The sequence below is a fragment of the Pleurodeles waltl genome, chromosome 9 (assembly GCF_031143425.1).
Source record: "Pleurodeles waltl isolate 20211129_DDA chromosome 9, aPleWal1.hap1.20221129, whole genome shotgun sequence".
Lineage (NCBI taxonomy): Eukaryota > Metazoa > Chordata > Amphibia > Caudata > Salamandridae > Pleurodeles > Pleurodeles waltl.
In genome coordinates this window covers 126,696,970-126,841,148 of record NC_090448.1, presented here as the reverse complement: position 1 = coordinate 126,841,148, position 144,179 = coordinate 126,696,970, and positions in this window count along the sequence as shown.

Genomic DNA, 144,179 nt, shown 5'->3' with positions numbered 1-144,179 from the left:
GTCAATTTCCTTGTTCTTTTTCCAATCATCCAAAAACAAATCAACAAAAATAGAAGAAAACTTACCAAAAAACTCAAAAATTATAAAAAATTAAATAACAAAAAAGTAAATCCACAAACTTTTTCCAGAGACCTTTGAAACCCTAAAAACCTGAACAATGAATATAAAACCAGTGCTGGAAAACTGAAAAATAAAAGGAAATTAAAAAGTAATCTTGGTTAAAATATTACAAAATATTTTCATTTAAATGTAGCATCCAAAAATAAAGAAAGGTTTCCACTCCAATCAAAAATTTGGTAAGAAACACAACTTTTTCAACCTCTCATAATACACACCCCAAAAGCATAACAAATAACAGACAACACATTTACAAACTATACTCAGATCACACAAATGAATAATTAAAGTAACCACACTACACATGCTTCACAAAGGCCTGTCTCACCTGACTATGTACCTCCAAAATATAGTCTAATAAATAATTATGTCACCACAGCAAACAAATGCACTATTCTACACTATCTTACCACAACCCACCTAACCATGAAGCAGGGAACTGTGACTGACAGGAACCAAAAACTGCCTAACAGTGATATTATCAGGCTACAAAATATCAGTAGAGGTAAAAGAAATGGCAGAAAAATAAAATAAAAAAGACTATGGGGGTCATTACAACTTTGGCAGTTCCAGGACCGACATGTTGGTGGTGGCAGTCATACCTCCAACATGCCGTTGGAAAAGACCACCAAATTATGACAATGGCTGTATTCCCTACAGAATACAGCAAAGCACCACCACTGACGACTGAAGGCCTCTGCAGGCTAGCAGAGACCATATTTCCACCCGACACATTACGAGGCTGCACACTGCCAAGGTTTCTGCTACAGTCGCACCACCACAGAAACCCACACGGAAATGAACTCTATAAAAGGAGACACTCACCTTCAGGAAGCCATACTTGTCCAGAGTCCCTATGGAACCAGAACTAGATGTCAACCTGCTGCTTCTGCTCACCGAAAGACTGTGGAATCTTCGCCGACAATGGTGACAGCAAGCGTAAGTACACACACTTACCTGTTACTATTCTCTATTAGTGATTTATATACACTTACACAACATACCATCGGGAAGGCAATGTGAGAGCAACACTCAGACATAAGTATATACTGACACACAAACTTATATACAGCCACACAAACAACTGCACATACACAGTCTATAGCCAGCACGCACACAAACACACGTCAAAAACACACATGCATGGAAACACATCACAGACCCAGTCTCACTCAATACCACACAATACCACAACAAGTTACAACAACACCACATGATGCATCAATTGAGTCATACACAAACATTCTGGTGTTGTCCCACATAGTTACCCTGGCATGAGAAGTGAGCATGGGGCCCACATCTGGGCATACCCTTCCCACTTGGGGCAACTTTAGCAACACAAAAGGATGATGGACGGAGTGCTGAACAATGCAAACTCTTACTGGGGGTGAATGTTTGACATTGTTTAGCATTCCGTCCATCACTTTTTCATTTTTCATTTGTTGCCCCAAGTGGGAAGGGTATGCCCAGACTTGGGTCCCTTGGTACCAATTCCATTGGAGTCAAGCTAGCTTGGCGGACGAGGGGTGATACCCTGAAACCGGTCCTAGGATACTTGTTTCCAGTCCAGGGAGGACCTGGCTTGGCAGTTCAGGTTGGACTGTTCCCATGGGGAACAGGGACAAGACTGATTTGCATATGGCTAGGTCCAAACTGGAAATGGCATGGGTAGCCAATAAATGATGAATTTAAGCCCAGATCTCTGTACTGGTGATAAATGTTTGACATTGTTCAGCATTCCGTCCATCCCTTGTTCTTTCTGCTCCACCACCTCCCCCTTAGACTTCAGATAGCATTCATACAAAATGAGGGGGAGCCAGCAGATCCTGTGGATGGACATGCATATTTGCCAAGTGAGGATGAGCATGATGAGGATGAAGCTGGGGGCATCAGGTCTGATATCATCAATAAGTACTTCAACTGATTCAAGGTATGTGATGTAATAAAAGTGAGTCAGTGGGGTATTGGTGAGGTAAGGAATGTCAGATAAGGTTCTTATAATGACCCTCAGGTAGATTATAGGTGGCTCCAAAGCCCATTACTCAGATATGCATGCAGATTGTTTCTTGGGGTTGTGTACAGAACTGTTATGTACATAGTCTAATGTTTTCACAATGCACAATCAAAGTCACATTTGTACATATAATTTGGCAGTGTAAATTACATGTATCAATGTGGCCTATACCTTATGTTTGTCAATTACAGATTGCAGTTTGACTCATCCTCACTAGGCAACATCAGACAGTGTAACAGGCAGTTGGCATTTGCAGACTAATGTGAAGTGAATACGGATTAAACCAGGTACTGTCTGGCATGAGATTTGTGGTGTGTGAGTTCTATGCCCCAGACTGTCAGGACAGTGCGATTGTAGTGTTCCTATCCAGACTAAAGACCTCTTTGGTATTGGAGGTGGGACCAACATGCCATCAGGTTGTGTCCAGACCCTCTAACATCATAATGGTTTGTGTTGGATGTGAACTAACTTGTCCATAGCTGTTTCCACCATGCAGACCAATGTGCATGTGTCTGTAGACTAACATAGGTGAGTGGAAAGCTTACAGATACCTGACCATAGTAAGTGGAAGCTTCCATAACTGGGGACATCTGTCTGTTTCGTGTGGCGTGGTCATTTGGGAGCTATGGTATGGGTATGGGTATGTGATAAGGCTTTAGCTGATGATACATTGAACCAATCTGTTTTCCTCCTGTGATACTGAACGACTGATATGTCCTTTACTTCAGAAGTCTGTGGGTTGGTAGTGTATGACACCCGTGCTGAAACATTTACGTTAGCAGCAGTGCTTCACTATGTGGTAATTGACATTCTCAAAATAAATATGTGGAAAATGTGCAATACAGGTGATTTGTGTGATGTATGTAATACATTTTCAATGCAATATGTACTCTGATTATATATCACATGTGTAATGACCATGACTAATGTTTGACATTAGAGAGGAACATTTTGATACAAGACTTGTCATACATGACAGTTGTATATGGTACATAAATTACACTAACGCATGATCTGTAGTTAAGTGGTATTTATTGGGGAGTGCACAGCAAGATGCATGATGAGAATCAAAAATAACATAAACAAAACAGTGAAGGGTTCAGTAATGGTGGATGAAATCATTAGGGTAGCTGCTACACCAATTGGAAACACAAGACCAGTGTCCTTGTACCATAGGAAAATGGAGATAGGTGTCAGAACAGTCAACAGGGTGTATCCGTGCCACACAAGGGGAACCAATTCATAGAGGTTCACTTCCTGGCAGTGGGCTTGGTCTTGGTATCTGCTCCTCCTGGATGTCTGGGTGGCCGTCCACGTTTGCGGGGGAATCTTCTGCTACAAAGGGTGGGGTGTCTGAGGCATTCCCTTCCCCTGGCAGGGCCTCCATTCAACTAGCAGCAACAGATGTAAAAGGGCCTGATGTTTCATTGCTAGTGGAAGAGGCCTGATGTTGGGTACAAAACCTACTCAGGGTAGAATTAATGTCCCTCAGCAACCCATCAATGGAAGCCAGTATGACATTTTGGGCCTGCCACTGCTGCATGGCTTTCTGTGGGTTGTCCCTCTGCAGCTGTTGGATCTCCCCCATCATGGTCACTACCTGGCCCATCATGCCTTGGGAATGTTAGTAGGCTTCCAAGATTTGGAAGATAGTAACCTGGTCAGTTGTGTCCTTTGGATCCCCCATTCTCTGGCCCACACCATTCCTCCCATGTACCCTACCCCCACGTACCTGTGCTCCGTGGCACAGTGTGCCCACTCCCACTGGTGACAGGACCATCATTGTCTCGGTTTACCACAGGAGACTCAGGTACCTGTACTGGGGATACACAATGGAAGGCACTGTCCCTTGGACACAGGCTTGTGGGCAAAGGGTTGTCTGTGATGTGGATGCAACAGGGCTGGGAGGAGTCGATGTGGGCAGGGTGAGGCTCACAGTTGTTGACTGTCCAGGTATTCCTGATGGGCCAGCTTTGTCCTTGGTGTCCAAATATCCAGGGGTGTTTTCCTCACTGGGGCCTTCATCCAGAAGGGTAGTGGCAGTCTCTGGTGTCCTCTCCATATTGGGAATGGCAAGGTTACCCATAGTAGAAGTGGAACACACAGTTGCTGTAAGTGATGCAACAAGTGATGTTTAACTTTGACAACTAGACATGCTATGTGACGTGCACACACTACCTTTACATGATTCTCTGAAATTATAATGGCACCTGCTTCCAAATCTGGGTTAGAGCAATGTGGAACACAGAGATTTGCAATTGCATACACCATGCTTCAGCTCTTGGAATATGTTGGTGTTTGGAAGACTACTGATACCGTCATATCTTGTCTGAGTAAAGACATGACAATGTACATTTCTCTCCTAATAAGGTGCATGGCATCATTGATTCAACTAACATCTGGACAATGCACAATGGTTACAATGCTGGCAAACAGTATGGGAGTTACCATTTGATTTGGGCCTCTGTATGGATGTACTATAAGTACATCCAGTTTTCCATATAGTTTTTCCCCCAGGTGAGTATGTGACATTGTTAGGAATGTTTTCTCAATGGCCAGTTTGATAGTGGACACAGCTGTAGCTGTGCTTTGCTTGTAATGGTACTGGTAGTTGGACATAGTATTGCTGTCATTGCCATGGAGTGTTAAGCAGTGGTGCATTCAGGAGGGCTTACATTGTTTGTTAGTTTCACATGCAAGACATTTTAAAATGTAGTACACTGTTCTGGTTTTCTTACAGGTGGAACAGTGCCTACTGGGATTTGTAGTGCTGTCAGACCCTGTACCTCACATGCCATACACAGACACTGTGGACCCAGGTGAGTTTAGTTGACATGTGGCATGCCAGAGAGGGGTATTTAGACATCTGAACACAGGGCTGGTGGGTGGTTTGGTCATTGAGGTGGGGAAACGTGATCAGTGGGCATGCAAGACAAAACTGTTTGGTGACATGTATGGTGTAATGACTTACCAGATTCCACTCCCCCAGGTATTCCTGTCAGGTCCGCAGGATGTCCAAGACCTTCTCCTCCCATGATGTGAAAGTAGGGGGAGTAGGTGAGGGCCCACTGCTAGTCTTGAGGACTGCCAGCTGGTGCCTGGCGGAAATTGAATGGACCTTTTCCCTGAGGTAGTTCCACCTCTTCCTGATGTCCTCCTTTGTGTGTGGGTAACTGCTTACAGAATTCAGCCTGTCAACTATCCCTTGCCACAACTCCATTTTCCTGGCTATTAATTTTTGCTGGACCTGAGCCCCAAAAAGTTATGGCTCCACTCTGAGAATTTCGTACACCACGACCCTCAACTCGTCATCAGTGAAATGTGGATGTTTTTGTGGGGATATGGTAGTGGTGGAAGAGATGGTGAGGTACTGAGAAATGGGGTAAAACATTTTTTGTAATGAGGTGTGGGTGCTGTGATGTGAGTTGGTGAAGGTTGTTGTGTATTGTGTGGGGTACAAAATTGTGTTTTGTGTATATTACGCAGGTGTGGGATGAGTGCTGAGTGAAATGTGCAGTGGTGCCTACAGTTTGTTTTGCTGTATCTGTAAATTTTGGCTTGTCTCTGGCTGTGTGTGGCACTCTCGCTGCAGAGGATTTTGGATTGTGTAGGGGTGTGTTATATAGTGCAGTGTGTAGGTGTGTCAGTTTGTGGATGTGTGTCAGGTGGGGGGTATTCAAACTATTCCATGTGGTGTGTGGTGTTCTGACTGATGTGGCTTGCGACCAACATGGTTTGCACCGCCAATAGTTTTCCGCCATGGAAGAACTGCTCTCGTGATTTGTAGACTGTAATATGTTCGGAGGGTTTTTGGGGAGCTGGGGCTGCTGGTGGTTGAATCCCCTCTTTCCCGTCCTCCAGTGTCTTGGCGGTTTCAGAAAATTGGCTGTTTTTTGGTAGACTGAGCTGTGTGACTCTTAATACAGCGGTCGGATCACCGCCAACATGGTGGTCTTTTGGCGGCCGCCACCGCGGCGGTCTTACCCTCATACCACCAAACTTGTAATGAGGGCCTATCTTATAATAGAAACAAATGAAAAGTTTATAAATAAAATATAAAAATATAAAATGTGTGTGTTAAACATTTTTTGTAAAAATGTTTTACAATTTGTAAAAATGTAATAAAAACGTTACAAATTATGTGTTCAATATATTTTCAATAGTACTACAAAAAACTAATAGTACTAGTTAATATATACTAAAAATTATATATTTTTACAAAAATGTGTTTTTTTCTTTTTTCAATTGCAAATGTATATGTAATAATTTAAATTGTTAGAAACAACATGTACCAATGTTAACTATATATGTATGGTTGATATAACAAATTACATGACATTATTAAATAGGAAAAATAAATATTTGAAATGTATTCTAATAAGGAAATAATGTTATTCATATTGTTTGTAAATAAATGTATATGTCCAAAATAAAAAACATACATGTACATGTTAAACAAGTTAAACATGAACAAATAAGGTATATGTTAAACAAAAGAAGTGCAATATTAAATTGTCAAAACAATCAAACACTAGAAACCAATCAATGCTACAAAGCATGCAGTACCTCAATAAAAATGATCTATTAATTATTTTTCTCTCTGTATTACATTATACATTAAACTACATCTTGAATTTTTACAATGTGGCACACCCACCAAATCCAAAATATTTTTAAACATATGTACATTAAAAAAACTAACACATACCGGTTTTAGGAAGAAGTTGGGCACTGAAGGAGTCAAATGTATTATTATTATTGTAGTTTAAACCACTTTGGGGAAGGTGTTGGATACTGAAGGGATCAAAATGACTATCCCCACTCCAAACTAAACAACTTTAGGAAATGTGTTGGTCATAAAGGTGATCAAAATTACTACTACAATGCAAATCTAAACCATTTGGAGCAGCGGGTTGGACCTTAAAGGGGTCAGATTTACTATTCCCACTCCAGTCTAACCCACTTTGGGGAATGTGTTGGAAACTGAAAGGGTCAGGGTTACTGTTCCCACTTCAATCTAAACCATTTTGGAGAAGATGTTGGATACTGAAGGGATCATAGTTACTACTCCAAATCTGAGGAAGGTGTTGGCCAATGAAGGGGTCGGATTTACTTTACCCACTCCAATCTAAGCTATTTTGGAAAAGGTGTTGGGCACTGAAGTATTCCCAATTTCTATTGTCAGTCCATTCTAAACCACTTTTGTGAATGTGTTGTGCATTAAAGAGGCCAACATTTCTATTCCCACTCCAATCTAAACCTTTTTGGAGAATTTGTTGGTACTAAAAGGGTCAAAATTGCTTCTTCTGCTCCAATCTAAACCATTTTGAAGGAGAGATTTTACATTTTTACACAGTAATTCCATGTTTTAAAACAATCAATAGAAATTTTAGCCTATTATGGTCATCATATTTACTGTTTCCTCCTCAAATTAATTAAATACACATCTAATTATAAAAAATAATAACATTACATGCACTATTAACATTTAAAAATTACAAACAACTTTGAAAATATTATACTTAGCAAACAATATACACCAAATACCCTAAAAAAAATAATTGGGAAAAATAGATCAATTAACTAACAAAATACAAATGAAAACAAAATGTTTTAAAAATCTAAATAAAACGTTGTTTTTTGAGTCTAAACACTTAAATGTATTTAAAAAGTTGAACATTTTCTCAAATATTGTTTTAATTTGTTAATATACTAAAATATGCAATAATCATCACCAGGAGCCTGTCTACGACCCTGGCGGTCCGACCGTCGGACCGCCAATATGGCAGTCGGGAGTGTGCTGCCAAGCCAGCGGCCTCCAAACCACTGTATTATGAAATGCCCACGGGGCTGGCCGGACAGTCAGTGTGGTGACATTGCCTTTGGCTCTGAAAGAGAGCCAAGGTCAATGCCAGCTGCACTGACTGTGCTGCCAGTGTCAGGAATCCCCAAGGTGCCTCCTGCCTTATCCGTCAGCACCTCAGGGATTAGGGTTAAATCATATCTCTGTTCTTGGGTAAACCTTCATGTTTCTAAGTAAACACTATGGGGGTCATTCCGACCCCGGCGGGCGTCGCCTGCCTGGCGGGAACCGCCTCTTGGCCGCTCCGCGGTCAAAAGACCGCGGAGGCCATTCTGACTTTCCCGCTGGGCCGGCGGGCGCCCGCCAAGGGAGCGCCCGCCGGCCCAGCGGGAAAGGCCCTGCAACACAGAAGCCGGCTCCGAATGGAGCCGGCGGTGTTGCAGGGGTGCGACGGGTGCAGTTGCACCCGTCGCGATTTTCACTGTCTGCTATGCAGACAGTGAAAATCATGCTCGGGCCCTGTTAGGGGGCCCCTGCACTGCCCATGCCAGTGGCATGGGCAGTGCAGGGGCCCCCAGGGGCCCCACGACACCCGTTCCCGCCATCCTGTTCCTGGCGGTAAAAACCGCCAGAAACAGGCTGGCGGGAAGGGGGTCGGAATCCCCATGGCGGCGCTGCTTGCAGCGCCGCCATGGAGGTTCAGCCCAGCCAGGGGAAATCCGTCGGGAAACCTCCGGATCCCCTTTTCTGACCGCGGCTTTACCGTCGCGGTCAGAATGGGCAGGAAAGCACCACCAGCCTGTTGGCAGTGCTTTCCGTCGTTCACGGCCCTGGCGGGTTTTACCGCCAGAGTCGGAATGACCCCCTAAGTACTGTGTTACACAATTGGTATTTATCAATGCTTGTTTTACCAATGCTTGTTTGCTAATGTGAGCAGGTGTAGACATGTGCTTCTAATTGGGTGTAGTGTAGACATGTGCTTCTAATTGGGTGTGGTGACTCATCCACATGTGGAAACTCAACTGCTTTCCTGATTGGCTAAAAATAGCAGAGTGGCGCATGCCTCCCTGCTTGGCTTTGTTTTGCTTCCTGATCTCAGCATCTGATTTGGCAGTCCAGCCCCTGCTGTCATCCTCATATTCAGGACTTTTGAGGCAATTCTTTTCTTCGTTCCTTTACCAGCTGACACCAGGCATTCCTCCAGCACTCCAGAAAATAATGCAGCTAAGTGACTACTATTCTTCAGGGAGTTTGTTCTTTGAGCGCCGCACTTTCCTAGAACAGCTGGTGTATTTCAGACCTTGTATTTTGGCAGAGTGCTTATCTTGAAGAGACAAATGCATTTCTGAACATTCTACATTATTATTGTAGTTAGTTGCCTAAATGTGCTTCAGGAAATCTGCTTGAGCTCAAGTACTACAAAAAGTGACAGTGGAATTTTAAAAGAGCATTTACGTGACTTTTCTTTCTCTAATAGTATAACTCTTGGATTTAAATTGTGTCAATCATGCCTGTGTTTTAGGTTTGAGGAATTTGCTTTTGAAGGGTTTTTCACACACACAGTGAAACCAAACCAAACTGTGCCACCCTAACTGTTTAAATCCAGAGTGGACATTTGCATTTCTTGGATTGCTTTTGTTTCTTTTAGTTTACCCTATGCATGCAGGAAAGTTATACATGATATATATAATGCCCTTGTTTGTCTTTCTTGTGAATGATAAGTGCAACCACAGTTCTAATTGTAGTGTGCAACAGTGAATCTCTGTGAAGTCAGCCCTAGTGTCGCAGTACTTATTGTTATGGTACTCAGTTTGGGTTTTTGGTAATGCAGTGTTAGTAATTGTGCCAACAGTTATTATTATCCAAGAAAAGTGCTGGAGTATCCCGGTGTTGCTCTACCGCTCCCGTGCCCATATCAGAAAGAGAGATTCCGTTTCAAGGAAGTTGAGTGCACTAACTCTACTATCAGTCTGTCAACAACGACCTGCCCCCCGAAGATACAGGGTGCCTGGCTGGACCGGCAAGACATGTCAGTGTTTTGTCTCTTTCTCTTCCACTCCCCCTTTCCTTTTGGGACACCTGCTGGGGTTTCTGTGTCCACCAGGAAGTGCTGAGAGGTGTTCCAGGATGTCGGGGGGCATACCATTGCCCATACAGACATCCTGCTTTTCAGGTGAGTGGCCCGTCTCGACATAAAGCCAAGCCGACCCGTCTCGACAGCCAGTACCGTCGGAATGCGCTCTGTCTGCCATTTGCTAATAGGGGGCCACTGCAATGCACATGACATAGGCAGAGCAGGGGCCCCCCTAGGGCCTCATCTCTGCCTTTCCACTGGCCTTTTCATGATGGTGTTCCTGCCATGAGGACAAGTCATGATCAGCAAGGTGGTGCTGACATTGGCACTGCCATGCTTTATCTTGGCTTTTACCGCCACCAGCATGCTGGGTGGGCTTGTGGAGGTCCAACTGCCATCCTAATCTTGCGGTCGGTGTGCCAAGGATGCGGTGGTTGGACCGCCACCATGGGTACGGCGGTCTTAGGACTGCTGTACTTGTAATCAGGTCCTAAATGATTTAAATAGATTATAAAGTAATTTTAAAAATATTTAATAAAAAATAAAAAATGTATTTATTACAACACAAATAGATATACATAATTAGATACTTATTATTTAACCAATTAAAAACAATGCAAAATATGCACACAAAAACTAAAATTTAAAACATCATCTAAATAAATCAACAAAAATACAAGCTAAAACTACAATGAAAAAATGAAGCTTCTATTTTAAATACAATATATGTGTGTGTAAATCTGCCCATCCTTTTCCCCTGTATACATTACATCCTTCTACTAAAAATACAAATAACAATCTAAATTTCCATTAAACAAAATACAATTAATTTTTCAAGCAAACTTTAAATATTTAAATAAGCTATTCTATTTTGAACAATCATAAGCTACAAAGTATTGGAACATTGCACTACAAACACAAACATTACCTGTGATTTTCCTGTCAATTATATTTTCCACCTCACAATATATTGAAATGTCAATATTTTATCCAAATATTAGAAGAGATCAGAAAAATAATATACAGTGGGCTAAGGTGGGGAGGTCATGCATACAGTCTAAAAGGGGAAGGAATTTTCTTAAGACATTAGTTTTGAGACAAGCCCTGAATTGAACCACTAAAGGAGCAAGTCAATTGTGAAAAGGTTTTCCTTGTGCTCATGAGTATGCCTCACAGGGGCGCTCATTACCATTGATGCCAATGGTCTTAATGGGTCTAGAAAAACAATGGTCAGGTTTACTTGAGTGGAGTACCTTAAAAAGGGCATTATGTTGCATAATAATGTAAGCTGTACACTTTTTTTATGTGTTGCCTTCTTGTGGATGCCCTTGAGATGTCATAAGCGGTAAATGAGAAAGTCCACGGATTTAGCAAATAATGACACATGAGGCAAAAAGACAAGTTTGTTTTGTTGAGCCACTGATGGATGAAGAGCTCAAGGGTTCATATATTAAAAAGAATGAATTGAATCTTTGTTGGATTGAGTAACAGATGCACTGTGGTCATATATAACTGAAGGATTTATTGGCATAATCTAGGATTAAAGCTGTTGTTAGCCGATTACACCTTTAGGTACAGTTCGGTGTCATCACTGTATTGTTAGCAATATTTTGCTGTCCAGTTAGTCGTGCTTGTGGCTCAATGTAAAGATGGAACATCATGTGTGTGGAGACAATACCACTGTGGGATGCTCCATGAGAGAGGATATCCGGAGTAATCAATCTGTACACACTGTTTGTAGAAAGGTTTAAGTTAAACAAAAGTGAGACAGTGTTTCTGAAAAAATAATTTTTTTTGATTACTCAACCACATTTTTTGTGGACTGATTCTGCTTCTTTGAGATCATCCCACCGAGGTACTGATGTCCAGGCTCCAGTGTATGTACTCTGGCCACTTGAACAATACAGATTGAGCTAAATCCTATTTGGAACATTTAACTTTCCAGTAAGGCAATAGCGTACAGTGTGGGAAAATGTCCCAGTGGTATAGACCAGTGGTTCCCAATCTGGGGTCCGCGGCCCCCCAGGGGTCAGTGACACATTCCCAGGGGGTCTGCAGGCCTGGGACGGCAGGAAGACCCTTGTCCATTCTGGTGATTAATGTACCTGCTGGTAAGAGACAGGAGTTTTGTTTAGTGGCATCTTTGACTCATCTAAGGTAGCACAGATGGTTAATATGCCTGCTGCAAAGAACGTGTATCATACAAAGAACAGTATTTTATGTGCATATCACAGTGGGTTACTGCTTTTGTCACATAGATTCTTTTGTTACTAAGCAGTTCATAAATTACAACCTTAATCTAGCACAGTGAGCTATAAATTGCCATCAAAGAGCTGTATGCAAACTCCATGGCACAAATTAGAAAGTTAAGTTTATTTCCCAGGCTTTCATTTTCCTAATGCTTCTAAAAAACTTTTGCTTCATAGAAATACCTTCTTATTAAAGTCAACGCTACCCGTTATGCTATGTTCTGAATCCTGAGTTTTTGTTAAACATTACACTAGTCCAGTTTCTAAGAATTTTTGTCCCCCTGGTTGCCCCATCCCGCTCCCATTAATGAAGGAGAATAGGTTGTTTGGACATATAATTTCATCTCAACTTTTAAGGTCAATGGAATAGGAGATATATTCCTGCCCGACAAACCTTCTATATGTCAAGAGAAGCAGATGGCCATAGATGCTATTTGAGATAAAAGTGAATAAAGTTGGGAAATTATCCTATCTAACATCTGTCCCCAGCCCTTTAGGCATCATGAAGTAATTAAGTGTTGGCTAGGATGTATTTTACATTAGTGCTGTCCCGGGGGCATCTGGAATTTCTATTATGATTGTGTTTTTATTATAATGATGATGTATTGTCCTAGTATTGGGTGTTTGCTTGACACCTTTGTACTGCACTTTATTGATGTCAGTATAACAGTCTTGTTTGACAACTGTGAGGATTTAAAGATGAGTATGGGTGGACTAATGGGCGAGAATACTTATTGTACTGACAAATAGGTCTGCCTCTTCTTGGATAAAACTAGATAAAGTTGGGAAAGTATCCTATTTAACCTTTGTCCCTAGTCCATCAGACACAGTGAAGTAACAACGTGGTGGAGAGGACAACCTCTACATAAGTATTGTCTCCGGGTACCGGACATTTTAACCATAATGTGTTTTTATCATGATTATGTTTTAGTACATGGGTGCTTGCTTGACACTTTTGCATTGCACTTTATCTAGTACAATAGTTGTGTATGTCAATTGCGAGGACTTAAAAATGGTTATGGGTGGGTGAATGGGCAAGAATACTTTTGGTATTGTTAAACAGGTCTGGCTTTTCTCGGAATGATGTACTATGATCAGATGTTTTATGGTCTTGATTAACTAATAAAATATTTCTTGAACCTTAACCTGCTGTTTGGGACAAACTATTGGAATGATTCAACAACTATTTTTGATGTTTATTAAAAATATAATTCACTGAAGTCAGGTTTTAATGAAATATTTAGGAAAAGTAACTTTTAAAAAGTTACAATTTTACTGGCTTGAACATCCAGACAAATAATTAGCCTGCAAGCAGGTGGGCTCTGTCAGTGCGGTGCTTCACCTTAATGAAATGTGAAAAAGGCTCATAGAGCTGATACAATGACTTAGGTCTTTTGGCAAGAACACCTGTATGTGACTTCTATCATCTCAGAGAAAGCAGCTTTGGAGGATTGAGGAAATGTATTAACTTGAACAGGACCAGGGTGAGGCCTGCCCAGTTATTGGTAAGCATATAGGTATAGAAAAGTACCATCTTTCTTGGCATGTTACCCCCATTTTTACTTGTATGTCAGCATGTTTTTGCCTGTCTCACTGGGATCCTGCTGGTCAGGACCCCAGTGCTCATAGTTTATGGCCTAATGTGTGTGTCTGTATAGTGCTTAACTGTGTCACTGAGGCTCTGCTAATCAAAACCTCGGTGCTTATGCACTCTCTGCTTTTAAATTTGTCACTATAGGCTAGTGACTTCATTTACCAATTTCAATTGGCAAACTGGACCCCCTTATAAGTCCCTAGTATATAGTACCTAGGTACCCAGGGCATTGGGGTTCCAGGAGATCCTTATGGGCTGCAGCATTTCTTTAGTCACCCATAAGGAGCTCAGACAAACCCTTTCACAGGACTACCACTGCAGCCTGCGTGAAATAGTGCACACATTATTTCACAGCCATTTTCACTGTACTTAAGTAACTTATAAGTCACCTATGTGTCTAACCTTTATTTAATGAAGGCTAGGTGCAAAGTTACTAAGTGTGAGGGCACCCTTGCACTAGCAAAGGGGCCCCCTCATAGTTCAGAGCCAATTCCAGGAACTTTGTGAGTGCGGAGACACCATTACACGTGTGCACTACATAAAGGTTAATACCTATATGTAGCTTCACAATGGTATCTCCGAATAAGGCCATGTAAGATGTCTAAGATCATAGAATTGTCCCCCATTCCAAATCTGGTATTTGGGAGCCAATTCCATGCATCCTGGGGGCTCCACCATGGACCCCAGTACTGCCAAACCAGCTCTCTGAGGCTTGCAATGGAGCTACAGCTGCTGCCACCTCACAGACAGGGTTCTGCCCTCCTGGGGTCGGTGCAGCTCATTCCCAGGAAGGCAGAACTAAGCATTTGCTTTGGGAGCTGGGTGTTATACCCTCTCCCTTTGGAAATAGGTGTTACAGGCTGGGGAGGGGTAGCCTCCCCGAGCCTCTGGAAATGCTTTGGAGGGCACAGATGGTGCCCTCCTTGCATAAGCCAGTCTGCACCAGTTCAGGGACCCCTTGTCTCTCCTCCGGCATGAAACTGGACAAAGGAAAGGTAAGTGACCAGTCCCCTGTCCATCACCACTGTGGGAGTGGTGCCCAGAGCTCCTCCAGTGTGCCACAGAATTCAGACATCTTGCTTTACAAGGTGTGGGGACACTCTGGAGGCCTCTGAGTGGCTAGTGCCAGCAGGTGATGTCAGAGACCCCTCCTGATAGGTCCATACCTGATAAGGTAGCCAATGCCCCTCAGGGCTATTTAGGGTCTCTCCTGTGGGTTCTCTTCAGATTCTACTTGCAAGTTTCCAGCAGGAATCCTCTGCAACTACTACTTTATCCTCTGAACTTCAGCCTGCTTCAGGAACCGCTGTAACAGCAACAAAGTATCCAAAAGGGATACTTTTCCTCTGCAAGTTCAGCTCCAGCCAGCAGCTGCAACAGTTTCCATAGTGTGCACGCTCTGAGGACTCCCTGTCTTCACCCTGCACCAGAAGGACTGAAGAAATCTCCTGTGGGGTGACGGAGTCACTCCCCTGCTGAGGCAGGCACCTTCTAATTCAACTACTGGTTCTCTTGGACTCCTCTCCTGGTGACGAGCATACTCCTTGGAACACAGAGGGTGGACCCCATCGGCACAGACTGTCCTGAGGTCCTGCTGTCACAATTTGGAGGAGGTTAGACCGTGCCTTCCCTGAGAACGACAGTACACCTGCACACCGCATCTTCTTCACCTCCTGAGGCCTCTGTGCACTATTTGCAAAATTCTTTCATGCACAGCCTGGCCCAGGTCCCCAGCACTCTATCCTGTGATGCTCAACTCGCTGAGTTGTTTTCCGGTGGCGTGGGACCTTCCTTTGTAGTGCTGCACTAACTGCATTTTGCACCTCCTTTGTCCCCATGTCCTGGGACTCCCGTTGGTGCTAGCTGGTACTCTGAGGGCTCGTTGAAGTGCTGAGAGCCCCCTCTTACTCCACACACACAGTTGAGGCCCACAGGTCCCTCCTGGGTCCAGATAGCGCCTACTAGATGCAAAAGGTGACTTTGCCGGCTTGTTGGAGGAATCCAGTGCTAAAACTTGCCTGCTTCCAACTTCTTGACGTGGGACATCCAGTGCATCATGCAGGATCCTGCTGACATCTTCCTAGGGTGCATTTCTGCAGTCTTCGTCCAACCAGTGACTCTACTTTTGCGCCCTCTTCTGGGTTGGCAGGGGCTTCTGTCCTTTCTTCCTTTCGACTTCTGGACTTGGTGTCCTTCCTTTGCAGGTCTTCAGGCCCAGGAATCTACCATTTGTTGTTTGCAGTCTTGCCTGGTTCTTGCAATTACTCTAATCACGACTTGAAGTGTATCTTAAGGAAACTTGCAGTACTTTACTCCTGCTTTTCTGGGCTCTGGGGTGGGGTAATTTACTTACCTTTATTGTATTCTTACTGTCCCAGTGATTCTGCACACACTACACTTGTCTAGGGGGGAGTTTGTGATTTGCATTCCACTTTCTTAGTATATGGTTTGTGTTGCCCCTAGACCTATTTTCTCCCATTGCATTCTATAGCATTTCCTATTGTTTGCACTATCCTATGTCTAATTACTTACCTTACTTTGGTGTCTAGTGTATATATTGTGTATAATACTTACCTCCAGAAGAGTATTGGCTCTAAGAAATTTTTGGTACTGTGTCACCCAAATAAACTACCTTTATTTTTGGTGACACTGAGTATTGTCTTTACTTGTGTATGAGTACTCTGTGACTATAAGTGGTATTGCAGGAGCTTTGCATGCCTCCTAGTTCAGCCTAAGCTGCCCTGCTATAGCTACCTCTATCAGCATAAGCTTCTAGAACATTACTGCATTTCACTGATAAGGGATAACTGGACCTGGTGTAAGGTGTAAGTACCCAAGGTACCCACTACAAACCAGTCCAGCCTCCTACAGTAGGGGGGCCAGGGAAAGAAAAGCCTTTGGCCCTGCGCCATCTGTAGCCAGAATGGCACCAGCTTAGTACAAGAGAACTGGGTCCCAGAACCAGTTTGGTATATTTGAGGAAGAATGATGGTGGCATATTGGATTTGTCTCAGAATAGCGCACTGTGGGATACTTTGCAATAAGGCAAATAGGAAGTGCTGTAAAAGTGGGAAGAGGTGCCATTTGAAATGTTTTTCTCATTGGTTACAAAGTGTCCAAATGTCACCTTCACTAACAGGCTAGTAAGTCATACAAAAGAGTCAACTCCACCGCAGCTCATCACAATACATCTGGATCTGAGGAAGAAAAGAACAGGACTAGATATGCTGTCTGTGGCCTGTGACCTGTGTGGAAACCTGAAGGGGTAGACCATCTCCCACTTATACCCAGGACCGAGCAGTGAACTTTAAGGGTTAGATTGCTGATTTCCTGTGTGCTACAGGGAAACAACAAGGTGAAAAGGGATTTTTTTTGCTGGAGTGACTAGCTGACCAGCGACAGGTGGACCCGGACTGAACCCCAACTATGGCCTCTGCTGTAGTGAGTCCTTGCCTCCAAGTACTATCCCTACAGTCCTTGGAGCTTTGGAAGAGCAATTGTTCCAGAAAGCCTGAAAAGTTGGGATTTAATTTTTTGGGGACTTCTCAAACCTCCAGAGAGTCAGTGGGACCTCATGCCATTTTGAGAGGACATATGTTGGGTACATCTTCAGGCTCGCCCTGATTGAGGATTTTAGAATCCATAAAAAAGACAGAATGTAAGCATCATTTTGACTGTTGAAGCTTGTACTGAAAGCATGGACAGGATAAAGCCCCTACAAAAATCTCTGGATAAACAGCTTTGCTTATCCAATAGGGCTATCTGTCAGTGACTTTTCTAAGATCAGCAGTCTGGAGCAGTTAAAAACCTGATTAATGATGAGACAGAATTAGATGGTCTAATGAGTACTTAACAAAAAAGAAATGTATCTGGTAGGGAATTGTGGACTAGTAAATAAGGTACTTCGTTTTATTGAACTCACAATCATATCCTTTTGAAACAATTGGACTTTTGAAGCAGAGTTCCCTATACTTCAAATGTCTACCCGGAAGGACTTAGGGCCTGATAATGATATTGGCGGTCTGACCACTGTATTACAACACTACCACCAGGCTGGCAATAGTGCCTATGGCGGTGTCACTGCAGCAGCATGCCTAAAGCACATGCTGCTGCAGTGAAGCACCAGATGCACCCCAGGTGCATGGCATCAGCATGCACCAATAGTGCAAGCAGGGGGGGGCACAACATGTGCCCCCAGCCATGCTGCCCAAAATGCGAAATTTCCCTCGGGCCCCTTCGCTGCCTTTCTGCTGAGCTTTTCATGTGGAGGTCCCTGCCATGAAAAGCTCAGCAGAAAGGCAGGTTGTGATCAGCACGACGGTGCCGGAATCGCCACTGCCATGACTTACCACGCTTTCCGGATGGAAGATCCTGGCAGTTGCAGCAGCCTAGTCCATCATCATCATAATCTGGCAGTCGAACTGCTGAAGATGCAGCAGTTGGACCACCACCACGGGTACGGCGGTCCCAGGACACCATACTTGTAATCAGGGCCATAGTGTTCTAAAAATTAAAAGGCTTGGCCTGAAATACACTGAGAGTTATTGAATACTTGTGGAGATCTTATCAACATTTGTTTTTTCATTGAGAGAACATTTCTGCACTTGTAGCAGCACATCTTCAACAGCATAAACATATGTCTGATGTTTCACTTACATTTTGTCAATTAGTAATTTTGTTCAATGATTTTATTCAATCTGGTTGTGTGTTCTAGTGTCACCTTTGGGCTTGGATGGCACAATGAATTTTCCTATACAACGGAAGTTTAACAAGGTTAGAGGGAGTGGAATAGTTTGAAGGAATCTCATTATTGTCAACATGAGACCTGTTAGATTTAAGTAGAGAAAGATCTTCAACATTTGTTGACACCTGGCAGAAACATCTTGACTTTGACAGATAGCTGCTGTGTTCTTAATAGTATCTGTTTGATTATATCTTTCTAGCAAAATTTTTGCCCCGTGGAGCAGATCTCAGTTAACTGTTGGTATCCAATAGTAGGCCAATGCCAAATGCATTTCCACAGATCCCATACAAGGACATGCAAACATTTATTTGTCACATACATAACGACCCAACAATAAGAAATTATGATACAAAATCCTGCCATGTTGATGACAAAAGTACAACAGCCTGGAGAATGTGACGTGGAAATACCAATGTCAGATTGAAACATATCAACAATGCACACATCACCAAGTGATATTTGTCCTAATAGAGTCATGGAGGTAGTATAAATATTGCTCAGATTGGCCACAAATGTGGCATGGAAATGGACACTGTAGACATCATGTGCAATGCGTCAGGGAGAGATGTCCCCAAAATCCACAACACAATGAATCAGCAAGCACCAGGTTAAACACCACTAATATTTGGCACCCCTTACAATGACATTCTCTGAGGGAATCAGTAGACGCCATTAGTCCCTTGGATGTTGGAGAGGCCCAGAGGTTTGCGAGTACTTGTTGAAGGCCCTCAACATGATGCCAAGTTGGAAACTTGGTCATGCAGACCCAGATGTCTGTGGATGAATGCTTGTACCCGAACACATGATTTCAGCATAACTGCAAGTCACTCCATAATGCTAGCCAATAGTCAAGGCACAAACCTTACCCATTACACATGTACAGAGCAGTTTTCCACATGATGCTACATCAAGGGCATAGCCTACCTGTCATGTCCCTCATTGCTACTGCAGTTGTACTTGCCAAATGACATGCTATGATGGGTGAGGGTACGTGTGAGCCAATAAACAATGGTGACACACTTCTATTTATGGCACAACATGAAATGTACCCCCATTGTAAATGTTCTATTCCACAAATAGTTTGCCATGCACATATATGTGAGGGAATACAGACGTCATCACATCAACATAGGTAGACCATTCAGAAACAATAGCTTACAAATGTTTTTCAAAAGGGAGCGGGACACATGCTGACATGTAGGCACAAGGAATGTTGAAAACAGTGATGGCACATAAATTATTTCAGTGGACATACCCCACTTACTAAGGGAAAGTATTGATCCATAGAGCAATGTAAGCTCTGTCACATGTATGTTGGTCATCTACACATTACAGACTGCAGTGAGGCACCAGCACCCATCATACACTGAGGACAACTAGCCTCTGACTGGCAGATGACAATATACACATTTACCAGAAATATGGCTGATGACAGTGATCCATCACCTACTTACCTTTGGCATGCAACATTTAGGAGTAGTGTGAATGGACTAACACATTCACACTCTGTGGGATTGACTCTCTGCAAACATTACACATGGAACAATGAAGGGACTGGTATAGTGGGTATAGAAAGTGTCTTCCCCTTCTGTGTGTGGACATGTGCCATAAAGGATAAAGGCGCATGCCTCTTCAGGGAATGGGGGTTCTGTGGTATGTACCTGTATTGCAGAACACTCCTTTGGACATATGTGTCCACCCTACAGAGATGACATCCAATGAACAAAGGCATGCATTATACAGTTTCTGCTATGTGACCAAGCTACTGAGTCGCATATCACAGTCTCCCAGGAATCAACACACTGTCTGCACTGTGGGACTGTCATTTATGCAATACGCCTGTACAGGACAAATATGACATGTGTGACAACAGGACTGTGGACTTCTTTATCCATTCCTAATCTAATGAAAGGAATGAGGCATTCTGGGCAGGATTTGCCACCAGTGCCTCATATTGGCCACATGACAGGATCTGCTGGGGTACAGGGAATGGGCACAGTACCACAGCTGCATAGCCACAGTGACTCAACCCCAGCCTAGACTAGGAACCATCCTGGGAGATACATTTGACAGGCCCTAGTCTCTGCAGGCTGAGCATACTGCACAAACATGACACTCCATTCTCGTCACTTCCATGCATGTCAAAACATCATGTAGCCAATAGCATTTTGGCATGTAGTGTGTGTGGAAACCTGAAGGGCAGAGTGACTCATAATAGGCTTTCTAAACGACAGTTTAGCAAGGGCAGATGTGTTAATAAATCTTCAAGGCGCATACACAATGCTCATATTACTGTCAATTGACTTATACAACATGCATACTCAGCTCATGCTGTCATGCACATGCATGCTGTCTGACATTAACAACAATCATGAGGAAAGCGATGTCAGTGGATGGCAATAATTTCTCCTTACCTAGTTATGTGCAACTAATATAAGGAGGATCTAGGTACCCAAAAAACCCACAAAACACAATGTGACTGAACTTAACTTATGGCACTAGCCACAAATACCTGCACATTGCCCCACATATTGATGCCACCCAGACTGCAACAACAGGCACATGATTAGTCAACCTGGCACACATGACCACATTGTAGCCTGTGAGAAGGGAAAGGCTATGTCTGTGCCCGCCGTGGTTGCAACCGCCTACCGTCTTGACGATTTCTGCCGGCGGTCGCTGGTGATTCCTATTGTCCAGTGGAGTAGGTCAGGCAGCCGCCATTTTGGAGGCCTGAAATGCTGTATTGGGCTTCACAAACTGCATCACACCTCTGAAAATGTTGTTTTGAACTCAAAAACATGTTTATCCTGTCTTGTCATGTAGGTCCTACTAATCAAACACCATTGAAGTCTGTTGCAGGGCACAGATTGGATTTAACAGTGGGCTGAGCTTGGTCTGGGGTGATGTGACCGGTGCCATCGCGCAGGGTGCTGACTTTGGGAGGGCGTGCCGTGTTTGCAACTATATCATCGTTTTTAAAGCCCCTGCTGCAGCGTTTCCTGCCTCCAGGAATTTTCAGGCAACAATAAAAATGTCAAGCTCTCTCTGAAGGATGGTTAATGTTCTTCCTGGAGAGAGTTCATAGTTTTCTTTAGTGGAAATTTTAAGGTAACATAGTGGGTTAATATGCCTCCTGAAAAGAACATGTACCATGTAGATCACAAAGTGCATATGATGCAAATGGGTCAATGGGTTACTGCTTTTGTCACTTATAGTTTATAAGTTAAAGTCATAATATAAAACAGTAAGCAATTAACAGTCATCAAAGAACGGCATGCATTCCTCAAAGTATAGATGAGAACATTGTAATTTCCCCCAAGTCTTTTATTATCCAATAATGTTGTAAAAAAGAGTTCACTTGGGTATAAATCAATTCTTATTATTAAAGAGAACTCCCAACCATGGTATTACTAGACTAAGCACTCCTAAACTATACAGCCTACCAGTACGGATGACATGTGACTCCTACATCTTTTAGTGCTCTGTCTTATGTAACATTTCTCATACACTGATTTTCAAACTTACGACTGATTGTCTCTCTGCAATGTGTGTGCAATGTAAAGTGCTCTGACACCCTACACTGAAATGAGTGGTACTACAAAATAAAAAAAATGCATCTGATAAAGACTAGTTATGGAGACTTGAGAGGCACTGTTAAAGGGTTGGTAAAGAGGAAATCTATGGAATAGATGGTCATTGTGGGGCACCAACAAACATTGTCAATCAGGGTATCATAAACGGTAAGGCTGCCCCTGACAGTGGCTCACAGTCATCCCCCACCCACAGTCATTATGGCAGTCAGGATATCCAGTCATATTTCAAGCGTCAATTGTGTTGCACATCTTTGAGTTTGGTCCAGTTACATGTTGTGTGCACATGTGGAAAACCGTGGGGGTCAAATGTGACGCTTGTGTTATTTGCAGCTGTGATTCATAATGGTTGCCATGTCTATCCCTTCTGAAATGCCTTGTCACATGATATCATTGACGTGCATCATGTATGTTGGTATGGACACAATGGATAATGTTATAAATCATGTCCTTATATAATCACTAAAGGTGTGGGGTAGTAGAGACTGAGGGTAGAATTGGGTCAGTGTTCCCTCAGTAGGCGGTGTCAGTTAGGTCGCCTTAAGCTATAAAACGGGGAAGGCATGGGTGAAAAGTGTCCCAGCAAAGGGGTGCTATGTTGTCCTACGGGGGTTGGGGGAGTTCCCTTACGGACTAGGTGGTCTCACACACATAATAGTGTCTTGCTTCATCATTTGACCACCTAGCCCCACCCAAGTAAGATGATACTACTTGGGCGGACTCAACCTCTTGGTTAAAGGAAACAGAGGGAGTGCTGAAATTAGACTGACTGGATAATTTACAGAGATCCAGAAGGGGTGAAAATAAAATTACCAAACATGTCACCAGTTGCTACTACTTAGTTTTAATGGGGTGCATGCTGGTAAGGTTAAGAACAGGGGAGGAGTCTCATTCGAGGATAATGTCTCTTAGAGTCTAAAAAGAAATACGTATGACCAACATGTTTCTGCCCTCACAAAGTGCTGGTAGGTCAGGGGCATTCGTCAGGGTCGGAGCACAAGCAATAAGTGAAGTGCTCAAAGTTAATAATGAATGGCCTACCTGAACAGGTAGTTCATGGTGTGGTAGGTCTATAATAGCTAATAGATAAACCACAAGTTAATCAGGGCGAAAAAGTGGCACTCCACTGCACACAACACAGCAAAAAGTGACAGTGTATGGAAAAAATTCACTCACACACACATGCATTAGTGACTTACCCCGGAGTCGGGCGGATGGCCTCTGGTCTGGCTAGTGCCGGGGGGGGGGGGGTTTCCCTTGTAGTCACACTCTGAGGAGATTGAGGGTTTAACGAGGGGAAGAAAGGGAATGAAAAGAAGGAAAAACAAGAGAGAAGGAAGCAAAAGGAGGGGAAAAAAGAAGAAGGGGAAAGAAAAGAAAAGAGAGACGGGGGAGGAAAGAGAGAAAAGAAGAAGGGGGAAAAAAGGAGGGGAAGAAAGGAAAAGGAGAGAGAAGTAGGAGGCAAAACTGGGAAAAAGTAAAAAAGAGAAAGAAACAAGATGAAAGGGGAAGAGGAGAACGAGAAGAAGATAAAAGTGGAGAGAAAACAAAAGAGGAGAACAGAAGGAGAACAAGGGAGAGAGGGAGTAAGAGAATAAGAAGGGAAATGAAGGCCACTAGAGAGAGGAAAGGGTGGCAGCAGGCCAAGGGGGCCGTTGGCCAGAGAGGTTGTCTCTGGTATAGGATAGAGAGAAATCCAAAAGGCCAAGTAGGCCCAGACTTACCACTCCAAAGGGAATACCGAGGGGGGTACCTACATGCCAGTGCCAGGCCGCTCTGGCACTGAGTGGAGGGCTGGCCCGGTATTTGTAATGGACACAGCCAATCGTTGCAAGGCTGAGGGCGGCAGGCAATCAAGGTAAGAAACATAAAAATAGTGTGCCTGGCGTCATTGGGCGGCGTGCGTCCCGAATGGTTGGGATGCTTCAGGAACACCTGCGTTCTGGCCATGCCCAGTGTGGGGGCTGCGCCGGGCCGGGCGCCTGGAGAAAACGTGTTGGGCCCGGTGGGGCGCGACCTGCCGCGGGACCCATGGGAAATGGAGTCCCGCGGGGTAGGGCCGCTCCCGAGGAGAGTGAAGCTCCGAAGGGCGCTCCAACCGCGTCGCAACTGACGTACACGGAGGAGCGCCCAGTGATGACGCGCTGCGGCTGGTGCGGCGCGTCAATATGGGCCGTGGGACTCTGGGAGAGAGAGTCCCGCGGAATGAGCCCGGCACCCCGCGAGTACCGCGGATGGTGGGGGCCACACCAAAAAGGGGGGGGAGAGAAAAGGGAAAGGAAACCAGAAAGGGGGATAGAAGAAATGAGGGAGAAGGTGGGGGGGGCGCGGGGGAAAAAGAATAGGGGGGCGAAAAGGAATTGGGGGAGAAGGGGAGGGGGATAATTATAAGAGAAAGGGGGAAAGGTGGGGGAAAAAAAGGGGATACAAGGAAAAAGAAGAAAAAACTTGGAAAACGGAAGGGGAGCTTAGCAGAATGTAAGAACAAAGAGAACAAAGACATGAAGGGGGGAGGGGAGGGGGTGTGTTACGCCATATGGGGGGGAAAAATAAATATGAGGGAGACAAGGTAAAGGAGGCGGGCGAGGGGGGGTTTGTTTGTGTGAAAAAAAGATAGAGGGAGGGGATGGAGGTCAAACAGCAAGGAGTAGGGAAAGAAAGGAGGATGCTGGAAGAGAAGAGAAAGAAGTATAGAGTGATGAGGGAAGACAAGGAAAGGAGAAGAAAAAGATAGAGTGTAGGAGCGAAGGAAATGAAAAAGGGGAGTAAAAAGACAATAGCTCTTTTATCAGAGGGGTTCAAATAGTGATGGCTCGCAGGTGAACAAGGTTGTTGAGTAGAACGAAGAACACTAAGATGCTAGATGGTAATTGCCATAGCAGGGAATTCCAAGATACAGGGAATAAAGAAGTCGTTTTGGTTGCTGCCTGATGCAGGTTATATGCTTGGTGGGGATTATGCAGAGTCTTTCTCAGTAGGGAAAAACTAGTATCCGGTCATTAGCCTAAAGCTGACCACTGGATATTGTCATTCAATCCTGTGGTATCAGTTCGCAGCCTCCATATCCATCTCTGTTCATATAGTAGGAGTTTCTGTTTGGCGTTGGTTGCTGTAGGTTTTAGTTGGTCCAATACCACCCATTACATGTGATCGGGATGGTGATTATTGGTAATGTAGTGCTCTGTGAGTCTTGTGGCATCTCTTTTGCAGCGAATAGTGCTCCTATGCTCGCAGATGCGTGTGCCCACTCTTCTTGTTGTCATCCCAATATATTTATGGCCACAGGGGCATTTGATCATGTACACAACGTTTTTGCTATTGCAGTTCGTTAGTTGTCTAAGTTCCCAAGGTGTTCGTAGTCCCAAATCTAATGTGAGTTTTTTTTTGGTAAAGGCACAAATCCAAAAGGCCAAGTAGGCCCAGACTTACCACTCCAAAGGGAATACCGAGGGGGGTACCTACATGCCAGTGCCAGGCCGCTCTGGCACTGAGTGGAGGGCTGGCCCGGTATTTGTAATGGACACAGCCAATCGTTGCAAGGCTGAGGGCGGCAGGCAATCAAGGTAAGAAACATAAAAATAGTGTGCCTGGCGTCATTGGGCGGCGTGCGTCCCAAATGGTTGGGATGCTTCAGGAACACCTGCGTTCTGGCCACGCCCAGTGTGGGGGCTGCGCCGGGCCGGGCGCCTGGAGAAAACGTGTTGGGCCCGGTGGGGCGCGACCTGCCGCGGGACCCATGGGAAATGGGGTAGGGCCGCTCCCGAGGAGAGTGAAGCTCCGAAGGGCGCTCCAACCGCGTCGCAACTGACGTACGCGGAGGAGCGCCCAGTGATGACGCGCTGCGGCTGGTGCGGCGCGTCAATATGGGCCGTGGGACTCTGGGAGAGAGAGTCCCGCGGAATGAGCCCGGCACCCCGCGAGTACCGCGGATGGTGGGGGCCACACCAAAAAGGGGGGGGGAGAGAAAAGGGAAAGGAAACCAGAAAGGGGGATAGAAGAAATGAGGGAGAAGGTGGGGGGGGCGCGGGGGGAAAAGAATAGGGGGGCGAAAAGGAATTGGGGGAGAAGGGGAGGGGGATAATTATAAGAGAAAGGGGGAAAGGTGGGGGAAAAAAAGGGGATACAAGGAAAAAGAAGAAAAAACTTGGAAAACGGAAGGGGAGCTTAGCAGAATGTAAGAACAAAGAGAACAAAGACATGAAGGGGGGAGGGGAGGGGGTGTGTTACGCCATACGGGGGGGAAAAATAAATATGAGGGAGACAAGGTAAAGGAGGCGGGCGAGGGGGGGTTAGTTTGTGTGAAAAAAAGATAGAGGGAGGGGATGGAGGTCAAACAGCAAGGAGTAGGGAAAGAAAGGAGGATGGTGGAAGAGATGAGAAAGAAGTATAGAGTGATGAGGGAAGACAAGGAAAGGAGAAGAAAAAGATAGAGTGTAGGAGCGAAGGAAATGAAAAAGGGGAGTAAAAAGACAATAGCTCTTTTATTAGAGGGGTTCAAATAGTGATGGCTCGCAGGTGAACAAGGTTGTTGAGTAGAACCAAGAACACTAAGATGCTAGATGGTAATTGCCATAGCAGGGAATTCCAAGATACAGGGAATAAAGAAGTCGTTTTGGTTGCTGCCTGATGCAGGTTATATGCTTGGTGGGGATTATGCAGAGTCTTTCTCAGTAGGGAAAAACTAGTATCCGGTCATTAGCCTAAAGCTGACCACTGGATATTGTCATTCAATCCTGTGGTATCAGTTCGCAGCCTCCATATCCATCTCTGTTCATATACAGGGAGTGCAGAATTATTAGGCAAATTAGTATTTTGACCACATCATCCTCTTTATGCATGTTGTCTTACTCCAAGCTGTATAGGCTCGAAAGCCTACTACCAATTAAGCATATTAGGTGATGTGCATCTCTGTAATGAGAAGGGGTGTGGTCTAATGACATCAACACCCTATATCAGGTGTGCATAATTATTAGGCAACTTCCTTTCCTTTGGCAAAATGGGTCAAAAGAAGGACTTGACAGGCTCAGAAAAGTCAAAAATAGTGAGATATCTTGCAGAGGGATGCAGCACTCTTAAAATTGCAAAGCTTCTGAAGCGTGATCATCGAACAATCAAGCGTTTCATTCAAAATAGTCAACAGGGTCGCAAGAAGCGTGTGGAAAAACCAAGGCGCAAAATAACTGCCCATGAACTGAGAAAAGTCAAGCGTGCAGCTGCCACGATGCCACTTGCCACCAGTTTGGCCATATTTCAGAGCTGCAACAACACTGGAGTGCCCAAAAGCACAAGGTGTGCAATACTCAGAGACATGGCCAAGGTAAGAAAGGCTGAAAGACGACCACCACTGAACAAGACACACAAGCTGAAACGTCAAGACTGGGCCAAGAAATATCTCAAGACTGATTTTTCTAAGGTTTTATGGACTGATGAAATGAGAGTGAGTCTTGATGGGCCAGATGGATGGGCCCGTGGCTGGATTGGTAAAGGGCAGAGAGCTCCAGTCCGACTCAGACGCCAGCAAGGTGGAGGTTTGGGCTGGTATCATCAAAGATGAGCTTGTGGGGCCTTTTCGGGTTGAGGATGGAGTCAAGCTCAACTCCCAGTCCTACTGCCAGTTCCTGGAAGACACCTTCTTCAAGCAGTGGTACAGGAAGAAGTCTGCATCCTTCAAGAAAAACATGGTTTTCATGCAGGACAATGCTCCATCACACGCGTCCAAGTACTCCACAGCGTGGCTGGCAAGAAAGGGTATAAAAGAAGGAAATCTAATGACATGGCCTCCTTTTTCACCTGATCTGAACCCCATTGAGAACCTGTGGTCCATCATCAAATGTGAGATTTACAAGGAGGGAAAACAGTACACCTCTCTGAACAGTGTCTGGGAGGCTGTGGTTGCTGCTGCACGCAATGTTGATGGTGAACAGATCAAAACACTGACAGAATCCATGGATGGCAGGCTTTTGAGTGTCCTTGCAAAGAAAGGTGGCTATATTGGTCACTGATTTGTTTTTGTTTTGTTTTTGAATGTCAGAAATGTATATTTGTGAATGTTGAGATGTTATATTGGTTTCACTGGTAATAATAAATAATTGAAATGGGTATATATATTTTTTTGTTAAGTTGCCTAATAATTATGCACAGTAATAGTCACCTGCACACACAGATATCCCCCTAACATAGCTAAAACTAAAAACAAACTAAAAACTACTTCCAAAAATATTCAGCTTTGATATTAATGAGTTTTTTGGGTTCATTGAGAACATGGTTGTTGTTCAATAATAAAATTAATCCTCAAAAATACAACTTGCCTAATAATTCTGCACTCCCTGTAGTAGGAGTTTCTGTTTGGCGTTGGTTGCTGTAGGTTTTAGTTGGTCCAATACCACCCATTACATGTGATCGGGATGGTGATTATTGGTAATGTAGTGCTCTGTGAGTCTTGTGGCATCTCTTTTGCAGCGAATAGTGCTCCTATGCTCGCAGATGCGTGTGCCCACTCTTCTTGTTGTCATCCCAATATATTTATGGCCACAGGGGCATTTGATCATGTACACAACGTTTTTGCTATTGCAGTTCGTTAGTTGTCTAAGTTCCCAAGGTGTTCGTAGTCCCAAATCTAATGTGAGTTTTTTTTTGGTAAAGGCACAAACACTGCAGCTGCCGCATGGGAAGTGTCCCTTAGGAGGAGGGAGATCCCAGAGGGTCTTTTGTCTGCTTATGGCGGGGATTACCCCTGGGCGGGTATGCACGATCATATCCCGGATGCTCTTTGCCTTTCTATAGGCATTCATTGGGACTTGAAAGGGGAGACCCCCAGAGGTAAGGATTTTCCAGTCCTCGTTTATTATTTTTTTTATCATGTTGGACGCTGGGTTGAAGGTAGTCACACAGATCAGTGGGTCTCCCTTGTTGGTTCTACTGCTAGAATGGAGTAGCGTTTCCCTGGGGCTAACACGGGCACGCTTGTCGGCTCTCCTCAGTAGGTGATCCAGGTATCCTCTTGCTCGGAGTTTGTTGGTGAGTTGCTGTGCATGTCTTTTGTAGTCCGTTATTTCGGTACAGTTCCGCCGGAGGCGGAGGAACTGGCCCACTGGGAGGTTCTCCCTAAGAGAGCGTGGGTGGAAGCTCTGACACTGAAGGAGAGTGTTTCGGTCAGTAGGTTTGTAATATACTTCAGTTACGAGGGAGCCGTTCCTTTCGGTTATTAACAAGTCGAGAAAGGAGACCGCCGGGTCTCCCAGAGTGGCTGTGAATCTCAGGAAGGGGTTTAGGGTGTTTAACCAAGTGATAAATGTGGTCACTTCTTCCCTTGTACCTTTCCAGATGATCAAGATATCATCAATGTATCTTTTCCAAAACTTGAGATGGTTGACATACGGGTTGTCTTCAGTGTGGACCATTTCTTTCTCGAAATGGTCCATATACAGGCTTGCCAGGCTCGGTGTGAAGGTACTCCCCATCGAGGTACCCTGGATCTGTAGGAAGAAGTTTTTGTCGAACTCAAAGACATTTCTGGTAAGGGCCAGATGGGCTAGATCCAGGATAAATTCTGGTGGGGTAATGTGGTTCCAGGCACCCCTGTTTAGTAGGTCACTGACCACTTCTAAGGTTGCCTCCTGTGGGATATTGGTATATAGTGACTCCACATCCAGGGTCATTAGATGTTCTTTTTCTTTGTAAAATTCAAGAGTGCTTAGTAGCGCAAGCACATCTGTAGTGTCTTTGAGATACGTAGGAAGCTGCTTTACAAATGGTTGAAGGAACCAGTCGCAGAATTGGGACAATGGTTCCAGGATTGAGCAAATCCCGGAGACTATTGGTCTTCCCGGGGGTGGATGTTTATTCTTATGGATTTTGGGCAGGATATACTGTAGAAGTAAGGAGTTTTGGGGTCGGGTTGAGTGAGGAAGGAGGCCTCATGTTTGGTAATCCAACTGTTATTAATACCCTTATCAATCAGAAAGGTGATTTCTTCCTTGACATCTTCTGTTGGATCCTTCAACAGTCTCTTATAGTGGAGCTCATTGTTAAATAGGCGTAGGCATTCCGCATTGTACATCGCCGTGGGCATTATCACTATAGCCCCGCCTTTGTCGGCAGGTTTGATAGTGATAGAGGAGTCATTACTGAGATTGTGGAGGGCTGTGAGTTCTTCAGTGCTAATATTGTGGAAGATCTCCCTCTGTGTATTCTGTAAATCATCGATTTTCCTGCTTACTGATTTTTCAAATGCCAAGACTTCGGGTGGCAGTAGGTGAGAGGTGGGGGTGAACTTAGATTTGGGACGTAGCCCTGTGTTCTTTTCTCGTTCAATGTTGGATTTGGGGTTCTGGACAAAGAAGGTTCTCAGTCTGATATTACGAAAGAACTTGGCTAGCTCTATCCTTAGTTTAAAGACGTCAAGTTTGGGGGTAGGGACAAAGCCCAGGCCTTTCTCTAAAGCTTGCAGCTCATTATTATTTAATGCTTTAGAGCTCAAGTTAACAACGGTGGTGGACCCCTTACTTATGTTCTGCTTGTGCTGGGGGTCTCGTCCTCTGTTGGTCCTTCCTTAAGGTTCCAACTGACTCCCTTTTTCCTTCCCTTTCCACGTCCGGGGCCTCTCCCAAAAAAAGGAGGAGCATTTGGGTAGGTCCAGGTCGTCTGTGGCTGGGGATACAGTGGGGCTTGGAATTGGTTGGGTGGCCCATAGGGAGAGGGCCAGGACCAAGGAGGCATGTTGAGCAGCGGGGGCGGAGGGCCTGTAAATGGGGCAGGCCAATTGTCTACTGAGGTTGTGGAGGGCTGTGAGTTCTTCAGTGCTAATATTGTGGAAGATCTCCCTCTGTGTATTCTGTAAATCATCGATTTTCCTGCTTACTGATTTTCCAAATGCCAAGACTTTGGGTGGCATTAGGTGAGAGGTGGGGGTGAACTTAGATTTGGGACGTAGCCCTGTGTTCTTTTCTCGTTCAATGTTGGATTGGGGGTCTGGAGAAAGAAGGTTCTCAGTCTGATCTTACGAAAGAACTCGGCTAGCTCTATCCTTAGTTTAAAGACGTCAAGTTTGGGGGTAGGGACGAAGCCCAGGCCTTTCTCTAAAGCTTGCAGCTCATTATTATTTAATGCTTTAGAGCTCAAGTTAACAACGGTGGTGGACCCCTTACTTATGTTCTGCTTGTGCTGGGGGTCTTGTCGTCTGTTGGTCCTTCCTTTAGGTTCCAACTGACTCCCTTTTTCCTTCCACTTCCACGTCCAGGGCCTCTCCCAAAAAAAGGAGTAGCATTTGGGTAGGTCCAGGTCGTCTGTGGCTGGGGATACAGTGGGGCTTGGAATTGGTTGGATGGCCCATAGGGAGAGGGCCAGGACCAAGGAGGCATGTTGAGCAGCGGGGTGGAGGGCCTGTAAATGGGGCAGGCCAATTGTTCCGTGCGTTCCCCCTCCTGCTGCGCCTTGCCCGTGTTGGTTGTATCCGGCTGGTGTCGGAATCAGAGCTGAAATAACCCCCGGAAGATGTATCGGAGGGTAGAGAGGGTTGGGTTGTAAAGTCTTCCTTTGAGTAAGGATGTACTTTCTCTAGGGAGAACCTATCCAGGTCTTTCTGGAATTTTGCAATCTTGCGTTGAGTCAAGTAATCTTTGAACTCGCCAATTGTCTTATTTGTTTCCTCTAGTTTCTTTTTAAATGCAGCGACTGTAAGTCCATTTTTTAGGTTGCTTTCAGCCGCTTTAATTTGGATCACCAGGGCATCTGATAGTCTGGAGGCAGTCTTGATGATTAAGATCAACCAATCACATGTGCACTTCCAGGCTATCAGTGACCAATCCTTCCTAAATTCTTTGTCTTCTAGGAAGATGCGTGGCTCAATGGTAACGATCAGACCATTCGGTGCTGCATTTTTCCTCAGATACTCGGTTAGGACAGCCCCGTGTAATATTGTTTTTACTTGTGTCCTTTTTAGTTCGATCAGTGTGTCCCAATCCCCTAGTAGGGCTATTGTCTTGGAAAGGGAAGAATCTCCTAAAAGTGAGGGTGCAGCGAGGATGGCCTGGAGTTCCTCCTCGCTGAAGGCAAGCCCTTCAGCCATGGTAGGGTAATGTAGAAAGGGCTTCTAGTACTCCTGTAAGTGTGTCACACGGTTTAGGTGAAACTAGTATATAACAAGACTCCCACAGCTGGCTGCTGTGCTAACTTATAAAACACAAAAAGAGAGTACTGGGAGTGTTGCTAACCCACACCACCTCCCAAGAGAAATCTATATAATCACTAAAGGTGTGGGGTAGTAGAGACTGGGGGTAGAATTGGGTCAGTGTTCCCTCAGTAGGCGGTGTCAGTTAGGTCGCCTTAAGCTATAAAACGGGAAAGGCATGGGTGAAAAGTGTCCCAGCAAAGGGGTGCTATGTTGTCCTACAGGGGGAGGGGGGAGTTCCCTTACGGACTAGGTGGTCTCACACACATAATAGTGTCTTGCTTCATCATTTGACCACCTAGCCCCACCCAAGAAAGAGATACTACTTGGGCGGACTCAACCTCTTGGTTAAAGGAACCAGAGGTAGTGCTGAAATTAGACTGACTGGATAATTTACAGAGATCCAGAAGGGGTGAAAATAAAATTACCAAACATGTCACCTGTTGCCACTACTTAGTTTTAATGCAGTGCATGTTGGTAAGGTTAAGAACAGGGGAGGAGGCTCATTCGAGGATAATGTCTCTTAGAGTCTAAAAAGAAATACGTATGACCAACATGTTTCTGCCCTCACAAAGTGCTGGTAGGTCAGGGGCATTCGTCAGGGTCGGAACACAAGCAATAAGTGAAGTGCTCAAAGTGAATAATGAATGGCCTACCTGAACAGGTAGTTCATGGTGTGGTAGGTCTATAATAGCTAATAGATAAACCACAAGTTAATATGGGTGAAAAAGTGGCACACCACTGCACACAACACAGCAAAAAGTGACAGTGTATGGAAAAAATTCACTCACACACACATGCATTAGTGACTTACCCCGGAGTCGGTGGCGGATGGCCTCTGGTCTGGCTAGTGCCGGGGGAGGGGGGGTTTCCCTTGTAGCCACACTCTGAGGAGATTGAGGGTTTAACGAGGGGAAGAAAGGGAATGAAAAGAAGGAAAAACAAGAGAGAAGGAAGCAAAAGGAGGGGAAAAAAGAAGAAGGGAGAAGAAAAGAAAAGAGAGAAAGGGGGAGGAAAGAGAGAAAAGAAGAAGGGGGAAAAAAGGAGGGGAAGAAAGGAAAAGGAGAGAGAAGGAGGAGGCAAAACTGGGGAAAAGTAAAAAAGAGAAAGAAACAAGATGAAAGGGGAAGAGGAGAATGAGAAGGAGATAGTAGTGCAGAGAAAACAAAAGAGGAGAACAGAAGGAGAACAAGGGAGAGAGGGAGTAAGAGAATAAGAAGGGAAATGAAGGCCACTAGAGAGAGGAAAGGGTGGCAGCAGGCCAAGGGGGCTGTTGGCCAGAGAGGTTGTCTCTAGTATAGGATAGGGAGAAATCCAAAAGGCCAAGTAGGCCCAGACTTACCACTCCAAAGGGAATACCGAGGGGGGTACCTACATGCCGGTGCCAGGCCGCTCTGGTACTGAGTGGAGGGCTGGCCCGGTATTTGTGATGGACACAGCCAATCGGTGCAAGGCTGAGGGCGGCAGGCAATCAAGGTAAGAAATGCAAAAATGGTGCGTCATCGGGCGGCGTGCGTCCCGAATGGTTGGGATGCTTCAGGAACACCTGCGCTCCGGCCACGCCCAGTGTGGAGGATGCGCCGGGCCGGGCGCCTGGAGAAAACGTGTTGGGCCCGGTGGGGCGCGACCTGCCGCGGGACCCATGGGAAATGGAGTCCCGCGGGGTAGGGCTGCACCCGAGGAGAGTGAAGCTCCGAAGGGCGCTCCAATCGCGTCGCAACTGACGTACGCGGAGAAGCGCCCAATGATGACGCGCCGCGGCTGGTGCAGCGCGTCAATATGGGCCGTGGGAATCTGGGAGAGAGAGTCCCGCGGAATGAGCCCGGCACCCCGCGAGTACCGCAGATGGTCGGGGCCACACCAAAAAGGGGGGGGGAAGAGAAAAGGGGAAGGAAACCAGAAAGGGGGATAGAAGAAATGAGGGAGAAGGTTGGGGGGGGCACGGGGGAATAAAGAATAGGGGGGCGAAAAGGAAATGGGGGGGAAGGAAGGGGGATAATTATAAGAGAAAGGGGGGAAAGGTGGGGGGAAAAAAAAGGGGATAAAAGGAAAAAGAAGAAAAAACATGGAGAACGGAAGAGGTGCTTAGCAGAATGTAAGAAGAAAGAGAACAAAGAGATGAAGGGAGAGGGGAGGGGGTGTGTTACGTCATACAGGGGGGAAAAAAAATATGAGGGAGACGAGGTAAAGGAGACGGGTGGGGGGTTAGTTTGTGAGAAAAAAAGAGAGAAGGAGGGGAGGGAGGTCAAACTGCAAGGAGTGGGGAAAGAAAGGAGGATGCTGGAAGAGATGAGAAAGAAGTATAGAGTGATGAGGGAAGACAAGGAAAGGAGAAGAAAAAGATAGAGTGTAGGAGCGAAGGAAATGAAAAAGGGGAGTAAAAAGACAATAACTCTTTTATCAGAGGGGTTGAAATAGTGATGGCTCGCAGGTGAACAAGGTTGTTGAGTAGAACCAAGAACACTAAGATGCTAGATGGTAATTGCCATAGCAAGGCATTCCAAGATACAGAGAATAAAGAAGTCGTTTTGGTTGCTGCTTGATGCAGGTTTTATGCTTGGTGGGGATTATGCGGAGTCTATCTCAGTAGGGAAAAACTAGTATCCGGTCATTAGCCTAAAGCTGACCACTGGATATTGTCATTCAATCCTGTGGTATCTTCCGATGCAGCAGCTGCAGTGTTTGTGCCTTTACCAAAAAAAAACTCACATTAGATTTGGAACTACGAACACCTTGGGAACTTAGACAACTAACGAACTGCAATAGCAAAAATGTTGTGTACATGATCACATGCCCCTGTGGCCATAAATATATTGGGATGACAACAAGAAGAGTGGGCACAAATATCTGCGAGCATAGGAGCACTATTTGCTGCAAAAGAGATGCCACGAGACTCACAGAACACTACATTACCAATAATCACCATCCCGATCACATGCAATGGGTGGTATTGGACCAACTAAAACCTACAGCAACCAACCCCAAACAGAAACTCCTACTATATGAACAGAGATGGATATGGAGGCTGCGAACTGATACCACAGAATTGAATGACAATATCCAGTGGTCAGCTTTAGGCTAATGACCGGATACTAGTTTTTCCCTACTGAGATAGACTCTGCATAATCCCCACCAAGCATATAACCTGCATCAGGCAGCAACCAAAACAACTTCTTTATTCTCTGTATCTTGGAATGCCCTGCTATGGCAATTACCATCTAGCATCTTAGTGTTCTTGGTTCTACTCAACAACCTTGTTCACCTGTGAGCCATCACTATTTCAACCCCTCTGATAGAAGAGCTATTGTCTTTTTACTCCCCTTTTTCATTTCCTTCGCTCCTACACTCTATCATTTTCTTCTCCTTTCCTTGTCTTCCCTCATCACTCTATATACTTCTTTCTCATCTCTTCCAGCATCCTTCTTTCTTTCCCCACTCCTTGCTGTTTGACCTCCCTCCCCTCCCTCTCTCTTTTTTTCTCACAAACTAACCCCCCCCTCGCCCGTCTCCTTTACCTCGTCTCCCTCATATTTAATTTTTTTTCCCCCCTCGTATGGCGTAACACCCCCCCTCCCTCCTTCATCTCTTTGTTCTCTTTCTTCTTACTTTCTGCTAAGCTCCCCTTCCGTTTTCCACGTTTTTTCTTCTTTTTCCTTTTATCCCCTTTTTTTCCCCCACCTTTCCCCCTTTCTCTTATAATTATCCCCCTCCTCTTCCCCCCCATTTCCTTATCGCCCCCCTATTCTTTTTCCCCTGCGCCCCCCCACCTTCTCCCTCATTTCTTCTATCCCCCTTTCTGGTTTCCTTCCCCTTTTCTCTTCCCCCCCCCCTTTTTGTTGTGGCCCCCACCATCCGCGGTACTCCCGGGGTGCCGGGCTCATTCCGCAGGACTCTCTCTCCCAGAGTCCCACGGCCCATATTGACGCGCCGCACAAGCCGCGGCGCGTCATCACTGGGCGCTCCTCCGCGTACGTCAGTTGCGATGCAGTTGGAGTGCCCTTCGGAGCTTCACTCTCCTCGGGCGCGGCCCTACCCCGCAGGACTCCATTTCCCATGGGTCCCGCGGCAGTTCACGCCCCACCGGGCCCAACGCGTTTTCTCCAGGCGCCCGGCCCAGCGCAGCCCTCACACTGGGCGTGGCCGGAGCGCAGGTGTTCCTGAAGCATCCTAACCATTCGGGACGCACGCCGCCCGATGACGCCAGGCATACCATTTTTACATTTCTTACCTTGATTGCCTGCCGCCTTCAGCCTCGCACCGATTGGCTGTGTCCATCACAAATACCGGGCCAGCTCTCCACTCAGTGCCAGAGCGGCCTGGCACCGGCATGTAGGTACCCCCCTCGGTATTCCCTTTGGAGTGGTAAGTCTGGGCCTACTTGGCCTTTTGGATTTCTCCCTATCCTATACCAGAGACAACCTCTCTGGCCAACAGCCCCCTTGGCCTGCTGCCACCCTTTCCTCTCTCTAGTGGCCTTCATTTCCCTTCTTATTCTCTTACTCCCTCTCTCCCTTGTTTTCCTTCTGTTCTCCTCTTTTATTTTCTCTCCACTACTATCTTCTTCTCATTCTCCTCTTCCCCTTTCATCTTGTTTCTTTCTCTTTTTTACTTTTCCCCAGTTTTGCCTCCTCCTTCTCTCTCCTTTTCCTTTCTTCCCCTCCTTTTTTTCCCCTTCTTCTTTTCTCTCTTTCCTCCCCCTGTCTCTCTTTTCTTTTATTTTCCCTTCTTCTTTTTTCCCCTCCTTTTGCTTCCTTCTCTCTTGTTTTTCCTTCTTTTCATTCCCTTTCTTCCCCTCGTTAAACCCTCAATCTCCTCAGAGTGTGACTACAAGGGAACCCCCCCCCCCCCGGCACTAGCCAGACCAGAGGCCATCCGCCCCGACTCCGGGGTAAGTCACTAATGCATGTGTATGTGAGTGAATTTCTTCCATACACTGTCACTTTTTGCTATGTTGTGTGCAGTGGTGTGCCACTTTTTCACCCTTATTAACTTGTGGTTTATCTATTAGCTATTATAGACCTACCACACCATGAACTACCTGTTCAGGTAGGCCATTCATTATTCACTTTGAGCACTTCACTTATTGCTTGTGCTCCGACCCTGACGAATGCCCCTGACCTACCAGCACTTTGTGAGTGCAGAAACATGTTGGTCATACGTATTTCTTTTTAGACTCTAAGAGACATTATCCTCGAATGAGCCTCCTCCCCTGTTCTTAACCTTACCAACATGCACCCCATTAAAGCTAAGTAGTGGCAACTGGTGACATGTTTGGTAATTTTATTTTCACCCCTTCTGGATCTCTGTAAATTATCCAGTCAGTCTAATTTCAGCACTACCTCTGGTTCCTTTAACCAAGAGGTTGAGTCTGCCCAAGTAGTATCATCTTACTTGGGTGGGGCTAGGTGGTCAAATGATGAAGCAAGACACTATTATGTGTGTGAGACCACCTAGTCCGTAAGGGAACTCCCCCCTCCCCCTGAAGGACAGCATAGCACCCCTTTGCTGGGGCACTTTTCACCCATGCCTTCCCTGTTTTATAGCTTAAGGCGACCTAACTGACACCGCCTACTGAGGGAACACTGACCCAATTCTACCCTCAGTCTCTACTACCCAACACCTTTAGTGATTATATAGATTTTTCTTGGGAGGTGGTGTGGGTTAGCAACACTCCCAGTACTCTCTTTTTGTGTTTTATAAATTATGTCCTGTCATACAGAGATATTCAGGGAGAGGAAGGATGTGAGAACCTCCTGACTACCGTCCACTGCCACACCTTCAGACCATGGAAGAATGCCACATAATCCTCCTTTAAAGTCTGAATTGGGCAACAATAGTGGACCTATGTCATCATTTGGAGGCAGATCTGGTACCAGCTATGAGTTATCCAAACAGCATACCACCCATTGTACAAGTCATGTCAGTATTGCACTTCCTATCCACAGGGTCCTTCCAACATACAGGGGGTTATTCTAACTTTGGAGGAGTGTTAATCCGTCCCAAAAGTGACGGTAAAGTGACGGATATACCACCAGCCGTATTACGAGTTCCATAGGATATAATGGACTCGTAATACGGCTGGTGGTAAATCCGTCACTTTTCTGTCACTTTTGGGACGGATTAACACCTCCTCCAAAGTTAGAATAACCCCCACAGTGTCCCTGTCAGCTGCTATGTCCCAACCTATGTTCAGCCTGGTGTTGAAGGATGTACTCTCAGCAATTCTGAGACACCTGGACAGCTACATCCAGTTTCCCCAACATCAAGATGTATCCCATGTGAAGGCTGACTTTTATTCTTCACACACCTCCCACATGTGGTGGGGGCCATTGATGGCACAGATGTTGGCTTGGTCCCATGTAATGCCAATGAACAGGTATAGTGCAACAGAAAGAACGTCCATGGCTTCAATCTGCAAGTTGTCTGTTTGGCAGCTCTATATATTTCACAGGTCTGTGCTTGTTATACGGTTTCATCCCCTGAATCCCTTGTAATGCAGAACGGCAACATACTCAAGCTGATGTCATAACTGTACCCAGAGAGGTCCTGGCTGGTTCATAAGTCACATCTGTCCTTTATGTGTGCAATGTCAGGTGCTACAGTCATGAAGTGAGTGACTCATTGTTGCACATATGTCCCATTCCTTAACAGGAGACTCTGTGTATCCAAACCATCCTTGGTTGTTGATGCCAATAAGGAATCCAACTAGACCAGCGGAAGTCTGCTTCAATGAGGCCGATTAAAGAACAAGGGTGGTAGTGGAGCAGGCTTTTGGGTTCCTGAAGACCAGATTTATGCGTTTGGACCGGGCAGGTGGTGAAGAGGAAGGAGCTGACTTGCGGAAAGATCTCATCAATAGCTACTTTTCATGAGTGTAAGTATGTCATGTGAAATGATGACTGTGACTGAACGAAGAACTGTATTTGTAAAAATGTGTGGAGTTGAGTGTTTTGGAAACAACAAGGGAGCAGATACTCTGCAATATTCAGCTAAAGTGTGCTTGAAGAGCTAGCCTTTGACACATATCCACCATGATGTGGCTACTTTGTTTGTGTCAGTCTTATTGCAATGTAATTTCCTTTCCAGATGCTTGCTATGTGAATTGTGTAATAGGTATGTTTTCAAGCCTATACCCCTTGTTTTGCCTTTGTACAGGAACCTTCACCATGACATCCTCATGTGGGCATTTCAGAGATGTGACAATGTCAGGTATCTGATGCAATTGTGACATACGAAGTGGACATGGATTGTTCCAGTTACGTAGATCACAGATTCGGGGTGTATGCGACCTGTGCCAAGGCAACTTCAACAGTGTTTGGGTGGAAGTGTGCTGTTTTGGGCCTATTGCCTCATGTGAGTAATCATGTGGGCATGAAATATGTTTTCATTGCAAGCAGTCACCCTTCACATAGGCTAATCACTATTCTTGTATGATATGTATGTTGTTGTAGATGTGCTTCATTATTGCAGGTGACAGTGCCTGTGCTACAACACTGACATATGTTTGTATCATACCTCCGGATGCATGGTCATTGGATTATGATGGGCCTCTGATCAGGGACTGTTATACTGCCCTCTGTCTGTACTTTAGTTTATGTTATGTTGGACTTTATTGGTGTGGTAGGTGATAAGTTCTGAAGTTGGTGACACCATCCACTTTTCTGTTTGCCTAGTCTATAGGACAATGTCTGACAAGACCCTCCCTTCTGTGATCTGGGGGGCTGTACCCTGTTTTGTGTACCATGACATAATATGAATCAGCCAATCTTGGCTATGACAGTCCTGACATTTCAACAGCCTATGTGCTGTACACTAGAATAAAATGTTTGGTGTGACCAGACGTTTGTAGCAATGTATTTGTGCATGTTGGTAGTAATCCTTAGCAGGACACTGTCCCTGTAACATATCCTTCCTTGCATTAGTATCTTGTGTATTCCTCATTTGCTTCACATAGTCTTGCCTCTCTACATAGGAAAATGTGGAAAAGAAGCAAGCAGGCAATGACTTTGTGATAGGTGGATTTATTGGAAATGTGTGCATAAAAGAAAATTGGGGCATGATGGAAAAGAAGAGTGAAGGGTTCCGTCACGGTGTATAAAATCATTAGAGTAGATGCCACACCACTGGAAGTCTGCCGTCCAGCGTACTTCTCCCATTGGAAATGGAAGGTGGTTGAAGAACAGTCAACAGAGTGAATATATGGCACAGAAAGGCGGTAATTTTGGAAGAGGTCACTTGCTGGCAGTGGTGGGTTTCTTGCCATCTGCACCGCCTGGAATCTTTGCTGGAAATCCATGCTTGTGTGGTTGTGGGGGGATTGCTGCTATAGAGGGAGAGGTGTCTGGGGCGGGTTCTTCTCCTGACGGGGCCTCCCTTCCACTGGCTGGCACCGATAAAGGGCCTGGTATAGATGTGCCAAAGGAAGGGTTAGAGTGTTGTTGTTGATCCCCTGTTAGGGAGGCCATGTTGGTATTGTGAGCCTCCCACTGTTCACGCATTTCCCGATAGAAGTCCTTATGCAGCTGCTTCATTACCTAGAGTTCAGCAAGTACCTGGCCTATCACGCCTTGGGTTTCCTGATAAACCGCTAAGATGTGGCTGATGATGTCCTGGCCAGGAACATCCCCAGTGGCCTCAACCCAGCGGCACCGTAGCCCCACGATCCTGTGCCCTTGACACAGGGTGCCCTCTTCCACTGTTTCCTGGACCATCATTGCCAGAAAATGGGGGACAAAAGATGGTTGCCACTGCCCTAGGGACACAGGTTGGAGGGTGAAAGGCTGCATGTGATGTGGAGGTAACGCTGCTAGGAGGTGATGTAGTGGCCGCAGTTGGAATCAATGTTGGGGTCTTACCAGGTTGTCAAGATGGGCCAGAACTCTCCTCCACGTTCAGACATCCAGGATTATAATAGTCACTGAGGGCTTCATCCATGGGGGTAGTGGCAGTCTCTTCTGTGGGCTTGGTGTGGCCAGTCGCAGCTCGACCTTTTGATGTGAAACATACAATGTTACTGGTTTTATTGTGACATCTACTTCCAAACGTTTGCAGTGACATTTCGCAAAGCCCTTGTACATAGTTGATTTGCAGGTTATCCTATTGTGACAGGTACCCATGCTATTGGTTGTATTGATCTGACATTTGTGAAGCATGCCAATTACTTTTAAGTCAAGCAGCTGCTGAAATGTGCAGATCATTAACTCTTTGGAGGATGGCCTGAGAATGCCATATTGCCACCAGAGCAGGCCAAGCAGTGTCTAGGCAAGATATGGATTTAGCCATTTTGAGGCCTAGTTTATTGTTATGCAGGCAGACCCAGGACTTTGTTGTATATGTGATTGGAGTTATTATGTGGTCAGTGCATTGTGAATGTGTATGCAGCCAATACCATTCTGGTTATACATCTTGAGGCCTTTGGGATCATTGTTTTGCACACTGGGTAATGTGTCCTTCCTGTCTTCAATGGTTTCTTCTTGGGTTAGCAGGCCAAGATGGAGCTAGGTAGCCAAGCACATCTCAGAGTTGAGCATGATCTGTGTCTTGGTCCCTCACAGGTGAGTAAACTTAAATTGAGAGTTAGCAGGCAAGGGTATTTGGACAAGTGACCACTTGTTTGGAGCTACTGAAACAGTGCCCCCTGGGAGTTGCAGTCATGTCACTCTCTATGCTACACTCACTTGAGAGATGATATCCACCTAGGAGAGTGAACTTCAATTGAGATTTCATAAATAGATGGAATTGTGCAAGTGAAAATTGTTTTTGTGTTTGGAGTTAGGGACACAGCGCCTATTGGCTTTTGCATTCCGGTCACTCCATCTACTTCCCCCCATTATAAATATTTTATGCTCCCAGATGTATTGACTTCATGAAAAATTTAGGACACAGGGGCATTTTGGCATGAGAACACTGGGCTTGTGTTTGGAGTGGGAAAGACAGAGTTTCCTGGCCTTAGCAGTCACGTCACTCCCTATACTTCATACACTTGATAACTGTCATCTCCACTGGTGAGTACACTATATTTGTGAGTTCGTAAAGGTATTTGGAGAACTGAAAACTGTGCGTTTGTTTTGAGTTAGTGAAACAGTGCCTCTGGGAGTCGCAGTCAGATCACTCCCTCTACTACACACACTATACAAATGGTATCCTCCCAGATAAGTACACTTCAATTGAGTTCACAAACACGGGTATTTGAACAAATGGACACTGGTCTGCTGGTTGGAGTCAGAGAATCATGCATCATGGAAGTTGCATTCATGTCACTCTCACTACTCCCCAGTACTTGGCAAATGTTATCCCCCTAGGTGAGTAAACTTCATTTGGGAATTGACAAACAGTGGTCTTTAGAGATAAGAACACTAGGTTGGTGTGTGTAGTTACTGAAACAGAGCCTCCTGGGAGTTGCAGTCATGTAACTCCCTCTACTACACACACTATACAAATGTTATCCTCCCAGGTGAGTCCACTTCCCTTGAGAGTTCACAAACAATGGTATTTGGACAAGAAAACACTGGGCTGATGTTTGGTTTAAAAGACACAGAGCTTTCCTGGCCTTACTAGTCATGTCACTCACTCTACTTCCCATTTGACAAATGGTATCCTCCCAGCTGAGGAAACTTAAATTGTGAGTTGGCAGATAGTGGTCTTTTGACAAGTGCCCACTGTTCTAGTGTTTGAAGTTGCTGAAACAGTGCCTGCTCTGAGCTGCAAGTATGTCACTCTCTCTAGTATACGCACTGTACCAATCTATTCCCCCAGGTTAGTAGACTTCAATTGGGTGTTCACTAACAGATGTATGCTTGCAACTGACCACTGTGGTGGTGGTTGGAGTTACAGAAACGGGGCCTGCTGGGAGTTGCAGTCATGTCATTCTCTCTAGAGCATACACTAAACAAATGGTATCTTCCCAGATAAGTACACTTCAATTGAGTTCACAAGCAGGGGTATTTGAACAAGTGACCACTGGGCTGGTGTTTGGAATTACTGAAACAGGGCCTCCGGGGATTTGCAGTCAGATCACTCCCTCTACTACACACACTATACAAATGGTATCCTTCCAGGTGAGGAAACTTCAAAAGAGAGTTAGGACACAGTCTTTGGAGAAGAGAACACCTTGCTGATATTTGAAGTTACATAAACAGTGCCGCCTGGGAGTTGCAGTCAGGTCACTTTCACTACTCCCCGAACCTTGACAAATGGTATCCGTCCAGGTGAATAAACTTCATTTGGGAGTGAGTTGCCAAACAGGGGTCTTTGGACAAGAGTACTCTGGTCTGGCGGTTGGAGTTACAGAAACAGAGCCTCTGGGCCTTGGCAATCATGACAGTCCCTGTACTACACACACTGTCTACATATTATCCCTCAAGGTGAGTACACTTCATGTGTGAGTTACCAGACAGGAGTCTTTAGAGAACAGGACACTAGACTGGTGGTTGGAGTGACAGTAACTGATCCTCCTGGGAGTTACAGTCATGTAACTCCCTGTACTACACACATTATTCAAATGTTGTCCTCCCAGGTGGGTACACTTCAAAAGAGAGTTACCCAACAATGGTAGTTGGATAAGAGAACACTGGGGTGGTGGTTGGTTTGACAACCACAGGGTCTTCCTGGCCTTAGTAGTAATTTCATTCCTTCTACTTCCCACATTTGACAAATGGTATCCTCCCAGCTGAGTAAACCTAAATTGTGAGTTGGCAGACACTAGTCTTTGAACAAGTGATCACTGTTCTGGTGTTTGGAGTTGCTGAAACTCCTGTGAGTTGCAGTGCTGTCACTCTCTCCAGTACACACACTTGACCAATGTTCTCCCCCCAGGTGAGTCTACTTCAATTGAGTGTTCACTAACAGATGTATTGTAGCATGTGACCACTGTGCTAGTATTTGTATTTACAGGACTAGTGCCTTCTAGGAGTTGCAGTCATGTCAGTGCCTGTACTACACACACACTTGACAAAGTATGTACCCTTAAATTGGTATGTACAAAACAGGTGTATTTGGAGAAGTGACCACTGGCCTTGTGTTTGGTGTTATGGAACAGTGCCTGTTGGGAGTTGTAGTCATGTCAGTCCCTGTACTACACACATTAAACACATACCATATACCCAAGTGATAACACTTCAAATATGAGTTCCCAAACAGAGGTCTTTGGACTGGTAAACACTGGGCTGGTGAATGGGGTGACAGTAAAAGTGGCAAAAGATGAGTTGTGAGCATGCATGACATGGCATTTTGTGACTTTTGTTTTTTGTGACTTACCAGACTCCACCTCCTAAGGTGTTCCTGCCAAGCCCTCAGGATGAAGGATGGCCAAGACCTTCTCCTCTCATAGAAAGAGATGTGATAGGGCACTAGAAGGGTCACAGACAGTCTTCTTGGCCTGCAGCTGATACCTGGAGACCAGGGAACGGACCTTGCACCTGAGGTCATTCCACCTCTTCCTGTAGTCTTCCCTTGTGTGCATGGTGGTGCCTACAGCATTGACTTTGTCGACTATCCTGCCCCACATTTCCATTTTCCTACTGAGAGGAGTGTGCTGGACTTGTGCTCCAAATAATTGTGGCTCTACTATTATGATTTCTTCCACCATGGCTCTCAACTCATCGTCAGAAATTCGTAGATTTTTAGAACATGACGGTGTAACTCAAAGAAAAAAAAAAGTGACAGTGACTTACTAAAGAGGGGACGTGCTAAAGGGTGTGACTGGACAAAATTGTGTGCTGGGTGTGAAAAGAGATGAGAAAAAGTGGTGCCTAGTATCTATGCTGCACTGTGGAATTATTGGTTCTGACTTCTGTGTGTTGCAGTGTAAATGCAGTGTAAAGGCAAAGAATTGTGGTGTGTGAAGGGTTGTGTTTTATAGTGTCATTTGCAGGTGTGCCCACCGTGGTTCGGACCGCCAATGTCTGACCGCCATGGGTGCCCGCCACTGCGACCTTGGGCTTGTAATACGATCAGTGGTTGGTCACTGTTCTATCTGGGCTGGAGGTTGGACTGCCTATTTCCGTGCTTCTGTGCCGCTGCCGATCTGCCTTTTTTGGTTGGCGGTCAGTGGTCCTGTCTGTTTGACTCATAATAAGGTGGTCTGAAAGACCACTAACATGGCGGTCATTTTAGGATCGCTAATATGGCAGTCTGACTGCCAAACTTGTAATGAGGCCTTAAGTGGCTAATTGGAGTAGACAGTGGAAGGAATTCCAATCATAGACACATAATTAGTCCTATGAGGTATATTTTGAAATATATTTTGTGGCTAATAAATATCACTCCATAGAGTACATTGCAAAAGCTAATAACCCAACACAGGAGTGATATAAAATCCACAGAGAATTTTTTTTGATAAGTGAAATGTCACGCTTACAGTACCCCTTTTTCCAGGCCTGGTAAAGGAAAAGAGCTCAGTGGAGGAATTGCTTTTTAGTTAATTCAGAAAGAAGAGTGGAATCTTTTACTGTGTGTGAGTAATTGGTTAAGCAGGAACCACAATTTCTTGTCAGAGCAAGGCACAAGCAAGCCCCAAAATAATCTGTGCTCACCCTCTGGAGCCTTGGCTCACAGTAATCAGGTTTAACTTGAAGGGAATGTGAAAGTATTTATGTAAAACTACAAACAGTAAAGCAATCAAACATCACGCAAAAAGGATGCCACACAAGGTTAGAAATGTAGAGCTCAATTTAATAAATATATCAAGACCAAAATGTCAAAAATCCAATATGTAGAACTTATGTTATGAATTTTAAAGAATAAACTTTAAAACAGCACTTAGAAGCCAAAAGCACCAACCGGGGATATCCGGTTGCGCCGGACCGGGACATGGTCAAACGTTCAGGCCAACTACGATGGAGAATGGGCCACATCCATGGACCCAGTTAGGCCCACTGAGCCAAAGTACCTTAAATGTGGGCTGTGGAGCGATGCATCAGTTCTAAACCACACAGTAGAGAGGATGCATCATTTTCCTCTAAGCAACAACAGTGATGCATAGGTTCTGAGATGCGGTGAGGCTGCGGTGCAATTTCTGATGTGTTGAGGATTTGTTGGGCTTTCGAGGCCATGCATCAGTTCCGATGAGCACAGAGGCTGCGATGTGGAGTTTCGGTGGCAGTGTTGAAGCTGCTGTCGACGGGGACGCGAGGACCTTGTGCCAAGAAAAACACTGCAGTTTTGGTTCCAAATGTGATGGGCTGGTTTCGAGATGCAATGTACAGTGGTGATGCTATTGTGGTTGTGCTGGTTTTGACCCACGCAGCAGAGGTGATGAGTTGATTTTCTCCACGCACAATTGGTGATGCATCAATTCTACCTCACAACAGAGGATGTGTCGGTTTTCCTGGAGCAAACACTTTAGGCCCACTTCCAAGGGTGCGGGACTGGGGTGGCACCACTTGGCACCACTTGGCAGAACAGACTCACAAAAAGTAGAGTCCAGGTGGAGGAGCAGGGGTGTTGGAAGTCTGTTACGTCCCTTAGACTTCAGATCAGAAAGCCATCCAAGCAGCCCTTGGAGTCACTCTGGATTCTGGGTTGAAGAGATCCAGGTCCAGTCCTTCTCACTCCCAGGCGTATGTCAGTACAGCAAAGCAGGAGTCCAACAAACAGCAGTCCAGCAGAAAGCCAGGCCATCAGCAGCACAGCAATCCTTTGTTATACTGTTCCCACTAGAAAGGTAGGACTGCGTATTAGAGCAACAGAGTTTCAGAAGGAGAGGACTGAGTCTGTCTACACCATCAGAAACTTTCAATCCAATTCCTACCTAGCTCATAGTACCTAACCTGAACCCCCAACCTTCCGAGGATAACTCCTAGGATGATTTCAGCAACCTCAAACATGACACCCTGAGTTCCAAGAAAGTCACAGAAACAGATCTTACCCTTTTGTTGTTTACACATGCATGGGCAGGATAACACAAGAAAGATAAATAAAGGTATTCAAACATTTATTGAAACATTTGTATTCTTCCCTAGAGACATGGAGCTGTGATTATTAGGCAGATGAAACAAAGCATTGAAACCAGCATTGCTAACATGGTGAAAGCAATTCACACAGTCCAACAATGGTAATCTTAAATTTATATCTTTCTACCAATAGCGTCCTACACTATGAGATTATAGCAGGTATACCCTCTGCCTAAACTAGGGTAGCCTGAGACCCTCATACCTGGAGATCTGAGCCAAGGAGCCGGTCTAGCGTGAAGATGACAATCATTCTCTGCAAGATGGAAGATTAGTGTCAGCAGAGATGCATGTAGAACACAGAATTCGTTCAAGGACAGTAATGGCCAGAGTGCTCCTCTGACACCTGTAAGGCAGTGCACCATTTATAGAATTAAAACCACACTGTGCTAGAGGCACAGTTCTGATGCAATGATATGTCTTGATGTTAGAAGCTGGCTCTGAACAGGCAACGCAAGCGTTAGGATATCTTGATTTATGTTCCTAGCCTTGAGGAGAGTGTACAAATAACATAGCAAGAAAGACTTTCTGAAAACAAGCAACATGTAGAACATTTTCTCAGAATAATATTGTGCAAGCATAAAGTATGTCAGCCTAAAATATGTAAAACATAAAATATAAAACTAAGCTGAGATGGGGAACCAGAGTGGGCTCAAGAAGGTCTCACGGCACCTTCTTCCTGGCAGAGTATCCACACATCCAGAAGTATACTGACGTGGTGGTGTCTGAAGTCCAGTTCTTATACCCAGTGGTGCCTTTGATGTGGATGTAATTTCAAAGACATGCCTTTGAAGTACACAAATGTCCTACCCTTCCTGCCGTGGCTCCAGGCTCACTACAGGGGGAGATGTAGCCCTTTGTGTGTGGACAGGACATTGCCTATTCAGGTGTACGTGAGGCTGTGTCTAGCACCTCCCTCCCATCCTGCCCAGGATGACCCATCAAGTCACACCTAGGCTCACTGGGTTACAGACGTGTGATCAGAGACAAGCAGCAGGCATCAAATGACTAAGGCAAGAACATGCCAACTTTCTTAAAATAAAAAGAACAGATGATGGACGGAATGCTGAACAATGCAAACATTCACCGCCAGTCACAAAGATCTGGGTTTAATCCATTGCTTTTTTGCTCACTATGCCACCCCAGTTTGGACCCAGCCAAATGCAAATCAGTCTTGACTCTGTTCCTCATGGGAGCAGTCATCCCAAACTGCCATGCCAGGTCCTCCAGGGACCTGAAACAAGCATCCTAGGACCGGTTTCAGGATATCACTCTTCATCAGCTAGGCTAGCTTGAATCCAGTGGCGCAGTGGCCACGGGACCCACATTTGGGCATACCCTTCCCACCTGGGGAGACAAATGCAAAAAGAACAGATGATGGACGGAATGATGATCAATGCAAAAATTCACCCACAGTCACAAAGATCTGGTTTAATCCATCATCTGTTGTTTTTGCATTTGTCTCCCCCAGTGGGCAGGGTATGCCCAGAAGAAAGGCTGAGATGCAGCTGGCCCCAGGAGTAGAAGTCAAGTTGCCTAAGCCAAGTCACCGCATCAGGGGGCCTCAAGTGCTGTTCGGTGCCCCGCCGGGGGAAAAACTAAATCTGGTCGGCACATCGACAAGATCGCATGGTGAAGGAAGGGAGGCTGGCAGGACTAGTGCTTTGCTTGGCCCGATGACGGCGAGGCCTGTGGCACTGTACTGAAGGGAGAGTGCTGAGGCACGCCTTGTGCTGCTGAATGACTGCTGAGCAGCACAGGGGAAAAGCAGATTGGTAGTGATGGTGGTCCACAGAGTTACAGAGCCATAGGGAGCCCCCATAACCTTGCTGGCAGGGGATTCCTCCTTCTGACCCGTTTTCCCATAGACACTGTCCTAGAGTCCCTGGATCACTGAGGAGATGGGGAACAAAAGGTGGGGGATCACTCCAGCCAGGACACAGAAGATAGAAACAGAGGAGAATGATTAATACACCCTTCGAAGATTTGGATAGTGACATAAGGTGCCTCCCTGGGGACTGACCCTGGTTGAGGTCAGCTGGCACCCCCCACTCCACCGTTTTGGAGACGGGCCCCATGGGCATTTGGAGGGAAGCAGGGGAACACTGACAGACGTGTGCTTCACCCTGCTAAGTTTTTCTCATTTGCACTCCGACAATATATTGTAGATATTCTGGATCCTGTTGTTAATGCACTCTGTAACTTATTGGCCCAGGAAGCCGCTGGAGGTCTGGTGGAGAGCACATGGTTGCTGTGGGTCCAAGTGCTGATCATCGATCCCCTCACTGAGATCTGACATGGTGTGAGATAAGCCTACACCGCTGCTGCCCAGCAGAATAGAGATAAGTATGCCAAACAAACTGCACCTGCAGGAGAGGCAGGTGTGACATGCTGGGCAGCTGTGGTGGAGGAAAACGTCCAGACATCATCCATACTTTAAGCTATCCATGATCTCAAGGTCACCATGAAGTGCAAGATGGGGTAATAGAAAGTCGACTTGGCATTAATCCACTAAGATCTTTGCAATACCACCCATAGAGTTACCAAAGTGGAAAGCTAGCTCTCTGAAACAGAAGATACTGTCAAGGATCACGGGGAGCACCTGTTGACAGCAGCTGGTGAAACAGCTAGAGGCCAAGGCTGAGGATGAGGAAAGGAGGTCAAAGCGGAACAACTTATGAGTGGTGGGCATCCCAGAATGTGCAGAGGGCTCTCCACCCACCAAGTTCACGTGGGAATGGCTGGCAAGTTGGGTTCCTTAAGATGATGTTTTGACGTGTTTTTAATTGAATGTGCACACATGGCCCTAATTGCAAAACCACCAGTAGGGGCCCCACTTAGACCATTTATTGTGCGTGTGCTCACCTATGCTGACAGAGACGCGATATTGAAAGCACCACGGAAGGTCGACTGGGTGATGAACCAATTCATTCCATTGTCCAGACTGCACTCTGAAAGTGGAATACCAGCGGCATGCCTTTCAAGAGGTTAAGAAGAAGCTCAAGCCCATGGACCTCACTTACATGCTCTTATTTTCTGCCAGCTTGAAGGTCAATTTCCGTAGTAATTCCTACTTTTTTGTCTCTCCGGAGGAGGCCCAGAACTGGATTGAGGCAAGATCACTCTGACGCTCTCCTCCACCTTCTGAAAAGAGAAACACACAGGGAGAAAGTGGGAGGGAGGAGGTGCACAGCGGGAATGGTATATAGCCCTATGCAGGCAGACAAGACAGAGAGACAAAAGGGCATGATCGATGGAGTCCAGGCCCTACATCAGAAAGAAAGATATGGCTACATCCCTGGCTGGGTCTGGATCCCTAGACAATGGGGCGGGCAGCGGAGGGAGCCATTGACCCATGCCGGACCGACAAACTGAATAAATGGGAAGCAATTCACCCCTTTTGCTATTGCTTTATCTGCAGGGGAATTAGATGTCAAAAAGAACTGAATGCTATGTTCTCCCTTATTTTGGGGTTGGTTTTTATTGGGGAGGGGGATAGGTGCAGGGGGTGATGATTATAACAAGTTAGCCCTGTTGGCTAGGTTCCTAGATTTACCACAACTGGTACTTCAAGTTGACGAAGTATGGGGGGGGACACTACAGATGCAATGCACACATGAATAGGTGGTGGACATATTACTCTGAAGTACAGTTTGTATGGTGGACCCTCCCCTCTTAGACACTGCAGATACTTCCTCTATAGGCCCAGCTAATTTTAAAATAGTGTCATGGACTGTGAACAGAATATTGGATAAGATCAAAAGAGGGGCAGTCCTCAGGGTGGCTAGGTGGATGGAAGTGGATACAGTCCTTCCACAAGAAGTCTATCTGCTGGGTAATAGGTCCTCCTTCCTGACTAGAAACGTTGTTTCTCAAGTTTATTTCTCGGGTTTTCACAGAGGTCCCAGTGGCACCTCTATATTGATTAGGAAGCGTACTCCACCGGTGATCTCCAAGGAAGAGTGAGGCAGATATGAAGGTGATAACAGGGGCTCTGTGTGGTCTCCCTTTGTCCTTAATATGCGCCTATGCCCCACCGCTGCTCACAACAGGCTTTTAAGCTACCATTGGAGAATTGGTGAGGGAATTGCCAGAAGCCACTAGAATTCTGGGAGGGGACCTTAATCTGCGCTGTAGGTTTGGACACTCTATGACAAGGGCAAGCGGAGGAGAGGACCCACAGCTCTTTTGACCTTTACGTGCAGCCTTCACTTGGTTTATGTATGGAGGGCGCATCACCCAACAGAATAAGGATATACCTTTTGTTCTGGGGCCCATCAATTCCTTTCCAGGCTGGACTATTTTTTCCTGCCAGGTTGGGAATGTGACAGGGGTCTGTCTGACCACTCCTCTGTGGAGATGATTTTGGCTGGAGAAAAGAGGGGGCACTGGACAAGCTGGAGGTTGGAAAGATGGGACCTTCAGCAAGATGGCTTCAGAGATATGTGTCAGCACCAGACCCAACAATTTTTGTCAAAAATCAAGGCTCCGTACTATTGACAGGTGTATTGTGGGCGGTCCAGAAAGCAACACTGAGGGGACACATCTTTAGTTATATTAAGAATCATATGGAAAAGGGTAGGCAGAAAGGTCAGAGCCCTGGAAGAATGCATTTTAGATTTGGGACACTGGGTTGGTAGCTCAGGGCAAGAGGAGCTCCTGAGAGACTCAATGTACATGCAGACTTTGCTCCAACAGGAGCTCATTCAGGAGGCGGGATAGGCATGAACAGCCACTCATAGAAGAATATATCTGTGGGGGGGTAAGGCTAGCAAGACCTTACACTGGCTTTGTACTCCTAGATTGGTAACGGCCCCACTGGCGTATCTACTAACACAGAATGGTTTGCGAGTGGTGGGGAGTGTATCAATAACTTAGAGGTTTGCAGACTATTATAGGAACTTGTATTAGGCGGACCCGTTGAGCCCGGAAGATGATTTCCATGAGTTTGTGCAGGATCTGCCGATGTTGACTCTGTCCCAAGAAGGCAGCAAAATTTAGGAAGCCAAAATAACTAGCAAGGAGCTAAGAGCGGCCTTGGCACAGTTGCAACCGGTAAAGGCAACTGGACCTAATGGGTTCCCATCTGAATATAGACACTAAGGGGCATATTTATACTCTGTTTGCGCCGTTTGTGGGCCACTTTTGTTTTACGCAAAAACGGTGCAAACTTAACTCCATATTTATATTTTGACTCTAGATCCAGCTATCATCAAAATATTGGATTTAGGGTCATTTATTGGATGTGTGAACCCACTGTGTGTCAATTAGATGCATGGTAGGTGTTCCCATCCAAAAAATGACTCTAAGCCTGTAGCGCCATATTTATAGCCCCGGGAAAATGAGGTACGGGTGGGAGGTGGGCCTAAATAATTACGCTAAGCCTGCTTAGCACTAATATTGAATACCTGGGTCAGACCAGGTGTTAGCAGACCTGTGGACCCATTTCCATGGCCAAACACCATTGAGTGGTCCCACAGGTGCCCACCCAAAGCCCCAGAAACACTCCCACCAAAGGGACACTGAAGGATGAGGGACCCCATCCCGGGTAAGTCCAGGTACGTTTTTTTTTGGGTTTTTTTGCCACAGGGTGCAATGGCCATGCCCAGGGGACACTTGTCCCTTGTGCTGGCAAATGGGATGGTGGGCATGACTCCTGTCTTTCCTAAGACAGGAGTCAAGTTTTTGGTGGCTGTGCACCAGGAAATGGCGCTAGTCTGGTTAGAGGCTTTTTTTTGCCTCTAACCAGGCTAGTGTCATTTTCTGACACACATCCCCCTCTTTCCCTACCGCCACCCCCACCCGGCTAGCGTCTTCTTCTAAGACATTAGCCCAAGTTTAGCACCGGCTGTCGCCATTCAGTAAATACGTCACCCAGCTGGCATTGTTAAATGACGGAAGCCAGAGCTAAACTTTTTGACTCAAAACTGCGTTAGATCAGTTTTGCGTCAAAAAGCATAAATATGGGCCGTAGTGTTGCCACAGACAGGCCAGGCAATGTTAGGAATGTTCCTGGAAGCACTAGAGATGGGTGAACTACCCTTTGTCCTTAGGACGGCAGATATTGTGGTCCTCCAAAACCCATCATGGAGGGTACAAGGTGCACAAATTCTGGCCCATTTCACTCTTAAATACCAAAGTAGAGGTGTAGGCCAAAATTCTGGCTAACTGGTTGGGGGAAAGTCATTGAACAGCTAGCCTATCTTGACCAGTCAGTGTTTATGCTACGGAGGGCCACAAGACATAGGCCCTCATTATGAACACGCCGATTTTCACCGCCGTGTTCAGGCTGGCGGTCTTTCTATCGACCGCCAGCCCCCCTGGGACTCCGCCGGCTGTATTACAAACATTCTGCTGGGCCGGCGGGCGTAAACATTGTTTCCACCCGCCGGCCCAGCAGAATGCCTGGACGGGACATTGCCGGCGGCTCATGGAGCCACCGTTAATGACTCTGTGCGGCGGGTGCAGCTGCACCAGTCGCACAGATCACTGCCCGTAAATCGGGCAGTGACCTGCGCGATGGGGCACTGCACAGGGGCCCCTGCACTGCCAATGCCAAGTGCATGGGGAGTGCAGGGGCCCCCAAGGAGGCCCCAGAGCACCCCTTCTGCAAGCCTTTCCCTGCTGGGAAGGCTGGTGAAAATCTGATCATTATCCGAGGGGCAGCAGCGCTGCCCTGTCGGATAATGATGCCATCCACCGCCCGGCTGCCTGTTGGAGGCAGCCTGGCGGTGGAGAAGGGCCTCTGTCATCATTATGTGGTAGTGGGAGCCACCATGCCGGATGGCGAGATTTCCCGCCACCGCCGGCATGGCGGCCCACACCGCCATGATCATAATGAGGGCCTTAATCGGAAATGGGTACATAATGTGATTGCCTTAAGCAAGTCAGTGGAGGAACATAGAGCCCTAATGTTAGTAGACTTTCAGAAAGCTTTTGAGTTGGTTGATTGGGCTTATATGTTCACTCTTGTTGCACGTGTGGACTGTGGCCCTAGATTCATCAACTGTGTTTGTTTTCTGTATACTAACCTCTGAGTCAGGGTCCGAATGGTTCCCAGTGATGAGAAGTACCCGCCAGGGGTGATTTTTGCCCCCTTATTATTTGCAGTAGTGATTGAACCAATGGCACCCTGGGTACAAATAAATGTTCTGTATAGAGGATTTACGGAGACAACGCATTGAATGACCAAATCTCTTTTTACCTGGATGCCCTCCTTTTGCATTTGGGAAGCTTCAGGGCTTAGGGCGATATAGAAGCTAGAAGTATTTGACAAATATTTGGAATGTAATCGGGTCTTCGGATTAACCTACGTAAATCAGTTGTTTAGGCTACAGCACAATGCCTGACGGATATGCCATGGGCACAGGGAATACTGATTCAATCCTCAGGACTCCGGTCCTGGGGGGGGGTAAATACTGGGCATGCAAAGAGTTCCTTTGAGAGTAACCTGGTGTCACAGATGGAGCGGTTGTCAAAGGGTTTTAAGTTCTGGAGTGTGCTTCTGTTATCTTTCCTAGGGCACTCGGCCATCTTCAAGATGCTTGCACTGCCACAGCTTTTATATCAGTTGCAAATTCACCCCTTTCTGTTTGACCCATCCTTCTCTGTGAAAGTTAATGCATAACTTCAAACAATGCTTGGGGGGGATGGGAAACCATACATCTTACTGGAAAAATATTGCAGACCAGGAGGAATAGCCACACCTTGAACAATGAACGATTGGTGGTTCGGGGACCTAGCTTATTCCTTAGAAGGGAGGTTTATGGGTACACAGGGTCTCCTGCACATATTATATGCGAGTGATTTGTCTGAGTCACTTCCACCAGCCACTAGGGTGGTGCTGGGGGCTTAGGTGGTGGCCAAGAAAGCTACTGGCTGGACCAGCAGGCTAACATTAGAGACACCACTATGGCGAGGCACATACATTCTAAAGATCGTAGCCTTGTGTGGCTTTGTGGCATTGGATAATATTCATATCTGAACTTTGGCAGTTGTTCTTCAAGAGGGTGCTCTGAAGTCCTTCATGGAACTACAGCAGGAAATCGCTTTATACTGCTCACAGTTGTTCAGATACCTGCAGCTCCAACATGCGCTGCTGCCGACACTCCTGGCCACAACTGAGATAACAGAGTTCTCCTGATTGGTGGCTACACTTCTTGTCACAAACATGAAAGAACATAAGCTATTCCAGACATATAAGATGCTGCTTAGGAATATACTGGATCACATGGTGATGGTGCGCAGGGTGTAGAAAAAGGAGCTATGAGAGCTTGAGGATGATGATTGGAGGGAGGCTTAGGATGCTCCTAGAGGGGCAGTTCTAGCATTACAGTTTAGACACATACAGCTGAAACTGTTCCACCAGGTGCATTACACTAGGGCAGAGCTCTGCCGCCTGGGATTGATATTGGATTGAGAGTGCTTGAGGTGTGGGAGCACCCCAGGGAAACCTATCACATACATTCTGGTACTGCTCTGTCTTATCCCCCTTTTGGGAAGAAGTCTTGGGGACGTGGAGAAAGTGTTGGGTTTGGGAATACTGAGGCACCCCAGACTGGTGCTACTTTATGTGATGGATGAGGTAGGGGGCACATACTCTTTGAGAGCACTCTTATGGCTGGGCCTATTAGTAGCCAAAAGAGATATAACAAGGGCTTGGAAGGATATTGTAACCCCATCATTTGAGGCCTGGGTCAGAGGCATGGTTTTCTGCATGGGAATGGAACGCCCCATATACAAAGTAAGAGGTTGCCTCAAAAAATCCTTATAAGATTTGGAAGTGTGGGGAGGAGGCTAAAGGCATTGACCTGGAACCCTGCCCAGTCACCCCATTGTAATATCAAAGGCATAGGAAGTCGACAGGGAAAGGAGGGGCTGGGAGGGGGAGTAAGGAAAAGGGGTAATACAGACATGGACTTCACAAGTATTTCAGTTCCACCTACACAATGACTATGACCACAATATCACTGTGTAGTCTTATAATGCTTAAGAATGCATATTATGCTAGTATTAATGGTATCAACCAACCTTGGTTAAAAATCAATAAAATGTTTGTCAAAACAATTGTGATTCCAGAGACACCAAACATGAAAAGTCTATCTCTTCCAGATATTGAATTACACTTATAAGATGTAATAAAGTCATTCCAAGAGATTTTCCCCACTAGGACATATAAAACCTAAATTTAAATGTCCAGCTTTTTAAATACACTCCACCCTGCTCTTGGGGCTGTCTAGGGCCTAGTCTAGGGGTGGCTTATATGTATTAAAAAATACAGTTTGTGCCTGTTCAAAGGTTTATTTGGCCAGGTAGATATGGCAGTTCAAAACTGCACACACAGCTCTGCAATGGTAGGCCTGAGAGATGATTAAAGGACTACTTAAGTAGGTGGCACAATCACTGCTGCGGCCCCACTAGCAGCATTTAGGCACCGATTTATAGTCTTTGGTGCAAAACTGCACTCATGCAGTTTTGCACCAAAAAGTTTAGCACCGGCTTGCACCATTTCTGTGCACCAGCCAGGCACCATATTTATGTAATGGTGCACGCCGGTGCAAAGGGTGGGCTGGTGTAAAAAAAATTACATTAGTCTGCTGGGGCTGGCGCTATGGAAGAAGAGGGGTTTTGCACCAAAACAAATGACGTTAGGCATGTTGAAGTAAAGAAAAAATAATCTAACCTGCCTAGAGTCATTTTCTGAAGCAAAACCATCCATACCACATGACTCCTGTCTTAGGAAAGACAGGAGTCATGCCCATCACCCCAATGGCCAGCACAGGGCCCCACAGGGCTATTGCACCCAGTGCCATGTATGGGGCATTTCAGGGCCCCCTATGGCACTTCAAAAAATAAAATGCTATACTTACCTGTACTTACCTGGGATGGCGTTCCCCATCCTCAGCAGTCCACCTGGTGTGGGGAGGGTGTTCCTTGGGCCTGGAAAGGGCACCTTTGGGCTTATTCCATGATGTTCCACCATGGAATTAGGCAAACAGGTCCCCTAATGCCTTTCCTGACCCAGGGGTTAAGAAATGGGGCAAAGCAAGCTTTGCACCATTTTTTTACCCCTCCTCCCTCCTGTGCACCATTTCTGCATGAGAGTATGAACATGGCGTTAAGGCCATAGAGTCATTTTTTGCACGGGAACGTCTACCTTGCATCTCATTAAGGCAAGGTAGGTTTCCACTTCCAAAAAATGACTTTAACTCCATAAATTTGGCACTAGACGGGCCTAGCGCCAAAATATAAATATGAAGTTTGTTTTGCACCGAATTAGAGTAAAATAAATTACGCAAATTCGGTGCAAACAGAGTATAAATATGCCCCTATATTTCCAAGCCGTTGGCACGTGCAGTGCATTTTAGAGCCTTTTAAGTAAATTAAATATGCCAATGGTACCCCGTTTTAACGAGAGAGCACTTGAACTTACTGTTTAGCAGTGGTAAAGTGCCCAGAATCCTAAAGCCAACAAAACGAAGTTAGCAAAAAGGGGAGGAGGAAAGCAAAACGCCTAGGTATGCCCCTGCAGAAAGGGCTACTTCCAACACTGTCCAATAGACAGTCTTCCACTCTACCTATTGCTGCTTCTCCCACAAAACTTTGCTATACACAGTGTACACGGTTAGCCTTGGGTGGCTATAGTTTTCAGACTGGCCAGAAGTATAATCTCTTCCCTAAAGCCCCCGTTATGACTTCATCATTAGTCCAAATCGCAGAATCTGTTGTTTTCTTTTCTTCGAAAAATAAAAACATAAACCACATGTGCTTATAAATCACTGTAGAAAATGCAAGAAAACTCGCATTAGAAAAATCATATTTGTTGTATAAAACTTGATGAGCGTGCACATTTTGCACTGCAAAAATGAAAGTCCTTATTTGTAAAAGGGATGATGGATGTGCAGTTTTATCTTCGTACATGCTCCTCTGTTATCTGAACGCACGTAATAATAACATCATTCTAATAAGCTTTGTTTAAGGATAATACAACCATCATTTTACAGGGCAATCAACACCTGATGATGTGAAGGCGAATGTGTTTTGGATGCAGAACCATGAAATGCCTTCCCCAAGACCTGGTAATGTGGTAACCATGATAATTGTAATTAACTAGAATGAAATTAATCTATAAGTGAGAATTCAATGTAAAAACAATTGTGAACTTTTTACTGTAAGTATGTAATGGCTTTTACCAAAGATTTGAGTAGTTTTAGACAATTTGTGTAAATATCTTTGAGTAATAGTGGTAATTATGACCAAGAATGGCAGCAATTATAATCGGTTTATCACAAATGAAAAAAAAAACAAATAACTCATCAGATACAGTCTCTGTTACTAAGACTGAAGCCTGAATGACCTTATCCAATATTCTGCAAATCATTCAGTGTGTTTAAACACAGGGAAGATTCTGAATTAACCCAAGCTTCGGGTAGTAATTCAACACTTTATTCACTTGTATTAGATTTAATTTCAATAGCAGTGTGAAGCAGAATTCTGTGCTCCTCTCCGTCTGCTGATCACTCCGTGAAACAGAATCAGGACGGGGCTTCTGTGTCTAGCTGGTATAGTCTGTGCAATACTGGAAAGCCCATAAATGCAAACATTGGCAAAACTAACATGAAAGTGCCTATTCAGTCATTGATGAGTTTAGGCACTCAATACGTCATCACACATTGTCCTCTCTCTGAAGTTTAAAAAACATCAGTGTTACATAGCAAAGACAAGTGCAGAAGAACTTACCTTTGTGTACCAGCTAACTTTTCTTTACAATGTGTCTTGTAAGCCTGCAAGGCTTTGCGCTTGGTACTAGATTTGAAGGAAAAGTATGCCTCACAGTGAAAATGTACAAATAACTGTTGGCACAGTACAAGAACATCTAAATTGCCCATGAACAGGCCTAGTGTAGGGCTTCTTGTATGGTTTTATTACCAAGCGTAATCTCAGTTACAACCTGGCAGGTGAGTTTCCCCATAGTTTACAGAGTTACCCTCATTTGCCAACTCTGTGTAGCTGCAACATTTTATAGTGCATCCATCCTCTTACTGATTATTTCTTCCACATGTTATGCTCAATTAGGTCAGGCGACACTTCTGTAGAACTTGTAACGTTTTTTCACTGGCAAGTTTTGTATTTCATTGGATATTTCTGTCCTTTCCTGTTGCTGAAAAACACATTTTCTGCAATGGTGCCTGTCATGTTATTTCTATAGCGTGCATTTTTCCCCTAGGGAATGTCAAGTATACATACCTTGCATACATTCTCCATATGACAGACAAGGCAGTAGACAGAAGCAGAAAAAAGGTGCACGAAGAAACATTTTGATGTAAAATAATAATATAAATCGGAAAACTGTGATCCAAAACATTGCAAAGTCCCAATTTCCATTCACAAACTAACATTTCATGAACTAAGTACAATATCCATAGTGGGTGCATGAACTATGGGTATTATGTTTAGGGAAAAGTATGTGACTTTGTGCCGCCGTATCCTATTTATAAATAAAATCAATTTCCTCGGAAAATAAAGAGTGATCAATCAATTATAATAGTCACTTAGGCCTGATTTTGCAACCTGTCTGCTGAACATTTGACAGGGAAGCTGCCACCATACTGGCTACATCCCCGCCATTCTCATCATGACTTTCCCACTGGGCTGACGGGTCAGCCTAATGCGAAAGTGGAGGCAGCACTGTCGCCGGGTCGTAATCGAACTGGTGACGATGCTGCCGCCCGCAGGGTGCACCAGCACCCTCGTAATGCTCACTGTTTGCACAGCAGACAGTGAGCATTGCGAGAGTGCTGAGCAGGTGGACCCCTGCACTGCCCAGCCAAGTGCATGGGCATTAAAGGAGGCCCCCTGCACCTGTTCTCCTCCAACCTTTTCATCACGGTGAAACCACAGTCAACGATGCTGACTTTAGTGACGTACTGTTTGATTCCGACCTTCACCACCGTCAGCCCGTCGGGATCAAAGATCCTGGCGGAGATGGCGGTAGGTTGGTGGGGCTGCTCGCCAACCTCGTAATGTGGCAGTCAGACTGTGACCAGCACAACCGCGCCGTCTGACAGCCACTGAGGGTGTGGCGGTTCGAGGACCGCTACACTTGTAATCAGGCCCTTAGTTAAAAAAAATCTAATTTAATTGTACAAGTAGGATTTTAATTGCGTCAGTGGAAAAGTATCTTTTTAAAAGTTTGGTGCCTGAAGGTAACCTGCTCTGAAGACTGAATATAGACCTCTGGTCAACTGTTTAGAACCCTTCTCCTGGAATGGCTTGGCCCCTGACAGCAGGAAGGAAAGAATGACTTTAGCAGAGGCCATGTGGCAGGGAGAAGCCATCGGGGAGGGGACAGAGAAAACTGGAAACAAAAAGACCAGCTTTCACATCTCCTATGAAGTAGCAGTCTCAAAATGGGCCTGTTCAGAGCTAATATTATTCACACTTAGAGTTCCAACACTGCACACCTCATTCCCATGTGGAGCGCTAAAAGGGACAAGTTTCCTGCAGCTGCAGGGATGCTTCTGGGGTGGCAAAGGGTCCTCTTTTTTCACCATTGAAAACTAATTGGAATTTAGTCATTTTCCATATCTAGAGAACCGAGACATGGGGCTGAAACTTCCCTAGAAAGCATTTGTCATCAGCAGGCAAAATATCCAAGTTTGTTCCACTCGTTTTTTTGCGTCAAACTAAAGGCTTCAACGTGACCTTGTTGTGAAAGTTTCCCACCTCGCCTACTCTCAATTGTTATTTTCTTTATTGTGGACTGTTTAATGTGGCTTTTTCATAACAGCTTTCTTCATAACAGTGTCATTCTAACTTAGATGCAGGCTAAGCACATCTTATCCTGGTAACCTGAGTTGCTTCAGCAAATACAATGTGCAAAGTTTTAATAGATATTTCTGTAAAAGAATATCGGCTTTGAACACAATAATGTCTTCTAACAATATCAGGGCTTGGTTTGTGCATTTGAATGCTAATATGTTTCACTGAAAGCATAATCTGTGAATGCATAAAAACTGGTGTAGAATGATCAGACAGTATTAAAATGTGTCACATTGGTTAAATGTAGTAACCTCTTGAGAGGTTGATTGGGCTAGTTAAGGAGGCATATGAAGCAGGACATGGAGTTGCCTGGCGTGCTTAGGATTATATTGTCGTTTGTGGTTTTGGCTGAATGAAAGGTGGGTGCAGATTAATTGTATGGCTATTGAGCATGTAGTTGTTACTAGGTGTGTTGGTAGATAGTTTGGTAGATTTCATGGCGATATACACAGCATGCCAAAATTGAAAGTTAATTTTGATGCTGCATTTAAAAGGAATTAGAAACTTGAGTCAGGCTACATTACAGAATGGCTCTGTGTGTTTTAGGAAAAGGCAAGGATTTTTTCTGCTTTGACCATGTTCAGTATTAGACATTGGATAACCATCCAGTACTGAAACGATGAAAGGCTTTTGTGTACACGACCATGAAAGGAGTCTCTCTGAGAGGATAAGAGGAAGAAAGCCCATGTGTTATTAATAGGACAAGTCAATGACGAAAATACTATTTCTGAGAGAGGTACCATGAAGTGATTGTAATACAATCCGATGAATTCAATATACTGTGAATTGATCATCCTTTCGAAATCACGTCATAGATCTTTCATTGAAGGAATGTATCGCATTACTTCTTAAAAAATGTTATCAAGTGAAAACAATGAAAAACATGAATTCCCAAAGACTAAAAACTTAAGTTTCCAAAGGAACATGTTTCAAACTCAATTGGATGTCTTCTAAAAATGAGATAACGTATGAAAAGAAAACAAGTAGATGTATGAAAACTATTTAGCTCTGGAAATATCTCATTGAGCTAGCATTTTCACTATAAATTGACAGATGCAAATATAGCTACCAATTATTATAAAGAACAGGTGTATTCTGCAATTACCGCCCATTATACTATGGCGGTCGAACAGGAGCACTGTTAAACCTGAACAGTTCTGTAGCATACCATTTTGGGCAAATTATGTGCTAGGGAAAACACTCACGGTTCAGACGATCTCAAGATAATCACAATTTGAGAATCTTTCAGGTTCATACTGTTTCGCATGTGCCCCCCTGTTCACTAATGGTGATCAATAACAAATAAAACAGATCATCACATTGGGGTGGAGCCGTCACTGCGTTGTTGGCTGACTTTTAAGAATTTCTTATTTTGCCCTGGCAAACATTGGGGTTGATTTTTCTACATTAGCAGTTTGCCTGTGAAAATGAAAATAGTATCAAAATGCCTCTCAAAATGAAAATTGTCTCGGTATTTATGTCTGGCTATATTTTATATCTCATTGTAATAACAAATTGTACCCTGACTCGTGGTCCCATTCTTCTTTTGTAGTAATCAAACAAAGAGCAATACGCCTCCGTCCATTTGCTCAATGGACTTCTTTATCTTCCAGTATCATTTTTTTTAGAACAGTGATGTGCAGTAAACTCCCCGTACCCTTATTGGATCTATGATTCAACTTGTGTCATCTTTCCTTCCTTGTCTTTCACTTAATTGGAACAGAATCAAAGATCAAGTTAAAATTGCGCCCAGAGGGTAAATTATTTTGCAATAAAGTGCAGGTGTTCCACATTTATTGGCTTGCTCCTTTGGCTCCTATTCTTGAGTTTCCAAAGCAACTCAAAGTTTGATTAATCACAAACCCACATATTTTCACAAATGAATTTAGTGACCTTGAGATTGTGTTGCTTGAAATGTTCTTTCATGCACATTTCTGGGTTCTCCACCATTAGAAAATGTCTGCTTTCCTCCTTCAATCAGTTTAAGGGTGGGATCCTGATATTTAAGCTATGCACATCTTGGTTTAAAGCTATATTATATGACCGTAAGGTGCTACAGTTTGCAAAAATGAAGCTTAAAAAATGATCAGCATTTCAAAAAAGGTTTAGTTTTTGTATTGATCTTACTCTTTTATACAATGATATATTTGTGTGCACCCGCTTCGATTTTCAGTAATTTAGGGACACCACTCAATGGGAAAGTGGAAGCGTTTGCTCACAACCTTTTAGCCTAAATGAGGGCACATGGAGACAAGTATTGGGAATAGAAATTCTATTTTGAATATTTATTATTTGCAGAAACGTATCTGTGAATCATCTGCTCAACCCTTCCTGGTCCCAGTCCATACTAAATTATGATGTATCAGATGACTACGCTCACAACCCAATCCACTATAAAGGACAAAAATAATGCAACAAATCTACTTCTTTAATTTTTTTTATTTTTAGTACAATTGTACAACTTCGCCATTGAAACAAATTAATGATTTACAAATACTTGTGATCAGTCTAGAATTCAAATTTGAATGTCCATTAATTTAATTGAATTACCAATATGATTCAGAGCCTTAACTGTCTGCACCTGCAGCTCACTTATAGAATTGTTAAAGTTATGGGTCATGCTGCTAGCATGCTTGCCAGAAACGACTGCCCAAACCTTAATTCCTTAGTCCCTCTTTAGGGCAGTTTTTAAATCACAGGTCACAACATAAGATATTTGTTGTGATTGACGTGGACATACTTGCCTGCTGTTATCTTAGGAGTGAATTAAACTGTGACGTTTGCTATTTACTAACCTACTTATTGACAAAATCTTCACTTTTTTAAAATAATGTGCACACAATGGAAAACTGTTTTTAGATCTTTTTGACATAGACTTTAGGGATATATTTCCTGTCTTTTATTGTGATGATATTTATTAATTAAGCAATAAAATATTAATTACCTATACATACATATCGACTCAGCTATTTACAAAACATAAATAGGCTGTGTTCTCTATGGTAAGGCATATTTAATCTGCTAGTCAAGAGAGCTAGGGTATTTTTACCAGATTTGAGAGAACAAATGAAGACTTGCAGTGTATGTCACTCTTTCTAAAGTCACCAGTTTGGCTAGTTCTTTCATTCATTTATTAGCAGTCACGTGGGCAAGATCTTTCCAGTTTTTGAGAATTGTTTTGCCAAACATGTCAGCTTTCGAAAGGCATGGTTTTCCAGTGAACACCTTTTTGAAATTTAGGCACATCATTAACAATTATACATTTTTAACTCAACTTCTTTAATTAGATAATATCATTAGCAGTATTTTGGGCTAGTAAAGCTGCATGAACCTTTGGTTTTAGAGTAGCCTAGCCTTAACCCTTGCTTCACCCCAAAAAGGGGGAGTATTCAGGCCTTTCACCTTCTAGAACTAGTCTATCCTTTACCCTCCCAACAACCTGTACACCTTCCTTTCCACCCCACGTGGTAGCTTCCACTCACATGTACAGCCTGCTCAGAGCAGGTAGTAAATATGTATGTTAAAGCCCTCAGAAAAGAGAATACCTTGTGGATTACTATATCCTTATAGCCCGCTGTAGCAGGCTACCTTAGCCATTAAAGGCCTGCTCCAGTGTAAAGGCCTGAGAGAGCGTAGCTTGTATAATCAATATTAACATGAAATGTTTATGAACTAATGTATATTAATGCCGCATAGAAACTGTATTAATATGTTTTGCTAAAACGTGCACTTGAAATGTGACCACGGGGAGTGGTCGCCAATATATACGGGGACTAATGAAACTGACTAATAATGGTGAAATGTTTATTAAAAATGTGATTTTACATTAATGTTGAAAGGCTAAATGTATTAGATTCTTGCTAATAAAGCAGTAGGCCTTAGTTAGCATGAGTCGAGGCCTAGCTGCCTGACTCTCCTATTAAATGTATTTTTCTAACGTGCAGTGTGCCGACTTGCTGAAGGACATGAACTCTTGTTTTCCAAAAGTTAGAAGCTGAATGTAACTGTAGTAGATCCATTCTCATGAAATTCACCCTGCCTATAGTAAAAGTTTTAGCTAAATGCAACAGTGTAGATTAACCAGGTTGCCTAAACCGCTACGGACAATGGAGCCACTGACCGAAGATGTGCAAAGGACCACAAGACGATGAAATCATACCGGACAGACCACCCGCTAAAGACGTCAATCATAAGCACCAATAAAATACATGGGAACTGTTGTGGGGTGACAAATTTGATGACTTAATGTGTTTTTAATTGGTTATAGATAGTGGGGTGCAACCCCTTGTCCAATTAGATTTTAGGGGAATGTACAATGAAAAGGGATAAAACCCCTTGACACACGGAAATGAGTTAGTTAATTAGGGAGATGCTGATGCGATTTGATATGATCCAGAGACTTTGGGGGTCATTCCGACGGGGCCGGGGATGCGGGAGCACCGCCAACAGGCTGGCGGTGCCCCGCAGGGCATTCTGACCGCGGCGGTTTGACCGCGGTCAGACAAGGAAAACCGGCGGTCTCCCGCCGGTTTTCCGCTGCCCTGGGAATCCCCATGGCGGCGCAGCTTGCTGCGCCGCCATGGGGGATTCCGACCCCCTCGCCGCCATCCTGTTCCTGGCGGCTCCGACCGCCAGGAACAGGATGGAGGTGAGGGGTGTCGTGGGGCCCCTGGGGGCCCCTGCAGTGCCCATGCCAATGGCATGGGCACTGCAGGGGCCCCTGTAAGAGGGCCCCACTTTGTATTTCAGTGTCTGATTTGCAGACACTGAAATACGCGACGGGTGCCACTGCACCAGTCGCACATACCCACTCCGCCGGCTCCATTCAGAGCCGGCTTCCTCGTGGGGAGGGGTTTCCTGCTGGGCTGGCGAGCGGCCTTTTGGCGGTCGCCCGCCAGCCCAGCGGGAAAGCCAGAATGGCCTCCGCGGTCTTTCGACCGCGGAGCGGCCTTTTGGCGGCTCCCTCCAGGCGGGCGGCTCCCGCCGCCCGCGGGGGTCAGAATGACCCTCTTTGTCACTTTGTCTAGTGACTTTGCTGATTTTACTTGGAACCATCCTTGTCCTTAGATTACTCATTTACACTTTACCTCCTTATGAGGGAAGTGCCCCTTTCCCATGAGCTGTATTCCTGACTGATGGTGAATCAACTGATGTCCTGAAGGCGAAGATAGAACCTGAGTGTGACCAAACTTGGAGGGTAACTATATGACAATGAAATTGTGATTGTCTGTTTGCTTCTCCTGTCTAGGTACCAACTGCTTTTCTTTTGACAGGAGCCATAGTTAGATGTTTTCCAAATTGGTGTTACGAAATTGTTTTGCATGAAGCCCAACATGCCAATGCTAATTAGAGGTTAGGTGAGGGGTTCACTAAAACTGACGCTAATGGACAAATGACTGAATCTACGCTTTGTTGAACCATACCCTGATATACTCTGCTAATGATAGTTTATGTTCACGCCGTGCTATATTCTAATGTTTGTGATTCTTGCTTTGATGAAATCTTATCAGAGTTGCCATATTGTGACTATGCTATTATGTTTCTTGGTTTTGAGACTACTAAATTTGCTAGCAGTATTGTAACCAATAGGGAATAAATATCACTAAATTCATACTAAACTGGTGTGGTTATTCATGACTGCAAGGTCATGGTGGTGTCTTGAGTTTGATTAATGTCTTTGACTAAGGTGAAATGTATTATTGTGATAAATATTGATGACATTATTGATGTATTAATTGACATGTTGATTAGCTATCTCGTCCTAAGGTGTCTCTCAACAGGCTCAAAAGATTCATTGGCCTAAAAACGAGTCCCAATGTGTAATAATTTATCATAAAGGGACGCGTTAACAGGCCCAAGCCAAAGGCAAAGTCCTTGAACAAGAGAGCAGGACTTTAATGCCAGTATAGCCCAGCTATAGAACGGCTATAAGGCTATTAGAACATTCCACCACTAGAGGGAAGAATGTTCTAATAAATAAAACAAAGGTCTCAACGAGTCCAAAGGGATTGAAATCCCTTTGGGCTCCATGAGACCTTTGTTCACAGCAACAGCTGTGAAGAAAAACTTTGGAATGTTGGAACTCCAGGTTTCTACTAGCCATTAGAAGCCCAGAGCATTCCACTGTGGTCAATGAATGTCCCAACATTCCAATGTTCTAATGCATATTAGAACATTAGAATGTTGGGAGCTCCATTCAAGACAACTAAGTGGCTTTGGGGTAATAATGTCTAGAGTAATCCTTCTGCTCCAACAATCCAATGCTTGTATTTCTGTTTCTGCCATTTTAATTTAGACAATTGTACGCTCTGTGAATGGAATGCTCTAATATCCTTACCGCCCTTCTGCTTTGGGCTATAGCAGTTGTTACAGTCTGTGGCTTGATCCTATAGCTCTGGTTCAGGGCCTTTATCAACAAATAATGCCCTTGGCAATAATTCTGTGTCCACAAACGTATTCCCCATTCTAAAGGGTTTAAATCACAGTAGGCAGAAAATCCTGTGCTTCTCTGATAAATACGACTGCAGATGCCTCTGTACACTGCCGAGCCCCACAACAAGTGCAAAGGAGGAAGTAGAGGCTTAAGAGGTTCAAACGTAACTTGCTGACTTGTGGCCAGGTTACCAAAGGTGGTTGGTAGCACAACGGGTGTGTGTACCTATTTTGTGCTCCCATAGCACATTTGGTTTCAATTAAATGGCACAGACTCTTGTGCTGCCACTTCTATAGACTGTAGTACTGCAAGGAACAAAAGGTGACTAGAAATAATAGAAAATATATTTATTATAAAGGGTATTTTCTGTTTCAATCTTTATGAAAGACAAAAATGTTTTTAAAAAATCAAACAATAATGTTAAACAAGCATCTTTAGAATGATAACAGTTAGTGGAAAAAACAACGGGTCTCATGTCTAAAAAGAGGCATGATATTTATACATAATGGTAGACAGAATGCCAGCAGTCCTCCCATCATTCACACAGTCTCAAAGTTAAAATGTACCAGAGTAGCAATAACACATAGATTTGGATCAATGATGTGTAAAAAATAGAGCAGAAATTTGTGATATTTGTTACACAGTAAAATATGATGAAGCCTTCGAGAGGATGGCCTTTATTCAGAATGACAGGTTATTCAAACCGGAAAGAGATGTAGATTTAATAGGCTGTGATGGCCCTGATAGAATGGCCAGTATCTAGCTACAGACCTAAAAGTATTGAAAAACTTTCCTTTAAAGACTCGTAAAACATCAAAGGTGTGGTCTTTGCAAGACCAGCCGAAAAATGGGTAGATTACAACTCTAACTATATTGTGTACTTTGATTGTTAGCGCCTGTAACCTGGGTCTTTACTCATTTTCAAGAGTGTAAGGCCCCATGCAAGTAAAGCACTGCCTTCACCCATACCTATGTAATATGATAATAGCACACAAGCAAAAAAGGCTTCAAGTTTTGTGCTAGCAGTGCTCTGCACAGGCGATGTTACAAACTGCATCCAACTAAGTCACCAAAGGCAGGGACAGCAGAGGCATTAGGACATCCTGGTGCAACCTGATTTATTTCCCACTGTCAGTCCAATGGTCCAATGGTCTGAATGTGCTGTGTAACTTCTCCAGAGCAGCTGTTTCTTAAAGAAACTTGCACAAGACCCCGATGACCTCACCAAATCTCAGCCAATCACTTACCCATTATTCATCAGCAAGATCATTGACAAAGCAGTCTATTTTCAAATCCAAGATCGCACCTCCTACACAACTACCAGTCTGGCGTCAGATCATGCTGCAGCACGGATACCTCTACCTTACGTATTGTAGATGATGCCCTCATGGCCACAGATGAAAAAGACCCCCTGCTTCTCAATATTACAGGAACTCTCACATGCCTTTGAGTCATTTGTCCATTCCAACATCAAAGACAACCTGGAGTCACAAATGAGATTCACTGGCAATGTCCTTCACTAGTTCTTCTTCTACCTTTCCAACCAACACTAATTTGTTAGGATGGGCACTTTCAGAATACAAAAGATCCCTGTGTCCTGCAGAGTACTGCAAGGTTTTGTACTGCCTCCTGTCATCCTCAACCTTCCCAAGGAGCAGCTTGGTGCTCTATTGACAGATAGTTCGCATCAGGATTTACTAATATTGCAATGGGATGCAACTCTACTACAAAGTCTCCTCTATTTCAGTCATCCAACCCTTCTAACCCTGCTTGCACATCATCTAGATGTGGATACTTTGTGCCTATCTGAAGCTCATCACACTCAGACAGAAATCCTAATATGTGCCGAAAACAAGAAACAAGAGACAATACAAACCTTTCTCAATTACGTGAACCTTCACAGCTTTGAGGTCCAACTTTTATCGAATGCAATTCAACATGGACACCAACCTCACTCTCTTGGAACACATTGTCAAAAACAGAAAGACAGCCTGTTACCAGCTCTCCCTTCAAAAGAAAGTCAAACAACTTTTAGCAGAATGCAACCTGAGAACTTTTCTCCAAGCCCCCGTATCCTGGCATGTTGATCGTGGTAGTGCTCTATATGGCCTCCCAGACTCCACATTAGCACCTCTTAAAAGCATCATACATGCCATAGCACATTTCATTTAAAGTATTGAGAAATATGATCACATCGCTCCCATTCTGATGGAACTCCATTGGATCTCCTTGCTGGTCCGAACCATCTTCAAAACCAACTGCATCATTCACAAGGTCATCAAAACCAGCACTCCCGCCTAACTTGCAGACAAGCTTACAATTTCCCTGGTACTTCTTGGCACACCTGCAGGCCGGGTCACCATCACACTACAGACTAAGAAGTGTAAAAAAAAAACAAGAGACCAGGCCTTTTTAATCTGTACACACAGGATCTGGAACAATATCCCTGTATTCATCACGACTGCCCCAATGCTGCTCTAACTTAGGAAAGAGATGAAAATGTAACCCTTTAAAGTACGCTATATTGCAATGCCTTAACCACTACACCATCCGCTTCCTCTTTTATTACTCACTTACTTAATGCTTGTCTTTGACTATGTATAGCACTCTGCTGTCTTTTGGCTAGGTTTGCACTATAGAAATAGCATACGTATATACATCTCTGATGGAACCGCTGACCATGCCCCGGCCTCAAGCATACACAGTTTGTTTTGCCGAGAGAACACTAATGCAGTGCTCTATTAGAGAGAGGGAGTCCCTAAAATTATGGCCTGCAGCTCTCCAGTAAGAGAATGGTTAATCAGCTATTGGAACTAATAACAGACCCTGCAGCACACACAGGCCCATATTTATACTTTCTTAGCGCTTCATTTGCGTCATTTTTTGACGCAAAAGCAATGCAAACTTGCAAAATACAATTGTATTTTGTAAGTTTGCGCCGTTTTTGCGTCAAAAAGATGCGCAAATGCGGCGCAAAAAAAGTATAAATACGGGCCACAGTGTGAATGACAGAACAGTGCCTCCTATCAGAGCACGCACTGTCTGTTACTGTAAGTATACTGCAAGGCCAGTCATGTGGCTGACGGAGCATGCCAAGTAAATCAGGAAGTGGATGGGTTAGACTTTAGAATAAAAAAGCCATCATGATTTAACATGTCCAGCTTCTCATATCAGATACTGTATGAAACGTCATGTCTGCACAGTGCTAATGAGGAAATAAGATTCTGTGAATGCACTCCCCGAAACGTTAAAAACATGGCAAGCTGGTCTGAGGCTTGGAAATGCAGAATTCACACTCTCACCCATGATACAGCGTGATACACCCATAGCTAATATAACTCAGCCCAAGCGCAGTGCAAGTCTCCTCCTCTTATTTACATGGCTCAGGCATCCTATTGTGCTAGGCACACCTGTATCTAGAGACACCTCTTCATGATCGTAAGTGTGCTAAAGAAGTCCATTAAAAAAAACTGTCCTACTTGGCAGCTCTCTGGAATTCATGTTGGCTACCCTGTGGCCGATTCTATGAAGTAGTAGAAGGCAGGCCTCGCTTCCCAGAAGCTCGGAAGGAGATGTATTCACCAAAGGAAATATGCATGTCTTGTAGAGTGTACTTTAACTTAGCTCATTTAGAATATACTTCATATTACCAAATAGGTAGCAGGTTAAAAGTGGGAAACGAATGTAATTCTCCAGAGGGCCTGTCAGACCAGTTTACCCATACACTGCAAAATTAGTCTTCATTGTTTGAAACTTAAGGGTTTAATACATTTTTATATAGTGGGACTATAGCCTCAGCCCATATAAAACATGGAATTAAAACCACATAGTGTGCTTTAGTAGTTTGGAAAAATATCCTTCATTTCTACTCCTTATATCTGTACTCTGCACACCTACAATCAGGTTAAGCACAGAAAAGCTTCCTTGCCTGGCTTACAGGCAATTTGGAAATGTAAATAGTTGAACATGTAATCACAGTAAATGTACATTAGGCAACATCCATTCTATAACTGAAACCACCGAATATCCAAAGTGGAAAAAGGGGGAAAACGGGGGAACAAAATTATACATTTGGGACTCATAACTGACATTTGTATGAAGTGGTTTTAGTGTCTTCATTTTTGTAGACATCAATACAGTTGGAAACAAATTATTTGATTTGGCCAAGGCCTCAGAGAGGCAATATGTACTATACTTATAGCAGCATTTGATAACGCGTCCCGACCGAGGTACTTTATTTACACGGGGACTCGTTTTAGGCCAATGAACCTTTTGACCCTGATTGGAGACACCTTAAGACGAGATATCTATTCAGCATTTCAATCACTAGATCAATAACCTCATCAATATTCACAATAACAAATCAATCAAATTAGTTAATTGCACTAATAAGAATTTAAACACAACATAACCTTTCTTCCAATGAATAACCACGCAAATTTAGTAAGATTTAAGATATTTATTCCCTATTGGTTACACTCTACTAGCAGGTTTATTAGTCTCAATACCAGAAAACACATTAACAATGTCACAATGTGGCAACTTGAATATGACTTAAGCAAAGCAAAGATCATAAACATTAGAACAAAGCACGGTGTCAACATGAATCAACTTTATCAGAGTATCATTAGCACGTTATTCACCAAAGCAAAGATTCAGTCATTTGTCTATGTGCATTCGTTTAGTGGACTCCTTATCTAACCTCTGATTAGCATCAGCATGTTGGGCTTCATGCAAAAAAATGTATAACACAAATTTAGAAAACATCTAACTATGGTCTCTATCAAAAGAGCAGTTGGTACCTAGAAAGAAAAGGCAAACAGACAATTACAATTTCATCATCATATAGTTACCCTCCGTTATGGGTCAGCATACAGAATCAGTCTTCGTCCTCAGGACAGCAGTCGAACCACCATCAGCAGGATAGGGCAGCAAAGTCTCGGCAGAATAGGGTAAGTAGGAATACTTCCCTCATAAGAAGGAGAAGTAAATATCGGGAAAGACAAAGTGAGGATGGTTTAAAGTATCAATAGCAAGGACTAAATCAGAATATCAGAGCAACACTGAGAGTGTCCCTCTAATGTCTGAGCAAGAGACCCGAAAAATGGCTGAGTATGAGTGGCAGGATAAAGGCACGCAATGGCTGATTTCTCCTTGTGGCACGTCGTTAAATTGAATTTGCCAGACAAGTCTCTAATTTCCAATTGGTCAGTATTAGGTTCATCATTATCTCTATCCAATAGTCCGTTGATCACCTTACTAGAATTTTCACTTAAATCACTTCTCATGCAATTTATTGGCTCCTGTGATTTACGTCTTCAATGGGTAGAATGTCAGGTAGGAAAAGTTACACTCCTCGTTTCAGTCAGTAGCTCCATTGTCTTTACCAGTTTGGGCGACCTTGTACCTGTTGCGAATTACACTGTTGCATTTAGCAAGAATGTGTCCTTGAACAAGTCGGGTCTCATGAGAAAGAATTTACTACGGTTACACACACACCTCTAGCTTCTGGAAAAGTACAGTTTGATGTCCTTCAGCAAGACAGCACATTGCACGTTAGAAAAACACATTTAATATGAGACCAGGCAGCTAGGCCCAGACCTTTGTTAACTAAGGCCTAATGATTAATTCAACAAAACCCTAACATATAACTCTTAATGCTAAAACAGAATCATACATTAGAACATTAATAATTCATTATTAGTCAATTTCATTAATCATCGTATACATTGGTGGCCACTCCCCGTGGGCATATTTCAAACGCGTAGGTTAACACTAGTCTGTCACGTTTTCTATGCAGCTTTATTACACGTTATTTTGCAAGCATTTCATGTTAATTTCGATTATAAAAGCTACACTCCAACAACATAGCTCTGTCCCAATTTACTTTCACCTTCTTCTAACTCCTCTTTTCAGGCTTCTGCATATTTTGAGAACTTCATCATAAATTGAGTTACGTTTCTGTATCGATATGTGCATATTCTATGAGCAACTATTATTTTCATTTCATCTTTATCTAGGTCCATCCACTTATTTTCTCATTACGAGTCATTCAGAAAATGGAAATGTATTTCCTCATCGAAAGGGTATCTGTTACCAGGGACGTCAGTAAATCCAGGTCTGGAAAATCTAGCCCTTTATGAGTTGTACCCCAGAGGTTCACTAGGAATGGGCAAATAGCAGGTAAATAACTAACTTTATATCTAATTCCCTTTGTAATTTCTAATTTTCCAATGACTTTCAAGTGGAGGTTTTGGTTATTTCCAGCATTCGAAATCTCTTTGTTATAGTAAAGAAATCTGCACTGTTCCCTCAGACCATAATGTTTGATGGGACTGCTACCGCCTGTTAAATTTAAAGGACACTTGTAAAGAGGGCTAAACATTTTCCAGGCCCACATTTGTTTATTATATTTAAAACACCCTTCAGTTTACCCTCTTTATGCAGATCAGTTATGGTAATTAAACATTTTTCCTCATCCATGTAGAATATCCTTCAAAATTCACTTTCATTTAAATGCAGGGCCTCATTTACAAGAAACTGATGCATCAGCATTGATGCGTCAGATTTCCTGCGCCTGCTGCAAATCCCCTAACAGCGCCATGGATTCACAGTATTTACAATACAGAGCTCCAGGGAGCACATTTTCACAGATGCTTCAGAAATTCTGACACATCTGTTGGTACAAAAGTGATGCATTTCTGGAGTTTCATCGTAAAATTGACACAACTCCAGCAAGAGTTACATCGTAAAATTGACACACCTCCAGCAATAGGTCAAAACACAGAGGAGAGACCCATTGTAAAAAGCTGTGTCAATTTTATTCCTGATCTGAGAAGGCATTAAAATGTCAGTGCAGTGAAGTCATAGAGTGATGCAGTGAAAAGTTGTAAATTTCACTGTGTCAGTTCAACATGTTTTTTAGGTGGGAATGCCTACCCTGCATACATTATACCTGGTGCAGGTATAATGTGATGCAGGGCTTCACAAACAGACATATTGGGCCCAATGTATCAGTTTGTACAAATGGAGCAGTGTACAGAACTGATTACGCCACCACTGCATAAAAAAAAGATACAGTGGTGACGCAAGGGGCTTGTAAATGATGCCGCAGAATTTCCACAATGAAGTCTAGGAAAAGATATAGGACTCAAGTGAATAGTGTACTTGTGAGCTATCTGTAGGGGAACATTTTTGTTATTATGCTCATAGGAAGGAGTCCATGAAATGAACAATTCTTTGGAGAATGACATTAGACCTTTCAAAATGTATGAAATAATTTTAGCCCTACTACTCTATAGGCAAATGTTCAAATACAAGTATAAAATAAAAAAATAGAATGTCGTAGACCTTCTAAAGAGCACTAATGTGGGTGAGGGGTTCACTGGTTTATAGAGCCCCTAAACAACAACAAGTATGGTAAAACAAAATACAGTTTAAAACACAAAGTATTATTCACACATGGAGAAATATGGGTATTCGAACAAACGGTATAAATCTAATAGATTTTTTTACATGAATGGCATCCAAATTACACTAATAATTTCATGTACCCTTGTTTACTCAGTGATCAGCTCATTAATTTGCCAATGTAAAGTCTGAAAATGTAGTTTTACAAAGCGATCTTGAATGTTTTACAGCAATACATCTATGTCACTGAATACTACAATGTGTCTCCAGTTACAAGCATTTTATTGCATAATTGCTCCCAGTATAATATGTTGAAGCATTCCTCTCCATTTAGTAGGAAGAGTGCATCCAGGATTAGCCGTCTACATTGATTCCTGCAAAGGGTCAACTGAAGGAAAACCATCTATCCTTCTCTAGACAATACTGCATTGCAACATTCACATGTACTCCAAAGGTGCAGTATCTGTAATGCACCCTCATAATGGGTACAGTTCCACCAGCAGAGGATCTAGATTATCCTATAATGTAATCAAAGAGTCACAATATGTAACCCAAACTATTTAATCGCACCAATCCATAAAAAGGAAGCAAGGATTACCCCTGAAATAATAGGTTGACAGCTCTGCTTTATTTTGAGGCCAAATTTGTTGCCTCATTGGTTATGCAGAAAGTGCAAGACTGGGCAACCGAGGCAAATCTGGCACCATGGATCCAGACCAGCTATAAAAAAAAACACCAGCACCATCAACAACATCGTGGCTCTCTCCTATCTGGTCTCCGAAATGTTAGCTAGTAAATGAATCTTGAACACATGCTTCATCGATTATAAAAAAACATTGGACACCATCAATAGAGGGTTGCCTACGGTACAACATGAACAACTGGGGACTGCTGGCTAAGATATTGAACACCAATATCTTGTATTCCAATAATTGGATACAAATAAAACTCAGCAGCAATGGCACTCTTTCCAACAAGATATATATAAACAAAAGGTTAAAGTAGGAATGTGTATTGGCCCCCATCCTTTCCAATCTATGTATTGCCGATCTAGAACTAGCAATGAATTACTCAAAGACCTGTCCTGCAAGACGGTAAAACATTTCTAACTCTGTAGTGCGCAGATGACGCCTTACTCTTTGTCTCTTTGGTGAATGGCCTCTAGCACTCATTAAAAAAATCTGGCCTCCTAATGTGAGGACAATGGCCTAAAAATACATTTTTAAAAATTCTAAATGATCTTAGACTTGTAAATTATGGTAGCATTCAATATCTAATGCCAATTCTTGGCTTCGAATTTCAAGTCTCAGGTGCAAATAAAACCCACATGGAAGCACTCCAAAACAAGGCAATCTCCTTTCTGTTGAATAAAGTGGCAAATGCTCTCAGAGGTCCGTCCCTTCTGCCACTACTGTACGTCATAAGTGCCAAGTATTTGCTCTCGCTAGCTCATGGCCTTGAAGATTTTCCAGATAGGTTTGGAGAACGGCTAAAATCAAACCAATCAAGGCTATTTAGATCAGCCTTTAGGCTTCCATACATCACCATGGAGGCCACATTCGTCTAGAATTTGGGCTCAAAGAGCAAATATTTGCACAGAGGGAAAATGAATTGCAGTTTTGGTTCAAACTAAAAAAGGCAGAGGTTGGGAGCTTTAAATTCCACGTCGGCCAAAACACAACCAATTCATCCTCTTCGCCTTGGCATACTGCCACAGAGCAGCCCCTTATAGAACTCCAAATGGTTCAACCATGGTCCTTAAGCATCTCTTAGAGCTGATTCAAATCACTCCTGAGGAGAATTATGAAAAGTAACTCAGCAAAAAGTGACAATCTCACTCTACAGTCTAAGATCCACAATCAGTACTATCCTATGCAGAGCTGCATCCACAACAATATGTATTGCTGTCCTTATCTAAGACCTTAAAAATACATTTTCCAAGACTGAGGATGGGTCTATTTTATGTAGGGGAAGTGGCTCAGGAAATGCATGCCTCAATAATTCTTGTCGCTTTTGCCCCATCTTAAAGAATCTCTGGCCAATGAGCTGCGCAACTGCCCCACCTTTGACCAGGGAAAAAGGATGCTGCTTAAACCACTATTCCGGAAGCAGAACATTTGATCTTGCCAGGAGGCAATCTAGTATTGCTTCCAGGAAAAAGATTGTAGACTCACAGTGAGATTTACGAAGCGCATGGACAAAGTCACAGAAAGAACTATTTAATGGCTAAAGGCAGGTAGCAGCTTCCGCAAACGCAGCTTCTGGGGACGCGCTTGACGAACGTAGAGGCAGGGGGCAGGAGCCAAGCCCCTCTGCCCATTTGCTGACTGTGCTTGGGGGCGGGAGCGGCCTCCTTAAAGGATTTTCGCTCGCCCGCTGCCGCGGGACACGCTTGACGAACGTAGAGGCAGGGGGCAGGAGCCAAGCCCCTCTGTCCATTTGCTGATTGTGCTTGGGGGCGGGGGCGGGAGCGGCCCCCTTAAAGGATTTTCGCGCGTCCGCTGCCACGGGACGCGCTTGATGAACGTAGAGGCAGGGGGCAGGAGCCAAGCCCCTCTGCCCATTTGCTGACTGTGCTTGGGGGCGGGAGAGGCCCCCTTAAAGGATTTTCGCGTGCCCGTTGCCGTGGGACGCGCCCGGGCCCATCCTGCGCACGTCAGCGACCGGAAGAGGCTGGGCTGGGCCATACCCCTTATCTTTGCCCCTGGGCTTGCCTCATACTCGCCAGCAGAGACTGATGAGTCTACTTGTGAAGTGAGGGATTGTTAGCTGACCTTCAGCAGATGGGGCCCGTAGGCCAAACACGCTACGTACCTTGGGCCTACTGGAGGTACTAGGATCTAAGAAGGCAAGATGGGCAGACGGCGAGGGGGGGGGGCTGAAGAAAAGCTCGGGTCTAATAAAACCCTAGATGGCTTTTTACAAAAGGCCATCGGGGCACTTGAAAAAGAAATAGAGTTGGTGGAGCGTCGCCTAGCTGCTCCCTCCTCTTCAGTCACCAGTCCTGTCCACGCTGATGATGCCCTACAGACCCCTTTGCAAATGGAACCACAGACTGTGCCGCTTGCTGCTCCCTCCTATCCCTCTAGAATTCCTCAGGAGCACTTGGGTCCACTGTCTAAAGAATCTAATGCCCTCCCGTGCCATCTAGATCAAATCGGAGCCCCTCCCTGGGAGGACCCTCAATTATTGTAGCCCCCAACACTAAAGGGAAAAGGAAAAGAAAGGAGCCCATCATTAAAAATAAACACTCTAGGGCTTCAAGTCCCCCTAATCCGGCCCTGCCCCTTAACAAGGATATGACTCTAACCCCTTCAAAAAACATCAATGGCCGACAGGAGAACGAGTATACCAGGGATCTTATAAGAGAAGAGCTTTCTAAGCTGCTTCTCCCCATCGCAGCCCGCCTCCAAACGATAGAGGACAAACTTGACGGTTTCATTAAGAGCCAACAGCCAGTACCTCTCCCTAACGTAGATATTCACTCCTACCCCCTCCACTCTCACCTCAACCAAGAGCACATCGATGTTAGCAGATCATCCGCTCAAATGGGCAATAGCCTTCGTCCCCCCTAAAAACCGAGAATGGACCGGTTCTGTTGAAGCAGCCAACACTTTAAAGAACAAGCTTCCCATGGTCCCAGCCCCTCTTTAAGAAGGTATAGTTCCCTCTAATAACACAGTAGCCAATATCGGCGATTCCAATTCAACCCATGACGATTTTCCAATAGGCCCCCAGAGGAGGGCCCAGATCAATGGTTCGACTGGATTGAGAGCATTGCGCCTTCCACCGGCGTCATGCCCATACGTTCTCGTAATTACCAATGTACCTGTACTTAGAACCAAAATCCCGGAATCTTTCACTGAACTTAAAAACAAGGTTATACATTGGTTGCATAACAATGCGGGGCTTGCATTCTCCATGATTCTTTCGATACTGAAGGTGAGAAGGGTAGGGTGGGTGGGCTCCTTAGAAAAATCTGGCTCAGGGGACTGTATTGTTATCAACTTCAATTCCCCTGATCTTGTACAGTTGCTTTTTGCCAACACTAACAGACCCTATCCTTTAGCAGACAAAGTCTCCCTGTGCTGACTACAAGCTTTCTATCCTCCCTCTTTACCATCTGTGAACAGGCAATTGCAAAGAATTCCCCCCGACACTCAGATTCAGCCTACCCCCGAGTTTGGCCCTAGGCATTCTTCGGCGTTTCTCTCTGAGATAGACAGACTAAGGGTCGGTCCCTGGGAGGTGGCTTTGAGTAGTCTTGAAACCGAGCACATCAGCCATTCTGTCTTTTGTGACCCAACATCTGTAATTCCAGCGATTCTGACAATCCCTCCCTGCAACTCTGGGCCTATCTGCCCGGATACCTCACCAGAAAGGAACATGACTTATGCAATACCTGGTGAAGTGAATAACCTACAGGGTGAGAAAGATACAGTTCACTGTAAATATGTGGGGAATAGCATGACCTCTAGCTGCACCTCTCCCAGTAGGATACACTCCCTGACAGAAGCTGGGTTTTCTAAAACCACGGACTCTGATTTGGTTCTCAGCTGGAACATTGCAGGGCTAGAAAACATACTGCAGAGCCCGGTATGGGGTAAATTCATTGAGGAGCACCAGATCTGCCTTTTTCAAGAAACATGGGCACTGGGACCCAATTACAGACTAGGGGGTCATTCCAGCCTTGGCGGTCAAAGACCGCCAGGGCCGCGAATGACGAAAGCACCGCCAACAGGGTGGCGGTGCTTCCTAGCCCATTCTGACCGCGGCAGTAAAGCCGCGGTCAGAAAACCGGAGCCGGCGGTTTCCCGCCGTTTTTCACCCAGCTGGGCGAATCCGCCATGGCGGCGCTGGGATTCTGACCCCCTTACCGCCAGCCTGTTTCTGGTGGTTGTCACCGCCAGGAAGAGGCTGGCGGTAACGGGTGTCTAGGGGCCCCTGGCATGGGCAGTGCAGGGGCCCCCGAACAGGGCCCCATGAAGCTTTTCACTGTCTGCTTGGCAGACAGTGAAAAGCGCGACGGGTGCAACTGCACCCGTCGCACGCCCGCAACACCGCCGGCTCCATTCGGAGCCGGCTTCTGTGTTGCAGGCCTCCTTCCCGCTGGGCCGGCGGGCGCTACCTTGCGTAGCGCCCGCCGGCCCAGCGGGAAGGTCAGAATGCCGGCAGCGGTCTTTTGACCGCCGAGAGGCCAAATGGCAGTTCCCGCCAGGTGGGCGGCAACCGCCGCCCGCCGGGGTCAGAATGACCCCCTAGGCTTTAAAAGTTACTGGGTTGCAGCACGCAAGACACCCTGTGGGAGATCATCGGGAGGTCTTCTTATATGGTTAAGCAGTTCTCTTAGGTGTAAAGCTGAAGCAATTGTCATGGGCTGCCCAGGTTTACAGTCCTTAGCAGTAACGATCTCTGAGGAGAGATCTTTATTAATAATTAATATCTACAATAGGAGCATGGGAAGCCATTATGACTCTGATGCCCTGGCCTCGCTGGACAATTTCCTCAAAAATAATTCATCTTACTACAGCTTGAATGGAGGGGATCTTAATGTAACATTTGAGCCTAATCCCCTGGTCCAGGATATATACAAAGAAGAGGACGCCTACTGGGGCATCCCTCAACTAGTCTCCAACAAAAGACCCAGATTAAATAAAACAGCTCGCCTAGCAGCTGACATCACACTTTCGCATGGTCTCCGAGCATGCAATGGTCGCTCCCGCTCAGATACTCATTTGCACCCTACTTTTGGGCGTGGAGGGCATAGGAGTCAGATTGACTATATACTCCTCGACATTCGTCTCTGGGGCCATATGTCTGATATGAGGGCACAAGAACATGTTGAGAGTGACCACGATCCTTTGATTTTATTGACCAGAGGTCTCTTCCCTTCGCTTGAAACACCCCATTCTAAGGCTTATGCTCAACAGCATGTCTTAACAAATAATAGGTGCAGCATAAAATGGGAATCTGTTATTTCATCACCCGACCACTTTACAACAATATACAATCTGGTAACCAACCAAATGGAGATTATGCTCCGATACAATGAGTCCAGTGATGGCGACAGGCTTTTAGCAGCCCACGCAGCTCTATTTAACTCTCTTAAACATCTCTTCACGAAAGAGCTTGTCAGTAACTCCAACTCCAAGAAAAAGTGCTGTGCACGCTGGTTCAGCAACTCATGCAGGGAAGCTCAACTCAACCTACTGAAAGCCTTAAAAGAAGGCCATGCTCAGCTCATAAGAAAAGCCAAGAAGGATTATAAGAAGGAATGCTCTATGGCACGTAGAAGCTGGGAAGAGGCTAGATGGGATGCTATCCTAGAGACTGCTAAATCTAATGATATCTCCAGGTTCTGGAAACTAATAGCTGATGACTGTAGAGACTCTGCCTCTGCTCCTGGCTACTCAATTCTCTCTGCAGCATGGGTCGACCACTTTAGTCTATTGTACGAAGCCCCATCTGAAGCATCTCCCAGGACCCTTGACGCCCCTAAATTTCTAGGGGCCACACCAATTAAATTCACTCTATCTGAAACAAGAGCCGCAATAGACTCATTGAAGTGGGGAAAGGCCCCTGGTCCAGACAAGATCCCAGGCGATCTTTACAAGTCACGTCCGGATGTATGGGCTCCTTATCTTAACCTAATCTGCAACGCAATTGCAGCAGGAGCCCCTGCCCCATCTTCTTGGAAAGGGGCCGAGATAGTTCCCATCTTCAAAAAAGGCAGCCCTATTAACCCAGCTAACTATCGACCTATATGTCTTCTTGACAACTTTCAAAAAATCTATGCAAAACATCTTCTGTTCCACCTTGATGAATGGATCCTGGAGACTGAAGCTCTGTCCAATTTACAAGCAGGGTTCAGACCAGCTGTGAGTACCATAGATCAAGCATTGAGATTTCTGGCAATCAAATGGAAGCGTGGACCGGGGGGGGGGAAATCTGTATGTGGTCTTTATAGATCTCAGAGCTGCATTTGACTTGATCCCCAGGAATATGTTATGGTCAACACTCTCCAATATGGGGGTTCCATCTGGCCTTCTGAAACTCATTATTCGATTGCACGATAATACCCATGCTCAAATCAGATGTGGTAAGGAGGGTGAGCTGACAGATCCTGTAGCCATCAAAAGAGGAGTCAGACATGGTTGTGTCCTGGCCCCTACTCTTTTTTTACTTTACATAAACAACTGCATTCATTACTTAGAGAATTGCTTAAACGACTCGCCCAAATTAGCTGGAAAGAAAATCCCGTGCCTGCTTTACGCGGACGACACAATCTTGTTAGCCAAATCTCCAATGGGAATGCAAAATCTGGTCAACCAATTCTGCGCTTTTTGCAGAGACTATGGCTTGGATGTCAATGCAAATAAAACGGAACTCTTGATATTTAGCACTTCAAGGAAGCGTCCGAGTGACAGAATAGAAATGAATTCAATCCCGCTGGAGAAAGTGGAAGAATTTGATTACCTAGGCATAAGAGTCTCGAACACAGGTAATTGGAAGGCAGCTATTGACAAAGGGGCACTTATTATAAGCCAAAGAGGTGGGGCCCTAGTACGCAGGTCCAGAAAGGCCCCGAGTCCCCCTCTGAATACAATCGCAGAGATCTACAATGTCCAAATCCGTGCGGCAGCCCTGTATGGAGCGGAACTCTGGGGTTCACATAGAAAATTGGATATCCTCCAAACTAAAGAAAATCAATTCCTCAGACAGATTTCTTGGCTAGGGATGTGTACACCAATGATCCCTCTCAGGCTAGACCTAGGTCTAAACAGCATTAAAGCTATAGCGAGCCTGAGACCACTCTCCTACTGGATCCGCATATGGAAAACAATTGAACTTCAGCCATTCAGGGAGGCGATAAGTGATCTCATGGTTTCTCCCCTGGGCACGGTAAAAATCCTTTGGCTGAAGGAGATGAAAACTGCCTGGAATGAAATAGGATTTCCCCAATATTGGAAACACCCAGAACTGATCCCGAACAACGCAAGGCAACTTGTTAAAAAAAGATACTGGGAGAAAATCAACGAAGATCTCGTCCACCATAATGGTGCGGGCAGACTAACGACAGACTTTCTTCTACTCAAGCATGAACCCCGGCCTGAGAACTTTATGAATCTCCCTATTCCTTCACATGCCCGTGCCTTATACCTCCAGTTAAGATATGGTATCTTGCCTGTCAACAGCTATACGGCTCGCTGGACATCTAGCAACTCTTTAACTGACAAATGTATTCTCTGCCATTATTGTAAGGAAACAACTGAGCACTTGCTCTTCTTCTGCCCTTTATACAGGAGACCAAGAGGGAGGTGGATTATCTCCCTTTGTAAAAACCTATCACTGGAGGATAGAGCCAATGCCACTAGAATATGCAAATACGATACATCTACATTGGTGGTTAGCTCAGTCACTAAATATTTATCTGAGGCCTGGTCCATCCGTCGCAGGTTCATTTTAGCTAAGGGTCTGTGAGCCGTTTAGGCACCTGCCCACAGAAGGTGATTTAATCAAGATATTTTTCCTTTTTTTTCTCTCTGTTTTTTTTTTCTCCTTTAGAGGGGGCCTGAATTCTTCTATTGACGTGTACAGCCTTAATTTATATCTGGTATTTTTAGGAATTTTACTAGGAATTCGTGGCACCCTACATGAGTAGCAGAACCTCCACAAGTCTATCGAGATGATTTCCCTTTCGTAATCTGCCACGTTACCCGATAAAACATTTCATATACGACAATGAATTTTTCAGCTCACAAAATTATCAAGATACTTAGTTTTAGCCCTATGTTAGGCAACTGTTGTATATCTATTCCATGAGAGCTACAAGTTTTTATGAAAGTCCTATTTTATCTTATGCACGCTCAATTCATTGTATTTCAAGCACGTCCACAGCATCAGTTTTGAGGACTTCTTTTGTAACATCTACTCGCTAAAGCATTCCATATACGATAATGTTCAAGATACTGTGCAAAAGCTCCACGGAAGGCAACAGCTGTATATACTTGAATGACAGACACTAGTTTTTATTCAAGTTTCTTTTTCTCTTCTTTATGTACGTACGTCTAACTTATTTCATTTTTAAGTATGACTATAGCACCAGTTTTCTACTGCAACATTTTTATCTGATGTTGGCCACCAGCTCTTATTTATACTATGTATGACTGCTATTTTGAAATTTAACGGTATCAACCTATTGTGTAAGACTGTTACTTTTGTGAATTTTAATGGTCTAAATCTTTAGACCGAATGCATAAATAAATAAAGCTTCTGCAAACATAAATGACACAACCTGCGTAATGCACATAGCACTTTTTATCATTTTCTTTGATCCAACAACTGTATGATGCCACAAATGTAAAAGATTTTTTATTCTACCATCTCCGAGCACTGCCGTCAGTAGGCCTAAATTGTGTTATATTTTTTCATCTGTATAGATACATCTACAGTTATATTATGTCTTCACTTCCCCCAAATAATTAATTATTGTTTCACTACGTTTGAATGGTTTTAAATAACTACAAATAAATAATTTATTAGAATTATCATCATTATTTAATCATATATATATATGTGTGTGTGTGTATATATATATATATGTATATAATTATATATATATATCTATATCTATATATATATATATAGATATAGATATATATATATATAGATATAGATATATATATATACACATATATATATTGCACCAAGTGGTCACTACTTTTAATTGTTCCAGTAAGGATATAATCGAAATGAAAGAAAATATCGGAGTTTTATTTCCAACAATAACATTTTTAATCAATAATTGTTACCCAGGATGCCTGGGAGGACAAGTTAAGGAAGTTTCTTAACACTTGATAATGATGTCCTGACTAGTTTTACTCGGTTGGCAACAAAATATTACACGTCTTCTTCACATCTAGCCCTCTATAAATATTTGGGATACAGGAGGGATATTATTAATTGTTACTTTTCTCAAACTAAACTCCAGAAAATGTTCAGTTTAGGGAAGAACACTGTCTGTGGGTGAGGCAGGCCAAAACTAAATAATTCAATATGTTCTCCCATAGTTTGATTCTTCAAAATACTTGCCTGATGTTTTTGACTTCAATAAAGATTTAACCAATGTAAGTGTGTAACTTATAGAACAGATGTACATCATTTCCTGACCAATATTTCTGCATAGTTTTAATTACTTCCCAGAAATAGTTGAAGAAATTGAATTAGTCCCACTGCATCAGAGAGATTTTCAAATTTCAAGTAATTAGTGGAATCCACACACTCTATGAGGGATTTTTAACCTGTGAACAAAATAAAAGTTAGTTGAGAGGTTCGAAGACTCGATGGACAAAATTCTCATAACTGAATCGCATAGTGATGATTCTGTTTTAGTTAAAAGTGTGGTGGACTTTTAAAACTTTGCTAGCAATATTGGCGGAATACTGAAATCTTTACACAGTTTGCAAAGTTTTCCAAGTTTGCAAAACTTTGCTTGCGGGAAATGTTTTCACAAAAAGAGATTGTGAGAAAATTGTCTCACAAAAAACTTTCTAGTGAGAGAAATTTCCAGCCAAAATATTTATTTCATAGAGATTTTTCTCCCTCAACTTTATATTAAGTGATTTTTTTTATTCTGCTCATTACTTTATTAACACTTAACAAAATTCGTAAAGCTAAAAAAAACTTGTGAAAAGAAAAAACTGATTTAAGTTCCAGATCAGAAACATTTGTAAAAGACCACTTTTTAAGACTGTGGCTTTCCTTTTGAAAAATGAAGTGCATATTTGATACAGAAGAAAGTATGCTTGGCAAGGATTAAATGTATTGATTTGGTAACGTGATGCAAGAACTGGTGTCAGAAAAACTTTGCAAAAGGCAAGATTTAGCATTGTTTGTCTTTATTCACTTATAGAAATGAGAGTAGAATGAACTCAAAAGATGTATTGTTGTTTCCTTAACTTTAGTGTTAGCATCAGAGATGTGTTCTCTATGCCTTGGTATAAATCATAAAATATGGATATGAACACTTAAAAAGGCTGCTAATGTTTTAGAGTGCTTTAGAACATGGAAGATCGTTTTTATATAAGTAAAACCTTTATAGAACTACTGAACATGTTATTATGTAGACCCAATTACACGTCTTTATCATATCGCTCATCACAAGTAAATCTGGTGCCTACTGACTCGAAAACATTACTAATTGGACTATTGCTAAATAAAACCACTAGACGTGCATAATTGCATACTGCCTAACCGGCTAAGACTTCCAGTGAAGACTGTAAAGCATGGGATTTATGCTCAGTTTGCATACTAGTAATGACTGAGTCTGAGATCACACTATTCATATTGTAAGGAGACAATGCACTCGCACATCTCTCTTCTTTGCAGGGGTTACAGCAATCTATTGAGCGACGATGCAAAGAAGGGCATTAGCTGAGACTAATAGGAGCAACTTGAAAAGAAAAGAAAATGTTTGCCACATTTCTCAACCAGCAATGTCAGTATCTGATGGGTAAGAAACTTAACAACTACTCGTGCGTACGTTTCTTTCAGAAAGAAACAGATACTCGCATTGCTTTCATCCTAAATTTGTTCACAATAAACGCATCTATTTTCATCTCCATCTAGGTTCTTCTGTATATCCAAACTCGGTGCTAATTTAATGGAGCTTTGTAACAGCAGTATACTTTCCTAAAATAACTTAAATAAAATAATAAAGGCGGTTCAACAGCAACACAGGATTGCTGAAATGTGGGATATTGGACTTTTACTTTAACACTGCTCTGTCAGGAGGCCAGCATGCCTAGTGTTTTGTGTTATTTATGTTGTGCAAATTCAGCACATACTTAGGGCCTTGGCAGATGGGTTTACTCCGTCACAAACGTGATGGATAGCCCGCCTGCAGTATAACATTTCCAGTATATCCTATGGAAATCATGATACAACAGGTGGAATATCTGTCACGTTTGTGACAGAGTAACCCGTCCACCAAACTGTAAATCCGGGACTTAGTTCTTGGGATATGCACTAGCTAAGCAGGATCGCTGATGTAGTTAAATGTTCGCTACTGACCTCTCATTTGATCTGCTGGCCATGAGTTAGTGATATGAGGCATCAATGATCTTTGTTGGACACCTGTAAACAAAAGCAAGCCTGTGTTATTAGTTATAGAAGATTACTGACAACACAAAACATCTGGAGCAGGACCACATTTTCGACCCCACTCATTCTGGATTCTGCAGCAACCACAGCACCAAAATGGCCCTGATCACTACTGCCCATGACATCCAATCCCTCCTCAACTGGGGAGTGAAGGGGCCACTGATGATCCTCGACCTCTTGGCAACATTCAACACCATATCCCACCACACACTGCAAGGCAGCACCACATTGGAATCCAAGGGGACTCATTCAGATGGAACACCTTTCTCACTGGAAGAACACAGCAAGTCACCCTACCACCATTTACCTCCAAACACATCATCTGAGGCTCATCGCTCATCCTCACCCTATTCAACATCTACATGACCTCCTTGGCCAAAATTGACAGATCCCATGGACTAAACATCATATCATAACTAAGATGCCCCCCAACTCATCCTCTCCCTCTCCGAAGACCCTACCACCACCAGAACCATCTTCCATAGGTGCATGCCTATTGAATGAAGGACAACTGCTTGAAGCTCAAAATTAAAAAACAAAAACAGAAGTACTGATCTTTGGCAACAGCATCACTCCCTGGAATGACTCCTGGTGGTCCATGGAACTAGAAATATCACCCAAACCTAGCAACCATGCCGGAATCCTCTGCTTCATCCTGCACAGCAAACTGACCATGATATTCAGAATCAATTCAGTATCCTCTGCCTTCTTCCTCATACTGTGCATGCTATGAAAAATCTTTATGTCGCTCCCCCAGGACACAAGACGCACTATTACACCATCACACAAGCCCTAATCACCAGCCAAGTGGACTATGGAAACACTCCCTATGCAGGGATCACCACACACCTCCCACAGAGACTTGAGACAATACAGAATGCGGCAGCCAGACTCATCCTCAACCACTCTGAACGATTCCACATCTCCCCCACCTCACAAAACTCAACTGGCTCCCATACAGGAACGATGGCAATTCAAGCTGATGATTCACACTTACAAGTCACTACACAACCAGCTTACATCAACCACCACCTGAGTTTCCCCCCAACCTTCCAGAGAGGTATGCTCTGTGCCACTCTTGCTTGCCCACACCCCTTGGATCCACCAAACCAGAAGAGGAGGACGCTCATTCTCTTACCTCGTGGTGAATACCTGGAATTACCTCGGCCTGCAACTACAGACCTCCTCCTCTCTCCCAGAATTCCTAAGGCCACTCAAGACCTGTCTGTTTGACTGAGGCCCCACAAGCACTATAGAAATTGAGTGATTGATTGATTGCCTTTCGTGCAAGGCCAATATTTGCTGTGGGCTTCAGCTATTTAGTTGATATCAACATCCTATACAATCATAAATACACTGGAAATCCTGAAGACTAGACATGCATAACCTCTTGTCATTAGATTGATATGTTACATACTTACAGTTTCAGGGTTGTGGTTTGGTTTTGGTGCAGGTGTTGTTCTCAGTACTATTGTTATCATGTTGTCCTTCTGGGCAACAATTACTGAATGATAATGTATTGTGCTTGATTTCTGATGTCATTAATCTGGGTTCTTTTGAAAAGTAGAACCCATTTCAGGTTCATACCCACCTAAAGCAACTAGTGTTTTTGTAAGATGAAATTGCCTTTATACACAGCTACTTTTGCTGAGCAGAAATAAAGTCACTCTTTCATGCTACCTAATAAATGCTTAGAATTGTTATGTGGTTATTCTTAAGTCACAGAGAAGGTAGAAAGATTAATGTTATTAGATAAAAAATTAAATAAAACAATCCAACTCCAATTTATCAAAACGAGAAAATTTCAGTAAGCAAAATTACACCAAAGAAAACAAAATCAAATAAGGGGAACCATAGATATGAATGTATTCATATTTAAGTAAAAAGGCACTGAGAAACATTGAAGCACCAATGTTAGTCTATAGTCGCATTTGACCAGGACATAGGCATGAACCACAATTGAGCGTGGGTTAGGTACACCAAGATTTGTCCTGGTTCGACATTTCACCTTTGGACTTAGGCCCTCATTTTGAGTTTGGCGGTCAGATGAGCCGATCGATAAACTCGTGGGATGAGAGAGCCGTCAACCCGGCAGCTTCACCCCTCCATCCTACTGCGATGTTCTCACTGGGCTGACCGGCAGGAACAGTGCTACAATATTAGTCTTGGATCCCTTAAAGGAGCCAAGGCCAATACTGTAGCACAACAGCACCCTCAGAATGCATACCATCTGCAAAGCAAAGCAGACGGTGCACATTCTGAGGGTGCTGGGCAGGGGCCCCCTGCACTGCCCACAATATAGTTGTGGGCAGTGCAGGAGCCCCTGTGCCCCCCTGCATTTCCTTTCTGCCAGCCTTTTCACGGTGGTTAAACCACCATGAGAAGACTGTCAGAAAGGAGACTTGTGATCAGCATGGTGGCGCTGAACTCAGCACCGCCATGGATGACCACGAGTCTGACTGCTGTCAGCCCATCGGGAACCATGTTCCTGGTTGCATGGCTGTCCCCTGACAGTCTAACTGCCAGGGTCTTAATCTGGTGGTCGGATTGCCTGGAGTGGGCAGTCGACCGCCACCGCGAAACTGGCTGTCTCATGACTGCCAGACTCTAATGAGGCCCTTAGTTTCTGAAATGAAAGTAGAAAACATTCAGTGGGGCAGAGTTGCAGGCTATACATGTGAAGAGCTCCATAAGAGCGGATAGCCATTGAACAGGCTCCTGGTGAAGCCATTGGCTTGGGTGGGAAAAACTCTGAAAGGGAAATTTTACATTTCACAGACATAGAAGTTCATTTCTCAAGTTGGCCAGATACGTTTCCCACCTTTGCTCTGTCAGTTTGCACTTGGTCCCTTTTCCAGAGCTCAGAATCCTACAGAAGGACAAGGTTGCAGGCTATATCCAATGAGAGTTCTTTAAGGCTGGATAACGTCTTGCCAAGGGCTCGCTGGAATGGATTTGCTGCTGTGGAGAAGTTCTGAGCAGAAAAAAACTGTTTCTTTAGACCAGCGCAATTGAGCATTGGGCAGTACCTTTCCTCTGGTGGTATGGCAAGCCAAACATTTTCTCTTTTCAGAGATATTAGTCTAGTTAGACACAACCAAGGGTCCCAGGACCTTGGAGATAGCACTTAGCGCTTAATATTCACTCCAGCAGAGGCCATCAGCATGCTCCAGTCTAGGGCCAATTCCAACTGGTCAGGTGAAAACTCGAGGAAAAGGCCTTGCAGGGTGTTGGCTCCCTGAATCCATACAGTAGGTCAGATAACTACATTTTGAAGTCCATCTCTTTTCCTTGGGTACAATGGGGAGCAGGTCCAGCTTGTCAGACCTCCTTACAGGTCTCAAACAACAGGTACAGTCCTTCTTCTGTTCTTCCACAGTTCCAGAGAGTGTTCTGGGGATGGTGCCTTGAGGTGCCACATTTATGGTTGACACCAGCTGGTGGGTGATGGTGACTCCTAGAGCCGGGGTAAATGTTCCCAAGTGTAAACCCATCCACTTTTATAGCAGTTCCTGTTTGCCCTACTGAAAACACCTTACTCTCACAATCCAAGATAGGGAAACACTTCTCCCTTTGTGCAGAACCTTAATGCCCTCCCAGAGGTGTGGCCAGGGTAGTGAGTAGCCCCCTGCTCTGTGATCACTCAAAACTGTTTGTGGGGATAGCTCTTCTTTCAGTGGGTTTGGTTTAATCCTGTCTAGGAGGCAAAAGTCTAGTCTTCTCCACCTGTAACCTTGCATTTACTTGTGAAAGAGTGTGCCTCTTTGAAGTTAATTAAGTGCCTGGACCTACCCCATCTGGTCCAAACTGAGGCCATTGTCTCTGCACTGGGAGCAGTTTTCACACCTCTTTACGGTCAAGCACTTGCTGGTCATCCACTCAGGAGCTAATGTAAATTAGCCGCCAGGAGCTTTTGACAGTAAGTAGTCAACTTTTTAAAAGTTAGTTTTACTAAATATTTATTGAAAATCTGATTTTACCATTGAATCATTGAATTGGGTTTTTAAAAAATATTGAAAACAATGGCTGAATTATTTTTCTAGCTGGTCCCAACTCGAGATCCAAACATATATTTGAATACATACTCGAGTTTTCTCCTCCGATAGCCAGTGCCATCCACAGTGAAAATAGCTTTTGGGGGGCTTGTCCCTGTTGGGACATTCAATTTCTACATGTCCCATCTTTTAAATACCATACACCCTAACTTGTGGACTACAAGGTCTATCAAAGGGTGACTTATGCAAAATTTGAAATTAAGGTGATTTCACTGTTAAAGAGGTTATTTTGACGGTCAGGCTGTCAGGCTGCAGGTTTAAGCTGCAGCAGTCAGGCTACAATGGAAAGCCTGAAGCTATGTTTTCCTTGTCACGTTAGTGAATCGCACAAAAAGTGCTGGAGTCCACAGGTGATTTTGAGCTTTCTATGCCATAAGTGTGTTTCCTATACCATATTTGAAAGCTGTATAAGAACGGTAAATAAGCCAATTTAGCCATGCTTTATGGATCAGAGCACATTCTCAGGGGGCTAGACAGCAGCGCTATGGTGCAACAGCTTTTCTAACAGTGCTCATTATATCTGTTCCAGGCATTCATAGGCTTTCATTACTTATATATGTATAAACTCAGCCCTTGTTTTGATGTAGGGATGTAGGCCAGCAAACAAAATCAGGTGTTCTGCCCTCCAGTAGTACTAAAACTGCTGCACTGAGTGTATCAAAGAACCCTACTTTGCAATTTTATTTTTTAACAACCACCTCCAGCAAAGGGGTGCTAGTGAAAGAATGTACATCAATGGCCATGCAATGTGCATGGCTTCTAGGGGCTAGATTGGCCAGAAGGGACATAATGAAAACCTAGGACCAAGTGTTTGCCTGCGGCATTCTAATGGAACTTAGTAGGTCTGATAAGGCACAAAGCAATGTCGGGCCTGGAGTCACACATATGCAAGTGTATTCCTTTGTGAATATGGGATACCCTCCCACATTCCATCTTCATCTCAGTTTATCCAAGCATGAACGTTTTCATGGTCACATAAGGCCACATTCAATGCTTAACTGAAGTAGGGCATGTGCATGTTACACTAAGGTTGGAATTACCAGAAGATTGCAGCTTTCATGTGGAGCTCTGAGGGTCCCCATAGAAATAAGGAATTACTGAGGGAACTGGTGATTACTCCTTTGATTCCACTGGTAATACTTAATTTTTCCCTCGATTTTCAAACAAACATTTTGTCTGGTTTCAGTAGCTTAAATCTCTGTGTCAGAATAAACAGATCCTTGTGTGTCTCAGAGATCTCATAATCCTGATGAGATTAGTAACTTCTGTTGCTGTCCCCATCAGAAATAAAAAAGCCACTTTTAATGACGGCTTGAGTAGAAAAAGTCTATAATTGGTATTCGCATTTGAAATTATGAGTATTTTACATATTGGTAATATTATTCACAAGAATCAGCAATAGGACTGACTGAAAAAAGTTTCAGCTTAGAAAAGTGTACCGTCAGCTCCGTTAAAGTATTTTACAGGCTCTTCACCTACTATAACATTTAAAAGGATCTCAAACAAATGGAAAAGAAAACAGTACCTCTCTCTACCTGGCAGTGAATCCACTCCTACAGGAGGACAGCAAGGCACCAGAAGATAGGGCATTGCAAGTCGTGAAATAAACGCCCAAACAAAATAGAAAAGAAGAACACAATGAATTTCAAACCAGAAAGGAGCTGAACACCTACCTCCTTAGATAACCACATCGCTACACATTAGGATTCACCGCCCACAGGTATCCTGCTTCATTGTAAATAATCATAAATTGTAAGCCTGGGCTTCCTCCCTTCTTTAGGGCCCAGTTGCTCTCTAGCCTAGGTTGCTCCTGGCACGTGAATACATACAGGTATATAACCATAAATGCAGACATGAATACAAATAACTTTTCAGTATGAAAATACATTTGTTTCCTCTTTCTACACAGTATATAGCAAATCAGATACTGAGCAATGGGTAATCAGTAATTTTCCACGGAGTGGTGTGACTTGTAATAATGATTTTTTCACAGTGATTAGTAGCTACCCAGGGCTCAACAGATAAATAAATCCATCCGGAAGCTTCTCTAACAAGTGTGGCATCTGCACACACAATTCCTGTTGTACGATATAAGATCTGTGGAACATTACATGTGAATAGCTCAGCTAATACTGAAAAAGGTGCGTGAAAAATACACCCTGTGAATCTTTGCAGGGGAGTGACACTGAAGTGATGCATGTAAATGTGAAAATACTAAGTTGTAACTTTTTTTTCACAAAAGTTAGCTTTGCCTTTCACACTAGTCTAAATCCCCACCTCGATTACTGGGGCATAAGTGAAGCAATAGATGTAGAAAAGAAAGCACATACTCGCCATTTTCACAGATTCGGAGACTGTAAGTTAAATAAGATTTAATATCTCACAGGGATGCAGTTCTAGGTTGGCTCCATCGTCAGCACTGTAATCCTTATTAAGGTGTGCGATATATACCTTGTTGCCTTGGGTATTTACAATATTCAATTCAAACTACTTTCAACATGATGGGAGTTCTTTTGTGCACATAACAATGTAGGAAACAACATTATTTCTTAAAAAACTATTTCATTCCAGCTCTTATATCCAATATTAGAATCAATCATCTACGTTAGAATATATTGTGCTTTCAATAACCTTTATTTTACCGCATGGTCTTGTTTTCATACACATAAAGGCAAATGTATCTTTGCATCTAAAATAACACGTCCATGTTTAAATTCCACATAAAGTTGTTCGTGATACATTGCTATTTAATATTTCATATTTCAGTGTTTCAGTATCTGGCTTTCCACGTTCTCCACTGTATTTTCCATCACTTATGGTCCTTTGTCAGGGTACGAATTCAGAAATCCAATTGCAACTCATTAAAAGTGTGCTTGCTGTAATACAACAATGAAATACACAGAATATTAAGGTATGAGTACCACATTCAGATGTCTCAATAACGGTATTATACCTCCAAACACTACCATACCTTATAAGATGTTATATGAAGCAGAGCGAAGTTTGGGAGAAGTGTGTGTCTCAGCATTCTAAGTAGACACCATCTTGGAAGTCGATTTTCAAGCCTAACCAAGCATGGTTCCTTTATCATTTTTAATAACCCATGCTTTATGATCACACATTATACTTAGTGTGGGTGACATCTTTAAACAATCTTAATTCAATGTATTGATAATGTGGCAAGAGTGCATAAAAACAGTTGGAGTTTTAAACAGCCGTGTGACTTGACTATATCAGAAGTACTGATACCTAGGTGCATAATATACCCTAGTTAATATGAAAAAAAAGAACAGCATGACCTGGGATGCAAAATGGGGTATATTAACTTGTTCTGTATTACTGAACCAATCATGGTGCAGCGGACACCGTGACTAAGCATCCAAGTGGCTAAGGTTGTATAATATGACATGCATAGGTGAGAAAGAGAACTGTGAAAAAGATTTGGATGTAAGAGCAAACGTATGTATGCACATACAGTGTTGTTACAATATATTAACTATACTGTAATTGGTGTTTGTATCTACGTTGTACATCATATGAGAACAACTATAATTTTAAGGAAAAAAGTATTCGGTGCTCCACTAACAAGGTAAATAAACATAACTATAATACTCAGAAATAGGTTAATGAGAAATTGATGTACAAAACTACAGGTATTCTTAAAATACACTAATTCTTACTGTCCATATGAATGAATCATTGAGTATCTGATATTAACACACAAAGAGGGTGTTAAGCCTGTCAGCCTTAGGGTGGTCGTCCCCCAAACATTTTGCCTGCTTGCCTCCAATTTTGCTAAATTCATTTTTGTTGGCCTTATGACTCTGGGCACTTTACCACTGTTAACCAGTGCTAAAGTGCTTGCCCTTATTCCCCAAAACATGGGCTGATTGGTATGTACCTAATTGGCATATTTAATTTACTTAAACGTCCCTCGTAAAGTGCACTCCATGTGCTCACGGCCAGTAAATTAAATGCTACTAGTGGGCCTGTGGCACTGATTATGCCACTCAATTAAGTAGCCCTTTAAAGCATGTGTAAGGCCTGCCATTGCAGCCTGAATGCAATGTCACACTTCCATGTTGATGTTGCACGTAAACCCCTTTGCCAAGCCTTAAATTCCCCTTTTATTATATATAAGTCATCCCTAAGGTAGGCCCTGGATAGCCCTGAGGGCAGGGTGCTGTGTAATTAAAAGGTAGGACATGTACATTTAAGTTTTACATATTGTGAGAAACGCCCAATTTTGTTTTTCACCTCTGTCAGGGTCTACCCATCTCATATTATAAAAATGGGGACTCCTTTTACATTTATGAAGCTGTAATTCCTGATTGGGAAGAGATAGGTCTGTTATGTTTAGTATCTATGGAATTGTAATGATAAGTCATCTTTAATGGCAAAGTATATTGTGTATTTTCATAGGAAGCTGCACACAATGGGATATTAGGTGTGACTTGATGGTCCCGTATGGGCCATCAAGACAGGATGGGTGGGTGAAGCTGTACACAGCCTCACACTTCACCTGAATAGCCTGTGTCCTGTCCCCACACAAAAGGCTTCATTTTTCCCTGTAGTGAATCTGAAGCCAGGAGAGGAAGAGAGGGCTTTTATGCACTTCACATGCTCCTTTAAAGTCTCCCCCAGTACAAAGGCACCACTGGGTATAAGAACTGGACCTCAGACCCTACCACTTCATCACACTTCTGGACCTGTGGATACTTTGCTAGGAAGAAGGACTTTTGTGCTGCTGAAAGACTGTCATTCTGCTGGACTGCTGCTGGGGAATAACTGCTTTCTTGCTCTGCTCACCTGCTTCCCGCTGCCCTCCTTGCCTGGGTGGGAAGGACTGGACCCACACCACTTAATCCTAGGACCCCTGGTGAATCCAAGGGCCAGCTGATTGGTCTCCTGTTTACTGAAGTCTCAGGGATATAAAAGACTACCAACTCATCTACATTTACACCTGGGCTCTATCATCTGTAATTCTGCCTGCCAAAAGGTGCCACCCTGGTCTTGGACCCTTGGAACTGCTCTTAAGGTATTTGGTGCAGCTGAAATGATAAATCTCTGCTGCTGCACAGATAAAAACCAGTACATTGCCCCCGTTGCATGGATCGCAACCGGTGCATCGGTACCATTGATGTTTCAAACCAATGCATTGCCTCTCCAGCATGGATCACCTTCAGTGCATCACCTTTGAAACCACTACATCTCTGGCCTAAGGTATCATTGCTGTTGCAGAGAGAAAATCGACACATCTTCACTACTGCATAGGAACGATAGATGCAATGCCTCCACTGCGGTGATCAACACTGGTGCATCAAATCAGCCTGCTCCCTGAAGGTTCATATGTTGATGCAAACAGGTTTAAGATAATTTTGTTCAGCAGGCAACTGGGTCCCTTCAGCCATCCTATGCTCCATCACGGTTGGCCTGAGCTTTTGACTTTGCCCCTGTCTGGTGCAACCAGATAGCTCTGGATGTCGTTTTTTGCTTCTAAGTTCTTTTCTGCAATTTAGTCCTTAAAAATGTATTACTCACATTCTACTTATTGCATATTTGTCATTTTGTTTTTTTTAATTAAACCAGGTGTGGTTTTGTTTTTGTGTGGTATTGTCACTGTTTTACTGCTTGAAGTGTTGCACAAATACTTTACACATTGCCTCTTAAGTTAAGCTTGACTGCTGTGTGCTAAGGTTCCAGAGGATGAGCACAGGTTAATTTAAAGTGTGTTTATGACTTACCCTGACTAGAGCTGTAGTTCCTGCTTGGACAGAGTGCATACCTCTACCAACCAGAAGCCCAATTTCTACCAGAGGGGCTACTTTGATTGACAGTTTCTTCTCTGCCACCTGGGCACAAGCCTGCGGACCTTCTAGTCCTCCTCTGGGATCCCCTGCCTCAGAACATGGGGCTGCTTCCAAGGGGTGAGGTCTGGTTTTTATAGCCTTTTGAGTTGCATCTGTTCTTATTGCCCCTACTGAAAAGCCTCCACATCAAATGGCAAGCCAGGCTCCAGATGGCATACGAACTAGAAGACAGTATGGTATTCATGGAGGCACTGGACCATGTCTCCGGGAGGCACAGTTTATGTTTTGCCTCTTTAAGTTCCTGCATGACTGGCACTGGACCTTGGCAAAACTGCAGGCGGCAGGCCTGTTACCTCATTCAAACTGCTGGCACTGAGATTAAGACTGCGTTGACTTGGTCCATGTACTCTAGGAGCATCCCATGGTCTGACCCTTCTGGTAGGCAGTTGGTGCCACTTTGAGCGAGACTCTGCCAGTCACTATACCTCTGTTCTGCTTTTTGCTCCTGCTGCTTGCCCTCTCAGACTCCCCAGATATATCCGGATACTAAGGCAGCCTACTCCACATGGATCTTGCTATGGTGAAAAAAATAATTCTCCACCACTTGCGCTCACCCAACTCCCCTCTCATGAACAGTGGCTTTTGGGTATGTACCAGACAGCCTTATATGAATGGGCAATCTATAACCTGCAGGATAAGTTGGAAACGTTCTTCCTCACTTGGGCTCCCTTTCTCCAGCACAGCAGATGCGAGGTACCACAAGTCCATTGTGGGTAAGCCAAGCACCTGTGGCCCTATACTGGTACTTGTATGCTCCCACCCTCCCCCGCCTCTGATCCCTTCTCCCCTCCTCCTCCACTAGTCTCCCTCACCTCCTTCCTTTCTCCCTTCCCTCTCTTCTTTCTCTTTGTCCTGCCCATCTCCTCTTGCCTGTGGGTTCCCACCACACCTTAATTTCCTCCCCCGCTTCTTCTCCCTTCTTTCCCTCTCCTCCTCATGTCCTACCTCTGCCCCAACTAGTCCTACTACTGTTGCTCATCACTGGATGACTCGTGACAGCAATTCTCCTTCTAGTGTTGTTCACACTGAGACCTCGCTTGCACTGGACTTGACGTGCTCCTGTATGCCTTGTCCTACTTGATTCACCTGTTATATATGTCTATTTATTACTTGTACCATGCTCTTTACTCCATACTCCTAACCCCCTGTTTTGTACCAAAACTTTAATAAAGAAAGATGAAACTGACAATTATTCATTGTATGAAATGCTTATGAATGATGTATACATAAATGTAAAGTATTATAGCACTTCCATAAAAAACATTTAAGGCAACACTCTAGAAAATCATTAAAATCATCAGGCATGGGTGTAGAACTTTGCTCCCCCAGCAGAGTTTGTGGAATTCAGGAACTTTGCATTATGTGGAGTTCCTGAGTTTTGCACCCTGGTGCAGAGTGGAGTTTGTTTGTGCTCGTGAGATTGGGTTTTGCTCTCTCTCTCTTGAGTGCCAAGATACTACCAGGCCACTAGTGAATGCACACAAGACTTTTTTGAAATTTTCTCCAGTCGACCCTGCATTTTTTTTTCAGATTAAGAAGCCTTTTTTTTCTCCAAACAAGAACGGAGTGTGTCAGGGACTCCAACTTCCTGTTCTTGTCCAGCAGGCTCCTCCCAGTGCTTTGTACATCTATTAGTCACTTTTTACTTGGATTTTTAGGTGGAACGATCATTCTCTTTGTCTCCTGGATATATCGTTGGATTTATGGACTATGGGCCCGGTCATGAGTCTAAAAGTTGGAGTCTGACAACACAGCAGTAGCGGTCCAAGTGCCACATTACAAGATTGGTGGTCACTACCACCAAAAATCCACCATCTCTGCCAGGATCTTTGATCGCGACAGGATGACGGCGGTTGTGGTTGTAATCAGCCATGGTGGTGCTGAAGTCTGCGCCACCGTGCTGATTACAATGAAGTTCTGCAGAAGCCTTTTCATGGTGGTTCAACATCCATGAAAAGGCTGGCTGAGAACAAGTGCAGGGAGTCTGCAGGGGGGGCCCTGCACAGTCCACAACATTGTCATGGGAAGTGCAGGAGCCCCTTTCCCCAGGACCCTCGGAATGCGCACTGTCTGCTGCGCATTCCGAGGGTGCTGAGGGCTCACTGTGTGACCCCATTGGATACAGCTTCAAGTGGAGAATAGTCTAATGCCTCTGCACGTTTTCCACTGGGTTGACCAGTGGAAACCTCAATTTCTGCCAGTGAGCCTAGTGGAAAACTGGTAACGAGGCCAGTGGAGAGACCACCATCTCCGCACAGTCTCCTCATTACAGGTTTGGCAATCGGATCTTCCGACAGCCAAACTCATAATCAGGCCCTTTGTTTTTATGAAATCCCACAAGTAAGTTCCAAAACTACTCAAGAAGGGTGTTATTTGTTTTCTTGGGCATGCACCAGTATTTCTTTGTGCTTTAATTTGATTTTAAAAATGTATTGTGGTGGGTGGCCTGGAATTTAAGTATGTGCCTAATTATTTATTTGGCATTTTATTGATATTTCATCTTTTGTAAAGGAAAATTGTTGCAAATAGTACCTGTCCTTTTTTACATGTTTTTAACATGTGCAATATTATTTTATATTGTGGCTTAGATTTTCAAAGGGCCATTTAGCCAGTAGGCTCAGTATTAGTAGTCATATATATTTTCAAAACTTCAGGGATGCCATTGGATCAAATTAAATATGTTGGCTATTGTTTGCATTTCATTTTTTTCCAAAAAGTGTATATGATGTAGGGTAATATTTGATGGCATAGGAGGATGTTGTTTGACCATGTGGCTGGCAACTATTTTCTGCATGCAGCCAGTGTCCCTTTGCCATAGGCTTGCATGTGTAATTTGTTTTTCATGCCTCTTTGCTCCTTGTTGTTGTTGTTTGACCATGTGGCTGGTAGCCATTTTGTGCATGCAGCCTGTGTCCCTTTGCCATAGGCTTGCATGTGTTCTTTGTTTACAATGCCTCTTTGCTGCTTGTTGTTTTTGTTTGACCAGGTGACTCACAACCATTTTGTGCCTGCAGCCAATATCCCTTTTCCATAGGCTTGCATGTGTTCTTCATTTGCCATACCTCCTTGCTCTTTGTCGTTGTTGTTTGACCATGTGGCTGAATGGCAATCATTTTGTCCATCCAGACAGTGTCCCTTGCCATAGGCTTGCATGTGTTCTTTGTTCTGCATGTCACCTCCTTGCTCCTTGTTGTTGTTTGACCATGTGGCTGGCAGCCGTTTTGTCCCTCCATCCAGTGTCCCTTGCTATAGACTTGCCTGTGTTCTTTGTTTGTCATGCCTCCTTGCTCCTTTTTGTTGTTGTTTGACCATGGGGCTGAATTGCAGTCATTTTGTCCATCCAGCCAGTGTCCCTTGCCATAGGCTTGCATGTGTTCTTTGTTCTGCATGTCTCCTCCTTGCTTCTTGTTGTTATTTGACCATGTGGCTGGCTGGTAGCCATTTTGTGCATGCAGCCAGTGTGTCTTTGACATATGCTTACATACAATTATTGTTAATTATTGATCATTTGATTTTTTAAGTTTCTATTTTTATTTTTTATTTTTATTTTCATTTTTACTTTTTCAATTTGAATTTTTATGTCATTTTCTATTTGTTTTATTTTTATTATTTTGTATTTTCTTTTATTTTAATTTTTATATTTTATTTATATTTTTTTATTTCTTTGAGCTATTTTGTTGTATTTTTGATTTAGAGTCTTAATTTTACTTTTTAAAATGTATTTTTATTTTATTTTTTATATTTTACTTTTTATTTTTTTCTATAATTATTTATTTTTACTTTCAATTTTTTTATTTAATTTTTTTAAATTTCTATTTTCTTTTAATTTTTATATTTTACTTTTTTCATTTGTTCTATCATTTTTCATTTTTATTTAAATTTTTATTTAATTCTGCATTTTGCCTTGATCCATCTATCCGCATCCATCCATTCCTCCATCCATTCATCCAATCACCCAATGTCATGTTTGTGCAATGGGAAGCTGGCATAAATGTTGGTACTAGACCTCCTCCTTTTTTCTTTTGTGGAAAGAGTTGGATTTTTAGAGTTTGTGGCAGCCCTCTGCCCAAAATGGAAGATTCCAAGTCGGACCCATTTTGCCAGCGTTTCTGTTCCAGAGTTGCATCACAAAGTGCTGCAATTGGTTTGACAAGCTATTCAGCAAAGTGTTGTCCACACTATCCACCTGATGACAGACATGTGGACCAGTTGTCAGATGGCTGTTTACATGTGCATCACTGCACACTGAATTTCTTTTGTGGGGGTAAAGCAGAAGGTATCTACAGGTCTTAGCCCTGGAGACATTTTTAAGATGTTTTGGAGCATGCAACAGTAGTTATGCTCGCCATGGAGAAATCACACACAGCTGCAAACATCTTGGAGGAATTTAATAGCAAGGTGTTTGAATGGATGCGACCCAGAGGTCTTTGAATTGGATTTGTTGCCATGGACAATGGCAGTCCCATAATCAAGACCACAGCAGATGGTGGTTATTTTAGGATCCTGTGGTTGGCTCACTGCATCAACCTGGTTGTGTAAGACTTTCTTAAAAAACAAGACATAACCACCAACATACTGACCCCTACAGACACATCTGCACTCATTTCAGCCATTCTTTTAAAGCCCAGAAACAGCTTCAGATTATTCAGCGTGGTAACAGTATACCAGTTAAAGCCCTGATACAAGAGGTGCCAAATTTAAGAACTCAACCTATTATATGTTGCAACATCTGTTTGAAAAGTACAAACAGTTCAATTACTATGTCAGTCAAATAGGAGATGAAGCAATTGGGAAAGTTATGACCATGGATGTGGACAAATTGGGCCTAGTCAAAGGCCTCACACAGATGCTGCTCCTTTTCAAGGTTTCAAGGGAAATTAGCAAGGAGGACAGTACAACAGGCCAAGCTATCCCGTTATTGCATCTTCTACAAGACAAGCTAAAGAAGGTGTTGGAAAGGTTCACATTCTGGGGTACAAAAGAAAATACAGAAGTACATGCCTTGGTTGAGAGCCTAAGCTATCACTTGATTTGTAAAGCAAGGCTGCAAAATGACATAATCTCATCCAAAGAGTACATCTGTGCCACCCTACTTGATCCACGCCAAAAATTCTTTTTTCCCACTTACATTCTTTTTTCCAAAAGGGATGTTTCATAATGCAAGAGATAGATTGTTGAGGAATCAGGAGAAATGGAAGAACGACTGGAACTTAAAGTTCAACTCTGCAGTTCTGGGGTACAACCTTCAACTTTGAGACAGGCAGTCTTGTCTCACATCCGCCAACCCCACCCACAAGAAAACTGGCAAAAAAAGCAACAGAAGAATTAGACCCAACCTCTGCATTGGCTTGGTTTTTAAGTGGCAGGTCTTAAGTCCAATGCAGAGGCAAAGGAAAAAACAGTCAAGCAGATGGCAACACCAATGACCATTCAGAGGATGTTCCAGGAGTATCTGGATGACCTGAAAGAGGTGCATGTTGATCAAAACCCATTGGATGAATTGGTATGGGAAGATACGCCAATGGCCATAGCTCAGCAGGATGGCAATAAAGGTCTGGCTTGTCCTGTATCCAGTGTGTCTGCTGAACATGTGTTCAGTGCAGCTGGTGCAGTTGTTACAGTGAGAAGGACCAGTCTCTCACCTAAAAATATAGAGCAATTGACCATATTCAAAATAAATTAGCATTTTATACCACCTGATTACACCATTCCTGGAGAAGGAAGAGGATGATTGGTCAGAATCAAGTGTGTTAGCTGACCAACGTCTGGGTGAACCACCTGAGCTCGAGGACAAACTCTAACTCCCGGTCTGAGTATACCAGTGCCGCCATAGAACTTTTAAATTATTTCTTGTTGTACTTCTTTCTTTCTTTGCAAAAAATGCTATTGGAACATTATGTTTGTGTTTGATTTATGCTGCCCCTCCATTTTTAGTGATATATTATATGACCATACTGTCATTGTGGTAGTCTGGTCCCAGTCTTCCTAAAGGTATGATAATGGGATGATGATCCACTAATTCTCTGTTTTCTTTCAGTTGAGTTGACAGTGATGGATAACCCTTTGATTAATCCTGTAGTTGGAGTTCACAGAGGCAAGAGTGGCACCTTCTGTGAAGTTCTGTCTTCCCTGTTGGCACACTAATCTGCTACTCCTACTAGGTACCTGCCACCCCCTTAAAATGCCTTCTTGGGAAAACCCAGAGGGAAGAAGACTCCCTCGCTTCATCTATTCAAGTAAGAGAAAAACTATGCATTGAAATTAACTTGTTTAGTTAGTAATTTAGCCTACTAAACAAGATGTTGACTTACTTGTCTATGTGTATCTAGGTTTTTGTAGGTAAATAGGCAATGGCAATCATCCCCTAGTGTTCCATATAGTTGCAGAGGGCAGTAGCGCAAGGGCATAAGTAAATGACATACACTTTATTTAGCAGACCTAGAAAACACTCTACACTAAAAAACATCAATGCAAATTAAAACACCAAAATAAACATTTGAGGTATAAATCAAGTAAAATAATTTATCCTCTTTATATTTTATCAAAAGAAACAAATTGAAGACACTGCTCTGAACAAGCACTTCTTTAAAAGTAGGTAGTGGGTGGCACAATAGCACTTCATTACTGGTGCCTTAGGGATTTTGGAATTTGATGTGATTATGATTAGGAGAGTCACAGGGCCAATTTTATTTGTTTATTTACTCACACATGCCTCACATAAGAAGCACTGATTACACCAGATTAAAAAGACAATGATTTTATTTTTAAAAAGTTTTTCTAGTAGCTAAACACACACTTTTAGTGGAAAAATAAAAATGATTTCCTTTCATTTATGAGTAAAGCATTATACACCCTGGATTTCTAGTTGTTGTGACGAATTAATGGAGGCTTGCTAGCCAGCGCTTTGAGCACTTTGCCACTGTCTGCAGCTGACAATGATCTATCTTTAATTCCAATAGCCCTGCCCTTTCCCAAATGCCTTTCACTAAGGTTCAACCCTGACTCCAAAAAGTCAGATGAATAAATAAGAAACGTCTCATGTCATGTATAAAATGTGGATATATTTTTTTATCCTCTCTGCTGTAAGTTGATGATGGCGAAAATGATGCACTGCACTTCAGGTAAAGGAGCGGACTATATAGATTGCAACTGGCACATTCATCACAGAGTATCCATTACGCAAGACTTGAAACCAATTTAGGCACTTACTAGTCCCACTTTACTCACTGGCCTAGCCCACTACCATAAATTGTTTCCAGCAAATTCATTTGCTGGGCAGTAAGAAAAGGAAACTTGACTTCCTCTACTGCAGAGTAAGGCAGAGGGATTAGGTGGGTATGTAGAGCTTTTGCTACAGAATAGAGAGGTGTCAACAATCATTGATTCATCAGTCACTTTGTAGGCAAAAGTCTAAAGGTACAAATCTGAACAGGCGTAAAATAAATCTGTTATGGGAAACCATGAAATATGTTTTGGAAACACTTCCCATAGCCATAAAAATGTGGCACGTGCCAGGAATGGATTTTTCAATTCGTTTGATAGGCAAGGATGGAAGAACTTCGGAAAGAATAAAAAAGTGAAGTACTAAGGCCCGTATTTATACTCCGTTTGCGCCGAATTAGCGTAGTTTTTTTCGCCGCAAATTCGGCGCAAAACTAACGCCATATTTATACTTTGGCGTTAGACGCGTCTAGCGCCAAAGTATGAAGAAAGAGCGTCATTTTTTAGCGTGAACGCCTTCCTTGCGTTAATGAGATGCAAGGAAGGCGTTCCCGTCTAAAAAAATGACGGCGACGCAAATGCGTCGTATTTATACTCCCGGGCAAAAATCACGCCCGGGAGGTGGCGGGTCAAAAAAACTCACATTTGCGCCTGAATTTAACGCCTGGGTCAGGGTAGGCGTTAAGGGACCTGTGGGCTCAGAATGAGCCCACAGGTGCCCTCCCCTGCCCCCAGGGACCCCCCCTGCCACCCCTGCCCACCCCAGGAGGACACCCAAGGATGGAGGGACCCATCCCAGTGAAGTACAGGTAAGTTCAGGTAAGTATAATGTTTTTTATTTTTTAATTTTTTTTGTGGCATAGGGGGGCCTTATTTGTGCCCCCCTACATGCCACTATGCCCAATGACCATGCCCAGGGGACACAAGTCCCCTGGGCATGGCCATTGGGCAAGGGGGCATGACTCCTGTCTTTACTAAGACAGGAGTCATGAAATGGCGTCTGGGCGTCGAAAAAATGGCGCAAATCGGGTTAAGACGATTTTTTAGCGTCAACCTGACTTGCGCCATTTTAAGACGCCCTAACGTCATTTTTTCCCAACGCCGGCGCTGCCTGGTCTACGTGTTTTTTTTCCACGCACACCAGGCAGCGCCGGTCTGATTGCGCCGTCTAACGCCATTCCATAAATACGGCGCCCGCATGGCGCTTCAGAATGGCGTTAGACGGCGCAAAAATTTTTGACGCTAAACTGCGTTAGCGCAGTTTAGCGTCAAAAAGTATAAATATGGGCCTAAGGCCCGTATTTATACTCCGTTTGCGCCGAATTAGCGTAGTTTTTTTCGACGCAAATTCGGCGCAAAACTAACGCCATATTTATACTTTGGCGTTAGACGCGTCTAGCGCCAAAGTATGAAGAAAGAGCGTCATTTTTTTGCGTGAACGCCTTCCTTGCGTTAATGAGATGCAAGGAAGGCGTTCCCGTCTAAAAAAATGACGGCGACGCAAATGCGTCGTATTTATACTCCCGGGCAAAAAACACGCCCGGGAGGTGGCGGGTCAAAAAAACCCGCATTTGCGCCTGAATTTAACGCCTGGGTCAGGGTAGGCGTTAAGGGACCTGTGGGCTCAGAATGAGCCCACAGGTGCCCTCCCCTGCCCCCAGGGACCCCCCCTGCCACCCCTGCCCACCCCAGGAGGACACCCAAGGATGGAGGGACCCATCCCAGTGAAGTACAGGTAAGTTCAGGTAAGTATAATTTTTTTTATTTTTTTATTTTTTTTGTGGCATAGGGGGGCCTTATTTGTGCCCCCCTACATGCCACTATGCCCAATGACCATGCCCAGGGGACACAAGTCCCCTGGGCATGGCCATTGGGCAAGGGGGCATGACTCCTGTCTTTACTAAGACAGGAGTCATGAAATGGCGTCTGGGCGTCGAAAAAATGGCGCAAATCGGGTTAAGACGATTTTTTAGCGTCAACCTGACTTGCGCCATTAAGACGCCCTAACGTCATTTTTTCCCAACGCCGGCGCTGCCTGGTCTACGTGGTTTTTTTCCACGCACACCAGGCAGCGCCGGTCTGATTGCGCCGTCTAACGCCATTCCATAAATACGGCGCCCGCATGGCGCTTCAGAATGGCGTTAGACGGCGCAAACTTTTTTGACGCTAAACTGCGTTAGCGCAGTTTAGCGTCAAAAAGTATAAATATGGGCCTAAGGCCCGTATTTATACTCCGTTTGCGCCGAATTAGCGTAGTTTTGTTCGACGCAAATTCAGCGCAAAACTAACGCCATATTTATACTTTGGCGTTAGACGCGTCTAGCGCCAAAGTATGAAGAAAGAGCGTCATTTTTTAGCGTGAACGCCTTCCTTGCGTTAATGAGATGCAAGGAAGGCGTTCCCGTCTAAAAAAATGACGGCGACGCAAATGCGTCGTATTTATACTCCCGGGCAAAAATCTCGCCCGGGAGGTGGCGGGTCAAAAAAACCCGCATTTGCGCCTGAATTTAACGCCTGGGTCAGGGTAGGCGTTAAGGGACCTGTGGGCTCAGAATGAGCCCACAGGTGCCCTCCCCTGCCCCCAGGGAACCCCCCTGCCACCCCTGCCCACCCCAGGAGGACACCCAAGGATGGAGGGACCCATCCCAGTGAAGTACAGGTAAGTTCAGGTAAGTATAATTTTTTTTATTTTTTTATTTTTTTTGTGGCATAGGGGGGCCTTATTTGTGCCCCCCTACATGCCACTATGCCCAATGGCCATGCCCAGGGGACAAAAGTCCCCTGGGCATGGCCATTGGGCAAGGGGGCATGACTCCTGTCTTTACTAAGACAGGAGTCATGAAATGGCGTCTGGGCGTCGAAAAAATGGCGCAAATCGGGTTAAGACGATTTTTTAGCGTCAACCTGACTTGCGCCATTTTAAGACGCCCTAACGTCATTTTTTCCCAACGCCGGCGCTGCCTGGTCTACGTGTTTTTTTTCCACGCACACCAGGCAGCGCCGGTCTGATTGCGCCGTCTAACGCCATTCCATAAATACGGCGCCCGCATGGCGCTTCAGAATGGCGTTAGACGGCGCAAAATTTGTTGACGCTAAACTGCGTTAGCGCAGTTTAGCGTCTAAGAGTTGACTGAGTGGTCGAAGGAAAAACAACACACCTTTTGTGTTTCATTTGTAATGCATTGAAAACTTTATAAATGCCATTATTAACTGAAGCAGATGCACATTTCACAGCCAATACTGCAGGCACGAATTGAGCCATACTGCACTTTATCATGGGTCCATTTTAGTTCCCCGTCTGGACACAGGAGATAGCTTGGCTTTTAGCTTATTGACCTGTTGCCCATTTTACCTAGTCCCCTTTGACCTATTTATCATGCTCTGTTTTATTCCAATTAATTATTTATTTCCTTTTAGCACTCCTTGCAAATGCGTGCATTTTAGAGAAATGTTTTCATTTCCCAAACAGTGTTATTCTGAGAAAGTGTCACTATCAGTGGTGTATATGGGTAATGTCATCATGCTCCTTTTGTTTTACATTGACAAGAACAGAATGGGAACATGTCAGGTACTTGTTATGTAATTGCTGACCAAAGTTTGAGCACACAATCTGATGTTTAGGTACATTCTTGTGTCAGGATTCCTGCTCAAACAATAACATGTGCCTTATAAAAACACCTCACAAGACCAAGGTCGTTAGATGGGGTTCCACCAGGTTACACCATCTAGACTAACCGCTGCTTTGGAGCAAACCTCAGCCTTGTCTCTCTACGATTCCTGATCTGAAGACTAAGGAGCCGATCTCATTCAAAGGTAACCGGGTTGAGGGGCATTTCTCATTGACACTGTACTAGCAGATTAGGTTTATCATGCCCCGCTCTCGCTTTAGGCTAGAGTGAAGGTCTTATTACTAGGAATTTCATATTTCATGTTTACTGCAATATGTTGGGGTCTTTCATATTTACCACTTTTATCCTCACTATTCTGCTTCTTTCATTTCTCATTGTCACAATCATTGCAGCACATGCATTTTATCGTAGATTGCAGTATTTTCAATAAATATATTGAGAACTGTCCTGCATCTCCTTCATTGCAGGTTTGTTTGTGTGAGAGACTTATTTCGAACAAGAGAAAAGGGGTTAGATTTGTTACACCACAACTTCGCTGAGAGGTCCGCAGAGTCAATGTGCTAGGATGCCAGAAATAACCTTTACTACTTAGGATTTGGGTGAGGTACTGCTAGAGAGCAGGGAGACTTGGGCCAACAGCTTCTGACTGGCATAGGAATGATTCAGTCACCTACAAACAAAAGGGTTGCAGCCCCTAATCCAGCAGTCTTACTGAGAGGCAAGAGTCATTCACAACAGCTTCTTCGGACATGGGTGGTGAAATGCCATGGACAGGGAGGCAATTATGAATGTTGATGATGGATGGGATACATATCTGTCTTGTTTAACAAATACAGTGAGTCAAGGGATTAGAACTTAAATTGAAATACTTTGCACTTTGTACCATACCTTTGATAACCGTAAAACATTAAGTAAGCAAAGTAAGTGAGCAGCATGCCTCTCCACAGAAGTTCCTTGTTTATTCATCCAAGCAATTATTGAATCATCCCTTCATCCTTCCCATTATATTATTCACCCATAGCCACCATGATTTAAGCTTTACTTTCTCTCACCCAGTCGTTCACCAAAATTCATAATCCATTATCCATCTATTCAGTATCCACTGTCCACCCTTTCTTTCAATCATCCTTTCACTCATCCATCCATTGACCCAATACTCACCCACACATCCTTTCACCCACCCACACATCCTTTCCTTTCACTCATTTCACCCATCCTTTCTTTTAACCTTCCATTCTTTCCTGTTTCCATCAAGCCATCGTTTTTAGCGTACATAATGTGTGCTTCTGCTGAGTTGCAGATAGAAGAGGCCATAAGTAATCCAATCACTGCTTAAGCTGTAACGCAGGGCATTCACGATCATATCGATGCCCTTGTAGCTGGTGAGTAATAGTAATTGTCAACAAGCAAGAAATGTGACTTACCACCACCCGTCCCTGCCGCTGCTTCTCCCCCTGCTCCAGCTCCTCCTGCAGCTGAACTTGAGCCTGCTCAACTGGTGGTCTGTTTGGCTAGAAAAAAACATTTTTAGATACGAGGTACACCTCCACCTTGATTTTTTTAATTAAAAAAAATGAAACCCCAATACATTGTTACAGTTCAGTTAGTACTGCAGTATCTTCTATTAAAAATGTCACTCTGGGCATTTTGTTGGTTCGCAATGTTCAAAAAGCCAGATAGTCAAGCACACCATAAATCGTTGCATAATGGAGGGCCAGAAGTATAGCCTATGATGATGAAGACTCAGAATCATTGGCACGCAATGAAGGGGTGGAATAAAAATGGTCAATGAAAGACAGCAAAAAAGATAATGCAGGGATAACAGGAATTAAACAAAAAATTGATAGGGGGATTGAAAAAAGGAGACAATATAAAAATGTAAACAAGTTAAAATTAAAAGTAGTATAATAGTGGGCAGAGGTAAAAATTCAGTAAATAATAGGACTTCCTAGGATGAGTAAAGCACCCAGCATTGGTGCTAGTGGTCGGCACCTCCCCAGCTCCTGCCGTACCAGCCTCTGTGGTGCCCCTTGTCCTGCCCTTGGGTGCTGAAGTAAGAAATAAAGAGGATAAAAAATAATAGATTAGTGGCACAGTTAATCTCCACAAAATTATTATGACAGGCAAAGACAGTAACATTGTCCTCTAAATCAGATCGCCTAAGGTGTTAGTATGATAGGCTATCGTTAAGTTGGCTATACTCTTATTCCAAATTTCCTTAACAAATATTACAGTTGGATCTAATGCATTCAAATAAATGATGTTTCATTATATTCTCCTTTCTCAACCCCAGAAGAGTATGCATTGCAATGGCTCCTTAAATAATCAGCCAAAACAAGCGCCACTGAGAAAGATTAGGTAGCTCCGAAACTGAATCATATAATAATATTCTTTACGTAAACTAAACATAATTTACTTCTGAGTATGAGCAGTATATTATTCAGAAACAAGTTACCCTTGTAGGACACAAACACAACAAATAATATATTTAATATTCACCGAGCCCCAGAATCTCAATGCCTAGTAGGTCAAGCTGGTCCTGCTCGCATTTGATGATGCCTGCCCTGCGGTGCGCCAGCTGCTGGGTAGTGTGCTGGACCCGGGTGGTGTGTTGACCACATCGGTGCACTCTAGCCCAATGCAGCTGAAGCTCCCACAGGGGGTGACCACTACCAGCCTGCTGCCTGCTGTCAGAATGGAGGCGAGGTGGCGTTGCATGTAAAAAACAGTGCTGCCATCTCCTCCTCACTAAAGAAGGGCAAAGGCTGCACCCCTTGGTGGTGCCACCTCCCGCAAGTTAGACAGCTGCTGCTAACTGTCTAGGATGGTTTGGTGCTGCTGCGCTCTTGTTCGCTGGTACCACCCTGCGCTTCCATAGTGCTTGGTGGTGTGATGAAGAAGAAAAGAAGCAGGAGGAGAAGGAAGAAAGAAATACAGGAAAAATTAAAAAAATTCAAAAAGCCACAAAAAGCACAAAAAAGAAAAAAAATATAAAAATAGTCGGGCACAAAAAGACGTGGGTGGACCCATGCAACTGCATGGTGGTGTTTGTGTGTAATTTTGAGTGTGAGATCATACTTCGTATTGTGTTTGACCTAAAACGTAATGTGAACAGGCACAATGCAAAACTCCGCCCACCCATGGAACTCCGACTAGCATGCACAGCTTTTTTGATACTTCAAGGAGCTACGCGTAGTGCGACTCCACACACTCTGCCCATTCCTAGTCATTACCACCCTCTGGATCCTCCTGCATAATCATGGAGCTATTCCATGTGTTCGTGTCATCATTCTGGACCAATAAGCAATCCACAATGTGTTCATTTGCTCTAGCCCCTTTAACCCTTCCCCACCCTCTTTTCAGCTCTGAAAATAACACAGCACTCTCAAGACTTGACCATTTAACCAGTTCTTCTCTCCATTTAATCATTCGCGAACCTTGAGTAGACTTCCAATGCATTGTCAGTTCTCGATTTACCAGAATCAATGCTAAGTCAAGAAATCTAGTAATGACTTTCCTCTTTTTGAGGCAAGGATATGCCCCAATTATGCTGGGCAAGGGTGTACAAGGGATCGCTTGTAAAGTTATCTCATTAACATAGTTCATTACCGCTTCCTAGAACTCCGCCAAGGATGGGTAGATTTCTGCCCCTAACTCCCCACATCTTGGACATTTCACAGACTCATAAAACCTATTGATCTTGCCAGGAGTAAAATGAATTAATTTGAACCTGGCATTATGCGAAACAGCAGGTATATGTGCTAAGATTGTCTCCCAGTCCATATCAGTAATCTGAAGCTCTAGATCAGTCTCCCATTTCTCTTTCAGATCACTGAGTGAAGGAGGAACAACAGCACAAATAGCACAATATAGACACATGACCACTTTTACACAAGCCGACTTTGTAGAGAACAACTGGTAAATTTGGTGTGTCACAGGTTCATCACCTTCATTCCCCCAGTGATTCCTAATCTTGGTAACCGCTGCCCTATGGAGGTCCCACTGAACCCTTAACACACCACCTATTACTCAACTAGGCAGAAACAATCAAATGAACCACAAAACCCTCACTCAACCCAGAATAGATGGTATCTTTAAACCCTCACTCAACCTTGCAACGGACATCTTGAATATAACACAATGGATGGCTTTCAATTCTCACTATAACAGTAGACAAAGGTGTCTTTCAACCCCTATACTAAAAAATCACAATGGGCATCTTTCAACCCTCTTTCAATCTGTAGCAAGAGAAAACCTTGTGAATTTAGCAAATGAGTCTCTTTCAAGCCACACTCAACCCAGAACGCTGACCATACCCCTGCTCCATAGGTGGCCCAAGCCAGGGAGGTTGCCTAGTAGACTTCAAGGACCGGTGAAACCGTTCCACTGGAAGTGGCCTTTTATTTTTTAACAACAGCGGCCACCCTATGGTGCAATATTGCTCAACTTTTTTCTATCTGTGGAATACAAGACACATTCCCAACACCCAGATAGTCAAAGCTATTGACTTGCTCCGGGGGGCTTTCCACCCACATTTTACTTCTAAAGAAACAATGGGGGTTGAATGCCATAAAGTTTGCTTTTCCACATTCATCTCAAGACCCCTGGATGTGCAGTAAGAAGCATACCTATCCAAGAGAACCTGGAGACCAATTGGCGTTCTAGAGAGCAGCAGTGCATCATCAGCAAACATAAGCAGAGGAGTACAGATGTCTGCAGGTTTTGGCCCATTATGATTACAATTTGCCAGCCACTCAACTACTCCATTAATATATAAGCTAAACAGCATGGAAGCTAGTTCACATCCCTGTCATACACTGTGCCTTATCAAGATTCTAGGTGAGAGATCACCATCCATATGCCACCTCACTTGCTCAAAAGTCTGTGAGCGCCAGATTTTCAGAATCCTTCAGAGATTTCCCAGGATACCATGATTCTCTAACACCCTCCAAAGATTTTCCCTAGGTACAAGGTCAAAGACTGCCCTCAAATCCATGAAGGCCATCTATAAGTGGACCTGCTTCAAAACAACATATCTCCACCTTATCATTTTAAAGCGGAACACCTAATCCAGTGTGCTGACCTTCCTTCTAAACTCTGCTTGATAGTCTGAGAGGATATGATGGTCTTATATCCATAAATCATGATAGGATCTGTCTGCAGAAGATTTTTTGACTATTGTCAATTGGGCTGATTGGCCTATAGTTGGAGGGAACATCCCACCTCTTCTTCTTAAAAATTGGGATGATGGTTACTCCATGTCAAAATGGCAGGATATTTTCCCCTCTCATAATGGCATTGCTCAGACTGTTCAGGTACGGAGCCGAAATTGCTGGTTGAGACGAGTACAGATCTTCTGGGATACCATGTGGCCCAGGCGCCTTTTCCCTCTTTATTTTGAGTAAAGCCTGGCCCATCTCAGATAATCCAAATTCTATAATTTTCCATTCATTGCGCACATTTTTGGGATCTGCATGATCTCCTATGGACCAACATAACAAAGTAGTGGATCAATATCCTGCTTCCCATATAGCTCAGATAAATGAGAGACCCACAATTCAAGCTGCATGACTGAGTCAGAATGGATGTCTATGGCTTCACTCCCATTTGCTACTATTTTCCAGAATACCTTCCTGTTCTCATTTCAAAGTTGTTCCACTGTGCTATCTCCCATGATCTGCATTTGACCAAAGTTGACCAGTAATCACTTCTCACCTCTATTATCTCCCTTCAGTCTCCTTTCTTGACTCCTTTCAAGAAGGCTGTTTTAGCAGATCTATATTCGCTAGAATACCATCAAGGATAATTACCCAGGGATTGATGCCTCTACCCCTTTTAGTGAAAGATTGTTTAAGTTGATCCATTAGTTCACAGTGGTGGTTAACAAAATTCATCAGATTTTTTCAATTTGCTCATAGAGGCCAAAGATTCCCATGAAGGCTTGATAGATTTGGGTCAAAGTCATGTCAAGTGACATCGAAGTGTTTTTGACAATCTTTCTGTTGCTAGTGGTAGAAATGGCTTTAGAAGGGTTATTATGTGCCAGATGTGTGTCTGCAAAGGGTCCAAATTGAAATTGTGCATTAAGCACTTCATGTTCACTGTCCATTCTAGGCACCACATAAGGCCACAGCTTGTTATCAAGAAATATGTGATCTATATTACTTACATACATGGACCTCTTTTGAAAGTTTGCCAGTGTAGGAGGCTGGCCTGGTCTTTACTCGGTACCTATGGTACTTACACCTTGTACCAGATCCAATTATCTCTTATTACTGAAATGCAGGCATTGTCTAGAAGCCAGGCCCTCTAGGAGTAGTTGTAGCTTAGCAGCCAAGGCTTATCTAGGAGACGTGCAAAACACATACAATACCACGGCAGTCACACAATGCTCACACACGAAGGAAAATACTCAGGCCCATATTTATACTTTTTTAGCGCCGCATTTGTGCCGCGTTTTGACGCAAAAACTGCGCAAACTTACAAAATACGATTGTATTTTGTAAGTTTGCGCCACTTTTGCGTCAAAAAATGATGCAAATGCGGCGCTAAAAAAGTATAAATATGGGCCTCAGTGTTACAAAAATAAAGGTACTTTTATTTTGGTGACACAAATGCCAAAAATACCAGAGAGATTATACTCCCTTAGAAGGTAAGTAATACACAAATTATATACACTAGTAGCTGTAAAAACTGTTAAAAAACAGTACAAATAGTGAAAATCACAATAGTTAGAAATGGGCCTATGGGAGACACAACCATATACTAAGAAAGTGGAATGCGAATTTTAGTTTCCCACATAGGCAAGTGTAGTGTGTAGAGGGGCGCTGGGAGTAGTAGAAAGCACCAAAGGTAAGTAATAGAACCCACCCCAGAACCCAGTAAAGCAGTGGCAAATTAAAGTATCTTTCCTAGAACACACAAGAACACCAGAAAGAAGATAATGCAAGAACCAGAAAAGACTTCAGGACACCAATGATGGATTCCTGGACCTGAAGACCTGTGGAAGAAGGGGACCAAGTCCAAAAACCACAGGAGAGTTCAGGGAGAATAGAAGCCCCTGCTAAACCAGATGAAGGTGCAAAAGAAGAACCACCAGTGAAGAACAACAGCCAGTACTGCACGCAAGAAGATGTATGCGGGTTCCTGGATGGTGCAGATGATGTCCCACACCGGATGGATGATTGCAGTCTGTTTGCGTTGCTGGATTCCACCAACAAGCCCTGGCACACACAAAGCTCGCAGTTAGCAGAAAATGGCGCTGCCTGGGACCAGGAGGGACCTGGTGGACTCTACCCAGGAGGAGGAGTCAGAGGGGGATCTCAGCAACTCAGAGAACCCTCAGAAAACCAGGCAGCATGCACAGGAGTCCCACTGCATGGGGACAAAGAAGGGGCAAAGGAGGCCCATGCAGCACTACAACAAAGGGTCCCACGCAGTCCAGAACCATGCAGGAAGCTGTGCGTCACAGGAGAGAGTGCTAGGGGCCCGAGCTGCACGGAGCATGAAGAATTTTGTGCAAGGATGCCAACAAGCCTTGGCAACTGCTAAACACGCAGTGCACGGGGACACTGTCTAGCGTGGAGAGGCAAGCTCTTACCTCCACCAAAGTTGGACAGTTGGACGTCAGAACCGTCGGGACCACTTCAGTCTACCACCCGTGATGCAGCTTGCAGTTACTGACACGAGCTGAAGATACAATTTTGCAGAAGTCGTTTTTAATTCTCTGTTGCAGTTTGTAGAGTTCCTTGAGGGTCCAGATGCAGTTTCTTCGGTAAGAAGGTGAAGTAAAGGTTGCAGAGGATTCTTGCTGGAGTCTTGCAATCTGGATCTGAAGAGCCATCCAAGAGAGAGACCCTAAATAGCCCTGAAATGGGGATTGGTCAGCTAAACAGGTAAGCACCTATCAGGGGAGGGCTCTGACATCACCTGCTGGCACTGGCCACTCAGATGCTCCTAGAGTTCCCTGCCAGCTTTGAATACAAGATGGTAAAACCCAAGGACCCTCCAGAGGAGCTCTGAACACCACCCCGTGGGTGGTGATGGGCAGGTGAGTGGTCACTCTCCTTTCCTTTGTCTAGTTTTGTGCCAGAGCAGGGACTGGTGGTCCCTGAACCAGTGTAGACTGGTTTATTCAAGGAGGGCACCATCTGTGCCCTTCAAAGCATTTCCATTGGGTTGGGGAGGCTACCCCTCCCAGGCATGTAACACCTATTTCCAAAGGGAGAAGGTGTAACACCCCTCTACCAAAGGAAATTTGTTGTTCTGCCTTCCTGGGCTTCAGCTACTCAAGCAACAGGAGGGCAGAAATCTGTCTGAGAGGTGGCAGCAGCAGGGGCTGCCTGGAAAACCTCAGAAGGCTGGAATGGCAATACTGGGGGTCCTCAAAGGAGCGCCCAGAGTGCATGGAATCCTACAACCAATGCCTGCAAAAACATTGGGGTATGATTCCAACATGTTTGATACCAAACATGCCTATGTTCAGAGTTACCATTATGTAGCTGGACATAGTGACCTATGTCCAGTACATACGTAAAATAGCGTTCCCACACTCAAGAAGTTGGATAAAATGGTCCTGGAGGTCGTGGGGGCACATCTGCTAGTGTAGGGGTGCCCTCACACACAGGTACTCCGCACCCTGCCCTCTGGGCTGGCGGGAGTGCTATAGGGGTGCCTTTTAAGTTCATGGTTCAGTGTAAGTGGCAGTAAAAGGGTGCACGCACCTTTTCACACAGGCTGCAGTGGCAGTCCTGTAGGAGCCTTTTCATGGGTTAGCTATGGGTGGCAAAAGATATGCTGCAGGCCATAGGGATCCCCTGAAACACCAATGTCCTGGGTACCTAAGTACCGTATACTAGGGACTTACAAGGGGGCCCCAATATGCCACTTGTGGGTGAAATACTGGATTACAAGTATGCAATAGCCATAATTTAAGGTAGAGAGCATAACCACTGGGGTCCTGATTAGCAGGATCCCAGTAGACACAGTCAAACACACTGACAAACAAGCCAAAAATGGTGGTAACCAAGCTAGCAAGAGGCTACTTTCCTACAGTCTGTGCCTGGGTAAGCAACTGCAGAGGATGCCCCCCAAGGTCCATTCTCCTCATTGGTCTAAGTAAACAATAGTTCCCCAACCCTAACTGATGTATTACAATGTCTGCAATTATTTTGGGCTATTTTTAATGCAGGTGGTCAAGGAAATGGGTCAGTAGATCAATAGTACCAGACTGTAGATTATCAATGAGAGAAAATATGTAGATGTTAACAATGGCAATGTGCCTACACTCAAAGGGGATACTTCTGGAAATAACGGTGCCCAGTATGTCTTTGTGGTTGGTCAATATTTGCTTGGCCTTGTGGAACATGTCCATTTTTAGCCAGATCAGCAAGCCCCCAGAGGCTTTGCCTGCTTTTGATGGTACTGTGTTGATCAAGAAAAAAATATACCCTGTCCTATTGATTGGTTCTGTTGCCCAAGTGTCCTCTAGGAGCACAATGTGATTTTGATCTATAAATGACCCCCACCCAGGGTCAGATACCTTAGCCTTTATCCCTGCTACATTCCAAGATTATAGTCCTATGGAATCATTTGCATGAATGCTCAGTGCAGACATACTATCTAGTTTATCACTGCAGTAAGTAGCCTCTGCCTCCACAGATTGGAAGTCTGCGGGGGGGGTAGGTGTATCATGCCCCTATTTTTCAAGGCTACACTTGTGGGAAAGGTTGGTGAAGCTTTCAATATTGGAGTTGGATTTTCCTTTTGAAGCACTGTAGCTTCCTCTCTGCATTTACTGAGTAGTCTATCTACTTCAGTGAGGTTTGATGAACAGGCAGAAACTTCTGGGGCTGGATGCAGGGAAGGGAGCAGCATGTTACAGTTGAAGGTATTAGTGTCAGGCATGGACAGTGGAGAATTTACTTTTAATCTTATTTGTGAACCCACACTGGGCCTGAATCTGTATTTCAAGGTGTGCTCATGTCTCACATGCCCATAACTAGTATTGTCATAGGTTGCATACTTGTCAGTGAATAGTATATATCTGATATATCCTCCCTGATAATTAATCTCCAATTTCTGACTTTACGGAACCAATGTATGGCTTTGTCGATCAAGGATTCCTGTGTTTTCTTGACACCTCCAGGGAGTTTTGGAACATTAACCATGTATATATCGTACTGCTTAGTGCTGTCTATAGAGGGCCTAATGTTTGGGTCTTTAGACTCATTTGAGGGCATATGAACGCCATTGTAGGTGGTTAATTTTGCATCCATAATATTAGAGGGTAGCAACCTGTGTCCAAATGAGGTGAGGGAAAAGCTCTACCTGACCAACAGCTAGCGTACACTTGTGGATGAGAATTGACTGCTGCTGGATGTGTTATTGGGCCTCTCAGATTAATAGGTCTCAGACTGTTGGCAGCACAAGAATGTGGGACTTCATTCTCCTCCCTAGTGTGCTGAGTGCTAAGGTTTAGATCTAACAGCAAAGAAGTCTGTTTATCCATGCTATCATTTAAAGCTTTGAACAACCTACCAATACTACAGTATATTTTAAACTAATTATCTCATCTTTTAGGAAAGTTGTTTGGAACTTGGTGTCATTTTTAGTAAAATGATCAGCAGAAATACTATTGAGAATGGCAAGTAGCTGACTATCTTCATGTCTGTTTTCATCAGTGGTCTCCAGAATATCTAATCTGTTTTGGCAATCGACACCCACAATGGGCCTAGCTGTGTCAGTGCCCCTTGCAGGCTCGAGTCTGGGGTTGTGCTGGCTAATTGCAGGGGGTAGAGGTGAGTCAGTGTGAACCACAGTGCTTGTGACAACGTTATCACGAGCATGTTAAAAAAAGAGTTAATATTCCCCTTTCCACCCCTTCCCTGTCTTTTTCCCCTTGTCCTTTGTGGTTAGGAGGTCCTCGACCTCTCCGATCAAAACATCTATCTTGTCAAGGGTGCAATTGTCGGCTGAGAGTCTTGGTTGCTCCTTTGCCTTCCCCTGCTTGGGTACTTTTTCAATACCCTTGCTTTTCCCCATGATGGCAAATTTAATCAGTGTTGACACTCTAGTGTTCCTCGGATGCATTATATTATGCCACTTCTTCAAAATGTTGTAACTAGTGCAAGCTTAGACATGTATCAAGAATTCTTCTGCCAGTGCTGAACTTGATACAATAGAGAACAGTAGGGAGTTAGACAAAATATACAATTACCCAGACTCAGATTTAACAAGCTATAAGAAGCAGACCCTTGAGTAGCCAATCAATAAATTATCAGTATCAGCAGTATGTCATCAGGCTAGAGCTACGGCAAGGTAATCTCAGGCTTATAAAAAATAGGCAGTGAATCCAACAGCAAAAGGTATAAATGGGTCATTAATACACAGTACCTATTAAACATAAGGGGCCAAGAGGGGTGGCCCAGCCAATCCTTTTCCAGGCTCCAACAAGTGCAGACGGGCCCACTCTTGGCTGGGTCTTTGCCCGGGCATAAACCTGGCCAGTTCCCACGCTGCAAACACTAAGCTTTAATTTGAAGTACCACACCTCACATGCAACAGAATGCTGGGGAATGCAGTCCCACCCTAGCTGCAGGCTCAGATGAAGTTGCCGGTCCCCTTGCAGGTGGCACAAAAAAAGCCTCACCGGCTGTGGCCAAAGTCCTGCAAGCTGGCCCCCACTCAGGGGGAGCTAAGCATTAATTTGAAGGGCATGGACTGTCCCATCTCACAGGCAACTGAATTCTAGGGGACGTAGTCCCACCCCAGCAGCAGGCTCAAATGAAGTCCCCCCCCTCCCCCACTCAGCACTTCACAACAAGAAAAATGTCTTATGGGCTGCAGCCAAAGCCCTGCAAACTGGCCCCCATGCAGCAGGAGCTAAGCGTCAATTTGAATGGCAATGGAATGAAGGAGGATGTAGTCCCACCCCAGCTGTGGGCTCAGGTGAAGTTGGAGACCCCTCTGCACTGTGGGACAAGAAAAACACCTCAACGGCTGCAGCCAAAGTCCTGCAAGCTGACGAGTGTTCCATGAGATCATATACCTTTTTCAGAAGGACCGCTGAACAGGATGTGCTGCTGCAGAGAAGAACATAGTGAGAGCTGCTGAATAATCAGGTTGACCGGTGGCTCAACTTGGAAAATAGGCAAGCAGTTTGGTCCCAATCTTCTCTCTTATGGCCAAACATTTTATAACTCCCAAGTTTGTGGATTTTGGTTATCTGGGCACCTTAACACCACAATCAATGGTCCAGCACTGGAGAAACACCACTTGGGGGTTCAGGACTCACTCCAGCTAAGTCCAGGTGTGGGTTCAAGCTGGTTGGAGCCTTTTCTGTTCCTAAGGCTCTAATAAGGAGGCCAGCCAACTAACCCTTGGGGTCCCTCTGAGTGAAGAAATACACTCAAGCTGTAGGGCAGGTCTTAGAAGAATGCAAGGCAGTCTTCAGGCAGCAAAGTAGTACTTACAGGTGCAGCAAAGCCTTTTTGTGGAGTACACAGCAGGTCACAGCAGCAGGCAGTCCTCTGAGAGGCCTTCCACAGGTCCAGAAAGTGAACTGAAGAGTCGGTCTGGTGGTCCTCTTTTTATTCATGGTGCATTCTTTAAAGGGTTTGAAGTTTCCTGACTCCCCTGCCCTGGCTCCAAGCTGGCTGCATGAACAATGCAGGGGTGACAAGTCCTTTGTGTGAAGGCAGAGTACAGCCTATTCTTCTGTAATTGGGGCTGTGCCCAGCTCCACTCCCATTCTGCTAGTTGATGGTCCATCCAGGTACACCTAATCTGTCTGTTGTGTGGCTGTCTTGGAGGAATAAACAAAGTCCAACTGTCAACTACACCCAGTTATGTGACATAGGACAGGCTGCAGGCACCAAATAGTTAGGGCAGGAGCATTTCTAAAAGTGGCATTTTCAAAATTGTAACTTAAAATCCGACCTTACCATTAAAGGGAATTTTTAATTGCAATTTCTCAGACACCAAACAATTTCCAATCAAAAGTTAGCATTTATTAAATGTAATAAGGAAAGTCAGAGTTATCCTATGGGAGTGGTAGGCATCACAGTAGTGAGGAAAGAATGTAAGAATTTTTCACTACCAGGACATGTAAAACTTAAACAAATATGTTCAACCTTTTAATCACCACACACCATGCCCTAAGGGTACCTAGGGCCTGCCTTAGGGGTGATATATGCGATTAAAGGAGAGTTTAAGGCTTGGCAAGGGGTTATATTGCCATGTCGAATTGGCATTTTAAAACTGCATTCAGACAATGACAATTAGGTGGCACAATAAATGCTCAATCCTCAAAAAACCTCAATTCCCCAGGTTGCAGTCTTCCTTTACCCACTGCTATTGTTTCTGAATATAGGCTAGAGCTATCACCCCTTAGAGTAAGCTGATTATGACAAATCTTACTCATATCCATTGGAACCGAAACAGCCAGCTCTGTCCTCTATTGAAAGGTTGACCAGCTGTGAAACACATACTGAATGCCACACACATTATTATTGAACTTGACCTTGATCTTGTAGTCTGGACCAAGGCTTCGCATTTTGACACTTATAAAAACGTTATGGATATGCTACTACCTCCTGAATACTCAATTATGTATTGCAATTGTGAGAGCAGATTGATGAAAGGATTGCTGTCATTCACAAGAATTTATTTCTTCGCAAACAACTACCCTTGACAAAAATTATTTTCCAATGTTTGCTCCCGGAAACTATATCTTCATAGTCCCCGTTTGTTATTTTAAAGGTGACCTACTGTCCTAATGGTGACAACTCATTTTAATAAGCAATACATGAACCACTTTGCAAATCAATTAATCATCTCTGACACTAACATATTCTTAGTTAACTTTAACCCTTTCTGGTGTGATTGTAATGAAACTTCATGTAACCGTTTTAACTCTTTTTTTGCTACATTATTTCAGCACTCATTTAACTCATCCAACTCCAAAGGTTCTACTCTTGATTTAATTGTGTCTTAGAATGATTTTCAGTCATAGCAAAACTTATGATCACTTTTAAAAAGAGAAAATGTGGCTTTGTGACATCAAAACCACTGACATACATACAATTGCTCTGACTGTGTTGCAAGAGAACTATCTCCACTGTACACTGTTTTTCTCGGAACCTACATGAGTGAGAAAATGTGGATTTATTTTTCAGAATGGAAGTCACTCTTTGTCACTCTTGACCTCCCCCTGAGCATCTCACAGTTTATTTCAGCAGTACACATGCAAGCACAGTCCTGACAATTTATTTCAATTGTCATTGTTTATGCTGTTTTATATGATTTTTCCAGGGTTCAGTCACAAGCTGTTACTACGTTTCGAGGTCATTCTGTTTGCTCATCATATCTTATTTATTCATAATGTGTTGCTGTTAGTCATGTATGTAGTGTGTTTCACCATCTCCAGATGGTATTAGCGTAGGGTGGGTAGAATAGTTATCCATGTAGCAGGATTGTGTTAAAGCAATATGACGTTTAATGGAACTGTGGTCTGATTTTCTAATGAAATGACACATTTGCTCACACCATGGTGATTCTGCAGCTTTGGTAATTAAATATCCATAAGTAATCTATAAGAACCCTCACCCTGGGAGTGAGTCAGAGACATTTCTAATGCTACCGGGGATGCTCTTCGATTCTCTCCTCAGTTTGCTGCCCACTTGGGACTTCGAATATTTTTCATTCTGAACTTCTCTGTAATGCCCTATTTGCTGAAGAGTGTTCATGGCATTAACACTGTACCACATTTTCTATGACTTTTTATAATAAATCCCCTAAACTATTCCACTGATCTAGGACTCCTTTGTTGAGTGGGCCCTTTAACTTAATTGACTGTATTCCTGATATTTTTATGTGCTGCAAGGTGACTTGCAGGACTGAGATTTAACACCTTCTCTGAGTCATCAAAATGTGGGTGTTCTATTGAGGTCAATTTTGTGGTGTCAAAATTGTGCGGTCTCCGCACCTAAGCCAATGGAATCTGACTTCATTCCTGCAAATGCTGGACTATAATCCTGTGATTACTGTTAGCGGAAAACCCTTGCATGGAATTCTCGAAAAGAATCAAACTCCATTTGCATATTAACGATATTGTCAACAGTGAACGTTTACAAATAAAGACACTGTGGGGGATGAGGCAATTTATTCCAGAATAGATCATCAAGACCATAGTACAATCCTTTGTTCTCTCAAGACTGACCTACAGGAATACCCAAAGCGCACCTATCTCCGCTAAAGACAGTTCTGTGGCTGCTTGCTTTCCCAAAGAGCAAAACACGTGAACATATCACCATATCCTTCCTATGCTCCAATTGCATCAGTTGAAACTTGGTCAGCCTGTGATAATACTTGATTTACTCATAAAGTCATACATGCATGCAACCCTCTATAACTGACCAAAAATGTAAACATCTCTGGATGTCAACCAAACCTATAAAACATAGAATAACTATTACTGTTGACTGGGTGGTTTTGTCCGCAGGGCCACGCTGCTTGCAGCACTACCCTAGTGGATTAGAACCGCCAGCACAGCCATGCCATTGTGAAATTGAGGAGGTACTGTCATGGTTGTAATATGGCACTCAGGCTGGCACATTGGCGGCGGTTCGACCACCACCGCAAACCTGAAGGCCATTAGACCGCCAGGTCCATAATGAGGCCTTTTATGTTTGAACCGTAGTGATCTACTGTCTGTCTGAATTTGTTATTTAAAGTTTTACCCATCCCTTGCGGGGTCATTTAGGGCCACATGTACTAAAGCTTGAAACTGAGTGCCTAATTGCGATATCATGCGAATCGCAATTGGGAAATTGCAATTTCAAATGTATAAAACTCTTTTGAGTTTTTTTTGCGGTCACCAGAGGGTTGCAAAAGGACCTACCTCATGAATATTAATGGGGCAGGTCGCAATTTGTGACCCATTAGACCTTGTTCTCAGCAGACCACCATGTCTGTGATTGCTTTTAATAAAGCAATCTTTTTTTTAATGCAGCTCGTTTTCCTTGAAGGAAAATGAAGTGCATTTGAAGAGTAAAAAAGGAAACGTTGAAGTTTCATTTTTTAAGAGTAAGCAGTGGTCTGTGGAACCACTGCCTGCTCTTAAAAATATTTTTCCCACCATTCTCAAAGGGGAATGGGTCCCTTATGGACCCTTTCCTTTCTCAATGGGCTACCACCAACTTTCTATTGGTGGTAAACTGTGAATGTTTTGTGACCCCATTCCTTTTGCAAAACATTCCTACATATCTTTCCCATTAGGTATTAGGATGGGACCACCTCAACACGCCCCTTCCTAATACAGAATGGCAAAACCCAAGTTGCAATTCAGTAACAAGTTACCGAATCGCAATTTCAGTTTTGAACATCCCAAAAAGTATTTTTAGAGTTGCAAACGGGGCCGATTCGGTTTTGCCGGTCATTGTGGTATGGAAGTTTAATGGGAGAGGAGGCCATAGAAGTTTGCACAACTTCCGAATTCTCTGGGTTCTAAAAGGAGGGTTTAAAGTGGGCAGTATTATGCTACAGGAAGAAGTATTTTAAGCCGCTCATGGCCTAAGCGGCAGGTATCTTATAACGTGGGCGCTTTATGTAAAAACATGTAATTAATGTTTTGTTTGCATTTATGCGCGTTTGCTTGCACTTTATTTGGTGCATTGGTAAATAGTTATCAACTTTTTATTTGCACACTAAGCGTAATAGCACTTCAGTCTTTTCATGTGAGTATTTTATGAAAAGATACAGTGTTTCTGGTGTTTTTTACTTTTTCTATTTATAAGTCTGAAATTAGGGGGCTGATTTAAGATCCCCTAGCGCCTCCCTGCACCACATTAGCATCTTTTTTTTTATGCTAATGTGGCCCAACAAGACCAAAATTGCTGTCCCAAATTTACAGTGGTGCAATGCAAGTATTTTGCCACTTTGTATCCCTTTCCGCTACAATATGCCTGCGCCACGCATAATCTATGCAAAGGGGAAGTTCCCCAATTAGGGGGGGCCAAAAAAATGCTGCAAAGAAATCTAAAAGATTTCTTTGCAACATATATTTCAGCACTTTTAACACCTGCTCAAAGCAGGCATTAAATCGAGGCATACCATTGTTTTCAATTGGCCTCAAAGGGCTTTGCAGTATTAGCGTACATTTTTTTGATGCTAATCCTGCAAAGCTCCGAAATAGCATCAAAAAGTTTGACGGTAGTTCCCCTAACTACAGCCATGGTGCGCCGTATGTTAGATATGGCACACACATGGTGGCATTAGGGGGGGCACTGAGGAGTGCAAGAAAAGTGGCTCTTCACTGGGTGCAGCGCCACTTTTCTTAAATCAGGGCCTAGATGTGTTTTATGTATTATGATCTCCTCCCCTGCTTCAAAAAGATTTATTAAGATTACTGTAATTTGTTTCAATACAAATACCTATAAAAATACGTTTAACCCCTTTCAAACTTGCCAATATTAAACTATATTTCTGTGCTCAGATTGGTGTCCATGGTAACCAACATACGGAAATAGACATTGTAATGGATTAGCTCATTCCTCAGGCATGAACGCAAATAGTGATTTTAGATTCTTTTTACTCTTTCCATCTTAGATTAATGGGGAAAATGACAGCTAGGTAGGTTGGAATAATTCCCTTTTGTTCAGGATTTCCACACTTTCATTATTCTGCCTCTACGCTTCATACAGTATAGAACCTGTGTTCGTTGCTCTTAAATGTTAATGTTTACATTGCTGTACATCTCTGTATTACACTATTTGTAGCCACCCAACAACTGAAGCGAAGCTATATCTGGCCTATTAAAAGGGCGCTGTTATCTGTTATTATATCTTTAAGTACTTTGAAACCCGTTACGTTTTTTATAGGTGACAAATGGTCCTTCTCGCATCATTAATATTTTGCCACGACGTGAATTGCCTAGGCATCTCCTTGGACAGACATCCCTATTTAGATTTTCAAAGACTACCCTTTTCAATAATTGCATTTTCAATCAAGGATGTGATTTACAATCAATTCGGGAAAGATCATGTAATGGCAACCCTTATGACAATAGTCAAGAACAGGTCGATGAATGGAAACCCAGGAAACAATCAATAAGAGAACATAGAGTAATGGTAATCCAAGCAAAAATATAAAGAGACAATTAGGTAATTGGTTCTTCTACTCCACTGTGGTCAATCCAACTTCCAGGTCCTTCTACATACAGCTGCTTGCCACTGATGACGCAGAAAAAGAAGGTCCGACATATATTCATACATATTGTGTAATCAAAACATATAATGAAGTGTGATTTTAGTAAAGAAAATAATGTACGAGGGAAATTGTGCCCTCGGGGTAGTTCGCCATCATTGTAAACGAGCTTTATTAATCATGAACTATTGAAAATGTAGTAATCCGTCATAATTGCAAATGTATGCCATGATTTCTTGTTTGAAAACCGTTTTGCTTAGCTTAAATTTAGTACAGGCTTTGGCCTAGTTGCCTGGTCTCAAATTCTAACTGCGTGTTTTTTTTCCTTGAACTAATGAAACATATATTCTTGCTTGAAGTTGTATTTTTCCAGTAGAGCTGACTGATACACTTATCTCCAAGGTTGCGTACTAGGCTAGGTTTCATCCCCTTTGATACAAGGTCAGTCTGCAGGTGCGGACAATGAAGGTACAGATAGTAAAATAATTGGCAACCCATGTTACAACTTGTGTTCCAAGGCTCCAAGGACAGTGTATGAATAAATGAGCGCTAGTAAAAGACAATTTTCATTGGACAATTTTAAGCCAACCTATGAACCCTCCAATGGAAGACCCTGCAGAATTTGGAATGTTTCTTACTTAAACCCACTGGACAAAGAGAAGTCGGCCATTTTCCTCAATGCCAGTTTGAAGCCAGATGCCAGACTCCATTTTGGACGACACTCTGATGCCCTTTTCTCTATCTGAGAGAAAGAGACTTTAAGAATTCTCACCCTAGAGACTTTAACTTTGATTTGCCCCGTCTTGCCCATGCAGTAACTTTGCCCCATTCTCCTTGCCGCTGCAAGGAAGCTTGCCCTTAATTTTGCCCCTTTGAAACTTGCCCCATGTTGATCAACCGGTACCTGAAGGACGAAGACTTTTCTTGAATGCTGATTGTATTTGGTAAATATGAAAGGATAAATGTATTATGCATTGTGTATTTCCTTTTAGGTACCAACTGCTATTTTGATAGGGTCCTAGCTAGAAGTTTTCCAAATTTGTGTTTACTAAATTCGTTTTGCATGAAGCCCCACATGCCAATGCTAATTAGAGGTTAGTCGAGGTATTCATTCAATGTACCACGCTAAATTGAAATCTTGTTATGCTGACCAATGTATGAAATTAGTCAAATACAGTTAGTCATATTAGTGATTTGCATTGCCATAACTGAGTGTATCATCATCCAGATTTTGCGTAGATTGTGTTTCTTCCGCCGTTATGGACAGCTAGTAATGTTCATATACATATATCATTTGGTTTTGAGACTTATATACATCGTGTTAGCTTTGTTAATATAGGGAAATAAATTCACTAACTTTTAATAAACTGGTGTGGTTATTCATGCCTGAAAGGTCATGGTGCGCCGAAATTCCAACTGTTATTGATTTCTGATGTGCTATATTGATCTATTAATTGAGTATTGATTACCGATTACAATAGTTATTGATTATTGATCTGAGTGACTCGACTATTTTAGGATGAGGAGAGCCCGACTCAGTTAAAAGATTCACCGACCTCCAACGTGTCCAGGTACAGGTAATTTATAAGGGCTGGACGCGTTATCAGTAGATGGTAGCAGAGATTGATGGTTTAGCCCTTTGGGACCCCATCCGAACAATAGACAGAGTCAAGTTAGAATTTTCTTTGATAAAACAAGTTGGAGGGATGATGATGCCCTAAGTCCCCAATGACTTTCCCGGAATCTCAGAGCTTGCGAATGAGGAACATGGAGGTATGAGAATGGTCTCAGCGTTTCTAGTGACGGTATGAGTGAAGTTAGGGTTTCGCGCTTGCACAGCTTATCGCCGCAGATTAATTGAGAAGTTTGTGAGGATTTTAAGGGGGGTTAAAAGATATTAGAGGATTGTTACTCCAAAGGTGTGAGAGTAGGGAAGTCGTCGAACTTCACGTGTGTGTAGCGCTTTGAGCAGAAAAAAAAATTGTCCACGTGGTTGTTGATGTTGAGACGGGCCCTGCGAGGTCAAGAGACTCCGGAGTATGTTGAAAAGTGTATGTGACACTTGTTTGATGTTGTGATCTGGTCAGGTTTAATAGGTTGATCGGGCGTGGTCAACAAGTCGGTATGAATGTTGCAGAGTGAAAGAAAACTTCGACTTTGGGATTTGACGAATTCTAAAGTGCATTAGAATAGTTCATTGATCAGTTGAGAGTAAAGTTTGCGGGTCAAATTTTGCTTGCGAAAGTGGGAAACCGAGAAAGATGGAATAATTGCCGAGGCTAGTGAAAAATCCCTGAGGTTTCTGAAGCGATTGTATTACCTTTCCTGTAGTAAACCGACAGATCTGTTTTATTCTTTTAGTTAAGTGCTCGCGTTATATTGCAGAAATTAGTTTATGAGTGAAGCCGAATGAAAAGAGGACAAGCCGCGGGACTTTGTCAGCCGCAGTGTGTGAGTGTGACGTCACTAGGAGCCGCGCTGGGATAGGTCGGTTGGTGAGAAGGGTCGCGCACGGATTGGACGCAGTCCGTGTAGCGCAATAAGAAGGGGAAAGGCAAGCGAAGAGTATTGCGGGAATTAAAGTCACTTATTGATTACATATTTTAGAAAAACAAAAGATGGGAAGATGAAATTTTTCAAAGCATTTAAGAGTGCCATGAGGGGAGATGTTTATATTAAAGCAAATGTAGGAGAAGAAACACCGCCTGAGGGTACACCAGCTTACATTGTCATTGAAGAAAAGGGTGTAGCACCATGTCTATGGTTAAAACAATGGTGCAAATTAACAGAGAAACATGGAAGTGTAGCTTTCCCTATCCACGGGTCGTTTAATCTAAGAGTTTTAGAAAATCTGAGATTTGCGCTATACGACATGAAAGTACCTCCAAGACCAGCACAGTTTGAGGCACTAGCAATTTGGGAGCTAATAGCTAGGAACCAACAACAAAAGAAATTTGAGGCAAGAATAAGAAAAGTAGAAAAGACACTAGCGGATGCTAGATGGGACAGCACACAAAAGGTTTGGAGATCAGACGTATTGCAGGGGATTAAATTGTTTCCAGCGATTACTGATGAAGCGGAGACGGAAGGAAGGAAAGCCACCTATAAGACAAACAGGAGTCAGTCCAGAGAGAGAGAGAACAATAGAAACTCAAAAAGGGGAGACGAGTCAGATGATGAAGAGTTCATTATACAATTGCTGAATGATCGCCCACCACCATACGTGGAAAGCGAAAAAGGCTCAAGCATTAGTACTGCCCCTCCAGAACCAATACAGGGTAATGTAACACCAAATTTGAGAATATCTCAGAGGCCGAGCAGCTCCGACATGCCTTTCTCACCACAAATACCACAGATTCAGAGAATATATCCAGACGTACCGACATTGAAACCTGCTGATAACTATCAGCCACAGGTTCAAAGGCACTGTTGTGATGAGCATAACATGGGAATGACTTCTGATTCAATGGCGCAGGGAGGACAAAACTATCAGAGACCGACATTGATTCAAGCTGAATCAACACAGTTCTCGATGCCCCAAAAGCAGACACAAGAAGTGCGAGTAGTAGAAAGCCAGTTAGGTATGCCAGCAATGATGAACCACAATGTGGGGATTAACATGCCACAGAATTCGGGGAACAGACAGAATCCAGACACGATATCTCTACCTATCACTGTAGATCCACCAGTACCACTGTACATACAGGCAAATTCAAGCACAAGCGACCAAGGGTTAATGATACAGAATGGGACAGGGAGAAGATGCATAGAAACCACTCCAGAGACAACTCCGATAGCGGCACTGCCAAATGGATCTGGGTCCTTGTCGGAATTTAGTCCAATTCCAATTTGTGCTCCGTCAACCGTGGTAAGGTCACATCCACCACTTTTAGTACCGTTAACCTCAGAGACTGAAACATTACTGAAACCATCAGTAGCAGTTGATGTAACTGCTACACTGATGGGACTGAACGTGCAACAGTTAACACAATGGTTCAACAGCCTGAACTCCCCACAGAGTACATCCAGCGGGAAGGGAGAAGAATACCTGAATAAAATAAGGTTGGGTATGGAGGCAGATGAACTGGTAGAGGGAACAATGGGTTTGAACAGATTAGAATCATACACAGAGGAAGAACTAAGATACATGTGCCCTAGGATTACAAGAGAAGTAAGCAGCATACATAAGAAGTTACAATAAATTGCAGACAGAAACGAGATCGATATAAGTAAGACTAAACACCTGAGCAGAAGTTACAGGTTAGACTTTGAGACAAAAGATTTTGAACACATGAGATCCGCAGGGATGAAAACACACCTTAAAGAGATACTGCAGAGTGCACAGGTCTGGAGATGTTTAGACAAGTGGGAAAGCAGGTGGGTTAAGAAAAAGGACAAAAAGAAAGAAAATACTCTAGAGCGGAATGAGAAAAAACAACAGAATGACGATCTGATAACTATGTTACCAATGAGAGAGACAGCAGGGGGAAAACTTGTACATGTACCATGGCACAGGTGCGATATTCAATCCTTTACGGATGACTTTCCCAAATTGAGAGAGAAGCCGATTGAGTGGTATCAACAAACAGATAGATTTGTGAAACTCGCGAAATGTCTCTGGGAAGACCTGAATACTCTATTTGAAATTGTGTTTCCGGCGGATTTGTTGGAAGATTGTAAAAGGGCTGTAGGTTGGCCGACGAGTGAACCAGAGAGAGACAGGGACACAGGTGCGCCATCACCCACGGTAATGAGCTTGTACCACAAGGTGATCGAGCACTTGAAAACCAAGGTTGCGTCGAAAAATGTGGATTGGCAGAGGATTGACAGGACCGCCCAAGAGGTTAAAGAGTCTATACATGCGTATTATGAGAGGTTGTTGAAAGCGTTTAAGAATTACAGTGGCACAGAAACGATTGAGGCAAAGGACATGCTCCATTTTGTGTTCAGGTTTGTGGAAGGGTTGAGACCCGAAATCAGCCAGATGATTAAAACGCATTTGATTTGTTGGCAGTCGAAGTCGATCGATGAAGTGTTGAATTATGCGAAATACTGCAGTGATGAAATTGAGACCAAGCAGAAAAGATTGAATGAAAAGGTGATGGTGATGCAGCTTAGAGCAGCTCAGACAGGTTTGCAAGGTTTACAAGGTTTCCAACAACAGATGCCGCAGCAGCAGCAGCAGCAGGGAAATGCTATGTTTCAGCTGCAGATGAGAGGCAGAGGCCGAGGAGGTTTTGTGAATAATGGTCCTGATTTGAATACCGTTATGATTCCAAATGGTATACAGGCAATGAAGAAGGTGATGCCATGTCACACGTGCGGAATTGTCGGGCTTTGGAAACGGGAGTGCCCAATGATGGTGCAGGAAGGTGTAGGTCAGCAAAACAATGATGTCAATGCATTCCAGACTATGAGAGGACCGAAACTGAGAGGTCCAAATCCGAATTTCCAAAACAATATAAACCAGATGCAGTGTTTACAACCCATGCAACCGCAACAGGTGCAAATGCCCCGTGTGCAAATGACACAATTGCAGCCAATGCAACAGCAGTTTCCTATGGTACCTAATCAGCAAATGCAAATACCCTTAGCACCAATGAATCAGCAGCAAGCAATGCTTCCTCAACAGGTCACGGGTCAAGGAATGAATCAAAATGGCACAGTACACCAGTTCCCGTTACACAGTGAGAATGGAATAAACGATGTATGGGAAAGTGAAAGTTCAGATGAGGAGGGAAATTGTGTGCTTGCAGCATCTTTGGAAGTTGATCAAAAGGGTCCGTATGTGGAGGGAAGAGTTATGGGTCATCGCGTTTCATTCTTGGTTGACACAGGAGCTACACGTTCCACTGTCAGGAGCATTGAAGTACCAAATGTGCCACTTTCAGGGAGAACAGTTCAAGTAGTGGGAGTAGCAAATAGGTACCTGACGAACCCAATCACAGACCCAGTACGAGTCAGAATTGGAAACTATCAAGGGTCACATAAATTTGTGGTATGTGACTCAAGCCCGATATCACTGTTAGGGAAAGACCTATTGTGCAAATTGGGATGTTCAATTATGTGTTCGAACGATGGAATTAAAATTCAGACGAGCAGTGATGGGGAAGAAGAGGACAGTGTAGGAGGGGACGAAGAGGAAACTGTCGATGAAGAGTATCCCCTGATTACCCTTTACCCAATGATCACTGAAGCAGATATTCCTGCTGAGTTACAGGAAACAGTCGGAAAAGAAGTGTGGGATATGACAGGAAAAGAGGTGGGATTGGTGAAAGGAGTGGAACCAGTGAAAGTGACTGTAAAACCTAATGTAACCTTTCCCCAGACCCCACAGTACCACATGGCACAAGACACCCTCATGAAAGTCGCCCAACTCATTGATGAGTTTGTTAAACAGGGAGTACTGAAAAAGGTGTTAAGCAGTCCATGTAATTCACCAATTATGGGACTAATAAAACCGAGTGGAAAGGTCCGAATTGTTCAGGATTTGAGGAAAATAAATGACATAATAATCAAATGTTGTCCCGTAGTACCGAATCCAGCTGTGATAATGTTTCAAGTTCCCTGTGATGCTGAGTGGTTCTCAGTTATCGACTTATCACAAGCATTCTTTTCTGTGCCCCTACATGAGGACAGTCAGTTTCTCTTTTGTTTCAAATTCTTAGACAGAGTTTACAGTTGGTGTCGAATTCCTCAAGGGTTTTCGGAGTCACCGTCAATTTTCAATCAGATTCTAAAGAAAGATTTGGAAGCGTTGGAGTTGCCATTCGAGTCAACCCTAGTACAGTACATTGACGATTTACTGATTGCATTTAAGACAGAAAGTGACTGCACAGCCGACACCATTGCCCTATTGAACCATTGGGGAAGGAATGGACACAAGGTGTCTCCTTCAAAATTACAGTTCTGCCAGAAGAAAGTGAAATATTTGGGTCACCAAATAGAGAAAGGGTCACGAAGAATTATGAAGGAAAGGATAACAAGTGTACTTCAAATGAGTCCCCCAAAGACGAGGAGGGAGGTGAGAAAGTTTTTGGGAATGGTGAGCTACTGTCGCCAATGGATTCCCAACTTCTCAACTCTAGCAAAACCTTTACTGAAACTGACCCAGAAGGATGCGCTGGATGAAATAGAGCTGAAAGGAGACGAGATGGATGCTTTTATTGAATTGAAAGAATGCATGTGCAGGGCTCCAGCTTTAGGTATGCCTGATTACACGAAGCCTTTCACATTGTTTTGTCATGAACGTGATGCATGTTCCTTGTCTGTCTTGACCCAAGCCCATGGTGGCGTAAACAGACCAGTAGCATATTTTTCAGCTACTTTGGATCCGGTAGCAGCAGCACTTGCTGGGTGCTTGCGTGCCGTAGCCGCAGTTGGTATCAGCCTCACTCAGAGTGAAGGAATAGTGATGGGACACCCTTTAACAGTCATGGTCCCTCACTCAGTCGAGATACTTTTGACACGTTCTCAAACACAACACATGACTGGTGCTAGACTCACAAGGTATGAAACAATAATTCTGGGATCACCTAATGTGCAGCTGAAAAGGTGCACTACGTTGAACCCAGCAACCTTGTTTCCCAGTGAAAATGCCGAAATTGAGAACGCCGAAGACATCGAGCACGACTGTCTTCAGGTGACTGAATTTTGCACCAAACCAAGACCTGATATCAAAGATACCCGATTGGAAGAAAATGATCAAATTATTTTTGTTGATGGTTCATGTTTAAGAGATGCACTGGGCATATTGAAAGCAGGGTACGCTGTATGTACGGTAACAGGTGTTTTGGAAGCATCTTGGCTTCAAGGAGTTTACTCTGCACAAGTAGCAGAATTGGTAGCCCTTACTAGAGCTTGCCAACTCTCTGCATTAATGAAAGTTACCATTTACACTGATAGCCAGTACGGGTTTGGAATAGTGCATGATTTAGACAATTGTGGTCACAGAGAGGCTTCATGACCTCTTCAGGATCACCAGTGAAAAATGGTGAAAGAATAAGAGAATTGTTACATGCCATCCAACTACCAGGAGAAGTAGCAGTGGTAAAATGCAGTGCACACTCGAAGGGACAAGACTATGTTTCTCTGGGAAATGGATATGCGGATCAAGTCGCAAGGTTTTGCGCATTGAACTGTATATTGCTTAGGGATGAATGGAATTTGATAAGTGAACCAGAACTCGAACCAAGCGAAATCTTTGCTCTAAAGGTGGTAGATACGATGGACGAATTGAAATCCTTACAGAATGATGTCAGTGAGGATGAGAAACTCTCGTGGACCAAATCACAATATGTAAATAGACTAGATGAATTATGGGTTTCAAGTGAAGGGAAATTCGTTCTTTCAAACAGCCTTTTGACACAGATAGCCAGATTTTACCATGGACAAGCTCATCTTGGGAGGGATGCCATGATTAGATTGTTTAAAACTGATTGGTTTAACCCCAAATTCCGTCAAGTTGCTGAAGCAGTTTGCCACCGTTGCGTCATTTGCCAACAGATGAACGCAGGGAAGGGAACCGTAGTAAATTTGAGCCACATTGAAAGAGCAGGTGGTCCCTTCAGCAGGATGCAAATGGACTTCATTGAGATGCCTGTGCATGGAGGCTTGAAGTATGCGTTGGTGGTTGTGTGCATTTTTAGTCACTGGATCGAAGCATACCCTACACGCAGGAATGACAGTCTCACAGTTGCAAAACTACTCTTGAGAGAGCTAATACCACGTTTTGGATTCCCGATCTCTTTAGAATCAGATAGGGGAAGTCACTTCAATAATGAAGTAATAAAATTGCTTTGTGCAGCACTGAACATTGAGCAAAAGCTGAATTGTAGCTACCGCCCTGAAGCATCAGGTCTAGTGGAGCAAATGAATGGCACATTGAAATCAAGAATGGCGAAAATATGTGCATCAACAAACTTAAAATGGCCTGACGCATTGCCTTTGGTACTAATGTCAATGAGAAACACCCCTGACAGAAAGACTGGACTGTCCCCACACGAGATTCTCATGGGCAGAGCTATGAGACTTCCAGCAGTTCCTACAAATGCGCTTTTGAATATTACAGATGATATGGTGTTAGACTACTGCAAAGGTCTAGCTGATGTGGTTCGCTCTTTCTCTCACCAGGTGGAGGCAACCACCTTGCCACCGATCCAAAGTCCAGGACACGCCCTGAAAGCAGGTGACTGGGTCGTGATAAAGAAGCACGTGAGGAAGTCGTGTTTGGAACCCCGTTGGAAAGGACCTTTTCAAGTGATTTTGACAACTACCACCGCTGTGAAGTGTGCGGGAGTTCCCAACTGGATTCACACCAGTCACACAAAGAGGGAATTGTGTCCCACAGACGAGGAAGTTGAAGCGCTGAAGTTACCAGTACCTGATAACAAAGTGCCAAGCGCTGAGACAGAGCGAAGAAGAACTAGAAGCGAACAGGCAGAAATAGAGGAGGGAGAAATATTCTCTGAGGACGAAGCAACTGATTCACTTGGGGAAGACCAAGGAGGAGCCTCAGAAAGCGACGAAGCAGCTGAAGGTAACAAAGAGCCTGAAGCAGCTGAAAGTGACAAAGAGCCTGAAGAAAGTAACGGAAGCAAAGGGCTTGAAACAGGTGAAAAAGCAGGAGAGCCTGATCAGAGGAGGGCTTTCCCAGAAGCAGACGATACAGAAAAAGAAAAGGAAAACCTGATTGACTCCCAGAAGGAGGGGACAAGACAGAACAGAACGAAACTGCTCAAACTCCTTCAGAAGAGATTGCAGGTCCATCAAGTGGACACAGTGCAAAAAGAAGACCAAGCATATCGCCAGTAAAATTAAGAATTAGAGAAACGTTGAACGACAGTGAAGGGCCAAGAGTGAAAAAGAAAAGAAAGGAAGTGTCTGTCGTAGTACCAACACCAAGTGAAGAAAAGGACTTGGCCAAATAGGAAAGTAGCAGTGAGAAAGAATCAAAGAGAGATGCAAAATTGAAAAGAAAAAGGATACCGAGCCGGAGGTATTCCGGTCCGGAGTGGGCATACGTAGCCAATAACGATTGGTCAGACGAATTCGTATCCCTCAGTCTTGAGAACAAAGAGGCAGAAATTAATTTTGGAAATAAAAACTTTATGGACTCTGTCGATTGAAGACATTGATCACCTGATTGACTTTTCAACCGGCTAAGACGTTGCTAACTTGATTGACTTTGAAACCGATTTTGAGACAACGCTGCTAACCGATAAGAGACCAAAGCTGCTAAAGAAAACTGTGTGAACATTGAACTCGTTCAGCTTTGTAAATACCTGCAAATCCACTTTGATAAAGTGTCTTCAACTTTCTGATTCTATACAGATCATGACTAGCTTCACTACACAGGGGCGTAAGATGAAGTGTTGTAAATACATGTGTATCGGTCTAATAACCGCATGCGTACTAATCATTGTAGCAATAGTTCTTGGAATGCATGGTAAAAATGAGAGTGAGACGAATGATGCTTCTACTTCTAAACCTATTATTGTTACTGAACTAACAGCTCTGAAGAGACTCGAGAAAGACGAGAGACACTTGCATGATAAGAATGAACTTTCATCTAACATTTTCTATTGCTTGCTGAGTGAGTATGTTGAGACCATGGATGCGAAAGATTGTTATGTGTGTACACAAATACCTACCTCAGTAGTGGAAGGGGTAACGTATCACAGCATGCCTCTTACGTATGGAATTACATGTAGTATAATAGCTTCCAGATTTTATGGTCAAACATACATTCATTATTTTTACACTAATTATGATGTTACTTTTGCATATGTCCCCATAATAGGGCACCTAAGTAAAATAGCTAGAGATTATTATGCCAAATTAATGAGGTAATTCTTCGAACCAATGTCACCTTTTCACACAGCTCACACACATAGAGAGAACCTTACATGCTTGCTTTCACCAGTAGAAATAAATTTCTTAGACCGCACTGATGATAGGAGGAAAGAAATGAAGGAGGAATTAGAAAGGGAATTACACAAAAGATAGATAATTATGCTTTTGCAGCAATAAAGACACAAGGAAAAATAGCTTTAGATACATTGCACGTAGGGAACTTTTGTATATATAGAGCTGAATCATATTATGACACAGTTTTTGTGGGAACGAGTGAATGCAAACATACGTATGCATTTAAACCTAAGTGGACGTTCATGCTGAATGGACAAGACCCAGTTATTCCTGGAATATATTATATTTGTGGACTCAACGCCTATTATCGTCTTCCTAAAGGATGGTATGGGAAGTGCTATTTGGGAATAGTGTTCCCAAAGATTTACCAACTAGACGACTTAAAGAAATTTCCAAGGCTGTCTGAATCACATCATGTTCAGAAAAGGGAGACAGCTTCTGGTGTGGTAGGAGATATATTTGGAGCATTGATTCCTTCAGTAGGAGTCATATTGAATTCAATCAAAATACGAAAGTTGTCTACTATTGTGGAATACATGCTGACTAAGTTTTCAGGAGCTATAATCCTGATGGATGCTGAACTTGCTGCAGAAAGAGCTATGACTCTTCAAAATCGGCTTGCCTTAGACATTCTTTTAGCAAAGGATGGCGGCGTTTGCAAAATGCTTGGTACACGTCACTGTTGTACATATATACCAGACAGCAGTGGAAAAATTAGAACGATGCTTACAAATTTAACTAAAGAAAATGTAGATTTAAAGGAATTGAAAGAACCAGGAGTTTGGGAGAAAGTTGGAAAAGGATTTGCTTCTGTGGGAAATTGGCTCAGCAACGTTTGGAACGGATTGTTACTAAAAATAGTAAAGGGAATATTAATAATATTGATTTGTCTATTAGGTTCTTGGGGAACATGGAAAGCTTTCAAAATGTTAAAAGCAAGGAACAAAAGGAAAAGAGAAGAGAAAATAGAGAAGAAAATGGTGGAAATATATAGAGAAAAATCAAAAGGGACTAAAAGAAAAAGGGAATTGACTGAAGTGCCAAATTACTATACAGAATTTTAATGGAATAAAATTTGTGGGTAGATTTGATGTGATGACATAATTAGTCATCAAAGGAGGGATTGATGACGCAGAAAAAGAAGGTCCGACATATATTCATACATATCGTGTAATCAAAACATATAATGAAGTGTGATTTTAGTAAAGAAAATAATGTACGAGGGAAATTGTGCCCTCGGGGTAGTTCGCCATCATTGTAAACGAGCTTTATTAATCATGAAGTATTGAAAATGTAGTAATCCGTCATAATTGCAAATGTATGCCATGATTTCTTGTTTGAAAACCGTTTTGCTTAGCTTAAATTTAGTACAGGCTTTGGCCTAGTTGCCTGGTTTCAAATTCTAACTGCGTGGTTTTTTCCTTGAACTAATGAAACATATATTCTTGCTTGAAGTTGTATTTTTCCAGTAGAGCTGACTGATACACTTATCTCCAAGGTTTCGTTCTAGGCCGGTTTCATCCCCTTTGATACAAGGTCAGTCTGCAGGTGCGGACAATGAAGGTACAGATAGTAAAATAATTGGCAACCCATGTTACAACTTGTGTTCCAAGGCTCCAAGGACAGTGTATGCATAAATGAGCGCTAGTAAAAGACAATTTTCATTGGACAATTTGAAGCCAACCTATGAACCCTCCAATGGAAGACCCTGCAGAATTTGGAATGTTTCTTACTTAAACCCACTGGACAAAGAGAAGTCGGCCATTTTCCTCGATGCCAGTTTGAAGCCAGATGCCAGACTCCATTTTGGACGACACCCTGATGCCCTTTTCTCTATCTGAGAGAAAGAGACTTTAAGAATTCTCACCCTAGAGACTTTAACTTTGATTTGCCCCGTCTTGCCCATGCAGTAACTTTGCCCCATTCTCCTTGCCGCTGCCCTTAATTTTGCCCCTTTGAAACTTGCCCCATGTTGATCAACCGGTACCTGAAGGACGAAGACTTTTCTTGAATGCTGATTGTATTTGGTAAATATGAAAGGATAAATGTATTATGCATTGTGTTTTTCCTTTTAGGTACCAACTGCTATTTTGATAGGGTCCTAGCTAGAAGTTTTCCAAATTTGTGTTTACTAAATTCGTTTTGCATGAAGCCCCACATGCCAATGCTAATTAGAGGTTAGTTGAGGTATTCATTCAATGTACCACGCTAAATTGAAATCTTGTTATGCTGACCAATGTATGAAATTAGTCAAATACAGTTAGTCATATTAGTGATTTGCATTGCCATAACTGAGTGTATCATCATCCAGATTTTGCGTAGATTGCGTTTCTTCCGCCGTTATGGACAGCTAGTAATGTTCATATACATATATCATTTGGTTTTGAGACTTATATACATCGTGTTAGCTTTGTTAATATAGGGAAATAAATTCACTAACTTTTAATAAACTGGTGTGGTTATTCATGCCTGAAAGGTCATGGTGCACCGAAATTCCAACTGTTATTGATTTCTGATGTGCTATATTGATCTATTAATTGAGTATTGATTACCGATTACAATAGTTATTGATTATTGATCTGAGTGACTCGACTATTTTAGGATGAGGAGAGCCTGACTCGGTTAAAAGATTCACCGACCTTCAACGTGTCCAGGTACAGGTAATTTATAAGGGATGGACGCGTTATCACCACCGTCATACCACTGCTCTTTATGTGCCTCCTTACCCTCTATGCTTCCTCCTTTGAAACTTATTTGACACATCTTGAGTCACCTATGTGCATAAACATCATTGGAAGTTTGTCAGTCCCGGGAAGTGTAATAATCATTTCTTTTTGCAGTCTTCCCTTTTCTTCCAGGTTCAGTGAACCTGAGGTCGTTGTTTCAAGTGAGTACAGTTGCAAAATTCTATAGACTGACAACAGCACAAATTTCTCTTTCACTACCAGTACTTACCAGCTTTTACTTCGTGGGGGCGATACCTCATAGGTACGTAAATTATGAGTCTTTATTTGGAGAGTAAGATTTCAGTACTTTACTTTGCGTGTGGTAATTTTATATTTTTTATGTAACAAATATAATAGTGTACTATGTCAGTAACAAAACCACTGAAAATCATCAGCAATTGTTATCAAGTAACTATACCTTGTGCCCTGAGGTAAGTATAACTGATGCCCTTGCCATGTTCTACTAACTACCTCATACAATATATCATGACGTTCTATGAGATCGTTGATAACATCATTTCAAATCTGGCCCTGGGAGATAGGGTCCCAGGGGCAGATCTACGGCACGTGGAGTAGGCTGAACATCCTCCTACCGTAATGTGAGAAATGGCCCATTAAAGGATAGGGTTAGGAGAGCTCTACGCCCCCTCCCCTTTTGCTAATAAATCAGACCCTGGGGAATGGGGTTCCCAGGGCTGAAACTCATCCCTAGGAGGGAAGCCCACACCCCTCTCCCATTCACTAGGTTTGCAGGGCTCCGTGGAGAGGGTCTCAGGGGCTGAAATTGGCTCAGGGAGGGTGGTCCATGCCCCCTCTACTTCCTAATATGGGATGCCAAAGGGAATGGGGTCCCTGGGACCAAATTTGTCTTGGGGGAGGGCAAACCGCCATGCTTATACCCCTCTATCTAATTAAAGAAATAAAGTGGTTTGACCCCCCTACAGACCTTGGCCTACTTTAGGGGTCAATAATAAAAAAAAACTGCCATTTTCTTTACTTTTGGCCCCCACAAGGGTAGTGGGTAAGATATCCCTCCTTTATATTTAAAAAAAAAAAACTTTTTCAGGGCAAGGGACTGTTGGATTTGGCATCCTTTGTGTGGTTTCCCCCTGACATTTTGCCTTCTGACCTCCTGTTTTTCTGACTTCGTCTTTGTTGGCATTACGATTCTGGGCACTTTACCACTGCCGATCATTGCTAAAGTTCATGTGCTCATTCCCTAAAACATGTTACCATTGACTCATCCATAATTGGCATATCTATTTTACTCATATGCTCTTAGTAAAATGTACTTCCTGTGCCCAGGGAATTCAATTAAATGCTACTGTGGGCCTGGAGCACTGGCTGTGCCACCCACTTTAGTAGCCTTTAAACATGTCTCAGGCCTGCCTCTGCAGGGCCTGTGTGTGCAGATTTAGACTGCCATGTCAACATAGCAATTGAACCCTCTTGCCAGCCCAAACTTCCTTTTTAATACATATAAGCCACCCATAGGCTTGGCCCTGGACAGCCCCAAGGGCAGGGTGCAGTGTATTTAAAAAGTTGGACATGTACTTTTACGTTTTCCATGTTCAGGTAGTGAAAAACTACTGTAAAGCTGATCTCTCTCATAGGTTTACATTGGGATTGTCTTATTACATTTTATAAGTGTGATTTCCAATTTGGATCAGATAGATGTTTAGAGTTTGGTGTCTCTGGACTGACAATTTCAACTCACAACTTACGGTGAAGTTGAATTTTATTTTGCAAGTCTAAAAATGCCACTTTTAGAAAGTTGGCATTTTCTTACTTTACCCGTTCTGTGCCTCTTCCTGTCTCTGAACATATGTCTGGGTGAGTGACAGCTTGGTTCTTGTGCATTCTCTCTAGGCAGCCACACACAAAGGGAGCATAGGCGTGTATGATGTGCCATTAATGTCTTGATGGGTCATCCTGGGCAGGATGGAAAGGAGGAGCTGACATTTACACCTCAATAAGCTGGATCCTGAGCCCTCACAAAGAACTGCATAACCCCCTGTAGTGTGTCTGGGGCCAAGAAAGGAAGGGCAGGGACTTTGGGCTCTTCAAATGCCTCTCTATGAAGTACCCCCAGTTCAAAGGCACAACTGGGTATAAGTACTGGGCCCCAAACACCACCAAGCTAGTACACTTCTGGACTTGAGGAGATTCTGCCAGGGGGAAGGACTGCTGTGCTGCAAAGGGACTATCACTCTGCTGGGACTATGCTGGACTTTGCTGAGCTCCTGCTCTGCTGTGCCTGCCCTGTTGACTGTTGCCCTCCTGCAAAGTGTGCAGGACTGGACCTGCATCTCTAAATCCATAGAACCAAAGTGACTTCAAGGGCTTGCTGGCTTGCCTCCTGTTCTGAGGTCTGAGGGACATCAAAGACTTCACTCACCTCTACTACAGTTTTTGGATTCTGCTAATTGTGAGTTCTATCTGACAAGTGGTGCCACTCCAGTCCTGTGCCCTTGGAAGTAGGTTCTGCAGCTGTGTTCTATGGAACTGCTGCATCTCACCTCAACGTTGCTGCATCGCTGCTGCAGCTGAGGATGAGGGTTTCAAATTGCTGATTGGATGGCTCAGGATCGAAGCATCACCATCAGTGCTGGTGCATCACCTTCATATCTCCAGCAGCACGGCTCGACAGTGATGCATCACCTTCATCTCAAAGGGTTTGATGCCTCACCCCTGTTCGAGGATCGGCGACTGTACAGCTTGATGATGACACATCCCCTGACTGTGCAGAAGCAAACAGACACATTGTCTTAGCATCATCTCCTCTTCTCCTCACATCGGTTCCTTGATGTTGGTACAACCCCCCACACAAGATGCTGTGTCAGTGGGGAACGGTTGGTCCCTGTAGCCATCCTGCACTCCATTGTAGTCATTCTGAACTTTGGATTTACCTCAGTCTAGCACATCCAGATAGCCCCTGTTGGCCCTTTAAAGTTTCTTAGCACTACAATTGCAGATATTCTTGAAATATTCATATCTCTCCTTCTACTTGTTGAATTTTTTTAATTTTGGTCTTCTTTTGTTCATTAAATTAAGAGCTTTTTTCAAACATGGTATGGATTATTTTTCTGTGGTGTTTTCACTGTTTTACTGTTTCAAGTGATGCATAAATACCTTAAACTATGCCTCTTGAGTTCAGCCTGCCCTGTGTACAAGCTATCAGAGGGTGAGCACAGGTTAATTTATGATGTGTAACTGACTTACTCCAACTAGGACTGTGGTTCCTGCTTGGACAGGACGCATACCTCTGCCTATCAGACACCCAGTCTCTAACAAGGACTAAGGGGCTCATTCCGAGTCCGGCGGGCGGCGGGTGCAGCCCGCCGGGCTGAAACCGCCCAAAGACCGCACCGCGGTCAAATGACCGCGGGGGTCATTTTGACTTTCCCGCTGGGCCGGCGGGCGATCTCCAGAAGATCACCCGCCGGCCCAGCGGGAAAGCCCCTGCAACGAGGAAGCCGGCTCCGAATGGAGCCGGCGGAGTTGCAGGGGTGCGACGGGTGGAGTAGCGTAGCATAGCAGACAGTGAAAATCATGGTGGGGCCCTGTTAGGGGGCCCCTGCACTGCCCATGCCAATGGCATGGGCAGTGCAGGGGCCCCCAGGGGTCCCACGACCCCCGTTCCCGCCATACTGTTCCTGGCGGGTTTTACCGCCAGGAACAGGCTGGCTGGAAGGGGGTCAGAATCCCTATGGCGGCGCTGCGGGCAGCACCGCCATGGAGGATTCCCTGGGCCAGGGGAAAACCGGCGGGAAACCGCTGGTTCCCCTTTTCTGAACGCGGCTTTACCGCCGCGGTCAGAATAGCTCTGGAAGCACCGCCAGCCTGTTGGCGGTGCTTCAGTTGCCCTCCACCCTGGCGGTTTCAAACCGCCAGGGTCGGAATGAGGGCCTAAGTCCTCTACTTCATTAATGGCTACTGCAACATTTCCTTTCATGTTGTGGCCAGCAAATCAGGCAACTCACTCCTGCAGAACCCTCAATCCTGTGGTAATGGGGTGGTCAAAGGGAAAAAAAGGCCCCTCAGCCAATCAGATCACTCCGTTTCTTGAATTTGCATGATTGCTAGACTATTGAAAGAGCCCCATGAACCCAACTCTCCAGAAATTCAGAGTTTTTTAACATTAATTTCTGAAAAAATACTGAATGAATTTACACCAAATCACATAAAGCACATTTCTGGGCTACAATCTAGCTTCCTGCCAAATTTGGTGTAATTCTGTTCAGTTGTTTTTGCGGAATTTCTGCTTAACTTTCCCATGGAAAAATAAATGGGGACATTTCATTTTGGGGCCTGCCTTTTTTCTTGTTCTCCATTTGATGGATCGCCCCAAATCTTTCCAGGAAGGAGATGAGGTGGATGAACTTTTATTTTAGAAAGTTTTACTGCACAGGACC